The sequence below is a fragment of the Trichosurus vulpecula genome, chromosome 7, assembly GCF_011100635.1.
Source record: "Trichosurus vulpecula isolate mTriVul1 chromosome 7, mTriVul1.pri, whole genome shotgun sequence".
Taxonomy (NCBI): Eukaryota; Metazoa; Chordata; class Mammalia; order Diprotodontia; family Phalangeridae; genus Trichosurus; species Trichosurus vulpecula.
In genome coordinates, this window is record NC_050579.1 from 134,796,776 (window position 1) to 134,940,954 (window position 144,179).

Below are 144,179 nucleotides of genomic sequence, written 5' to 3' on the forward strand. Positions count from 1 at the left end.
CCTCCTAGAATAATTAGCTCACTGTTTTAGCCTAGAAGCAATATAATGGTCCCTTGGGTCCATATAGTCCTTTCTTCTGCCCCTTTATGGAGTTTATATTAAATAAAATATTAGATATATATATATATTTACAATATCTCAGAGTTCCCACTAGGAAAGATTCTAAAACTAGGCAGACGTTTGACCAATTTACATCTATATTTGTCTCTAGTGAACTCCTGACTTCTTTGTGTTTTAAGAGAAATTCAGGCTACTGGAAATATCTGGGTAAAAAAGTGAGCACAAAAAGGAAAGAAGAAAACCAAATTAACAGTATTAAAAATGAAAGTGGTGAATTCACCATCAATGAAGAGAAAATTAAAACACTTATTAGGAGCTATTTTGCGCATTTATATGCCAATAAATTTGACAATCTAAATGAAATGGATGAATGCTTACAAAAATAGAAATTGCCCAGATTAACAGAAGAGGAAATACAATACTTAAATAACCCAATCCTAGAAAAAGAAATTGAGCTAACCATCAGTGAAGTTCCTAAGAAAAAATGCCCAAGGCCAGATGGATTCACATGTGAATTCAACCAAACATTTAAAGAACAATTAATCCCAATAATATATAAACTATTTTAGAAAATAGACAAAGGAGCCCTATAAAATTCCTTTTGCGACATACTTATGGTGCTAATACCTAAACCAGGAAGAGCCAAAACAGAGGAAGAAAATTATAGAACAATTTCCCTAATGGATATTGGTGCAAAAAACTTAAATAAATACTAATAAGGAGATTACAATAATATATCACAAGGATCATACACCATGACCAAATAGAAATTGTATCAGGAATGCAAGGCTGGTTCAATATTAGGAAAACTATAAGCACAAATGACCATATCAATGACAAAACCAACAGAAATCATATGATTATCTTAATAGATGCAGAAAAGCCTTTGTCAAAATATGACACCCATCCCTATTAAAAATGCTAGAGATCATAGGAATAAGTAGAGCTTGACTTAAAGTTACAAGTAATATTTATCCAAAACCATCAGCAAGGATTATCTGTAATGCGGGTAAGCTAGAAGTCCTCCCAATATAATCAGTTATGAAGCAAGGATGCTCATTATCACCACTATTGTTCAATATTGTCCTAGAAATGCTAGCTGTAGCAGTAAGAGAAAAAAAAGAAATTGAAAGAATTAGAATAGGCAATGAGGAAATAAAACTATCACTCTTTGCCGATGATATGATACGATGGTATACTTAGAGGATCCTAGAGAAACAAATAAAAAACCAGTGGAATTAATTAACAACTTTAGCAAAGTGGTAGGATATAAAATAAGCCCACATAAAACATTAGCAGTTTTATGTATTGCCAACAAAACCCAGGAGCAAAGAAGGCATAGAAAGAGATATTACGCTTAAAATAACTGTAGGCAATATGAAATGCTGGGGAGTCTACTTGCCAAAACAAACCCAGGAACTATATGAACACAATTACAGAATACTTTTCACAAAAATGAAATCAGATCTAAACAATTGGGAAAATATTAATTGTTCAGGGATAGGCCAGGCCAACACAATAAAAATAACAATTCTGACTAAATTAATCTATTTATTCAATGCCATACCAACCGAACTACCAAAGCCTTATTTTCTAGAGCTAGAAAAAATAATAACAAAAATTGATCTGGAATAACAAAAGGTCAAGAGTATCAAGAGAATCAATGGAAAAAAATTGAAGGAAGATGGTGTAACCATACCAGATCTCAAACTGTATTATAAAGTGGTAATTATCAAAATGATGTGGAACTGGCTAAGAAATAGACTGGTGGGTCAGTAGAATAGATTAAGTACAAATTACATTATAGTAAATGACCACAGCAATCTAGTATATGATAAACTCCAATATCTATGCTTTTAGGACAAAAACTCCTTATTTCACAAAAACTGTGGGAAAAACAGTATGACAGAAATAGGTATAGACCAACATCTCACACCATACATCAGGAAAAGGTCAAAATGTTTACATGATTTACACAAAAAGCAAATTAGGAGACCACGAAATAATTTACCTGTCAAACCTATGGATAACAGAAGAATTTAGGAACAAACAAGACAGAGAGAGCATTACAAAATGTAAAATAGATAATTTTGATTATTTAAAATCAATTTTTTCACATAAACAAAACCAATGCAGCCAAAATTAGAAGGAAAGCAGAAAACTGGGGGTAATTTTTTTGTAGTAAGTCTGATAAAGACTTCATTTCTCAAATATATGCAGAAATGAGTCAAATTTCTAAGAATACAAGTCATTCCCCAATTGATAAATGGTCAAAGGATATAACCAGGCAGTTTTCAGACAAAGAAATTAAAACTATCTATAGTCATATAAAAAATGCTTTAAATGACTATTGATTAGAGAAGTGGAAATTGAAACAACTCTGAGGTACCACCTCATACCTGTCAAACTGGCTAATATGACAACAACAACAACAAAAAAGGAAAATGATAAATGGTGGAGGGGATGTAGGAAAACTAGGATACTAATGCACCATTGGTGGAGTTATGAACTGATCCAACCATTCTGGAGAACAATTTGAACTATGCCCAAAAGGCTATAAAACTCTGCATATCCTTTGATTCAGCAATACCACTGCTAGGTCAATATCTCAAAGAGATTGTTTTTTAAAAAGGCAAAAGGACTTACTTGTATAAAATATTTATAGCAGCTCCTTTTGTGGTGGCTAAGAATTGGAAATCAAGGGGATACCCATCAATTAGGGAATGCCTGAACAAGTTGTGGTATATGATCGTGATGAGATATTACCATGTTCTAAGAAATGACAGGATGATTTTAGAAAACCTGGAAAGATTTACATGAACTGATGCAAGGTGAAATAAGAAGAACCAGAAGAATGTTGTACACAGTAATTGCAATATTGTACAATGAAGAACTGTGAATGACTTAGCCATTCTCAGCATTCCAATAAAATGATCAAAGGGAATCCCAAAGGACTCATGATGAAACATACTATCTGCCTCCAGAGAAAGAACTGATATTGTCTGAACATAGACTGAAGCATATAGTATTTTCACTTTTTTCTTTCTTTCATTCTTTTTTTTTGTTCAAGTCTTCTTGTACAAAATAACTAATACGGAAATGTTTCACATGATTGCACATATATACCCTGTATCAGATTGCTTACCATCTCAGGGAGGAAGGAGGGGAAGGAAAGAGGAAGGGATAAAATTTGGAGCTGAAAACCTTAAAAAATGTCAAAAATTGTTTTAACATGTAATTGTGGGAAATAAAATATTATTTAAAAATACTAAAATAGAATGGATGTCTAAAAAATAAGTGAGGTACCAGGAGAGAAAACCAGGGAAGGAACAGACCTTTTCTAAGAATTTTTCCTCAGTTCTTGAAGAGTTGGATACAGCTTGTCACTTCAGCCCAAGTTTTCCATTCCATGATTTCTATAGAGGTCAAAGGCTTTTCCAATTTCTCATTTCTCTGCTGCATCTCAGTACTACTTTTTCTTTCTCCATTCACCTGTGACTCCCATGCTACTGATTCTTTCTGGCCCAACTCCTTAAGTCGTGAACAGGGCTGAGGAGGTTGATCCCATTGCCCTGCTGCTCAACTCTTGAGATAACCTTCCTTTATTTCTCTTTTTTCCCCTTCCTTTTTTCTTTTTTGACAGACTGTGTGTATCCTTAAGAACACTAAGTGTGACTCAGTTCTACCTCATAATCTCAAATAATTCTCAAGATGGAGAGGGAAATAGAAATTTATAGTCCCGCGAACTATAAATCCCAAGGTGGCTGTCCATTCTCGAACCCCATTCAACTATCATGTCCCCTGGATTTCAACTCCCTATTAACCATTTTCTCACTCCAAAGATCATTATCCTTGACAGAGAAGATACAGGCAAAGAGAATTATGGAACTTTGTCTTTTCTTTGTCATCTGTTGTCATCATCTGATCAGGCCTAAACAATGAAATTTCAGTTCTTTAATTTCCTTCTTTTGATTTCCATCATTGACCTTTTGGGTAGTACTTATAATTCATGAACTTCAGCTGACTCTACCCTTTAGTGTTTTTTAAATTAGTATTATTGTATTGTGCCACTTACATATTCATCTTCATTTCCCTGTCCTTTTTCTGTCTCCTATATATGTCTTTTAAAAATCTAAGTTGATCCGTGAGTTTCCTATGCACCCATATTGGTCTTATTAGATGACTCTTTCTTTTCTTCCTCATATGAATCATGTCTAGCTTTATTCTTCAGAATTTTGTAATTGAGAAGATTGCACAGCAGAATTTCGGGCCACAGGATTCTAACTAACCTTTCTATGAACTCTATGCAATCACTCTTAAAACCCAGGACATTTATCAGGCTCAGCATGACTTTCCTATTTCCTCTACTATGAATTCTAAGATGGAGTGGCCATATTCCCCTGGGTCCACATATCTGTGTTAATCTGAAATATCATAGCCTCATGTATAACCTTACTAGACCTACCTTATTTGTGTCCATTCCTTCTTGATCCCAGGCTCCAAAATAGTCCATTCCTTTTCCAGGTTCCAGGCTATTTGCCTTACCTTTACCCACCTTCCATAACATCTGGCTTTATTCATCATAAAGTATACCTGTCTGGCAACAATCTGACAAGACCAATTAGGAATGACCATCATCACCTGCCTAAGTCTTCATCCTCTGCCTACACATTACTATGTGATCACCATCGTAGTAACTACACATCATTGCCCCTTCCTCACCATGAGTAACATGACAGAATCATGTGTGCATAAAACAAATTACAAATAGTATGCCCATACCTCAAACATACTTAAAGTGAAGAAGGCCATCCCCTTTCTTCTCAGGATGAGGGCATACAGGTTTGGAGGAAGGAATTCGTGGGAGGTAAAATGAACAGTCAAACAGGAAGTTGGAAATACAAACCAAGAAACTGATCATACCAAACTGAAATTCAATTTTCTATCTAAGTTTTCACTTAAATGTTCTACTGACATTTCTACTCATGATCTATTGTAACCACTCATCATGGCACAGAGGTAAGCCTGGGTTCTTAAAGGATATACCAGCAGAGTACAAGTTGTGGTGGGTTTTAACAAGTTGGAAAGACTTAAAATATGGCTTGAGGACAAATTAGTACCCTCCAAAGCAAAAGTGCACAAGCATGGAGGGTTTCATCACTATACATTTTGTCTCATCAACTGATGAATTTTATCCATTACTGCAACTCATGGGGACTGTCTAGAGGAGTATAGCTCATACTATTGAAACAAAGATCCTTGAATTATTCAAATATCTGGAAACCCACCCAAATGATCCTGTGAATTAAATGTAATATTGATTTGCTCTAAGAAACTAATTTAATCCTAGGAATTGTAAGAATTGTATGTACATCTGTCACGGTCCAGGACATATTTTCCCTGGGGTCAGTATAGAGTAGAGTGAAAATTGCACAGGCATGAAAGAAGCCTATCCTCCCAGTCTCCTGAGTTTCCCATGCCACAAAAAAGGATGGAAGAAAACAGAAGCTTGCCCTGCTAAAAATATGCCTTCAACAAAGATGACGACATTTCACCATGAAAGGCACAAAGAGCCCTATTGGTGTACAACATAGCTTAGTGTAGTAAATCTTTTGAAAAATCTGGCATTGATATGCACAAACCAGCAGCAAGCTCACTGGAAAACCACTTGCTGTTCAGTGAGAATAATGAGATTCCATTTCCCTAATTAGTATGCAGTGTTGTTCGGAAATCCACAACTGCTGCTTGCTATCATACAGAAAAGGAAAAGTGGTTGACAGAAAAACTGGGTTTTACTAGGGCTCATTCAAAATATCTACTTAGCATTTTTAAGAAATCTTTTATTTATATTCTCATTTTAGAAATTCTAACACTCTTTTGAACAGGAAAATGTTTTCAAAGGTCAATAGCTCATTATATGGTAAAGACCAAATCTTCAAATATTATTTCTTTCTATTTTTTATTTGAGGGAAAGATTCATATAGTTGCTTGCCTCTGGAAAACTCAAAACAATCAGTTTTTATAAATGAAACCTATAGACTAGGCTCAATGACCAAAGTATTTCAGCTTTTTTTTATTCCTTTGCCTCCCCCCACTTTCTGCTCTGACTACCAATGTCTCTGGTACTCGTTGACCATCCAAATGTGTACGTTGGATAAGAACAATGATGGTTTCATGGTCTTCCTATTCCAAAATCCTCCTGCTGATGGCATTATTCCCCAAGCAATGATACATATTAGAAAGAATTAAACTATTATCAATGAATATCAGTGTTGATGAAAAAAGCTGTAGTGGTGGCATGTGAAAGTAGTGAGTTAATATGATTACCATAACTAGAACATTTCTGGCCCATCATTGTTTCTGAATCCATGTTTTAACATTTTGCTATTGTTTAAGTTTCTCAACATCACAGCATTTTTGTCATAATTCATTCAAATTTCTTCAATAAGCATTAATGTGTGAAAAACCTTGTTGTAGATGGTGTATGGCAAGGCTGTCCTACAAGCATAGAAATTTACATAAATGCTTTAGTAAATGAAGCCAAGCTACCACGGAGCTCTCACTAAAATGGCAAATCAAAATATATTATCCATTGTTTCAATGAAAACCTAAGGTTGGACAGCCCTGCTGTATGGGATACAAATTTGATAAGACACGATCCCGGCCCTAAAGACATTCACAGTCTAGGGAGGGAAATAAGACATGTATTCAAATAAGTATAATACAATGAGAATTTTACAAGGACCAGAGAAAAGGTTCCAAGTGCTATAGGAGTTCAGAGGAGATGGGGTCACTTCTGGCTGGGAGATAACAAATTAGACTTCGTCGAGGGAGAGCCTTTAAGAATGGGTAAAATTTCAATAGGTAGAGATGGGGCTGTAGGGCATTCCACTCAGGAAAATTATAGCTACCAAGATAAAAGCTTGCCAAGGAAATGGTGTCCTCAGGGAGTCAGGTTTCTCTTAAAATGATTTTGTTGTTCATTCTTCATTCTTGAAGAGGACCAATGACATCAGGAAGGTGGTATCTTGACTTGCAATTCATAGACTACTTTAGCATATGAATATATGGTTCAGTTCTCCTAATATTTTCAAACAGTGTGATCTACATGCTTTTATTTTTCCCATTGATCAGCAGCAATCCCAGTGAATGAAAAAGGACTCCTGTGTGTTAAACATTTTTACTTATAAGTAGATGGTGCATCATTTGTAAATGATCCAGCAATCACAATCAACCCATTCCAAATGGCTTCCTTTTCACCTCTGATTCACTCATACTAAATTCCAAATATTATCTTGCTAGTAAGTTTACTTGCTTGAAAGATTCATCTAATGAATTAACAAGATGTGGGCAAAATTATTTGAAAATGATGTTTCTTTAATATATCTTTATTTCTCCTTTCATCATTCCTTTCTTTTGGTAGCATCTGCTGACTCACAGTAACCTAGGATTGTCCACTGAATCCTATCTTTCCTTGGCAGTGCCCCATGTTCTATTTAATTTAATTTAAGTCAATAAAAATACAAGTATCTATACCATAAAGATCACTGTGCAGAGCTTTGAAGAAATACACACTGTCCCTGGTCTCCTAAAACCTATACATATGTACCACTTAACATAAATGTATGAAAATATGTGTAAGACAGACACAGGTACAATGCTGTAGGAGTCCTCAGGAGTAGAGTTATAACTAAGGTATGAAGTTAGAGTTTTCCCTGAATTTTAGAGGTCTCTGACATTACTTCAGAAGGTAGAAACCACTGAACTTAGCATTGAGTTACCAATAATAATATGTTAAAATAGGAAGCAATATTCCTTCCCAAAACCCACAGACCCTCATCACCCAAATCCTAGGTGGGCTCCTCCCTAACGAATCCTGTGCAATTCTCTCCCTCCATAGTGATCTAGTGGAAACCCAAGTGTCTCTGTGTCCTCTGCCCCTCCAAATGGAGTAGTGTCCCTGGGAATAATTTTGTGGTGATTCTCCCAATAAAGAAAGTCCCAGTCTGATGCCTTATTATCGTGTGGTTAGAAGTAACCTTGGATTGTTAAAGGTTATGCATGTTGAATACATCCTCTCACAGTTTCTACACACTTAAAAGGCTTTGAATATGGTCCTAGTAATGTAGAAAAGATTTTTCTTAATTGCTTTGATCATGACCAGTAGGCTATAACACTAGATTACTGCTGCATTGCTATAGCCTACTGGTATATCTTGATTGCAAAAGATCAGTAATGCCCACATACATGTATGTATGTATGTGCATATATATATGCATATATATATATTATCTAGTATATCAGTAATAGATATGGAAATCACTAGATAACACAAGAGAAATGAATTAATTACATTTGAACAGACAGGAAACAACTCATTATGACTCGGCTATCTGTGTGCAGTCAGACAAAAAACCTGTTATGTTACAGAAAAGATAAAAACTAGCACAAAAAATAAAGTTTAAAAATGAAAAAGATGGTGAACAGTTCTAACAACTGCAACTTGACCTCATTAAACAAATCATTTATTATTTTAAAATAGGGTACGAAAGAGAGAAATGAAAGACAGACACTGGCAGTAATGCAACACTGACAATAGTTGAACCAAAATAAATCGTCATAATGAAAAAACCAAAAGAGTCCAAAAAGTGCCTTAATCAGCAAACACTTGACTTACTTGCTGATGAGAGATGTGATAAACAAGAGCAACACTTATTTAGAATAGGAACTAATTTGTAAAGCCTTGCACAGAGAGATGATGGAAAAATTATGAGCAGTGTTTCTTCATAAAACAAAGAGAAGAAATGCAGAGTAAAATCACTGTAAGAAATGCCTAATGAGAGCCACAATTAACCAAAGATGTCCAGAGAGCATTTAGACAGGAAACTGGAAGGAGGGAAGTAAACAGACTGATCGCATTGGTACTCAGGAATAAGGCAGGTAAGCAGAGGGCAAGGACAACATAGATATTAGCAGTCATATCAGATAGGGATTCAGAAGACAAGAATACTAAGACAGAAGGATAAGCCTAAGTCCAAGGCCCATAGTCAAGACTTGGGAAGTATGTAGGAAATGAATTTTCAAATCAACAAGTGGGAGAACAAAAGCCCTTGGTTACTAAAACATTTCCTTGACCCAGCTACCAGTCTTTCATATGGCTCCTGTGTGTCAAATTTCATTTCCAAATCAGGGGATTTGGGCACTTGCTGGGTTCTTGGGGGTTTGCCACCAGTATTTTGGGACAGCTAGGTATCACTCAGTATGGGGAAGTGAAAGATTATTTCAACTCAGTAACAGATGAATTAAAACCATTACCATGGGGGTAAGTAATCTCAGAAAAACTGCAGGTTTGAGAGAGAAAATATCACATTGCAAAGGAGAGAAGAAACACGAGTACTAGAGAAGAGGCAGAATCACACAACAGCAGGAACTAAAAGGCAAGAGGAAAACTAAGGACCTGTCTATCATAGAATCACAAATATTCAAGCTCAAACCAATGAAGAGAGAATAAGCTGACAATGATCATTCCTGGACATTCAATGCCTGCCTTTGCTTTTCATATCTTTAAGGAAGAGTGGGTGTACTAGTCTGGATACCCTTCTTTAAAAGAAAGTGCTATATAATCGCTGAATAGTTCAAAAATGAGAAGCACTTTGCTGAACTAAGAGGAAATAATGAGAAGAAAAGAAACAACTTCATGGTTGGGAAATCTTAACAGAACACTTTTCTCTGGATTTTTATCGTATCTATAAATACTCACCTCAAGAATATCTAATTTCACTATCTGGACAGAAACATATTTTAGGTTCTCCATATATGTAATTAGGGCTAATCTCTGTGGTTCTCCCCCCAGGCTTAAATCCTATAATCTCAGGATGCTCACTGCTAGGTACCATTTTAATCTCATCTAGCATGTGGGCACATGTTGTTATTGTGGAAGTTGTCTACCCACAAAGGACTTTACAATATAATGTTGCAGTGACTTATGAGAAAATAGTAATACAGCTTTCTACAACTGGATCTTTCTTCTCTGAAAATCTTATTAAAATGGCTAGAAAATGCTTTAAGTTTAAAACAATACTTTATTTTAGGTAGCACAGTGGTATCAAACTCAAATGTAAAAGGATCCCTGCTGGCCACATATTGACTTAGAAAACCATAAACTAACATTATCTGTGTTGTATTGTATTTTTATTTATTTTGTTAAATGTTTCCCAATTATATTTTAATTTGGCTCCAGCCCTATTGGTGAGTTGTGACCTGCTGGCTGGAAGTTTGGCCCCTCTGATATAGCATATTATGCTCATGAAAGTGTTTTCTCATACAAACTAAGACATAGAGAGCAAGTATAAGAATAAGATAGTATTCATATGGCATTAAGGTGTGCAAAACACTTTACACAGGTCATCTCATTTCATCCTTGCCATATAGTCCTGTGGGCAGCTAGGTGGCACAGTGGCTGGGCCTGGAGTCAGGAAGATCTGAGCTCAAATCTGGCCTCAGACACTTACTAGTTTTATGACCTTGGGCAAGTCACTTAACCCTGCTTGCCTCAGTTTCCTCATCTGTAAAATGAACTGGTAAAGGACATGGCAAACAACTCTAGTATCTTCGCCAAGAAAATGCCAAATGGGGTCATGAAGAGTTGAACACAATTGCAAAATTACTGACCAGCCACAACAGCCCTGTGAAGTATGTGCAGTTATTAATCCATGTTTTAGGGATTATAAAACTGAATCTAAGAGGCATGGTAATTTCCCCACGGTCACAGCTGTCTAAGCTGGATATGAACTCTGGTCTTCCTTACACCAGGTATAGAATTCTATTGACTATGCCACCTAGCTGGTTCACATTATAAAAAGCCATTACTTTTAATATATAAAAAGCTGCATACCAGTTTTAAAATCATGATCATTTGTTTATACATGTTCTTAAAAATGAGTCCAATAAGGATTGAAATCTTAGTAATTTCAAATCTTTAAAAGCCACCTTTTTAGAAGTCTCTATGAGGAGCCTTGTTATAGAAGTACTGTTACAACTGTTACTAAGGAGACAGATTGTATGTATGTGCTGAACAAACATTAGATTGCAAGGACTCCTAGAACAAGTTAATAAAGGAGCTTTGGCATTCCCTTCTGATTATAAAAGAGCTATCACAAGGGAAGCAGCCTGGTAATCTGTTCTTTCTTCCAATTTTCTTTTTTTCCCAGATCAAAGAGAATAAAAAGCAGATTTTCAGGGGAGAGAGAAGGGAGGGTGGGGAAAGGGCAGGGGGGGGGGGGGTGGGAGAGAGAAGCAGAATGCTGATTTTGAAATTCAGGGAAAGTCAACCTGAGGCCTTTTCTAGAATTATCCTCTCAACTCACTAGTCCCCAAAGTGTAATCAGAATACTCTTTACTCTCTGTTGTCGCGTCTAGATTCTCTCTGTACCTCTATCACTCAGCAACCTCTCCTTCGAGGTTCACTCTATCCAAATGGATCACCCAATACAGGTCCTAGTGACCATTATCTACACCACCACCCCAAAGACATTTTTACCTCCTTTCTTGATAAGTTTGGTATCTTCCACTCAGGTTGAGCTGAGCAAATAGTTTTCAATTCATTTCAAAATGGGATGAGAAAGTGGAAATTTAAACCATAATGGGGGTTGTCAGTGATTATTTTAAAAATTTAAGATTTCCAATCAATATGGCCCTAATGGTATGGATCTTGGGAATCTCAGCAACTTAGGAATTGGCTACAATTCTAGAAAACCATTTACTATTACTTTCAAATTTTCATGGAATATGGATGAGGTCTTAAAGTGTCATGGCTAGAAGTTACATTCAAGATAAATAATGTGGCATAATGGTAAAGGAGGACCCTCTGCCCTCTGCACTCAAGGGAGCTGATACCAAGCATTGTAGAAAATTAAGCCTAATATGTCCTTCTCTGTCAACTATAAATAAGCAAATAGCAAACAACCACATATTTTCTCCTAAACAGTCATGTAAGCTGCCCCAAGAATATTACAGCCTTCTGTTACTGCCAAATGCCCAGGCTTGTGGGAGCTTCCAAATGATACCAAGACTCCTACCCTAGGACTTACTCCTTCTCTCTCCATCACTGAGCACAGAAAACTGGATCTCTGTCTCTAGAAAGTTTTCTTCTCCTCAAAACCTACTAACAGAGAGGAAAAATAGACTATGGCCTGGGTTATCAAACAGTGTAAGAAAACACCAACTCTCAACTCTCTAGTATGACTGAATGCCTAGGGACTGGATTACAAGGCCTTATTGTCCCTGAACCTACTGCTACTTCCACAACCACTACCCACCCTTCCCTGAGTCACTAAGCTGTCTGATAAGAGCAACAACACCTCAACTCTGCCTTCCTCAAGCATCACCCAGATTCCAGATGTCTCTAACTGAAAACCAGAGGTACAAACACCAAGTCTTCCAAATGCCTGGTATACAAGGTGACATCTGCTATGTAGCTAATGTGCATCATCATCATCCCTCATCATATTGGTGGGACAATGAAACTAGTAACAAGTATGAATTCGACCAAACTCCTTGGTTCCCTATCATCTGGTATTTACTAACCCAGGGGTCCAATCAGATTTTCTCCTGCCTCAAACCCTCCTTCCCTGGTGTTTGAGAGAGTACAACCTGACTGCCCTCCCCACCATCATCATAAAATCCTGTAGGGGCAGAGCCATAGTCAACTGGTACTTTTTTCATTTTATGATTAGCAATCTCCCACCTCCTCCTCCCCTAATTCACGTGATTGAGTTTCCACCTATTGAGACGTAGAGGGAATATCAAACTCGTCTCTATGACTGCTCTCAACTCATCCCCATCAGTAACATCTCTATGCTTCTATGATGCCTTCTGGAACTCCTACTCTATTAGCAGCAAATTTTCGTTCATACTAAATCTCTTCCTCTCATACTCTTTCCATTTTACATTCACTGTAATCTATCTTCTGAAAAACACTAAATCTCTGACCACTCTCTGTAATATTTGTTGTTTCTTCTGCCAAACTCCCCAGTGTACTGGCTAAGGAGGGGAGTAGACATACTTCTTGCTCTTCACTTTCTCTTTGAGAAAACTCCTGTTACTTTGAGTTTTACCTCATTAGTCTATATTACCCATTTCTGATTCTCCTTGTCATTTACCAACCTACCATCATTCTCAAGAAGGTCAATACCTAGGGCAGAGTTTTTCCCTCTATACAGTCCCTATATTCATAGTCAGAGACTTCAGCATATATACTGATGTCCTCTAAAACTGGCTCTAGCGTATTAATTTCGTCCATTTCTACTTTGTCTCAGCTACTCATCGGAATGGTCGTATCTTATATCTGACCATTATACATAGCTGTGCTTCCTCCATGACGTGAAACTCTGAAATTTCTCTCTCCAGTCACAGCTTCCTATTTTTCCATTGGCACAGTAAATAGAGCACTGGGCTTGGAATAAGGAAGATTCATCTTCATGAGTTCAAATATGTCCTTAGACACTTATTAGCTATGTGACTCTGGGCAAGTGACTAAACCCAGTTTGCCTCAGTTTGCTCATCTAACAAATTAAGAGGAGAAGGAATGGCAAATCACTCTAGTATCTTTGCCAAGAGAACCCCAAATGGGGGTCATGAAGAGTCAGATGCAACTGAAATCAATGGAACAACAAAACTCCTTCCATCTCTTCCACTATCTCACAACTCCTGAACCTATTATTCATACTAACAAGAACCTCTAACTCTATTACCTTTCCCTCTCCTCTCAGCCCATCACCCTGCTCTGATGTCCCTTCCCTCCCAAGTCATTTTCTTGACTCATTTAACCATACACCACCCCTACCTTTGAACTTTATGTGCCCTTATCCTATCACCACCTAAACTTTGGCAAGTCCCAAACCTAGTTGCTTCCCATCATCAGTCCTTTTCCCTCCTACTTACATGCTGCAGAGTGCTCCTGGAAAACTTATACAAGCATGTGTAACCATAAGCTGGAAATGCTATACTTTCTATATTAATTCTCTAAGAATGGTAACATTTCGTCTTCCCTCCTCTACTTTTCTCTGGTTGTCTGTGCTGAAAAAAATACCTAGAAGGTATGGATTAGAGTGGATTTACCTAATTTGAATGAGTTTTCAAGTGCCTTCCCCCCACCATGTAATATTTAACTTAACCCTAGTCATTTAAATGAGTTACATCCCCACAGGAAAAGACAAAGCATGTTTAGCTACATATAATGCTTTACTCTAGACTTCTAATCAATAAAGGCAATGAATAAATACATAAGAAACAATCTATTACATGGCTTCATGCCCATAGAATTCTCTAGAGCTGGACATCTCCTAGATAGTACAGAAGCTACTCCAGCTTTGGGAGTTTTAAGAAATGCAAAAGAAATCCAATTTCCTTAGCTCCATGAAAGCAGTGGACAACATAGTTTGCAACCGATGTTCAATTCACATGCCTAGTTAGTCTGGTTATTAGATGATGATTAGGGAACTCTGGATTCAGGATCTCTCAGAGGATAAGGCACAGATCGAGCATCTAGTACAAACTGGAACTCCTGATGGCAGGTGATTTTCCTTTCAGTGTCCTGTCGCTGGCAGGAATCTCTAGCTACTTCACACTACATCGAGATAAGAATTTACGGAGCAAAATGAGCAAACACACTTGCTAGCCCTAGCAAAGAGAGTCTATTGCTACCATTCCCTTGGCTGTGACCATGGAACCTCTCTACTGCTCAACATGATTTAAATCATGGTTTAAGCATCTACAAGTGATTTTCAGCTCTATATATCCAACCTTAGCCTCTCTCCTGAGTCACACACCGCCACTTGCCTTTTAGACATCTCAAATTGCTTAGGTATCTCAAACTCAACATGTTCAAAACAGAAACCTACCCCAAAGAAAACCTATTCTCTTCCTATCTTGCCTATGACTGACAAAAGCATTACCATCCTCCTAGTCACCCAGCTCACAACCTTGGTGTCATACTCAACACTTCATTCTCACTCTCCCTACATATCCAGTCTGTTGCCAAATCTTGTCATTTCTACCTTGACAGCATCTCTTGTATATATTCCTTCCATTCCACTCATATAGCCCTACTTTAGGTTTTTATCACTTCTCACCTGTACTATTTATATAGTCTTCTAACTGGTCTACTTACCTCAAGACTCTCTCCACTCCAATTTATTCTCCACTGAGCTTCCAAGGTAATTTTTCTAATCTATAGGTCTAACTATACCACCACTGCCTCAATTACCTCTTGGTTTCCCTGGTTCCCTTCAAAGTCCAGCCCCAACTTCTACAAGTGGATTTTCCCAACTATCTAGCTGCCAATGTCTTTCCCTCCCTTACTGCCTTCCAACTACTGCGTATATATCTTTTGGGTACCTGGTTATTCGCATGTTGAATTCCCCCATTAGACTGTATGCTTGCTAAGGGCAGGACCTTTATTTGTATCTCCAGTACTTGGCATGGTGCTTGGCACACATGCTTAGCAGAGTGCTTAATATCCTGCTTAAATGACTGCTATGTCTCATCACTTTTTTTTATATACTCCCCTTCTCAGTCAGCAGGTATTGGATGTTTGACTACTATAAACACTGTGAGGAGGAGCTGAGGAGTGAGAGGGGAACTGCACAAATCAGTGGGGTTCATTACATGCTTATACTATCTAATCTTAATTGGCCTTCTCCCTGCTTCATGGCAACTTTTTATCCATCCCTGATTGAACATATCCACAGTGAAGGTTCTAAATGTCTTCTCTCTTCAAGCCTAACAATCTTTTAATCATTCACATGCCTACTCTACTTCCTCTCAGTAGAAGTCTTTTTGTGTGATATTAAATATATATATATATACATATATATATATATGTGTGTGTGTGTGTACATATATGTATGTGTGTATACACATAGACACAATACATATATACATGCACATATTTGAACTCAGATCCTCCTGACTCCAGGGCTGATGCACTATACACTTTGTCCTATTTTATAAAGAAAATAGAATCTGCCTAGAATTCTCTAGTCTCCTACTTCATATCTCAAAACTGCTCTACATCACTTCCCATTTTCTCTTCTTTTGCCTTATTCTCTGTGGAAGGGATGTCCCTTGGCCTTTCCACTTGTGCCCTTGATTATAATCCCTTCTAAGTACTCCAGGAGTTCATTCCATCAATAATTCCCTCTCTCATTTTCAATCTCTCCTTATCTGGTGATTCCTTCCTTGCCGCCTACTAATATGCCCGATTGTGCATCAGCCTTAAATGACCTTCCCTTAATCTCCAAGCCATCATGCCCCACTTCCCTTCACAGCCTTATCCTGCCAAAAAAATTTCTATGCTCCTTGCTTCTACTTTCTCACCTGTCATTTACCTCTCAACCCCTTATAATCTAGCTTTTGACCCCACCACTTGACTGAAATATCTCTATCCAAGGTTACCAATAATTTCCTAATTGCTAAGTTTAGCAATTACTAAATTGTTCCAATAACATCTCCATCCCACCAAATCTCTCTTCCGTTTTTGATTCTGTCTGCCACCCTCCCGTCCTGGATACTTTTCTGCTCTTGGCTTCCATGGCATTGTTCTCTCATGGTTTACTCCTACCTATCCTACCTATCCTTAGAAGCAGGATCCTCATTCACTTCTCACCCTTCCATGTGCACGCATACTGTAACTATAGGTCTCTGTTCTGGGCCTGTTTCCTTTCTCTGTGTAATGCCTCTTTTGGTGACCTCTTTAGCTTTTTTGTTCAATTAATATCTCTCTGTAACTGATTCTCAAGTCTGTGTCTCCACTCATAATCTCCTCCTGAACTCCAGGCCTATATTGCCAACTGTTGTTACTCGACATCTCCACCATGACACCCAATAGACATTTCAGTCACAACATATTAAAAGTATACCTCATTATCTTTCCCTCTTTCTCACCCTTCCTCCAAACTTTTCTATATATGTTGAGTGAGTCATTATTTTTCTAATCACGCAGACTTGCAATATCAGTGTCATATTCACCACTTCTCTCTCAACCCAATATTCAATTAGTTGTCTGATCTTGTCGGTTCTATGTTCACAACTTACATTAAATCTGCCCTATATTAATGCTGCTTTTGGTCATGTGCAATTTATATCTGCAAGTCTACATACTGGTTGCTGAACAGGGAAGAGAAAGGCTAAGCAGCTGCTGGGGTGGACTGATGCCAAGAAAAGAATTGCCATCAAAGACAGGTCATCAGACAATGCCAAAGGAGGTAAAATGTAACAAGACTTTTTAGCAGTATTACAAAATTTGTTTTATGATCTAACAAACCATGAATATAAGCATCACATCTGCCACTACTAGTAATAATAAGATACCGAGCCCTGTCTAAATCATTCTGTTAATTCATGCTATGATTCTTATTCTTACAATTTATTTCTATGTGGGAATAAATTACCTATCTTATACCTAATTTCTATTGGGTAGTGAGTATTTCTTTTACTTCCCCCTTTCTGGGAAATCTTAAACTTCCAGGCGTTAACTATTGTGATAATCAGCAAATTTTCTTGGGATATGGATGGCAGGGATAATGAATCAGTGAATGTGAAAATGGAGAGCCTACTTCCCCTATTGAGAAGTCAGGCTTGCCCAGGGCTGCACTCAGACAAACTGCAAAGACTCACTAAAGGCTGAAGAATGCTGTTCCAAACTTATTGTACATTACTCTTTCATGTTCTCATTGGTTCAGTTAAAAAAGACCATTAGCCATTTCTTGCACTTAATATTCAAATTCTCATTCCTATAGCTTTACACAGACGTAGAATGCACTTGTTCCTCATATATACTTTTTAGAATGCTTCAAGGCTTAGTTCAGATGCCCCCTTCCTATTGGAAGCCTTTTGTGATCCTGACAGGATCCCTCAGGTGCTGTTACTCTCTTTCTCCTCAAATAATTTTCTATGTATTTATACATGTAACCACTGTATCCCTCCAAGAGAATATAAATTTTTGTCTTTGTTTCCTCAGTGTTGGGCACATAGTAAGTGCTTACTAGTGTTTGCTTTCCTGCATCATCAAGTTTCTGTGTTCACTGAAACCTAGGACCTCTGCTATGAGGGTTTGCCCAGCCCTATTCAGGGCTGCTCATCCACCTTGGGTGTCCACTTCTACCCAACTCTCACCTGTGACTCCAAGAAACTGTAGCATGAGCAGCAGCCACATCTCAATATAACTGACTCATAGACAGGCTAAACCAGGTTGAGAGTAACCTTGAAAACTTCCCTATTGAGAGGAGAACAGTTTGTTCCAAGGGCCACAAAGACTGCTGAAGCATGTTCTGTGGAGCACTTAGAGCTTGGTCAGACACTGAAGATGCCAGTTATCTTTTGCATCCCAGGCATTGCTAGTCATCTTGACTTTTGTTTTGCCACTGGACTTCTAAGACTCTGGAAGACAGAGTAAGCATGTCAACTTTATGCAACTCTGCTTCGCTTAATTCCAATTCACACAGAAGTGAAAATATCACCCTATATCATTGATCCTCTTGGAAAAGGAAAGACAAATGACAATTATATTGATAAACCTGCTTTCATTAAGCACAAATATGACCATGTGACTCCCCTGTTCAGGACCTGGGTTCAGATCCTACTTACTAGCTTTGTGACCTTGGACAAGTAATTTAACCTCTCTGGGTCTGTCTTTCTGCTTCCTAATTTGCAAAAAGAGAGAGTTAGACTTGGCCACTAAGATTGTTTTCATTTCTAGACCTATGTTCCTACGTAAGCAACTAAATACAAATCTATCATTCCTGGAGGGAGGGGAGAATGGAGGGAAATACACCAAAGTGCATGCATTCCTTCCTCTTAATAATCAGTAAAGGTATTATCATAAATAAAAGTATCTTCATACGGACAAATCAAAAGTCTTAAAGGTCTCATGATATGCAATATTGATGCTTTTTCTCATTTATAATATATATCACTTCATAAAAAATTAATCATGGGAAGAGCATGACATTATAGGCAAGGACCATTTGATTTGAAGTCAGTGGTCCTAGATTTAAATCCCAACTCTCCCACTTACTCCCTGTTCCCTATGTAGCAAATCATTTGATTTTTCTAGTCCTCCATTTACCCATCTCTAAACATTGGGTGTTAAACTAGATGATCTCTATGGTTCCTTTCAGCTGGAAAACTTAAGTCAAACTAATCTAATTTCCTTTTAAATCAAAAGTGTACTTTGGTATCTGACCAACACATTGCATGTTATGATATCGCAGCAGTAGTGTTAAAAACGTAGAGTTGTTATCAACGTTATTCATTTTTAAAGGAAAAACCCAGTAAAAACCTGTTATTTGGGGAATGCTGCTACAGATGTGGAATGCTAAATTCATTTTGATATAAGGTCACTGAATTACTAGTTTTACTGATTTTTTTTTACTTTGTTGCAAGAAACTTCTCTGGAAGTAGGAGTCATCTATAAATGTTTTTGATGTAAAAACAAAATATAGCAATAAAAGTTAAATCAATAAAAAATAACTAGGGCAGAAAAATATAGAATTCAGAAATTATGCAATCCTTCAACTTAATTTAGGATTGGCATAGCTTTATAGGGTTAGATCAATCCAAAGGACCATTAGATACTTTCATGATGGCATGTGAAGCATTTTGCACATTTCCTACTTTTCTAATGCATGGGAAGAAACTGCGATTGTTGTTATATCTAATGGTCTATTACCTTGGGAAGGTACCCTACCTACTTTGTGGATGCCTGGCCCTTACCATAGTATAGGCATACCCTGGAGATATTGCATGTTTTATTTCCAGAACACCCCAGTAAAGTGAATATCACAATAAAGCAAGTCATATGAATTTTTTGGTTTCCCAGGGCATATAAAAGTTATATTTACACTGTATTGTAGTCTACTAAATGTCCAAGAGTATTATATCTACAAAAATGTACATAGCTTAATTTAAAAATACTGTATTGCTTAAAAAATACTAATCATCATCTGAGCCTTCAGCAAGTCATAATCTTTTTGCTGATGGAGGGTTTACCTTGCTGATGGCTACTGACTGATCAGTGTGGTGATTGCTGAAGGTTGGGGTAGCTGTGGCAATTTCTTAAAATAAGGCTACAATGAAGTTTGTCACATAGATTGACTCTTCCTTTCAATTAAACACTTAGAAGCCATTATGGGATTATTAATTGACCTAATTTTAATATTGTTACATCTCAGGGAATAAGGAGGCCAAGGAGAAGGAGAGAGACAGGGGACAGTGGAATGGTGGAACAGTCAGAATACAGACATTTAATGATTAAGTTCACCATGTCATATGGTTGTGGTTTGTGGAACTCCAAAACAAGTGCAATAGTATACCAAAGATCATTGATCAAAGATCACTATAACAGATATAATAATAATGAAAAAGTTTGAAATATTGTAAGAATTACCAAAATGTAACACAGAGACATGATGTAAGCACATGCTATTGGAAAAACACTTCCTATACACTTGTTCAACACAAAGTTGCCACGAACCTTCAATTTGTTTTAAAAAATGAAAAGAAATGCTAGGGAAGGTGGCCTAGCCATACCAGATATCAAAGTGTACTATAAAGCAGGAGTCATTGAAACTAATTGGTACTGGCTAAGAAACAGAGGGGTGGATCAGTGGAATAGTTTTGGTACATAAGATGCAGTAGTCAACAACTATAGCAATCTATTCTTTGATAAACCCAAAGAATCCAGCTTCTGGGCTAAGAATTCACTATTTCACAAAAACTGCTGGGAAAATTGGAAAATGGTATGGCAGAAACTGGGCATAGACCAATATCTTATACCATATACCAAAATAAAGTCAAAATGGGTTCACAGTTTCGGAATAAAGACTGATACTAAAAGCAATTTGGGAGAGCAAGGAATAGTTTATCTTTCAGATTTATGGGAAAGGAAAGAATTCATGACCCAACAAGAGATAGACAGCATTACAAAATGCAAAATGGATAATTTTGATTTTGTTAAATTGAAAAATCTTTGTATAAACAAAGCCAGTGCAACAAAGATTAGGAGGGAAGAAGAAAATTGGGAGAAAATCTTTACAACTAATGTCTCTGATAAAGGCCTCATATCTAAAATATACAGGAAACTGAGCCAAATTTATAGGAATACAAGTCATTCCCCAATTGAGAAATGGTCAAAGGACATGAACAGGCAGTTTTCAGAGGAAGAAATTAAAGATATCTATGGGCATATGAAAAAATGCTCTAAATCACTATTGATTAGAGAAATGCAAATCAAAACAACTCTTAGGTTCCACATCTCTCCTATCAGATTGGCTAACATGACAAAATAGGAAAACGATAAATGCTGTAGAGGATATGGGAAAATTGGAACACTGTTACATTGCTAATGGAGTTGTGAACTGATCCAGCCATTCTGGAGAACAATTTGGAACTATGCCCAAAGGGCTATAAAAATGTGCATGCCCTTTGATCCAGCAATGCCACTTCTAGGGCTGTATCCCAAAGAGATCACACGAGGGGGAAAGAGACCCGTATGTACAAAAATATTTATAGCCGCTCTTTTTGTGGTAGCAAAGAATTGGAAATCAAAGGGATGCTCATCAAATGGAGAATGGCTAAACAAGTTATGGTATACGAATGTGATAGAATACTATTGTGCCATAAGAAATGGGGAAGATACGGACTTCATAATAACCTGGAAAGAACTACATGATATAATGCTGAGTGAGAGGAGCAGAACCAGGACAACATTGTACACAACCACAGACATATTGATTCTGTGATGATTAACTTTGATAGACTTGGCTCTTCTCAGCAATACACGATTAAAAGAGAGCTCCAAAGGACTCATGATGGAAAAAGCTATCTGCATCCAGAGAAAGATCTAAGGAGTCTGAATGCAGATTGAGGCAAACTATCTGCTCTCTCTCTTTTTTCTGTCTCTTCTTTTTTTTGTTTTTTTTTTCTTCTTTCTCATGATTCACTCCATTGATCATGGTTCTTCTTTATAACTTGACTATTGTGTAAATATGTTTAACGCAAAGGGATATGTAGAACATATATTGGATTCCATGCTGGCTTGGAGGTAGAGGGGAGGGGAAGGAGGGGAAGATAATTTGGAACTCAAAAATTTGTGGAACCGAGTGTTGTAAACTAAAAATAAAAAAAAATCTTAAAAATCATGTATTTGCAAAGCAAAATAAAGCAAAACACAATAAAACACAGTCTGCCTGTATCAGAATACTATGCTGGATCAAGATCTACAATGCTGAGGGGAAAGCAGCAGATATTACAAGGCACCCAATACAGAAACCCTGAGGGCTCAGACTATTATGCCTGGAGAGGACTTAAGGAAAAACTCAACGTTAGTCTTAAGGCTAGGGCAAGATTCGAGAAAATGATAGCCATTTAACCTTTTTTTTTCTTCACTGATAACAAGTTGAGATAGCACATTTAAATTAGAAATGTGATAAAAAGCTCTATCTCTAAAATCCTTTCCTTCCTTTAAAGAGTAGGTAGACACCAGGACAAGTTACTGAAAACAGATTTAGATGAGCAAGGACACACTTTACTAGACTGGAAGACTGACTCCATCTGAGTCACTGCAGGTCAGCAAAATAATGTACAGATAAAGCAGTTTCTGGGAAGCATCATTCTCCATCACTGCAGCTCATGAGACAGCCTTTGCTGACTATCTATCCCAGGCCACTGCAACCAAATTTTGAGACTTGGAGGTTTTCACAAAAGAGGTAAATCAATAATCAGTGCAAAGAGCAAGAGATCTTTCTTTGGAACATATTTACCTGTACAATGAATGCATAGGTCTTAACTTGCGAACAAGGAATCATGAGCAAGGGAGGCATAGGTAGAGAGGTTCAGGTCAAAGAATACATCTATGGCAGAAATTCTTTTAACCTGGAGTCTGGAATTTTCAAAAGTATTTTGATAACTGATGATCAATAATGAATTTGATATTTTAAAATTATATTTCAATATAATTGGTTTCCTTTGGAATCTTATGTATTTCATACATTAAAAACATTGTTCTGATAAAGGTCCATAGTTTTCACCAGAATCCCAAAGGGGTCCATGACATAAAAAAGGTTAAGAACTTCTACTCCCACTTTGTCAGAAAGACAAAGACATAGCCACACCTCTGGAGGGGACTAGATATATCTATAACTGAACCAGCAGAAAGGCCCTTTGGCCTTGACTAAGATGTTCAGTGGGCCATAGCAGGAAGAGAAAGGGGATCAATGATCTTGTAAGAAGTGCCCTCCTGACCTGCAACACAGATTATAACCACTTTCCTCTTCATTCAGTGTGGATCTCATGCCACACAACAGGGCAACTCAACCCTGAAGACTAGGGTCTCTAGCTAGTGTACCTCGTTAGTTTCCCATCTCTGATGTTATGGGCAGGAAGCCACCAATGAGAGAAGCTGCACTGGAGCATGGAAGTTTCCAACATGAAGAGTTCAAGACTGGAGGAAAGTCCAAAAAATGGAGAGGGTACCAAATAGGAGGAGATGTCATGTCCAGAGCAAAGATAACCTGTGACAAGAAAAGTCAGATGTCACACCCAGAGAGATATTTCTGAACATCCACAGCAAGAGCCTTGAATATTTTGTGCAAATATGCATGTAGTTCCCCCCTGCCCCTATCCTACCACAGGGATATTGTAGAATATCCTTGAATAGCAAGAGAACTTATAGGAGAACTTGAAGGATGAAGCAAACAGCAATTTACTATTGTATAAGTACAATTCTGCCTAGTGATTAAAAAGATGAATCATGTTACTTCCAGCTCAAGGAGACTATGATTCATTTATCACCACCTAAAGTATAAGCAAGAGACCTAGTGTGGGTTGTGAATGTAGATTTAGAACAGTAGAGATGAGGACAATAGGACACCTCCAAGCTCACTGGCACTCCAAAAGCAGTAGGTGGATGTAAAAGCAGAAGACTTTTTTCTTTCATGTCTCTTTCTAGTTGGGACCTATTGTAATCAATCAAACAAGGAACTAATGCTGACTGAGAAGCTATAATGCAAATCCTCTCCCTCTCCCTTTCTCTCTCCTTCTTCTCCTTTCCAAAGGAAGGTAAATTTTGATGGCCAGAAGCTGCCCACTTAACTTGGGGTTTACTGACTAGATTTCTTTTTCTTTCTCTTTCTTTCTTTCTTTCTTTCTTTCTTTCTTTCTTTCTTTCTTTCTTTCTTTCTTTCTTTCTTTTTCTTTCCTTCTTCCTTCCTTCCTCCCCCCCTTCCTTCTTTCACAAAACCTTAAACCCAGTTCACTCTGAAGCTCATAGATTGGACCAGAATAGGTCCCTGCCCAAGCTCCACTTACTGGCTCTCTTTTGGCTCCTCATAGCTTACACTGAATGTTAATGGTAACTGTTTCTCTTTGGAATAGCATCCCCAAGGATCTTCCCCTCCCAGCTTGATTTTTTTCTTTTTTTCTAATTAAAGGGGCCATCCCTTGACTCACTTCTTAAAAAGGCCCATTCACTGAATGGACGTTACCTCTCTAAGTGAGTACATGAAAAGGCCTTAGCCTAAAAGGGCCAGGGTCTCCCATTGCATCCTGGGTCATCTCCAGTCACCTTGATGAATATCTGGGCACTGGATCCAGATGGCTCTGGAGGAGAAAGTGAGGCTGGTGACCTTGCACAACCCTCCCTCACTCAAATCAGTCAACTGCAAGTCACGTCATCATTTCCCTGATGCCATGGTCCCCTTTGAAAATGAAAAACATTGTAAACTAAAATAAAAAAATCTTAATTATAAAAAAGAAAGCAATGCAAAAAATATTAATAAATGCAGATTAAATTAAAAAAAGAAAATGAAAGACAAATGCAACAATGCAAGAAGCACAATTCTAGGCACTGGGGTGGGGGATACAAAAGTATTATTAGCTTACAATCTACTTGGAGGAAACAAAAATAATAACCTGAAAATAATTTGAGGACCAGAAATTACAGTAGAAGCTCAGAAAAGGAAGGAATTGGGATGGGCTGAAGCATTCATCACAGAGGAATAAGAAACTGACCTGGGGGTTGGTGTGTTTTAGATGAGGGTGGCAATGAATACCTCAGGAGGGGGAATAAGCTGAGGTAAGCCACAGAACAGGGAATGAGCATGACATGTACATGGAGACAGCGACAAGACAAACCTGACTGGAGTGGAGTAGGAAGAGTAGGAAGGAACTAAATCTGGGTGGCAGGATGAGATAAGATTCTAAGGAACTTTAAGAGATCAGAACAAGAATTTAGACTTGTAGTATTAAAAAACAAGAGAGAGAGAGAGAGAGAGAGAGAGAGAGAGAGAGAGAGAGAAATATGATCATGATCATGATGGTGGTGGCGGTGGTAGTAATGATGGTAACAATGATGATGAGGAGGAGGAGGAGGAAGAGGAGGATGACAATGGCACTGAGGAAGTCAACACATTCCTTACTTCTCCTCATAACACAAAGCCTTTCTTCTGCCAGAACCATAGCAACTTCTCCTTTGAAGTTTACTCCCTTAATCATTCAAGTATTCATTAAGTGCCTATATGCCAGGCACTGTGCTAAATAAACCTGGGGGTGCAAAGACAAAAATGAAACAGTGCCTGCCCTCAAACAGCTTCCATTCTATTGATAGAAACAACATGTAGATGTATGAGTATATGTATAAAAAATATGAACTCTATGCAAGACATTTTTGGAGAGAGGGCACTAGTAAATGAGAGAATCAGGAAAGGCTTCATGTAGAATGTCATGCTTGAGCTGTGGTGTTTTTAAAAAAATAAATTAAAAAAAGAATCTACAATGTAGTGGTGTGGAGGGAGAGTATTCCAAACATGGGGAATGGCCAGTGCAAAGGCACATTGATGAAAGATGGAATATCATGAATGGGGGATAGCAAGAAAGCTAGTTGTCTGTATCATAGAGTATGGGATGGGAAGGAGTTTTCAATGATGCTGGAAAACTGGGTTTGGGGTAGGGCTGTGAAGGACTTTAAAAAGACAAAAAGACAAAAATTGGAATTTATATTTTATCTTAAAGACAATAGGGAGCCATTGGAGTGTACTGAGTAGAGAGGTGGGAGAGAGATGTAATGAGACCTTCACTTAAGGAAGATCACTTTCTCAGCTCTGTAGAGAATGAATTGAAGAAGGAATAGACAATGTAGGAAGACCAATTAGTTGACTATTGCAATAGTCCAAGGGGGAGGTAATGAGGGCCTGAACTAGTGTGGTCACCATTTTAGTAGAGAGAAAACAATGAATAGAAAAGATTTTGTGCAGGCAAATGGACAAGGTTTGCCAAACCTACTAGATATGTGGAACGTATACTTATAACAAACTGTAAAGTGAAGAATTTAGTGACATTAACTGCTAATTTAGTTACATACAATGGTTATTCTTGGTGAATAAATTAATTTTTTAAAGATGTGCTAATTCTACTGACACTATTAGTATTACATTAAAGGAAATATATGTTGCCATGAAAGTGGAATACCCTCATAGACTGGAAGCACTTAGAGCAGTTTTTAACCTTTTTTGTTTCCTGACTCCCTTTGGTAGTCCAGTGAAACCTATAGACCCCTGCTCAGAATAAAGTTTCTAAATGTACAAAATAAAATACTTAAGATTACAAATCTATTATAATGAAATATGGTTATCAAAAGGGCATCTAGGTGGCACAGTGGATAAAGTACCCCATCTGGAATCAGGAAAACCTGGGCTGAAAGCCCAGCCTCAGACATTCACTAGCTGCATAACCCTGCACAAGTCAATCCTCTTCGCCTGTTTTCCCATCTGTAAAATGAGCTGGAGAAGAAAACAGCAAACCACTCCAGCATCTTTGCTAAGAAAACCCCACATGATTATAATGGAATTTCTGTGTCAAATGCTGCTTGAAATATTTGAGCAATAATCTGGCACCTAATTACCCTTTGTTGTTATTTTACAGATATTTAGCTGAACTCTTTGCAAGAGGAGTTTGTCAATGAGTTTAGATTACAATCTATGGGCACAGTACTTACAAAAACTCTTCCTCTATTACATGTTTTTAATGTTTAATAGCAAAGAAATCTGAAAGATGTCTATTAAGCACTTAATACATAGACATTGTGCTAGATAGACAGTATAAGAAATAAAATAATTTCTGTCCTCAAAGACCTTACAGTCTAGTAAACTATATGAATCTAAGGGGAGGGTGCTCCAGACAAATCCATGGGAAGGAAGTGAATTGGGTCTCAAGAAAATAGTTTCAAATATTATGGATTTTCCACTTTTATGCTGTAAATCACTTTCTTATTTGCAAAGCTCTCTTCTGTCAAGAACCTTGCGAGGTATTTAGAGGAGGAAACTGAGGCTCAAAGAGGTTCAAAAACTCACCCAAATTGGTAAGAGAGTCCCTGAGATGGAATTCCTCAGTAGCAGTGGCAGCTGCAGCAGTAAAGGGTAACATCATTATTTATAATCTTTAAGGCTTTCAAATCACTTTGCAGAAGTTAAATCATTTGATCCTCACAACAACCCTGTGAGGTAAGTACCATTATCCCCATTTTACAGATGAGGAAAGTGATGAAGACTGAGGTTAAGTGGCTTTCCTTGGGTCACAAAACTAGTAAGTCAGAATTCAAGCTCCGGTGTTCCTGACTCCAGGCCCGGTGCTCTATCTACTTTCTGATTCACAATCCAGGACTCTAGCCACTATTCCAAGGAGCATGTCTAATTACAGAATTTTACCTACAAAGGTATATGGTCTGTAGGAGAATCAAAATTTCAGTGAGATGATCTTTTCAATTTTGAATCCTTCAGGCTCACTACGAGGTTGCTTCCTTGACCAAAAGTGCTTAATAATCATTTCTCATAAAAAAGTAAGAAAAAGAAAACAATTAACGGTTTAAATTATTTTGTACCAACATGAACCAATATAAAGAGCCAAAGAAAAGGCCCAGTGCTGCCTCCACCCACTCCCTTTTTTCTTAGTCGGATGTGTAAACTGTTTCCTGACCCTTCTTCCCACATATTAAAATTAAGATAAAGGAGCTCAAAGAAGATTCCTTTCTGAGCTGCTGTCCCTTGTATCAGAAGGGGGGGGAGGGGAGGAGGACACTTAAGAAATGAGACAAAGAAATGTAAAAAGGGCACACCCAACGGGAGAGAATTTCCCTTACGGTTATATAGTTCTTGATATTTTTCATTCCTTACTTATGACTTTGTAGAGATTCTTGGTCTGTGGGACAGTAGTATAAGAACAACCATTGTCTCCTTGGGGAAACTGTCCGGGTAGTGGAGAACACAGTGAAAAGCTCAGATGAAAATTAAAGTGAGCAAACAAAGAGAACTCCCCCCTGCTGCTAGCAAGCACAGTGCCGCCGCATCAGGAGACGTCATAGACCAAGTAGCGGTTCGAGTCCGCCTCCCTAGGAAAGTGGAAATAAATAATTGATCGAGAAGATCGAGCCTCCCTGAAGCTGGCTAAACCAGAGAGAAAATTTTGCCTCCACATTGAGAGCGATGAGCAAAGCCCTCTCGTTGCTATTGGCTTGTTATCGTGGCCACGTGCGAGTAAACGAGGACGGGGCGCTAGGAGTGGATCTCGCTGGTCCAGCCTTGGGCGTGGCTTCTTTAGACGTTGTGCCTCGCTGGAGCATTTCTTTTTTCTCATTCTTTGCTTTGCTTTCTCCTTTCTTCTTCCTTCCCTCTTCAGTCAGTGATTCCCTCTTCAGTCAGTCCCGGCGAGGTCAGCTCCTGAATTCTATTGCACTTCCTGAGAATAGCCTGGCTCCGCTTGGTACCTCCCGTGGACGCGTCTAGGGAACAGCAGCCGGGCAGCTGGCATCCTGGGTGAGTAATGAACGCTTGCTCGGTCGCTCGTTTGCTGCCACCACCCACGCCGCCTAACATTAACGCCATTGTTCTGAGGTTCGGGTGGGGAAGGGGCCGTGGGAAGGGATCTATGCCGCGAAACTGAACTTTCCTTCACTTTTAAAGAACGGGTCCACTACAAACCTTCCCTTAGTGTTCCTGGAATTTTTTTTTAAACTCTGGAGACTTGTATCCTCTCCAAACCGGTCGGATCAATTGTGTGTGAAGTAAGCACTTCTAAAATGAAATCGTGGATTCTTGATGAAGCAGGGTAGCAGGCATTAGAAACCTGTGCATTTGGGAAGAATTGGGAGGTTTTGTTATTGTTATTGTAGCTGTTAGTCATTTTGTCTTTCCTTCTGCTCTGTTGATTTCTTGGACGGAAATTTCTATAAGAAAAGCTTGAAAGAGAGGCTACGTTCTGTCACTTTCTGACAACCACGTGATGGCAACCGGTCGCCTGAGTGTGGTGCTGACTTACAGCGGGCTGGGACATTGTTTCTGGGCAGAAAGCAGCAGGGCAGACTGCAGTATAATGGTGACTTGCCAAATGTGCCCCGGTGGTCTCTGCCAGTTAGAAGCCCACTGGCATTGTAACTCGACTTAGGTCTATTGGACCCTTTCCAGTGACTTTGGTGCAGTGAAATTTCAAGAGGGCTTGCAGATATCGGGTGAATAAACAGAATTCGAGAAGATGAAGAAAGCAAGTTGAGACTCAACTTTCTTCAAGGTTTTCTTTGTTCTCCATTTTTTGGGGGGGCACATATCCCCTAACTCCAGGTGCAATATGGATTCAATTCAGTGAATATTGAATATTGGTAGAGGAAAATGTTATTTAAATACTGGAGGAAGATAAATAGTATGTGGAATACTAGAGCGTTTAATGTATGAGCTTTATGCAGCCACCAGAGTAGCCAGAAACTAGAGTTCTATTAGGAGCAGTTAATACTTGGGAACTTTCTGCCAAGTCATGCGCTTTTCTTGCAATCATTTTTAGGTGTTTCCCTTGGGGGGTGGGGGTGGAGGAATCTCAAGATTGCTGGTAACCCCAATATTGTCAATTGTCCTTTTCCAATGGAGAATATTCCATAATCTAATTTTCACAGAGGATATAAAATGTTCTGACCTTGCAAAACTGAATCAGGACTGTTCCTCTGAGTAATTCTCTTCTAGGATACAGCTAGTTCAGGATAATGAACGTTCTTGGAAGTATAGTCCTTTGTTTGGAAAACCCTAGAAAATTTATTTCAATTTACCATGGAATCAGCATACATAAACTGTAGGGAAAGAAAGAAGTTAGGGATTTGGTACTTTAAATACATACCACACTCATTCATATGCAAATTTTAAATATGTCAAGTACACCCAATGCAAATATTCATAGAAATGATAAAATTATCCATATAAACAAAGATTCAACAGATCAGTAAATGTAGAATGTTCATGATTACTGGCATAAACCCTACCTCAAAGAGTTATTATTATTTCCCAAAGGGAAAAGGGACAGGTTGATGGTCTCTGTGTAGGATAAGGAACTGAAAATAAGTGCTAATTATCATCCAAAAGGAGCTAAAATTCCCCATTATAGTCACTGGAGATAATAATGCATTATAGACAAGTTCTCCTGGCCTTATTTTCTAGAAGACAGAGAATTGGTGTTGCAAGATACAATAATTTTCTGAATTTGTTTTGGAGTTTCATTTAAAATGAAGTAACAACTTCTCTGTGCCTCAGTTTCTTCACCTATAAAAATTGCTATCCAATTCAAAGGGTTGTTATGAAGAATGTATTTTATAAATCTTAGATTTCACAGGTAGATCAAGGACTATAGCCCCTCTATCATTTATAGTCTGAGGCTCAGAATGGTTAAGTGATTTGTGTATGGTCATATCTAACAAAGGACAGAGGTGGAATTAAACTGAAGTTTTCCTGACTCCACTCTAGCCACTGTACACTACTCTATGCTGCCTCTTAAATGCTATATAATTGTAAGCTATTGCAATGACATATTATTGTAGTATAGAATTGATCCTATTCTAGTGGAATGTAAGTTGATAGGCCCTACAAAGTTGAAAAAAGCTTATCCTGTAAAGGCCAGCGACAGACTGTATATTGAGACTCTATTCCTCAAAAAACAGTGTTCTGAATTAAAGCAGCAGCAATTGCAGACATAGTGGAAGCAAGGATTTCGAGTTAAATGAGTCGGCCTTATCTTGATTGAATTTTTAAAATACATTGGCTATATACTACAGATAGCAATCTCAAGTTCTGAAATCAGAAGAAATTGGTATCAGTAATTCCCTAGTATTTTGACAAGCCATATTATTTCATCTTGCAGAATTTTTTTTTAACACCAGACAGTAGGCAGTATATTGAATTGGAAAGAGCCCTGAGTTTGGAGTCAGCAAAACTTAATTCAAATTCAGCATCTTTCCACTTACTGTCTTTGTGATTGTGGGTGAATCATTCAGATTCTTTGGGCCTCAGTTTCCTCATCTGAAAAATGGAAGAGTAGAAGTAGGTGATTTTTGAGGATCCTTCCAGTTGGAAATCCTGAGACTTTGCAGATCATTTAATTAAATTCCCTCATTTTGCTAATGAGAAAACCAAGAAATTAAGAAGATAAGGATCTTGCTCAAGGTTATGAAGTTTGTGATTGGCAGAACCTGAACTAGAACCAAAGTCTGGATACCCAATCTATTGCTTTGTTCTGCTGCACCAAGCTGTTTTCTTCCTTTTCAAATGACTCCAAGTGTTGACTCCACTATGCTTTAAAGTCACACGTGGTATGGATAAATATTCTTATATCAACCAAACATAGAAGTTTAGAATTGTTTCGCTCATAAATCATTGTTCATGTTGTGATGCTTTTTTTTTCTCCTTTTCCTCCTCTCCACTTTCCTCTCCTCATGGGCCTCCATGCTCCCCTTTTCACCATCTCCTTTCCTCCCATTCTTTCTCTTTTCTCCTCCTTCTCCTGCCCTTGCTCCTTCAAACTCAAGTCTCTCACTACATAATCACATGCAGTTTTCCACATTATTTATGTCTAATTATGTTGAATACAACCATAGCATCCAAAACAGAACCCTACCTAGGTTTCTGAGTCTTAATATTAGTATGAAGAAATGACAGTACATCCCTAAAATGAAAGCTGAGTTGCCATCTACCAAGACTATTCTCGGAAGTAGAAGCTTGGCATTTTCCTCCATTAGGAGAAAAGCACATTTGTGTTAAGTACCTCCCAAGCATCATCATTTTTCACTTAGTGATCTCTCCAAAGGGAGAGTACCCCTTTGCCCTGTAACAATCAAGACAAGCATGTTTGTTTCCTATTTCTCTTTCAGCTTTAAAGATAAGGGACTCGGCGATGGCAAACATTAAGCAGAAGGATCACCGAGTGGTCAAAGTCGTTCAATCCCTTTGGGGAGTGTGAGTCTAGATAAACCATCCGCGGCCGGCCATGAATCAGATACCTGTCGGGGGCACTGCCCCAGCTGCTTCTGCTGCTGCAGCTGCGGCTGCTGCTGCTGCAGCCACCGCGGAGCCTCGCCTTCATCCTGAGGGCAGCAGCAGAAAGCAGCAGAGGGCTCAGTCACCGGCCAGACCCCGGGACAGTGCGGTTCGACAAACAGCCACTGCCGCCAGGTCCCCGGTGGGGGTGGGCACCAAGCTCAACTCCGCCCGGCAGCAGCAGCTTCAGCAGCAGCAGCAGCAACAGGGATCGAAATCCAATAGCAGTCGCCTAGTAACTCCCGCTGGCATCCGGGGAGGCGGCGGCGGCGGCGGCGGCGGTGGTGGTGGTGGTGGCGGCGGCGGCGGCGGCAGCGGAGGAGGAGGAGGAGGAGGAGGAGGAGGAGGAGGAGGAGGAGGGGAAGGAGGGGGCGGGGCAGGGGAAAAGCAGCCACCGCCTGCTACGCTCAAAGGCGTCCCGCTGGGAGCTGTCCAAACAGGAGGTGGTGCTGAAGCATCCCCAGCCGGTACCCCAACCGCGGTGGGGAACAAGAGACCCTGTCCCACTGAGGAGCCGCCTCGCGATGGGGAAGCCGCGACCCCCAAACCAGCGGAGAAGGCTCAGCTAGGAGGAGGGGGAGGGGGAGGGGGAGGAGCAGGAGCAGGAGGAGGCTCTGGGGAAAGGGAGGGGGGCGCTCTGCAGCCGCCGCCGCCCAGAAGCTGGCGAGGTAAAGCCGGGCGCACGCCCACAGAGGGGTGGAAGCGCCGGAGGAGAGGTGGCCTCCTCTTCACCATCCTCCTCTTCTGCTGGCAAACCCCGGTCCCCACCAGTAGAAACCCCGGGAACGTTGTTGCTGCGGGCGGTGGCGGCTACTGGAAAGAGGGATGTCTGCAGTCTGAGCTCATCCAGTTTCATCTCAAGAAGGAGCGGGCGGCGGCAGCGGCGGCGGCAGCAGCTCAAATGCAAACCAAGAGCAGCAGCAACAGCACTAGCAGCTCCCCAGTCGCCACAGCCGCCTCGGAGCCTCTTTCCTTCCCTTCCCCCTCCCCAATGGCGGCTGCAGCAGAGGGCCTACAGCAGGGGGCAGGGGGCAGCCCAAGCAGCGGGGGGATGCAGGCTACTGCTCCGCCCTCACCACCGCAGCAGCAGCAGCAGCAGCAGCTACAGGAACAAGAAGAGATGCAAGAGGAAATGGAGAAGCTGCGAGAGGAGAACGAAACCCTCAAGGTGAGGGTGTGGAGAAGTGGGAGAGGAAGGGTGTGGGCCTGATGAAAGAAATAGGGTTGTGTCGGGTTAGGGGAGAGATGCTTCTAACCCGTTATGCAGCCTGGACCTGAAAGGAAGGACATCCAGGGAGGAAAGGGCAAAGCAAATTCCAAATATAAAGGCCAGTTCCTCCCTTTATTGCCTATAATCCTACTAGGCATTTTCCTAGTTCCAAAGTGTTTCTTTTGAGAGGAAATGATAGAGCATGGGTTTATAATGTTAGATTGTATGGAGAATCCACTTTGGGGCCTTTAATTCTTTTCATGGTCCTGATTTCTCCCATATTTTCTGGAAAAGAAAGCCAGAGGAAGAAAGAAGACCAGGGAGGGCCTAATTTACTACCTTTCCCCTTTTCCCTGAAACTCCTTTCTTACTACTATATACTGGGGATGAGTTGTTACAGGGTGGGGTTTTAAGGGGGAAGTTAATGTAGACTCAGTCTCTTTTGCTTTCCCCATTTCCTACTCCCACACCCTCCCTTTCCTCTCTTCAGAACGAAATTGATGAACTGAGGACCGAATGGATGAGATGAGGGACAGTTTTCTTTGAGGAGGATGCCTGTCAGCTGCAGGAAATGCGCCACGAGTTGGAAAGAGCCAACAAAAACTGCCGAATTCTGCAGTACCGCCTCCGCAAAGCAGAACGCAAGAGACTCCGCTATGCGCAGACTGGGGAAATTGATGGGGAGCTACTGAGAAGCATGGAGAAGATCTCAAGGTTTGTGCAGAATGAGACTGGGTAGCCCGGAACCTTTGGAGAGCCTAGTGGGTGGGGCATTTAAAGGAAGTTGGGGTGGATGGGCAGGGCTCTGCAGAGGGTAGAGGTTGGGCGGAGTATGCAGCCAAGGTAATGAGGCACAAAAGAGGAATCAAGAATTAGCTCCAGATATGGGGTTTGCTGCCATCCGATAGAAGTCTTTGTAGTGTCCTCTAGATAAAAACAGACACATTCAGGGGGGAAGAGGTGCCTTGCCAATCCCTAGAGATTGGCAAAGAGAGGCCATGGCAAGACTTAATGTAGATCTCCTCTATCTGAGCTGTTCAGCATATGCACTTTCTTAGGATGTTGGATGCCCAGGATTAAAGGAATAGGAACCTCTTCAGTGGGAATGCCATATTGAAAGACAGAATACAGAGAAATTCTGAAACTAGGAATGAGGAGATCTGAGTTCTTGTACAGGATCAGTCTCTCACTAGCTTTGTGACCTTAGGCAAAATTTTTTGCCTTCATTTTTTTCACATGTAAACTGTGGAAGCTGGACTAGATGATCTCTAATGTTCCTTCCAGCTCTGAGATAGTCCCAACTTCTCCCTCTCCCCCAACTTCCCCATATCTTCCCTTTTACGCTCCTCTCGCGCCATCTCAAAACCAAATGCAGTCCATTTGCTGCTTCCCAAAGAGCTGAAGAAGTGGAGAGAAATGAAGTCATTGGGTTAATCTTGAACTTCAGCTGAAATGACCTGTTTTTCAAAACTTCTCCCAAGGGAGAAAATCTCATCACTGAAATGTTGAAAATTGTCAAACAGGTGATATCAGTTAACAGTAATATTTCTCCCCTCATTTTGGAATCTGAGTGAAATTCAACCACAAATGTGTTGTCATAGTCAATAATCACCTATTAGATTGGTTTCTATGATGTGGGGGGAGGCACTTGTTTGGCAACTGCATAAAATATAAAAATGAAATATAGTTAATTTATTCTTATTTTGAAGGAAGTTCAAGGGAGGCATTTTTAAATGTATTTGAATATTCAGTTGTTCTGCCCTACTACTGAAATCCAAGTCAAATTTCCAAGGACAATTGAAACTTACTAACCAAGAATGTTTGCCTTTTTCCCCCCCAGGAAGTGTAAAGAAAGATTTCATCATAAAAACTTAGTACTGAAAACTAAAATCAAGTATTGGAAGTTTTTTTTTTCCTATTTGCTGCAACATTTAGTCAGTTCTAATCATAATATAATTATTTTTAGTGATTTTGAAAATGTAATTTAATTTAGGTTGCAAAGGATGTTTCAGTCAGACTTCACCATGAATTGGAAAATGTAGAAGAAAAACGTACCACAACAGAAGATGAAAATGAGACGTTGAGGCAACAGCTTATAGAAGTTGAAATTGCAAAACAGGCTTTACAGAATGAACTGGAAAAAAATGAAAGAGGTCAGTGTAGAATTATTTTCGTTATTTTACTTTTAGCTCTTAAAAAGCCTTAATTTTATTTGAATACTATTTTGTTGTTGAATATTATTTTCTCCATGAAACCTGTAATTAAGAGTTGTTGCCTTTGTGGGATTCGGTCATTTATGGAATGGTCATCAAACAGGCTACAACTCTCTAGGTATCTCAGTGGATAGAGCCCTGTGCCCAGAATCAGGAAGACCTGAGTTCAAAACAGACCTCAGAACTTTCTAGCTTGTGTGATCCTGGGCAAGTTACTTAACCTCTGTTTGCCCCATCTGTAAAATGGGTATAATAGTAGCACTTAACCTCCCAGGACTGTTTTGAAGATCAAATGAGATAATAATGGTAAAGTGCTTAGCATAGTGCCTGGTGTATATAAATATTAGCTATGATTATTATTAAAACCTACATAGAAGACTAAGAGTAATATTATTATAATTCACATTTATTTGGTCCTTTGGAGCTTGCAAAGTACTTTTCACAACAACCCTGTAAGGTAGGTAGCACCTGATACATTATATAAATTCAATATTTCTTGTAAAATACACTTTTCTAACCTTAAAGCATGATTATTAGTAGTTATCACTATTATCATACCCATTTTACAGATGAGTAAACAGAAGCTCTGAGAGTTTCAGGGACTTGTCCATGGTTACACAGGTAAAAAGCGTTTGCATTGGCATTTGAAACCTACTCCAGGTTCCAAGACTAGTTCTCTTTCCAGATTATGCTAGGGTTCATTCATTTGTTCATTCAACAAATATTTAAAAGTGTTTACTTACATCCTGTGCTTGGTGCTGGGGGTGATAATAAGATAAGTAAGACATGGTTAAAATCTTAAAAGTTAAAATTATTTCATTCGTAGTATTTGTGTCCATAGTACTTAGTACATAGTAGGAAATTAATAAATGATTACTGATTGGTTAATTACAAAGAATTAGTTGAGAAGGTTCTAGTATTGGCCCTGTACATTGATTTGGCATATCAACCATTACAGAACACTTTGCCCCTCTGTTATCTGGAAAATATTTAATAACAGTAATTTCACCAACACTCTCTAACAAAATACAATGTGTCAAGAAGGATAGATAGATGAATGAATGAACGGTTGTACAATGGGAAATGGGAAGATTTAGACTTTTGGTATCAAGAATAGGGCATCTGGATCTAGATTCTAGAAAAATGGATGTCAAGAAATTACTGTTTAATTACCTTATTACTTGATGTACATCACTACTTTATCTTGAAAATTGCCTGAGGACACATAGTACAGCCTGTGCTTACTGCCTTGGTAGATGGCATATGTTCTTGTGGCTTTCCTAGTGATTTCAAGTACCTGAATGTGAAATTCTCAGGAGAATCTTAATGGAGACCACTGGATCCAAAAGACCTAGATTCTTTCCCTTACTTCCTACTGGTTTGTACATTGTAACCTAAGAAGAATTACTTGACTGCACTGTGCTTCATGTCTCTAAATCGTTTTGCCAAGTCTACCACTGGGGTGACTGGTACGTGGGATGATACATTTCGAAAACATTTTGAAGCTCTTTATAGCAAATGGGTTTTGGGAGAGTGGAAAGGAATAAGTGACATGAGATTCTGTTACTGATGCTTCTGCTTGTTAATTTTCATGTTAGCAATATAGTGGTGTTTCTTTTCTTTTAGCTTTTTTTCCTTAAAAAATGATTTCTGCAATGACTTTGCAGTTGTTAACCAAAGCAATGAGGTAATAGGCATTTTGGTGATGTTCAAATATTGAAAAACCAATTTTAATAAATGCAAGAGAAAATTTACCGGTACATGTCATATACTATTTAAAAAGTAAAGAAATGAGAAATAACAGCAGCATGGACAAAAGCCAGTTTGGGTCCCAATGGTACGATGAAATTTAAGTGTGGGTCATATTAATACAGTATTGATTATCTACTTATGTGTGATTTGATTTCCAAGAAAAATCAAAATAGGAAGCCATTTAAAAAGCTAGTGCAGAAAACCAACCTGATGATTTCTATTTCCTGTTCAGACTCCATTTTAAGTATTCTGTTTAGGCCATGGCTATACTCTGCCAAACTATGCCAAACATATGAATAAAACTGAAGAATCAAATTGTTTACTAAGATGAAAATTAAAAATCAAGTCATTTACATAGACTGCTTTTGGTGTCATGGAAATAAGAGTCAGATGGGAATTAAAGAAGTTTCGGGACAAAGGTTTTTTTGTTGTTGTTCTCTTGAGGGTGGAGAGGGAATAACCAGCAACTGGCAGGAAGTAATTTTCAGTGTCCACTAGATAAAAAGTAGATGCTTCCATTGCAAAGAAGAAAGAGAGAGGGAGAGGGGGGAGAGAGAGTGAGAGATTGATTTGAATTTTCTAAATCCAATGTTGGGGAAAAGTGTCGTTGGGTTTTTTTAAATCTTGGCAGGATTTCTTCCGGAGTCTTCTGTTTTAAACACTCTGATTGTATTCAGAACAGTGGTGGGAACAGGGACAATATTTAGACACATGTTGGAATCAGCTATAGTTTCAAGAAGATATAGTAGTTTTATGATCCGTACCAAGTCAAATTAAAAACTTGTACACAGGGAAGCAGAATACACTTTAGGGGGTAGGAATGAAGGGAACTAGAAATTGGGTGGGGGGGTGAGACATAGACCAGAAGACCTGAGGCAAGCTAAGAAAGACAACAGTATAGTGGAAAGTATGTTGATTTTGGAGTCAGATTATGAAAACTTGAATCTTGACTCTGACACTAGCCGTATGACCACTTAAGTTTTCTGAGTTTCAGAGTAATAAAACTTATATTAACTTTCTCATAGCGTACTTTGCAGAATTTAAAGTCCTACATAAGCATAAGCTTGGGGTTGTATAGCAGGGGGATTAGGCTGGAAACAGCCTTGGGTTGTCTAAATACTATGAATTCTAATCCTAATTCTTACCTGTTTGACTTTAGATAACTTCAGTTAGCCATCAGTTTCCTTGGTAGTAAAATAGCATCATATTGCAAGTCCTTGGTGAATCTTAACCTCGAGATAAACCACTAATTGAGGAAAGAAGAACCAACTCTAATATTCCACTATGGAGTAGAAGAAGCTAATTTCATACTGTCATGAAATATAAACTACAATAGAACAGTGAAAAGCCAACCTCTAGCTTCCAATCTCTGGCTGCTGTAATAGATGTGCAGATGTTTGCACAACACAACAGAGACCAATGAGCCATCTGCTAGAGACTGGAAGCTGTGGTGCTTAGGGTTTAACTGGCTTCAGGGATATTGACCAGTTGCTCCCAGAGCAACCTTATACCTCAGTTCCTGCATGCACCAGATAACACATATCTGCCTGTCTCCTACTTTGGGAACTGGGAGCAAGGGAAATGAGGGGGGTGGAAAGTATCTATAAGACAGCAAGTTGTTCTACAGTAATTCAGTTTTTATTTCAGTGAAACTATACACTCCCAGGAAGATAGCTAGCCAATGTTCATCCAACTGAAAGCCTGTGGGAACTCTTAGTGAACTTTGAGGCCTGTGAACTCCAGATTACAAATCATTTCTACTAGTTAGTTAGCATTCCTTCTCACCAAGGAAACACTGTACACAAAAAGATCTATAAGAGAGAGAAAACAGAAGAATAACATAGAAAATAATAGTGGCATAGTCATTCAGTTATCATAATGTTTAGGGAGATTCAGGTGGTTAACAAGATAGCAATCTGGCAAAAGCAACTAGCTTTTAGATTGCTAAGATAAAGTATTTGTGTATGCTATCTTCTCTCTCTCTCTCTCTCTCTCTCTCTCTCTCTCTCTCCTCTCTCTCTCTCTCTCTCTCTCTCTCTCTCTCTCTTTCTCTCTCTCTCCCCTCCTCTCTCTCTCCCCCCCCCCCACTACTACACCTCTCCAAAAGAACTCCTTCCTTTTCAGAGTCTTCACCTTTTCCATTGTCACCTGTCAGTCTTGTGAGGATTATTTTCCTCAGCTTTTCCCATTTCTTGCTCTAGAGGGCTCTTAACCATTCTAGCTTCATATGGCAGCATCCATCTTGAGACATCTTTTGTATCTCTGCCAGCTAGGTCTTTTCTATTGAAATGTATTTTTAAAAAATAATTTGTATTTGAAACTTGAAAGAGAGACTAGGTTTTATATGTGGTCTGATAACAGGTCAAGGCTACATCCCTAGTACTCGCCCTGTATTACAGACAAAATTATTTAATAAATGTATGTCTAATAATGACTTTTTCCCCCTCAAATAAACTAAAGCACCCCCCCCCCCCACCTAATGGTATTAGATTCTATATTGCATACTTTTTCTAAATTCTATCAGTGAAGTGATAAGTTAGTGAAAACACTGCCTATGAACATGTATTTCTTTGAAATTGTTTTGTTTTTCAAGGGATGGCAGAACATTTTTCTTAGTAGTTTTATTTTTTATTTCAATAGAGAACATAGATATGGGCATCTTAAAAAAAATAAACTGGTGTTAGTATTCATAATTGTTTTTGTTTTTCAGATAACAAGCATTTTTAAAATTAATCTGTCCTTCCCACTACTCTATTAAGCAAATTAAAAAAAATAAATCCCTCAATGTGTATCTATATAGTTTGACAAAACAAATTTTCACATTAGTCATGTTTAAAACTGTGTCATTTTCTGCATTTTAAGTTCATTGCCAGTTGAGGTGAATGGTTCACTTTATCTTCATTCTTTGGACCTGTGGTCTGTCACTGCACTGATTAGTTATATAGTCAAGTTGTTTCTCTATACAGTGTTATTATATAACTGCATATAATTATTTATATAGGTAGGTAACTGTTACTGTATAAATTATTCTCACTTCACTCTGTATCAATAAATAAAAGTCTTCCCAGTTTCCTCCAAAATTATCCATTTCATCACTTATTATGGTACGATAATATTCCATTATATTCAAATACTACAATTTGTTTAGCTTTTGGTCACTAAGAGTATGCTTCCTTAGTGTCCAATTTTGACTACAGGAAGAATAACTTCTATAAATATTATTGTACATATAAATCCTTTTCCTGTTTCTTTGATTTTCTGTGGGGAATATAGGCCTAGTGGTGGTGTATGTGGATCAAATGGTATATACAGTTTGGAAACTTTCTGGGCCTCATTCCAAATCCCTTTCCCAAATGGCTGGACTACTTCCCACCTTCTGCAACAATACCGGCATACTAGCCAATATTTTCTTGCCACAATCCGAGTCTAAAACCCTTAACACTCCACACAACTTAATTTAACAGAACTTCATCTGCTTGACCCTAGACCTTCTTGACGTTTCAATCCATCCAGATGATGGCCAGACCAATTTGCCTTAGACACTGCTTTGACTATATTGCTCTCCTGTTTTAAAACCTTCCATTGTAGAATGAGGCCGGCTTCCTGAGTGTGGACCCTCTGGAGCAGAAGGTCTCCTGGGACCAAGTCAGAGCTCTTGAAACTCCTAGAATCCTTTGATTATATAATTTTTCTGCAATATATTTTCATTGTTCAATATCAGATAATTAAGATTTCATTTTGATCTTTGATGAAATTGATTGATGAAGGTTACAACCTCTCCATAACTTCTTATCTTGGATATTATAGTGTAGTGGACAAAGCCCTGGGCTTGCAGTCTCTCTGTTGTATGACCAAGAAAAGTCAATTAATCTCAGTTTCCTCACCTGTAAAATGGGCCTAATAATAACATATCCATAGAGGTTCTAACCAACCCACTGGACATCTTCATTTTGTTCTCTTAGGAATATCTCTCAAGGAATTTGAAGACTACAACTTCTATTTCTTTTGAATCATTCTTTCAATACCAATTTCCCTCCCCTTTCCTCTCATGTCCCCCTCCTACTGTTGCTGTTGTTGTTGTTCTGTGGTTTCAGTCTGGGGTTCTCTTGGCAAAGATACTGGAGTGGTTTGCAATTTCCTTCTCCAGCTCATTTTACATATGAGAAAACTGAGGCAAAACAAGGTTAAGTGACTTGCCCAGGGTCACATGGCTAGAAAGTATCTGAGGTCAGATTTTGACTCAGGAAGATGAGTTTACCCTATCCACTTTGCCACCTAGTTGCCCCCTCTACTACTATGATACCTGATATGATAACTTCTACATTTTTTTCTCAATAAATGTTTATGGAGAGAAATGGAAGAAAAAATGAAAAAAGGAGAAAATGAAGAAAAAGGATGATTGCTACATGTACTTGAACTAGTTCAATAGCTTTCAATATTCATTTGGTTTTTGGAATAAGTATAAATGGATGGTTAGCCAAACTCATTAGTATATGACAGAAAGTATTGCCCGTACTGCAACTTATTTTATCTTTTCAGAATTTTATACTCGAATGTATTTTAGAGAAAGTAAGATGATGTGTCTGACATCACTGCTATTATTTTATTGCTGTTTCAGATGCATCTGCTCATGGTTAGGAAAAAACTTTTATTCAAAGGATGAATGACATTTTGGCCTGTCATTTAGCTCCTTTCCTTAATTTCTCCTTTCTTTACCCGCTTACTTAACTTTGGAAAGGGGAAAAGTTCTATTATTTGTTCTCGTGGAGATTCAAGCCTTTACGACAAAAAAACTCCAACTATGCCTTATTAATCTTCTGACTAAATCAATTGTTTACGCAATTTGTTTTCATTATCATAGCCAATTAAACACAGTAGTAAATGTTTTAATGAATTAGCTGCCGTTGTTTTTCTGTGCTTGACAAAGTAAGATTTCATACCATCTCGTTGGCCAAGACTCTTGAATAACAGTGAAAATAATTAGAAAGCTCAATTTACGATTTGTTCAAGTGAATAATGAACAAATGACATGTTGGTATGTCGATAAATGCACTGCTTCCCTGCTCATCGCGGATACATTTTCATAGATAGATTTTGAAAAAGCTTCATCAAATGACATTCACCACTGTGGTGGTGGATTTATCAGTTTGGAACATTCTGTCTTTTTCAAGGTAGAATTAAACTGCAGCTGTGAGGATCATTTTCCTAAAAGCTTTGGTGGTTTATCTAAATTTCAATTTGAAAAATCATACCACTGGGACAATGCCCTCTGATTTTTTTTTTCAAAAGTGTAGGAATTTGTGCCAATTTATCTTCTTTTACTTTAAGCAATTTTCATAGGATATGGAATATTTTCTTTTATTCTTATCTTTTATAAAATATTGCCTCATGCTGTATCATTCATCAATTATTTATTAAATCACAATTGTGAATATAGCTCCCGGGTTATACTCCACTGATAAGGAAGAGATTGTTTAAAAATATGATTTGCAAAAATCCATTAGAGTTTTGTTAGAATGAAAAGGTAAGGCATCCTTTATTGACCAAATGAAATGAAGTCTTTGTTCAAATCAACCATAGAACATTTCACATTTGTCCGTTTGTCCCACAGTGGATTTCATAGGAGTTGTCTAATTCTGATCAAATTTGATATAATATTAAAGATTATCAAAGTACACCTTTAAATTTAGTTCATTAGATATTGCTATTGCAAAGCCTAATGGCAACTGATATTTTCAATTAATATATCTTCTTTAATTTTTATGAATTCCAGAGCATCTTGATAAAAGGTAGAGGTTACAGAGATAATGTGATTGCCTGCAGAGTGATGCCTGCAGTTCCCAGGACCATTATTAAGGGTGTGCCTCACATTTACAGTCACAGTATTGTGGTGCTCCCCATTTACACACTAAAGATCTGTACCTTGAGCACTTAATCCAAAAGTAAGATTTTGAGCTTAAAAAACTCAATTTAATTCTTGACCTTTAAATGTTCTCTTTAAGACTAAGTAAGGCCATATACTTTAGGAGGGAGGTAATATTGCTTTTCTGAGGAACACTAGCTAATTATAAAATCTTGGGCCAAGAAGGGATAGTATTGATTAAACACCCTGACTTTGCTGAAGAAAATTCTATATAAATGCAATGTATGAATTTTCCTAAATCTGTAACCAGTAACCAGGCAAACACATTCTCCATTTGATAATTATTGTAAGTTTAATTATATCACCAGTAAATGCCTACCATCCCCCAATCACTGTGTAGTTAAGCTGAGTTGTGTTTCCAATACAATCCAATAAAATAAACATTTATTAAGTGCCTACTATGTATGTACCAAGCACTGTTCTAGGAGCTGAGGATACAAATAAGATAGTCCCTGTCCTTGAGGATCTTACAATATGATGGAGGAATACAACATACAAAACACACTGTCTTTACAACAGGAAATGACATATATGATGGGAAGCAAGATCAAAATGATCTTCACATTCTACACTGAAACCACCAGAAAAATTTTGATGGAATAAATGCAAATATGACTTCTTTTTTTAATGCCCATTTATACAACAAGGGATCTTGATAACAGTTTTTATGAGAAAGGTTTAGGGAGGAGCAGTATTTGACTACAAGCTTAATATATATATATATATATATATATATATATATATATATAGATATATATATATATTAATATAACATTATGTTTGGCAAACATCACTATGTTAGCCCATGTTAATAGAAGTACAAGGTCCAGAGAAAGAATGCTAGTGGTCCCATTTATATTTGACATGCCAGACCAAATCTCAAATATTATGTTCAGTTCCAGGCACCATATTTTAAAAAATACGTTAGTAAACTAGAACATATTTGAAGAAGGGCAGCAACGATAGTGAAGTCTTCTTGTCACATGAGGAATAGTTGAAGGAACTTGGGATGTACATTTATCTTGAAGGAATGTGTTGGGGGGAGGGAGTATGGTAAATATCTCCAAATATTTAAAGGGCTGTTTGTGGAGAAGCAGATTTATTCTTATTGCTCCAGCCACGAGAACAAAGTCAAAGGAAAGATGTTAGAGGAAGGCAGATTGCATCTTGTGAGTAAATAATTAGATATCGAAAATGATAATTCGTATATACTGGTGTAGGACCTTATCACTTTCATAGCCCTTTACACACATTATCTCACCTAAAGAATGAGCTGTCACAGAATAGAAACTAGGAGATTGGACTAGGTTAATTCTAAAGTCCCTTACAACTGTAAGGTTGAATGATTTTATACTTTAAGAATTTAAGGGATCTAGTAAAGCAGGCTGCTTCTTACTACCTTTTTGTTGCACTGTAGGAATTTGAGATATGCACAATTTAAATGGCAGTTTCTGTCACATTGTCACATTTAATTGACAGTTTCTGTCAGGATTCTAAGTCTAGTATGACACACATGAGCTACGTTCATTCAGGGTTGCTATAACCATTGAAAGAGAATACAAATTCATTAGGTGTTAAAAGGAAGCCAGATAATCATTTTGAGTAGTGAGTGATGACTGAAGCATTTTATCCTTCCATCATTTTTGAAAATGACTGTGAAGAACTGTTGTTACTGTGTGAACATGATTTTCCCAGGTCAATTCCTATTTAATCAGAGGTCTAATGGTGTTTTGGGAATCAATCTGTTAAGTGGAGTAAACCAGAAAGGAATAGTACATCAAGTTCATTACTAGCTACCATTATAAGCACCATTTCACTATGGTTCCATTCATTCAGTAAATCAATCAATGAACAATTAAATACCTACTGTGTGCCATGCTTTTGTTCTACTCTCTGGAGCAATAAGAATAAGCTTGACTCTTCAGTAACAACTCTAAATATTTGGAGTTATTTACCATACCGCTCCACTCCATTTCTTCATCAAGATAAGTACACATCCCAAGTTCCTTTATCCCAGCTAGTTACTAGGGAATACAAAGACAATGAATGAAACAATCATTACTTTTAAAGGAGATCATATTCTAATAGGGAGACAAATACACTTATAAGTAAATACTGAATAAATATAAATGAATATGAAGTAGTTAAATTCAAAGTAGTTTGTGAGCGAGAGTACTAGCATTTGGGGATCAGGAAAAGTTTTGTGTTACTAGATCATGATATTTAAGGTACACCTTAAAGAAAGAGGAGGATTCCATAAAGTGGAAGTAAAGAATGAGTATGTTCTAGGAACAGGGGACCACCAGTGCAAAGACACGGAGAGGAGAGATGGAGTGTGGTATGTGAAGAGAGGAGAAAAGATTATTTTGGCCAGCTTGCACAGTACATGAGGGGTAGTAATGTCCAATGAGGATGCAAAGCTTTATTGAGGCCAGGTGGTAAAAGGCTTTAATATTAAACAGAGTTTATATTTTACTGAAGAAGAAATCAGAAGCCACTGGAGTGCATTGAGTAGGGAAATGATGTAGTTGGATCTACACTTAAAAATCTTTTCTTCAGCAGTGCGGAGAATGTACTAGATTGAAGGGAGGCATAGGGCAGGGAGTCCAATTAGGAACCATTGAAGTAATCTAAGCAAGAGGTGATGAGTGCCTGAACTAAGGTAGTGCCTACATGAATGGAGGCAGGGAGGGGTCAGATGGAAAAAATTTTGTGTGTAGGGAGAAAAGGCAAGATTTGGCAACTGATCTTATATGTGGGGTGAAGAATCTAGGATAATGCTGAAATTATGAACCTGGGAGGTTGGAAGAGAACAGTTTGCAAGAAGTGGTTTGGCTTTAGGTGGAAAGAGTATATTCTGCTTTGGCCTTGTTTAGTTTGAGATGTTTCTGGGACATACAGTTTGAAATGTCTAAGAAGCAATTGGTGACATAGGGCTGAAGCTGAGCATAGGGACCTGTTGTTCTGTCATTTTGAAGTCATGCCTGACTCTTTGTGACCCCATTTGGCATTTTCTTGTCAAAGATACTGGTTTGCCATTTTGTTCTCCAGTTCATTTTACAGATGAGGAAATTGAGGCAAACAGAGTTAAGTGATTTGCCCAGGGTCACACAGCTAGGAAGAGTCTGAGGCCATATTTGAACTCTAGAATATGAGTCTTCCTGACTCCAAGCCCAGCTCACTATCCACTGTGCTACCTCGAGAGAGACTTAGGCAAGATATAGGTAGATATAGATCTGTAGTCACCTGTATAGAAAGGATAACTAAACCCAGTGTAATTGAGGTAATGCATCAAGACAATTGTAGAGAGAAAAGAGAGGAGGGCCTATGACTGCGCCTTGTGGAGCACCCAAAATTAGGTAGCGCAATGTGAGTAATCATGGAGCAAAAGGGACTGAGAGGTAGTCAGTCATGTACAATGAAAACCAAGAGAAAGCGGTGGCACAGTGGGGAAGGAGGAAGGGGGGAGGGGGGGGAGGGAGGTAGAAAGAGGGAGAGGGAGGGGGAGAGAGGGAGGGAGGGAGAGAGGGAGAGGGGGAGAGAGAGAGGGATAGAGAGAGGGAGAGAGAGAGAGAGAGAGAGAGAGAGAGATAGAGAGAAAGAGAGAGAGAGAGAGAGAGAGAATATTAGGAAGAGTGGATGGTCAATAGTATCAAATACAGCTGATAAATCTAGAAGGCTATGAGGCTTGGCAATTAAGAGATTGTTGATAGCTGTTGAGAGAGGAGCTCATTTGAGTGATGGTATTGGAAGCCAGATTTCAAAGGGTTGAGATGTGAAATGAGAAGTGGAGGCAGAAAGTATAGAAAACTTTTCAAAAAGTATTTGGCTGAAAAAGTGAGGGTGGGATGATAGTTTAAGGGAGTAAGAGGGTCTTGCAAAGGTTTTGCAAAGACAGAGAAGACTTGATCATGTTTAAAGAGAGTAGGGAAGAAACCAGTAGGTAGTGGTTGTGGCTGAAAGTAATTTTTGATTAGATCCTTTCAAATACTCTAGGGTTCCAGATTAAAAATAATGTATTAGCCTGACACTTTCTTGTTCATAATTCTTTTTCTACATGATTGGGTGTGTCTGTGGGTATTTGTGACATGAATATTTTAGTATTTTTGTGCTAGAGAGGTATTTTTTTCCAATATTTAAAGTGATGTGTTTTGCTTTGGGGCTCAGTGTCAACTACACCGAAGACCTTTTAAAAACATATATTGTATATATTCCAGTATAGGATATTTTTAACATTAGCAAATAAAGTACTAAATATTCAACCTGGTTAGTGCTATAGACATCTGTTTCAACCCAAAGAGAAGGAAGAAAGAACCACTAAAAAAAGGAAATTCAATCAGCCTCTTCAGGCTTTTTTTAATGCCTGCGATTGTGGCAGTTCCATTAGAAATTATTTCTTGTCCAAAAAAAAAGCTAGTTTACTAACTTGAAAGGTCCTTTGTCTTTATTTGTTCCCTCTCCCTCTCTCTGTCAAAATACATGGAGACTGGGGGAAAAGTTGGGCAGCCTCATAATGGTGAGAGGGGAAATGTGTCAGCAAAGAGGGGAAGGAGTAACATTGGGGATAGGGAACAAGGAAAGGAAAGACTGAGATCCTGGCGGATTTTCCTCCCGGGTGGGGGGGGTGGTAGGGAGGTTTGGAGCTGGTTTATTGGCTTCAGATGTTGGGCCTCCTGTTGTGTGGCATGCTGCCCTTAGAATTATTCTTCATTCTGCTTGAGAATCCAAAGCTCTTTACTTATGATTATCTCTTAGGAAATAAATTATTGACCTCACTTTCCCATACCTTTCTAGGATAACTGATCATTTATTCTTACCGTTTGAGAGACTGAATGGGTTAATGCCCATTTCCTTTCTCTTTTTCACTCCCTATCTCCTCCTTTCTAAGCTCTTGCATTTTCTCCTGACACTTAGAAGGGGGGCGGGGTTAAGAAAAGAAACCATTATCTTCTAAAATCCAACTGGCATAATTCCTAGGCATTTTACTTCTCCTTTTTCCATTCTGTAAAATTGTCTTAATTGAAGAGACAAGTTGAAATTCAAGGCCATTAATCATTAGTGAATGCATTTTTAAAACATATATTCCAGAGCATGCCTAGAAAATGATGGAAGGAGAGAACAATGACAAACTCAAATTTTTTCTAGATTTAAAGATTAATTTAGAAGAGTCTGCTGGTGTGGCCACCATGGAGTATTCAGTACTTTCTTCTGTGAAGAAGAATGAGACCTAAGATTCAAGTAGGAGACTGGCATTGTGCTGATTTATATTCTAGAATAAACTTGAGTTGCACAGTAGACTTTATTAGTCTTAAAACTTATTGCACTTTTGGTATTAGTTGAATATTTGGGTTTTTATTCAATGGTTTTTGTTGTTGTTCAGTTGTCTGATTCTTTGTGACCCCATTTGAAGTTTTCTTGGAAAAAGTACTGGAGTAGTTTTCCATTTCTTTCTCCAGCTCATTTTACAGATGAAGAAACTGAGGCAAAATAGGTTAAGTGACTTGCCTAAGGTCACACAGCTAGTAAGTGTACGAGGCTGGATTTGAACTCAGGTCTTCCTGACTCCAAGCCCAGCACTCTGTCCACTGAGCCACCTAGCTGCCTACGTTGCTCTGTGTTCGTGTCTTCTTTCTTGCATTGCTATCTTCTAAAACAAAGGCTGGGACACTGAAGCATTGGGACTTTGGGGCAGAATGACTAGCATGTACTCTTCCTAAACAGCCTTTCCCATGCAGGACCACAGGATCATAGATTGAGAGCCGACGAAACTTTAGAGGAGGTCATTGATGCCAACCTCCTTTATGTTCTAGATAAGGATACTTTGTCTCTGACCCTGGCTAAGACACTCAATCTGTAAGATTTAGGTTTGTCTCAGGAGCTTAGGGACTTGCCTAGGGTGACAGAGACATTAAGTGCCTGAGGCAGAATTCAAACCCAAATCTTCGTGATTCCAAGTCCCATTGCCCCTCTAAGGCCTCTAGAGCCCCCAAAGAAACACAATTCCAAAGTCAGCTGAGTAAATAGTAGTCCCTGAGGCATATGGTGACTCATATGAAAGGTTGCAGGGGATTTTTTGGTGAGAGGAAGGTAACAGAGGAGAGATCTACAAGGAACAAAGGTACAGATGGAGGCAGGGGAAGAAAGGTTATAAGAGGAATCCCTTAGCAAGCTGTTTTGGGGATCTAGAAATCTAATTTGCTCCAATGGGAGCAAAAAATTGGTGAAAGTAAAAAAAGTGGGTCTCAAGAATAAAGAAAATGATATAAAGTAAAACAAAGTAGGTCCCACTTTAACTATTCTTTCTTGCAGCTTTCCTTTTTTAATTTTCAATATTGAAAGCAATTGCATTTGTTCCTGATGAGTGGAATTCTAAAGTGACCCTTTTCCCTTGGGCCTTTTATCTGCCACCCCCAACCCACCACCACAGTTTCTTCTTTCAAGATGCTTTCCAAAAGAGGAGCATGAGAATTAGATACAGTCAATAGATGCAATTCATTCCTCTGGATCCCTTCCTCCATGTCCCCCCCCACCCCCAAGATCATTTCTTAACCAGAAATTTAGGACTCTACATCTGCCCTCTCCTGAGAGACAGTGGAGAATGTGGAGAAGAACACTGGCTACAAGAGACATTTTAAAAAATGTATTATAGTGGGGCGATGCCCTAATCCTTCTGTGTCAAGTCCTTCTCAAAAGGCCTCAGGTATTGTGAGGGAGCAGAGGAGTGATAGAAGTGTGTGAGGAGGAGAATTCTGAGAACAAGAGCTCTGTTGCCATGGACCAAAACCTTCCCTGAAGCCACCTCTGTTGTGGTCTCTACCCACCTGTTGCCCAGGGAACACCAGGGTAGCCATTGCCCAGGCAGGGTCTGCAATCCTGGCAGGGTATGTATACATGTGGGGGAAGGGGCTGATTGTTGTTCACTTGTGTCCAACTCTTCATGACCCCATTTGGGGTTTTCTTGGCGAAGATGCTGGACTCCTCCAGCTCATTTTACAGATGAGGAAACTGAGGCAAACTGGCTTAAGTGACTTGCCCAGGGTCACACAGCTAGTAAGGGTCTGAGGCTGGTTTTGAATACTGGTCTTCCTGACTCCAGGCCCCAGCACTAGGGTGCCATCTAGCTGCCCCAAGCAGGAAGGAGTAGAGCTCAAATGAAAAATACCAATAGTATACTACCCAAGGCAATCTAATTTTGTATTCATAGATACACAAAGAAAAGACAAAACCAACAGCAACAAAGAATAGCCCTTGCTCTCAGGGAGCTTATATTCTATATGGTAAGAGGGGAAAGAAGATAACCTGTAAACAGGTAAATTTACATAATAATATGAAGCAATAAAGAGCATTAATAATTCAAAGTATTGGAAGAACTCCCCAAAGGAAGTGGCCGGAGAGCAACTGGTGATTCTAAGAGGCCAGACGAAGTGAGTGCATTCCAAATATGGGGGACAGCCTGGAGCTCTAAGTAGGACTTGACGCAAGAGGAGCACAGAAAGATCCCAGTATATACACCTTTGCATGCAGCATTCTTCTTGTCCTCCACTGCCTCCCAGGGGACGATCGATGTAAGGACCAAAAGGATAGAGATAGAATAATGTCAAGTTCAGAGAATGCTTAGTAGGCCATTATGGTTCAAAATGAATGTTAAAACTGGAAAGACAGGCTGGAACCAGATTGTGAAGATTATTAGTGCCAAGCTAAAGATGTTTATATTGGCAGCTAGGTGGTACAGTGGATAGAGCCCCAGGCCTGGAGTCAGGTAAATTCCTCTCCCCAAGTTCAAATCTGGCCTTAGCTACTTACTAGCTGTGTGACCCTGGGAAAGTTACTTAACCCTGTTTGCCTCAGTTTCCTCATCTGTAAAATGAGTTAGAAAGGGAAATGGCAAACCACTCCAGTATGTTTGCCAGGAAAACCCCAAGTGGGGTTGATGAAGAGTCAAATACAACTGAAAAATGATTGGACATAGAGAATTTTGTTTTGTTTTGTAGGCAATAAGGAGTTATTGAAGATTCTTAAGCAGAAGAGGCCCAGAGTACATGATGAGGGTGACGTGGGTGACATTAGGCAGTAGTTTGGCAAAGCTTTGCTTTGAGCAAGGAAGAAGGAGTATAGAAGGGTCAGTTTTAAGCAGGAGTTATTTTTTTTTAATTTAAGAATAATTTTATTTTAAATTTATTTATTTACTTATTCATTTATTTAGTCAGTTAGTTTTAGTTTTCAGCATTCACTTTTATAAGATTTTTAGTTCTAAATTTCTCCATCCCCTCTCCCTAAGATAGCCTGCAATCTGACATGGGTTGTACATGTACAATTATATTATGCATATTTCCATATTAGTCATGTTGTAAAAGGAGAATCAGAACAAAAAGGAAAAACAATGAGAAAGGAAAAAAAAGAGAGAAAATAGTATGCTTTGATCTGCGTTAAGACTCCATAGTTCTTTCTCTGGATTTGCATAGCATTTTCCATCATGAGTCTTTTGGAGTTGTCTTAGATCATTGTATTGCTGAGAAGAGCCAAGTCAGTTATAGTTGATCATAACACAATGTTGTTACTGTGTACAATGTTCTCCTGGTTCTGCTCACTTAACTTAGCATCTGTTTATGTAAATCTTCCCAGGTTTTTCTGAGATCTGCCTTTAAGCAGGAGTTCTTAACTTGGAGTCCAGGATCTTAAAAAAAAAAAACTCTTGATTACTATATTTCCATATAATTACCTTTATTGTGTGTATTTAAAAACATTATTCTGAGAAGGGATCCATAAGCTTTACCAGACTGCTAGAGGCATCCATGACACAAAAAAAGACTAAGCATTCCTTGTCTAGAGCTTAAATTTATGGTGCTGCAGAAATCAAAATGTGCCACCCATGATAAAGAAAAATGCAGAGTCTGAATTGGGAGTCAGAAGGCTTGGGTTCAAATCCCAACTCTGCCATTTACTCCCCATGTGACCTTGGGCAATATACTTAGTCTCTCTAGGATTCAGTTCTTCATCTGTAAAATGAAGAAGCTGGACTAAATGGCTTCTAAGGTCCTTTCTATCTCTAAATCAGTGGTCTTATAGCTTCCTAATATTTCATTGTTTTGTGGTTGTGGCTGTGATTGTTTTTTCTTATCCCTCAGCATTTTACTAAATGGTTTTTAGAATGTTCCTCTTGCAATACCATTAGGGGAGACTTCTGGGGGAAAAACACATTTTCCTTTGCCCTTGTACAGAATGCCATACAGTTATGCAAGATTCCTCTTTGGCAGCTCAGGACTGTAGAATCAATTTCAGAGCTGTGAAAGATCCTTCAAGATTTTCAAGTCCAGCTCCCCTGATTTTATAGCTGAGTAAACTGAGGCCGAGAGAATGGATGAATGGGTGATAAAACATTTATTAAGCACTTACGATACTGTGCTAAGTGCTAGGTATTATAAATACGGGATTATAAATACGATCTTAGCTCAGCTTTAAGCTTTAATAGCTTAGAAATATATGAAGAATTTTGGGACACTCTGAACAAATGAACACAATCCCTTTCCTCAAAGAGCTTAAATTCAAATGGAGGGAAGACACCAAATATAAGGGAGTGGTGGCCAGTGTTTTGTTGGTATTGATTTGATTCTCCTGCTCAGAACTAGAGTTGGAAATCGAGAGGATGGTGGGGAGAAAGGAAAGGGAAGGTGGTGTTTAGAGAAGCATATATGCAAAGTAGCATGAATATAGTTGAAGAGTGATATGGTATATCTGAGGCTAAGCTAGAGATGGTAAATATTCACCAATAAGAAGCCTAGGATCCCAAGAGAGGTGAAAAGGCTTAGTCATACCCTAGCTAATGACAAAGCTGGTGCTAGTACCCATCTACTGACTCCTAGGGCAGAATAATTTCTTTGTCTGAGCTATCATGGACTTCCACAGAATTACAGAATCCCAAAATTCCTAGAATTGGAAGGGATGTCAGCTGTCGTCCAGGCCAACCAATAACCAAAAGGAATCCCCACTAGAGAACATACCTGGCAAATGGTCTACTTTAAGACTTCCAATGAAGATGAACCCACCAATTCCTTTTTAGATAACTCTCATTGTTAGAAAACTTTTGCTAACTTTATTTAAGCCTAATAAATTTTCCTTTTTGCAGCTTCCCCTCATTACTCCTGGTTCTGCTCTCTGGAACCAAACAAAACAAGTCTGATACCTCTGTCACATGACAGCCCTTCTACCTGCTTGAACATAGTTCTCATGTACCTGCTTCCCACCCCCATCCCTGTCATCTTTTTGTCAGGATAACATCCCCTCTCCCTTCTACTTGTCCTCATATGGCATGGCCCTAAGGCCCTTCGTCATCCTATTTTTTTCACCACTCAATGCTCTAGGTTTTCAATGAGCTTTTTAAAACGACAACGTCCAGTGCTGAACATTATTGCAGAGAAAAGAGGTACTATCATCAATTTATTCCTGGAAGCTATAGATGTATATCTTAATGCAGCTCATTTTTAAACTGACCACATGCTTCTTCTTGGGACTTACTTAGAAAAATAGAAACACACATTCTCTTAAATTCTTGCTCACTTGCTTCCCTGTGAACCTGAGTTCAAATCCTAACTCTGATATTTACTAGCTCTTTGACATTAGGTAAATCACTTAACCTCTTTTGCCTCAGTTTCCCTAACTATAAAATGGGCATAATAATAGCACCTACCTCCTAGGATTGTTGTGGGGTTCAAATGAGTTAATATTTGTAAAGTGCTTAGCTCAATGCCTGGCACATAGTAGGTGCTGTTTAAATGCCAGTTGTTGTTGTTGTTTCCAAATAGAAGCTAGTGGCAATTGATTTTTGTGGTTGTCGTTACTCAATTGTTTCAATCACGTCCAACTCTAAAATGACCCCCTTTTGGGGTTTTCTTGGCAAAGAGACTGGAGTGGTTTGCCATTTCCTTCTCCAGCTCATTTTTCAGATGAAGAAACTGAGGCAAACTGGGTTAAGTGATTTGCCCATGGTCATATAGCTAGGGAGTTTCTGAGGCCAGATTTGAACTCAAGGTGAGTCTTTTTGACTCTATGCCCAGAACTCCAAATGGTTAGTATAGGCCATATTAGCTACTTAATGGTACAGTGAAAACAAGTTTGAACTTTTAATCAAAAGACCTGAGTTTGAGTTGCTCTGTCTTATACTAGGTATGCTAGCATAAACAAGTCTAAGTTTCAGTTTCCTCAAGTAATAATTATACCTGTTTTTCATACTTCGTGGGGTCTTTCTGAAGGTCTTAAAAGATACTATATGTGAATGCAAGGATGGAAGATTCCCTTGTTTGTACGCTCTGTCACAGGGCTGGCCTTTAGGGGATTGCCAAGCCCATGTGGGAGAGGGGAAGGGAGCTACATGATAGCAGTTTGTAATTATAAGTTATTATGCAAATATCAAGCATCATCATCACTTTTGTCTCTAACATGTTTATAAAAATATGGAGGATGTGAAAGTAAATAAAGACCTGGGATGTTCATTTGACTCCATGGTCCCAATTTCACACTGCATTTAATCAGGTTGAAACAAACTTTACTGTTTCCCTGCCTCTACTATCATTAAATGACCTCATTTAATATTATTTAGTGTCTTGGGATTAATGAGCTGACATAATTAAATTTGATGTATTGCATTTCTTTGCCTAACTTCTACTGTTGTAGAAGCTGTATTGTATATTGCATAAGGCTAGGACCAATGTTCACCTCATAATCTAACCATAATGACCCTCTGTTCTAATACAGATAGATGATAGATAGATAGATAGATAGATAGATAGATAAACATCTAATAAGTTCATACAGATATATAAAACTAAAAAATCCAGATGTCCTGAATTCAGTTTTAATCTTTATCATCAGAATAGTTTGTCTAGAGACTACCCAAATTCATTCATCATTTTCTGTGTTTTGCAGTCTTCCCTAAATGAAGCTATTTGCATTTTATCAATTTTTTAATCCTTAATGTTAATTGTTTTTTGTAGAATGACTGATTATTCAATTAGATAGGTTGTGTCATGATTATCATACTATTTTAATGAATACCTTTCAGAAAATAAAACTGATGTAGATTTTACACCAAACTAACTATAAATATACCTTTTCTTTGTTGTAGCTATCACTGAAAAGAAGAGGAAGTAAAGACTTGCAAAAATCTGATAAAAAGTCACAGCAAACTCCCACAGAGGTAAGTTGATACAAAATGCAACTATCACAAATCCTGTCTGGTAACACAATCAAGAGATATGTTCTGATACGTCTTCATTGTTTACTAAAATTGCAATAGCTCCATTAGTTAATCAATTAGCTCTGCTTTTTAAAAAAATATACTTATTAAATAAAGTGGAGAAATCTTTTCCCATAAGCTTTTTCTCATTTCTCCCTCTCTATATCAAACCCCCAAACCTCCTAGGCTTAAATAAACTTCACAATTAACTGGCTATACAACATATAAATAGAAACAAACAATAATACTAATATATAAGTAATGATTTACTGTGTATCAGCTATAAGAAAGCACTCTGAGTCACTTCTATCACTGTTATTGCTGACTTTTTAATTCTGGAAATACAAGGCCACATTCAGCTTTCTCAGAAGACCAATTAAATTCTCTTCTCAAGAATTCTCTTCACATTTTTCTTTATAAAATAAGAGTAAAACAAAAGTTTTCTCAGAAAAGAAGTTATCTTAGTCCTTTCTTATTGTACTTCATTCAGTTTCTCTCCTGAATGAGACTTCATCTATCATTCCCAAGATTCAGTTACCTTTTAAAGAAACAGTAATAGTATCCATAGTATCTATGAGAGAGGCTATTGAAGCTGGTGCTATGTTATATGTAGACATAGATGAAGGGTAACATGTCTATGTCCATAACAGAAATATTAGTGTATACTTGAATACATGCATTACTGGTTTAATGCATTCATTGAATCACATAATTTCAGAGTTGGAAAAGACCACAGAGATCATGTGACCTAGAATCTCTTTTATCATCCACATAGAGTCATCTAGCCATTGTTTGAAGACCTCCAGTAAGAGTGAAACTGTTTGGTCCCAAGGCATTCCATTCCATTTATGTGTACTAATTATATGAGAGTTTTTCCTTATATCAACTATAAATCTGCCTTTTTGCAATATGCACTCATTGTTCATAATTCTGCCCTCTAAGAGAAATCTATTTCCTCTTTCACATAACACTTTATGACAGCTATCACATTCCCAAGTCCTTTCTTCTCCAAGCTAATTATCTCCATTTACTTCAGCTAATCTTCCCAAGGGTTGAAGCCTTTCCCCATCTGGGTTGCCCTCCTCTAGATGGTCTCCAGCTTATCAAAGTATTTTCTAAAATATGCCTCTTAGAACTGAACACAGTACTCCAGATATGGACTGTCACCTTCCTCATTCTAGACACGAGGCCTCTTTTAAATCAGGTTGAAATTACATCAACCCTTTTGTACCTGCCATAAATTATGGCTATCTTATAATTAGTTTACATCCAATTCAATTCAATAAACATTTTATTAAGCACCTACTACGTGCCAGGCACTGTGATGGGGATACATATAAGAAAAAGAAAATCCCTGCCCTCAAGGAGCTTTTAATCTATTGGGGGAAGATAATGCAAGAAAGGAAGCTGGAAAGCTGTCAGGGGTGGGGAGACAACAGGAGGCATCTTGTTCATGGAGTTGAAACCAAGCAGAGCTCAATTGGAGACTCAGATCTTTATCAAACAAATTGATGGGTATCCACACCTCTCCCATCTTATACTTGTATGGATGGCATGTTTGCTTTTAATGTTATTGATTTTTGCTTCTCTTCTCTCATATTATCCTATCCTTCACTTTGTATTTACATTCTCAATAATTTGTCTTATCTTTTGTGCCATTAGTGAAACTTGCCATTGTGCGTTCACATTTTTCTATTCTGCCAATTATTTCTGCTGTGCAGGCCATAAATTCTACTCTCACAGTTCTCGTTTCTCTTTTAAACTCCTTAGGAACAGCATGTTGTGGTTCTATACTCTCAAAATCCATAGTATCCTCTGCCTCATCAGATGTTGAATCATTTTCCTTCATTTTGCAGTATTTATTCATAGATGCCTGAATTTGTCTACTAGATTTGGAGGCCATATTTCCTTCTGTTATTAATGTCTTCCCTGTTGGTTTATATGCTTATGTGCAAGATCTTTATGTTTTTTTCTTCCAGAGACCTTTAGTAATCTCAGTCTTTTTATCATTATTTTCCCCTCTAACTCACTTCTGGTGGTTCCCCTGGGGGCTGGATTTCAGAATCTCAGTCTCCTCCCATGCTGGGCAATTCACAGTTCCCTGACCTAGATCTCTGCTCTTAGTGACTTTTGGGGAGACAGAACTGGTTCTATCTGGATGCTGAGTGCTTTCCTTCAGGCTTAGTCAGCTTAGTCAGCTTCCTCAAAACACAATGTCCTGCCAGGTTCCCTCTGTTCCTCAATTCTCTGGCTCAGAATTACAGAGTTCTACTATACTGCTGTTATCACAGCCTGATCAAGTTTCTGTCTTGGAGTTTGGATCTCCTGACACTGGTAAGGAAGAGGTTAGGGTATGGGGTTGTATCCTTTTGCAAGTGCATCAGGTTGGATTGGCTAGTGAAGCCTTACTTCCTGGAGCCTGGTGAATGATAAGGGGCAGGGTGCTGAGTGAGGGCGAAATAGATGCTATACAGTTCATGGAGTCTTTACCTTTGGGTTCTTGTTGTCCTAGACCAGGGAGACAGCTGAAATGGCTCTATCTCTGGCACATGCTGTCTATTTTGGAAAGATTTGAGAGTGTGTAGGGATCAGAGAGAATGTTTAGTTCTCCATCTTGTTGTACACATTACCCCATCTTGTAAGTTTATTTATTGAACCCAAGTAGAGCTTTTCATTTATCTCTATAAAATCACCTCATTGCCTCATTGCTAAAGTAACAAACAGGTATGTCAAGAATTTTTAGAATCCTGACTCTGTCATCCAACCAATTTGCTATCCCACTGTATCATCTGCATAATGTATAAGCCTTTCATACTCTCTGTTTAAAGCAGAGATAGAAGGGTCCAAAAGCTAGTTATGCACCCATGAGTCTTCCTATGTGATATGTTCCTTATTCGACCTTCCCAGACATTAGCACCCTCTCCTCAAATTACCTTTCAATTACTTGTTGGCATACATTATTTTTGCCTTTATCCAAGTCATTGATTAAAATGCCAAACTCAGAATGAAAGGAATATCCACTCCTCTTCTGGTCATCAAGCTCCTTTTCTATTTAGAGCCAAATTTCCTAACTTTTAAGAAATGAATTTATACTAGTAACATTGCCAGAAATAGCCACATCTTTATAGAGTAAGGTGGTATTTTTTATTTTATATCCCACATCCTTTGTTTTTTTTATTTGCACATAAACTGTTGTCAGTCTTAGCTGGATCATTTCCCTTTTTATACATTTATTTTACTCATTTTTATGTGTATCCAAGTAAGTGCCCCATAATTCTATATTCTTACAAACTGATGCTAAGTAGTTGGCTTTGTAGGTCAATTTAGGGCAGGGAGTATTTTCATCCCTACCCTTTTCCCCCAAGATACAGTTAAAATTCCTATCGCATTTTCCTCCTTGTTAAATACAGGAAAGGTACCATATCCTTAAATAAGGTTATTTTTTCCAGGTCAGGGATGGGGAAGATAGCTGACCTTTTTCCTTCCCTAGTTCACATTCATGAATTCATAATCCGCCAACCCATTTTGTTTATCTCTTGAACAATAACATGTACATATGTCAAACTAAAATTCACTCCTAATCTAGTGTGCATTCTCTCTCTCTCTCTCTCTCTCTCTCTCTCTCTCTCTCTCTCTCTCTCTCTCACCCCCTTTCTCTCACTCTCCCCTTCTGAACCATAGGAATACTTTAAACCCATTCCATTTTAGGTGTTAATTTTCTTTCTTCATATTTAGCCCCTTTTTGAGCTAAGATTGTATTCAATTTTTCTTCTCCATCAGTGAAAATCTCAGATCAATATACAGAGGACTACATCTCTGACCTTCAGTAATGTTATGCAATTTTTATTACGTGTTCCTATTTTAAGTAGTACTTTAGACAGTCATTTTTTATCTATTTAAAATATTCTTCAAACCTTTCTTTGGAATTCCTATTTTCCTTCCAATTTTGACCATCCACTTTCAACATCTTTCAATTTTCTTTGGTTATATTACCTACCTCCCTAGTCCATCCCCTATACTCTTTATTTCCTCTTTATAATTGGACTTGGGTTTCACTGATAGTGAGCCTGTTACCTATTTTTTTCTTTTGGCCCTTCCCTCCATTTCTCTAAAAGTTCTCATCCCACCAATTTCTTTCCTCAATTGTAGGGCTCAGATAATGCTGTTCCTGTTGAGGTAGGATCAACTTATTCTCTTTCTTCAAGAGATATATTTCCCTTATGTTTCATACATTGGATCTCTTCTTCTTCATGTAAAGAAATTTACCAGGTGAAAGAAAGCTAGAATTTACAACTGAATCCCAGACAATAATAATAATAATATTCATATAATGCTTTAAGGTTTCCAAAATGTGTTATATCTGTATTATCTCCTTTGATCTATTATCATCTCCATTTTACAGATTAGGAAACTGAAGATGAGGGTGGTTAAATGATTTGTTCAGGATCACAAAGTTAGTAAATGTCTAAGGTAGGATGCTAATTGAGGTCTTCCTGACTCCATAGTCAGGGCACTATGCCACCCAGCTTCCTATTTTAGTTTAGCTCTTTGTTTTTTTCACTTCCTCATAAGCTAGTTCCTGGATCTCTCTTAGGAATGGGTAGGGGAGCAGAATCTCCCTTTTTCATCTACTACTAATCTTAGTCTAATCTCTACCAACCAGAATTAGATAGCTAGAGAGATAGATAGATGGTTAGATAGATAGGTAGATAGAGGAAAGATAGATAGAGGATTGATAGATAGATAGATGATAGTTGCAAACTTTAAGAATATGAGAAGAGGAAGAAGAGGTAGCAAAGAAGGCACAGAAAGAAATTAAAAAGGGAGATATAGGGTGGGTGTGGGGCCTGGAGTCAGAAAGATTCATCTTCCTGAGTTCAAATCTTGTTTCTGATGCATACTCGTTGCATGACCCTGGACAAGTCATTTAGCCTCTATCTGCCTCATTCTCCTCACATTTAAAATGGGAAGAATCATGGCAGTTACCTCACTGTGTCGTAAAGATTAAATGATAATATTTGTTAAAGAACCTTGTAAACCTTAAAACTGTATAAGAATGTGATCTATTTTATCATCTTCTTTATTTTTCCTCCTTTTGTTTTTGAAGTATCTACATATTACTAGATCTTTCTCTGACAGCCATGGGTTGCTTGCCACCATTGATTTGGGCAAAACATGCCTGTTCCCTCCTAGTTTCACCTTTTTGGTAGTTATCATGGGGTAGGAGAAAGGACCTTTGTCAATTGGATCTGAATTCAAATCCAACTACAGACACTTAATAGCCATGTGCCTTAGCCTTAGTTTCCTCATCTATAAAATGGTCATAATGATAATGCCTATTTCATGATTTTTTGAATTTTTTCAAATTGAGTAATAAAATACTTTGTAAACCTTAAAGCTCTATAGAAATGTTAATTATTATTCATGAAGTTATATCAGCATTTTTTAACCATGGCATCCTTTGAGACAGTTTGTATAAATATACAGCATCCTTATTTCCCACAAAGATTATTTATAATTCTGTTTTTATGGAAAGCTTCCCTGAAATTCTTTACTATTAAATTTATATGATTTCTTGAGCATACACACATGGTGAGACTTAGACTGTCTCCCTTTCTGGTTATGATCCTTCTTTATCATGCCTTTATTTCCATCTTTTACTTTCCAGAGTTTGATTCCACATTTATATTATACTGTCGGAAACCCAGACTAATCTGATACTTTTCTTGAGACTATTAATATGTCACAATATCTCTTAAACTAAAGTCACAATTCTTCCTCTAGACAGAGTTTCAATCCTGAAGATAATGAGCAAATTCTTTACCTAAACTTGCCAAATGGAACAACGACAAATTTATTTCAAAGGTTTGGGCCTTCTATTTTCTAGTGCAATATTCTTCAAAAGAAATATGGTTTCTCTACTGTTCTGTAGGGTCTGTCAAGCTTCTTTCTTTTGGAGACTTGAACTACTACAGATATGTACCTTGGTTTCAGTCCAATCATATTGGTAACCATGGCCTCCATCCCATGATTTTTTCCTGAGCAATGTTTCTCATGCCTCACAAAATGGTTTCCACAGAAATAGTCCTTGAGTTGTCCTATTCCCCATACAAAGGCTATATTGGTTCTCTCATCTCCTTTCTTCTGTTCCCATCTCCTTCTGTGTTCTTTTACAGAGAACAAAATAAAGAAGCTACCACTTTCCTTCTCTTTTCTTTTTCTTCTTCTCCTTTATTTTTTGCTCACTTTTACCATATTGCTCCCAACCCCCAGCTTCTTCCTGTCATTATTCCCTTTCAATTCTCCTCTTTCCTGGAGATAATGTTTGCTGCTGCTATGTTTCCTCTGGTAGGTCTCTTTTCTCCATCTGTGACCTATTGTATATCATATCTGTATATCATATATACATGATTTCAGAATATATCTATATATCTTGTATGTATATATCATGTCCCTGCTCTCCTCTTCTTCCTCAGCCTCTGTTTGTCTATTTTACTGTAGCTTCTCAGTCATCCTACAGTGGTTTACCATATGTAGCATATGCTACCCCTTTGCCAGTATATGCTACATATACCACCCACTCCCATAGGAGAAGCCTATTTATTTTTGACTTTGTACTGGACCTAAAATTTCATCTACTTTGGGAATTCCTGGTGAGAAAATACCCTCTATCAGTTCTAGACATGCCCTGAAATTTGTAGTTCTAGAGAGTGACCTAGTACTAGAGACAAGAGTAAACTGGTAAATGTTTAACAGCTGGCTTTCTGGAGGAAGGGAGGAAATGTAAGCACAGCACACTATCAGGTTTAATTTCCTTTACTGACATTTTCTCCATTACTTTCTTAAGTCTAGACAATCAATGAAACAATAAGTCAAGATCTAGATTTGTAGCATTTGATGATTTCTGTGGCATAAATGCTTACATTGCAAATCTATCAGTTCTCAAGGGCCCATACGAACTAGATCAAGCATACCTCTGACTAGGGATTAAGTGGCTTACCCAGAAACACATAATTTGTGTATGTAAAAGGCAGAGATTGAATCCAGATCTGACTCCAAACTCTGCTCCCTGTCTGTTATGGCATACTACCTCTCAAAGCCCATTTAATATTCACAGAAAAATACAAACAAGTAGTGAAGGCCAGCATTATATTTCCATTTTATAGATGAGGAAACTGATTATTATACAACTTTCATTGCCTGAGCAATGGTCTACAGAACATAAAATTTTTAAAAAGCCAACAATAATAATAGTAGAACTCTCTGTGCCAGGGCCATTTGTATCTGAACTCCATAAAAAAAAGAACATGGGAACAGGATGTATAATAATTATACATAATTTCAGAGCTGGTAGGGATTTCAATGGCCATCTAGTCTGATGCATACCTTGGGGGAAAAAAAGAAGCAAATAAACATTCCCTTTAATGTGCCCAACAAATCATCATCCAAATTTGGTATGAAGCTCTCCAATGATGGGGAAGCCATCCCCTGTCAAGTCAGCCCATTCTACTTTGGGAGGACTTTAATTGCTAGGAAATTTTTCTCAACAAATCTGTCTCTCAGAAATCTCTACAGATTGCTTCTAGTTCTGCCTGCTAAGGCCAAACAAAACAAGCCTAATACTTTTTCCACAAGAAAACACTTCAGGTACTTGAAGACAACTATCATATTCGTATGCACTGATTCTTCTTTTTTAGTCTTAAAGTGCAGAAATCTATAAACCGTTTCTCACGTGGCATGAATTTAAGGCCCCTCACCATGCTAGTTGCCATCCAGTTCATCTTTTTTAGCATAATAACCAACATTACATAATTAAAATAGTTTGCTTGCATTTATATGGTGCTTTGCAGTTTACTAAGCTCTTTCTTCAAAATAACACCATGAAGTTGATGGTTCAAATATTGCTATCCCCATTTTATAAATTATGAAACCTAGGCCCAGAAAAGAGAATACAGTTAATCACAGCACCAAGTACATTAAAGAAAGCTTTTTTCTTCAGAAGTCTAGAGAGTTTTTCCTCTTAGTAAGTCTGTGATATCTTTCAAGATGAGATCTATGCTTCCTTGCCCCACCCTAACCCCTTCCTATCTCTTGAGCTCTCTAGTCCCATATTTTCAGCAGCTTACTGTCTACATCCACCCGATTGTCTCATCAGTATCTCAAACTCAGCATGCCCAAAATAGAACTCATCATAAAATACATGCTCCTTCACCTGTTTTGTGTTGAGTGCATTACCCTTCTTCTCATCATCCAGGATTTTAACCTAGGAATCAGCCTTGATTTTTCATTCCCACTCTCTGTCCCATCTGATCAGTTATCTCTTCCACTCCTTTAATCTCTCTCACATCTTCCCTGTCCTTTCCACTTATGCCACAACCACCTTGGTCCAGCCCCTCATGCCTCTTGTTTGTATGATTACACTCCCATCTGAATTTTGTCCCTGCATTCAGTCTTTCCTCTGTCAAGTCCATCCTTCATCCAGATGCAAAAGTGATATTTCTAAAGCACAAATATATGAATGTCACTCCTCTGCTTAAGAAGCTTCAGTGACTCCCCCTTGCCTTTGTTTGGCATCTAAGGCACTTGACAGTTTGATGCCTCTCTGTCTTCCCTGGCTGATTATATATCACTTTACAATCTAGCTAAATTAAGCACGCCTTTCTGTATATGACATACCATCTCCCACCTCTTTGCCTTTGCACAGGCTGTTTCCCATACCAGAAATGCCCTCCCTCCTCATTTCTACCTATTGGAACCTCTCATTCTCTTTAAGATTAAGAAAAGTGCCACCTCCTCTAAGAGGCCTTGCTTGATTTCCTCGGTTGTTAATGCCTCCCATCACAGTGTATTTAGGAAAATGTATCTTATACTTGTTCATATGTGAACATGTTGCATCCTCTAATAGAATATAAGTTTCCTGAGAGCCGAACCCTCTTACTTTTCTTTCGGTATCCTCTGTGACAAGCACAGTGCCTGGCACATGCAAGCACTTGATAAATGTTTGTTGATTGATGATATTGGTTAACTTTAACATTTACCTATTGTTGTAAGCTCCTCCACCACATTTTAATTGTACACAGTTACAATAGACAATGATTAGTTCATGTGAGTGCCTACAGTTTCTGTTTATCATAGTCTTTTCTCTCACTCTATGTTCAGAGCTGTAGCTTCCCAAACATTTATTTGCCAAGTAATTGCGCAGACTTCCTTGGCACACAAACAGCATTTTCCTTCCCCCTCTCCTTCCACATCCCTTGAATCAGAGCCTAGCCGTGAGGAGAAGGAAATTAGTTTTGCAGGTGTCTTTATTTGGTTGTTCATTTTCATGATTTACATAAAAATGATTCCTATTCCTTTCTCTTTCTTTTTTAAAATGAGGAGGATAGTGAAGATCTGAAATGCCAGCTGCAGTTTGTCAAGGAAGAAGCCGCTCTGATGAGAAAGAAAATGGCAAAGATTGATAAAGAGAAAGACAGATTCGAGCATGAGCTCCAAAAATACAGGTCATTTTATGGAGACCTGGACAGTCCTTTACCCAAAGGGGAAGCTGGAGGACCTCCCACAACGAGGGAGGCTGAGCTCAAGCTTCGTCTGAGGCTGGTGGAAGAAGAAGCCAACATCCTGGGGAGGAAAATAGTGGAACTAGAAGTGGAGAACAGAGGCTTGAAAGCTGAACTTGATGATTTGAGAGGGGATGACTTCAATGGGACAGCCAATCCCCTCATGAGGGAGCAGAGTGAATCCCTCTCTGAGTTAAGGCAACACCTGCAGTTGGTGGAAGATGAGACAGAATTGCTGAGACGGAACTTGGCTGACCTGGAGGAACAAAACAAAAGGATTACAACAGAGCTGAATAAGTACAAGTATAAGTCTGGGGCCCATGAAAGCTCGAGGCACCATGACAGCGCCAAGACCGAAGCCCTCCAGGAGGAGCTGAAGGCTGCCCGTATGCAGATCAACGAACTCAGTGGCAAAGTCATGCAGTTGCAGTATGAGAACCGAGTGCTTATGTCCAACATGCAGCGTTATGACTTGGCCTCCCACCTGGGGATTCGGGGTAGCCCCAGGGACAGCGATGCTGAAAGCGATGCAGGAAAGAAAGAAAGTGATGATGACTCCCGTCCACCACACCGCAAAAGGGAAGGGCCCATTGGTGGAGAGAGCGACTCAGAGGAGGTCCGAAATATCCGATGCCTCACCCCAACCAGATCCTTCTACCCAACCCCAACCACCTGGCAAAAAAACTTCACAGACCGGCAGCAAATGAAGGACATCCGCTCAGAAGCAGAGCGTCTGGGAAAGACAATAGACCGGCTGATCTCGGACACCAGTACCATCATCACTGAGGCAAGAATTTATGTGGCCAATGGGGATCTGTTTGGACTGATGGATGAGGAAGACGATGGCAGCAGGATCCGGGAGCATGAACTGCTTTACCGGATAAATGCACAGATGAAGGCATTTCGGAAAGAACTCCAGACTTTCATCGACAGGCTAGAAGTTCCAAAGTCATCAGATGACAGAAGTGCAGATGAGCCATTGTCTGTTAGTCAGGTACAGTTCCTTCTATTGCATCCTAAGTTGATGAAAAAGTCACTCCCACATAGGTGAGGTCTATGTATTTAGTCTGTATTTACAGGTTAGTTATTGTGGTATACTCACTGGCTTCCTGGCTTCCAAGTGAAATTTGATCAAGTCCACCAACTCTTTTTGGATAATAGCAATTGAGTTTGCTTTTTTGAAGTACATATAACACACCTGATCATTTTATGTTCCTCATGCTTGGACTTGATTATTTTCTCAGTAATTGTTTTCTTTATATTTTACTTAAGAATAAAACTTTAAACTCCAAATTTCTTGATATCTTAAAGCCTGGAATTGGTTATTTTCCTCCCCACCTCCTCATGTTTTCCTAGGCAGTACTGTTTTACAAAATGCCTGACCACAGGCTAAAATCCATTCACAAAGAGTCAAGAACATAGATTTGTCATTTCACCCTCTTTAGAAGATAGAATTTGAAAATGAGACAAAAACTTTTTTTAATTAAAAAAATGAAAACAAAAAATTAAAAAGTACATTGGGGGAAATTATGAGGAAGGGATTTCAATGTCATTTGAACAATTCTGTCCTAGGACAAACTCTGAAGTAGGTAGCGCTAAGAGAGAAGCAAATAGGTTTACCTTGTAGCTTATATCAACAATAAGCCAAAAGATAAGCAAATAAACTTCAGGATGAAAAAAGATATGGCATAACTGTTTTGGTAAAAGGAAAAACTAGCTTCTTCCTTCTCTCCTGGTTTCAGAACAGGGGCTGATGAAGTATTGTTTAGTTCAAAATACTGACCATTTTAAACTATCTCTTGTGCACAGAGGCCTACACGCCATGTGTATCAGCTTCACATCAGCATTGAGTATAGAATAGAAAGACAGGCATTGTTATGTGAAGCCAGTTACGTATGATATCATCCTTCCATTAGTGAAGTCCTTTTCTCCACCTAAGCCATTATACTAAAGTGCTGAAAAGAGATAAGGGATTGATATGCTTTTATCAAGAGATCACTTAGTTACCGACACATAATTCTGTATTACCTTAATGTTTCCAGCGATAGCTAGAAGCAACATGACCCTATCTGTTATTTTAAACCTCTTCTGGTGATCTTTCTAGGGTAAACTGGGGAGGATGGTAAGGGAGGGGGAGTGGATTGAGGAATAACTACCTTAGTGATGAAACTCGGAGTTTGAAATTGAAAACTTAAAATATCCCTCTCCTTGAACATACCAAACATTTGGCTTTGGGTTTCCTTATGGCACAAATCACAGGCACTGTGAGCATATGGCTTGACAAAAAATGGTCCCCTGGGGGGCGGGGAAATGTGAGAGAGTTCCTCTCACTTTTAAGTGAGAGAAAATGGTATGTACAATGGGTTTTCAGCGAGATACTCTTTGGGAATATAGGCTAAAACTATGGGATTTTCCCCTCCTTTACTAGATACAGAATTAGGTTGTTGGTTATTTGATGAGAGTTTTTGGATGGTCACTAATTAACTCTTCTGTTTGTCTCTATATTTACCTTCCCAGATGTTCCAGCCTATCATTTTACTTATTCTCATTCTTGTATTATTTTCATCACTTTCTTACACAACAATATTTAAACTTGTCTTTCTTTTTACACTGTTTTTTGTACTGTAAGCCTTTCGTCATTTATTGTTCATTGTAGTATTATTTTCCATTTGTTTATTTTGTCCACCCTTCAAGATAAGAAGTAACAGAAGTATAGTTTCTGTAGTAGCCAATGCTATAAAAACACTGAAGACTGCTTGTTTCTTAAAAAAAAAAAAAGACACACATACACACACAGCCAAAGCAACTGATTGATATAAGAATCCTGTCTACAAGAATATTTCAGGTAAGGAAAAGAGTCAGCATAATTTTCTGTGAATCACCTTAATTCTGGATTTCTTCTTTTAGGTCATTTTTCCTGTAGTCATCCTCACCATCTTGACCGAGCAATTGTTTGAATTCCTCGGTTGATCCATGTTTTAAGATGACATATCTAAAAAGAAAGTGTGGGAGGAGGAGGTGGAGGAAACTAACCTGACAATTCTAACTGGCCACATAAATGTAGATAGTCTTAAAAATGTATATTTGAAAAATTGAAACAATTTTATTTACATTTTCCAACAGTGACATGTTCATTTGAACATTCAATCTACTACATGCAAGGCACTTGGCAGGGAAGGAAATCCTCTTTATTTACATTATGTCTGTTGAGCCTCACAACAATTCCTGTGAAGAATGAAGTATTATCCCCACTTTTACAGATTAGAAAAGTAAAACTTTAAGAAGTTTTGTGATTTATCCATGGTCACACAGCTCACAAGTATCAGAGGCAGGACATAACCCATATCTTCTTGACTCCAGGTCCAACAATCTATCCGCAGCCACTCAAGGAAGCATCCTTGGAAACAGGATGAGTAGACATGGTTTGGACCACGGTGGTGTCTAGAAATGGAGATCATGTTCTGAAAAGATGTGCTGCCATAATAGAAAACTGGGTAGTAATTTAGTACATTTAGAAAAGCAGCTGTTATTGCATTGTTTCATTGAGCTAGGTCAGACAAATCTAACATCTGCTATCTTCTGTCACACCTAGAGCCATCAGTTCAAGTCTAGTGTATAGGATATCTTTTCCTGTTCTGTCTAGAGTCCGGTGCTCTGTAACAGATCTCTACAATAAACCTTCTCTGAAAAAGGAGGACTAATTCCTTAGGTATTTGATTATGATTTTTCTAAAAGGTTTGCCACTGATTGATTCCACATTTTCAACTCAATCCAATGAGCATTAACTAAGCACTGACTATGTGGCAGACACTAAGCTAGATGCTGGGAATATAATGACAAAAATAAAAAATAATCCCTTCCCTCAAGGAGCTTACATTCTATACTAATATATTACATTCTATACTATATATACATATATATGTACATGTGTGTGTGTGTGTGTGTGTGTGTGTGTGTGTGTATACTCATTGTATTGTGTGAAGAAACCCTTCCTAAGAAATTGGGAACAGCTTCTGCAACTGAATCCTCAAGACTTTCTCCAGTCTTTCTTCCTTCTCTCTTCAGCTCAGGAGTTGGAACATTCTCTCTAACAATAACCATAAATGGCCCTTCCTTATCAGTGAACTTCAACTGGCTTTGCCTTTCCTTAGTATTTAGACACAGTTATGGACTGTTAGAATTGGAAGAGGTCATGGCTGTTAAGGGTGTTGTTATCTTCCTTACTCAGAGTTCTGTCCTTTAGTCATTAGAATGGACTGTTTTTGTCTTCCAGTTTCAAACTTCTTAAATTGTCCACCATTTTCAGTTCCATTTCCAGGAGCTTAGCTTTTAGCTTGGTCCAGTTAACAATTAATAACAATCAGCTCCACCTACTTCTCCACATTCTCATTTTTGACTCATACTCCTACTCACTCCCTCAAACAAAGTGGGCCCCTTCTGGTGTCCTCTTACAGCTTTATAACATTTCAATTTAAAAAAAATACGTGAGTATTTGCACAGTTTCTTCCCACAGTAAAGTCTTTAGATGCATATTCACATTTCCAGTATTTCATAAAAATAGAAGTAATTTTCTGACATTTCCCCATGCTCTGACCAATATGGATAGACTTCTGTGGACCAAGTGAGCTAGTGTCTCTCTAGTGATTTGATTTTCAGCATTTGGCAGATCCAGTAATCTCCAGGAGTATTTCCAGATATTTATTTAAGTTATGAGTTCACTAGAACTAGCGGTAATTTGTAGGGGCTGAATAATGTTAGTGAAATATAAGGATGGTGTGTCTTGGGCCCAAAAAGCAAAGAACACTTAACTGTGAGTCTTAACAGACTCACCTACCCTTCCATGGTGAGTCTCTATTTTCAGTCCTCAAAAGGTACACAACACTGGTATTTATATAAGCATATCCTCCATGGATTTTATTCTTTTTGTCAAAAAGACTTGTGTGTGCATGTGTATAAACATACATATATACACACATTTCATTGCTAGAGTCAAAACTGTTTACAAACTCGGAAACAGTGTGAACTTTTGATGTTTAATTGCAGCTGTAATTTGTCAGAATGCAGCATTGTTTTGTCTTGACTGTCCTTTTAGTCAGACAGCCAAAGGTCACAAACTGAAATTTATAAGATGTACAGCTGAATTGAAACTAGCCCTTTATATAATAACTCATATGGAATTTCTCATATTTCTTTTTCTACTTTCCTTGATCCCAAACCAAGGTCACAATCTACTCTCCAAAACAAATTCTAGCTTGGGGATTCTTGGATATACCCTTGGAATAGCATCTGTCCAAGAGCAGTATTTGACCCTGATACTAAAAGAGAATTCCTGGGGACAAAAATTGGCTTAAAAATTCAAAAATACCATTAGAGCTGACTATTCCCATTTTTGTGCATACCTGCTGATGGAAAGCTGTCACTAATTCCAAAGGCAACTGTGTTCATGTGCATGCTGAAATACTTGGCTTGTAGGAAGCGACATTCACTTACAACTGCACATGGATCTTTTGGAATTAGAAATTGGCCACATCCTTCATTTTGATTATTTAAATTTTTTTTGGGGGGGGGGGATCATGAAGACTGATAGAGGCAACTAGATGGCATAGTGGATAGAGTACTGGAGTAAGGGAGTGTGAGTTACAGTCTGGCTGCAGACATAGCTGTGTGATACTGGGCAAGTGTCTAAAACTCAGCCTCGGTTTCTTTATCTGCAAAATTAGGGATAATAATTGTACTTACCTCCTAGGATTCCTGTGAGGACCAAAGTAAGATAATCTATGTGGAAAATTCTTTGTGAATCTTAAAGTACCATATAGACGTTAACTGTTATTATCATCACTATCATTGGCTCCACAGAGTCCTTCTCTACTGCCTCATTATGGTGTGGAGAGGGTTTCAGTCCAGACCCAATAACAATCTGCATGTCTGAAGATGAGCCTAGCAACATAGGAAGAGCTTCATCACCAGATGATTATGCAAGAATAGGTGATGAATCTTTTGAAAATGATAAAAGAATACATAGTGAGTATAGGCTCAACCAAAAAGACCTCATTACATAGTAGGTAGAGTTAGTAGAGTTAGTAGAGTCTTAGAGTTAGGAAGAGGCAGTTCATGGTCTTCTCCTGACCCATACTGGCTGCAGAAATCTAGATCGCTTGTCAGTGCCTTGGGCACCTAGCAAAGACTATAAATTACTAATGCATTAGCAGTGGGTGGGTGGGCATCAGTGGAGGGAGTTTATACATAAGCAGTTCCCCACAACGATGAAATCACAGGTCATAACCAAAACATAGCAAACCAAAAAAATTCTCTAGGAAGAAAAGAAAAGTGACATTCCCCTTGGGATCTAGTCAGGTGCAGTGAATTTGAACATAGTCATACAAATGCAAATATCCATCTAAATGTAAATTCACAGACTAGGCAGACACAGAGCCACTGGCATAGATGCATTAAAGGTAAGTACAAGTGCTATTAATGACAAAAGTCATAATTCAAATCCAGGTATTCTGATTATAAATCTAGCACTCTTTATGTTAAGAGATCACTGGGAGGTGAACACACATGAGCCTTGGGACTATGATTTATAGCTAGAAGGGACTTTGCTATTCATTTATTGTCAGTTGTGTCTGATTCTTCGTGACCCCATTTGGGTTTTTTTGGCAGATTCTGGAATGGTTTGCCATCTCTTTCTTCAGATGAGGAAACTGAGGCAAATAGAGTTAAGTGACTTGTATAGGGTCACACAGCTAGTAACTGTCTGAGGCCAGATTTAAACTCAGGAAGATGAGTCTTCTTGACTCCCGGCCCAGCACTCTATCCACTGTGCCACCTGGGTGCCCCAGAAGAGACTTTAGAGACCATCTAGTCGTGGGGTTAGAATTGGAAGGGACCTTCGAGGTCATAGAATACAACCCTATAATTTTACAGATTAAGAAACTGGGGTTCAGTGAAGTTAAAAGTGACTTGCTCAAGGCCACAGGCCACCTAGTGGCAGATTGGAGTTTGAACCTGGGTCCTCCAACAAAATCCACTAAACTATGCTGCCTCTCTTCTTCAAGGCTTTTCTTATTTAACTGAATCATGCTGACATCTTGACCTCAGTCCAGAATTTCGGTATATTTCAAGACGCTCTCAACTGTTCCTATATCCCTCTTTCTTCCCTCTCCCCACTTCTGACCAGTGGAGCTAATAAAACGGAATCTACTGTTCCTTCCCAGCTGCCTGTGAACATGCCCATGTCTCCCTGTCCTCAAAAAACCCTCACTTCATCTATCCCAACTAGCCATCATCTCCCTTTTGTGGCTGAGCTACTTGAGAAGGCTGTTGACAATAAATGCCTGTACTTCCTTTCCTCAAACTCTCTTTTTAACTCTCTATAGTATGGCTTCCATCGTCATCATTCAACCAAAACCACTCTCTCTGAAGTCACTAAGTATCTCTGAATTGTCAAATCTAATGCCTTTTCTCAAACCTCATCCTTCTTGACCTGTCTGTATCCTTTCACATCATTGATCACTCTTTTCTTGATATTCTCTTCTCTCTAGGTTTTCAGGACACCACTCTTTCCTGGTTCTCTTCCTACCTATCTGAACATTCCTTATCAGTCTTCTTTGCTGGAAATTCTTGTTGGTCATGCCTGTTAACTGTGGGTATCCCACAGGGCTCTGCCCTGGGCCGCCTTCTCTTCTCCCTCTATACTATTTCATTTAGGGATCTAATTAGCTCCCATGGATGCCATGGTCAGTTCTATGTTGATGCTTCTCAAAAATCTACTTATCTAGCCCTAACCTCTCTTCCAACCTCCAGTTTTGCATTTCCAGCTGCCTGTTGGACATCCTCAACAAGATGTCCTGTAGACATCTTAAACTGAGCATGTCCAAAACTGAAATCATCCTCTCCCCCTTTCCCCCACCAAAAGCTTCCCTTCTTTATTACTTCTCTGTGACTACTGAGGTGGCCAAAATCTTCCTAGTCACTCAGGCTCACAACCTAAGTGACATCCTTGACTCCCCACTTTCATCCCTCTTCCCATCCAATCTATTGCCAAGACTTGTTGATTTTACCTTGGTAACACCTCTCAAGTAAACCCTCTCTTCCTCTGACCCTGCCACTACCATGGTGTAGGATTGCATCACTTTATACCTGGACTAGTTCTCCCTGAAGCCATCACCCCTGCACTAGCCATTGTCTCCTCTTCTCTCCATCTTTTTTTTGGAAGGGGGAAGGCAGGACAATTGGAGTTAAGTGACTTACCCAAGGTCACACTGCTAGTAAGTGTGTCAAGTGTGTGAGGCTGGATTTGAACTCAGCTCCGCCTAACCAGTGCTTGACTCGCTGCGCCACCTGACTGCCCCCTCTTCTCCCCATCTTGACCCTCTGGAGAACTTGTTCAACAGTTCTACACTGTCCCCTTGAGTCCCTGATGTCCTTAACATATTGCTGATTGTTCCCTGCCAAGTCTCAGCCTTGGATCACTCCTACCATCTGCTGTTTTTGTTCTTATTCACACACAGCTGGATGAAAGTGGAGAAAATCATGCCATTGTTCTGATTGGATCCAGTACAGATTTATATTCTACAACCTCAATTGAGCCCTCACTACTGCTAGGCAATCATTCTTCAACTCCCTTTTCAATTTTCTATTCCACTCTTCATGGCAGCTCTTCCAAACCTTTTCATCTCTCCTCAAACCTCCCAAGCAAGGCTCCCCCACCCTTTCAGCTAAGAACTCTGCCATCAAATTTTAAAGAAAAAATTGAGGCCAGCTGCCATGAACTTGTCCTCTTGTCCCCTCTTCTTCATCTACCATTACTCAGATGCCTTCTGCCACTATCTCCTCCTTTGCCCCATCTCATACAAAGAGGTAGCCCTACTCCTTGTCAAGGCAAACCCCTCTACCCACACAAGTGATCCCATTCCATCCTGTCTCCTATAACAAATTGCTCCATCTATCATGCCCACTCTCTCACTTATCTTGTTTGATATATGATCCCCATTTTAGAGATGAGGAAACTGAGGAAGAGTGGTTGAATGACTTGCCCAGGATCACAAAGCTAGTAAATATTTAAGGCAGGATGCTAATTCAGGTCTTCCTGGCTCCATAGCCAATATTCATGTGGGAAAAAAATCATTTTACTGTTTACAGGCTCCTCTACTGCTTAAAAACATGTCTCTGTCTCCCCCATCCTCAAAAAAAACCATCACTTGATCCTTCCATTCCCACCTTCACCCTGAGTCTTTTTTTGTCCTTTGTGGCAAAACTCCTTGATAAGGCTATCCCCAATAGGTGCCTCTACTTCATCTCCTCTCACTCTCCTACAATCCAGCCTCTGGTCTCATTATTCCACCCAAACTGCTCTCTTCAAATGATCTGCTCATTTCCAAATCCAATGACCTTTCCTCACTCCTCATACTTGACCTTCCAGCAGCCTTTGACATTGTTGATCATATTTCCGTTGATACCCTCTTCTTTCTAGGTTCTCCTGGTTCTCCTTCTTACCTGTCTGACCATTCTTTCTCAGAGTCCCTTTGTGCATCTTCATTCAGGTCACATACACTAAGTGTGGCTGTCCTGGGCTTTTGTCTCTTTTCCCAAATACTCCTTCACTTGGTGATCTCATCAGCTCCCATGAATTGTCACCTCAATGCTGATGATTCTCACATCTCCAATTGTCTTTCACACATCTCAAACTGGATGTCCAATAGACATCTTAAACTAAACATGCCCAAAATTGAACTCATTGTCTTCCTCATCCTCTTCCAAATTTCCTTATTAATGTCATCACTAACATCTTGCTAGTCCTCCAAGTTCACAACGTAGGTGCCATCCTGGATGTTGTCACTATCTCTCACCATGCCCCCTATATCTGACCTGTTGCCAGTTGATTGATTGGTTTCACCTTTGATTGATTGATTGATTTCATCTTTACAACATCGCTTGAATACATCCCCTTTCCTCCTTTGATACTGATAGTACTCTGCTGGTCCTTATTATCTCGGGCCTAGATTATTGAAATGGTCTGTTGGTTGGTCTGCTTGCCAACAGTCTCTTCCCCACTCCAGTTTATCTTCTATTCAGCAACCAAAATAATTTCCCTAACACATAGTTCTGACCTTGTCACCCCACCTCCACCCCATACTCAATAAACTCTGGCAGCTCCCTATCACCTCCAGGATCAAATACAAACAGCTTGGTTTAGAGTTCAAAGCCTTTTATAACCTGGTGCCACTTCTCTACCTTTCCAGTCTTCTTACTCCTCATACCACTACCACCATCTCTCTCTCTCTCTCTCTCTCTCTCTCTCTCTCTCTCTCTCTCTCTCTCTCTCTCTCTCTCTCACACACACACACACACACACACACACACACACACACACACACACACAAACACACACGTGCGCACTTCCTCACTTTGATCCAGTGACCTCCTTCCTGTTCCATGAATAAGACATTCCATCTTTCAGCTCTGAGAATTTCCTGGCTGTCCCCTCTGCCTGGAATGCTCTCCCTCCTCATTTCTGCCTTCTGGTTTCCTTGGCTTCCTTCAAGTCTCAGCTAAAATTCCACCTTCTGCAGGAAGCCTTTCCCAACCTCTCTTAATTTTAGTGCAATCCTTCCAACTGATTTATCCTGTACATAGCATATTTGTACATATTTGTGTGCTTGTTGTTACACTTAGATTATAAGTTCCTTGAAGTCAGGGACTGTCTTGTGCCTTTCTTTGTATCCCCAGTGCTTAGCACAGTGCCTGGCAAATAGTAGGCACTTTATGAATGCTAACTGAACAACTCATGGATTATCCAATAGCCTGCTAATTGGTCTTGCTGCCACAAGTCTCTCCTTACACAAGTCCATTCTCCACTTAGCTTTCAAAGTGACAGGTGTGAATGTCTTCCATTCCCCTACCCTGCCCCACTCCCACTCTAACTCTAGCGGCTCCCTATTACTTCCAAGATCAATATAAAATCTTCTGTTTGGCATTCAAGGCACTTCATAATATGTCTCTCCCCTACCCCATCTTTCCACTTTTCTTACATACTGCACCCCTCCATATCCTCTGTGATTAAGACACCAGCCTCCTTGCTATTTTTTCCTTGAATAAAGAACTCTATCTCTACTTCAGACATTTTCACAGGTTGTCTCTCATGCCTAGAATTTTCTCTCTCCTCATCTCTTCCTCTAGGCTTCCTTCAAGTCCTAGCTACAATACCACATTTCACAGGAAGCCTTTACCAATACTTCCTAAGTCTAATGCCTACCCTCTGTTGATTATTTCCAATTTATCTTGTATACAGCTTTTTTTGTCTATAGTTGTTTGCAAGTTGTTTACCCCATTAACCTGTGACCTTCCTGCATGTGTCTTTTGCTTTTCTTTGTATTCCCAGTGCTCAGCAAAGTGCCTGGCACATAGTAGGCACAGTGAATGTTTATTGACTGACTGGAGGTAAGGAAGGGATTATTTCAAAGTAGTTAGAGTCTCTGGAGATATTCTTCAGAGCACTAGGAATTTATTCCTCCCCTCTTTTTCAGGGTGGATTTTTTCAACACAACTCCTCAGAATCTCCAGGGACAGCATGTGTGGGTAGCACGTGACTATCACCCAGAGAAACCTGTTCCCATCAAACTCTTCCCACTTGCTGCTGGTGACAACAGCATGCCTGGGAGGAGGAAGTTGCCTCTCTAACCACCCCCTTTCCTTTCAACTTCTGTTTTTACCTCCTACTTAATTACATGCTCCTTCCATGGGGCCATTCTAGAATGTATCTCTTCCTTAGCTCACATAATAGATTTAGGGAAAGCAATACCCAAGGATAGTGTTGTACTACCTTCCTCCCTCCCCCAAAAAGTTCTCCATACTACAGAAATTCTTTCTTTCCCCTGCTCCTTAGTCCTATTGGATAAATACATGAAATCTGGAAAATAGAGTTATATAAAATCATATATGAGAAATTTTCAAGCTTCCTCCTGCTAGGAAAATAATATCCCTGGAAACATTTCTCTTTCTGGAGAAAACTGTCAGATAGCACCTTTTAAACTGTGCCATTTAAAAATAGCAACCCAATGAGAAAATCCCCCTTTCTGAAACACATCATACACGTATGGACTTTGGAACAGAATTCAGGTGATTGGTGATCTGGCTTAGATAAAAGGAATTCAGTTGGTTATTTTTAAGCCTGACTCAAACTCACAAAACAAAGAAAACTTCAGAGCAGGGGCTGGAATGTGAGTTGGCCGGCAGTCCTTAGCCCTCACTTTTATTCAAGGAGTGGAGTGGGATGGGGTTGTTTAAGCAGCTGCCAGCAAACAATGGCATGCCAACATAGGGCTTAGCCTTAACTCTACATTTGAAAAAATGTTTATAGCTCTGTGCTCCCAAAATTACCCCTCACTTTAGACTCTGGATTCATTCTTTAGACTATGTTTCCTCATTACATGGCATAAAACTTTTAGGATTTGTTTTTGGGTGGGGAAGCACAAGGAATAGTGGAGTTGGGTGGAAAGGTCAAAAAAATTTGAAGACTAGTTACATTTTGGAAGGTTAATAATACAAAAGGCAGATTTTGCATAAATATAGCTGCTGATAATCAAGACTTGCTAAGCTTACTGGCTCTACTGGAAAATACTTTAGGGATAATTGCTTATTCATCTGTATATGCCCTTCTGGTCATACATAATAACGTCTTGTACATAGTAGATTATAAATGTTTAGTAGTAAATAAGTGTTTGAGGGAGTGAATGAAGGAAGAAAATAGAATGAGAAAGAATGAGACAATGGAAAAGAGTACTTGGTTCTGAACCACAGGACCAGTGATCAGATTCTATTATATTGTTCAATGGTACCTCAGTTCCCTTGTCTGTAAGAAGAAGGGATAGAAAGGATTAGACTAAGAGATCTTTACCATCTGTAATTCTGTGGGAAGGAAGGAAGAACGGAATGTGGGTTACATAAGATCAGAAAAACTCCATATTGAGGCTAAATGATGAAACAAGCCTTTCCTACATGAGCCACTTCTTCCTAAGTAGCATGTTCAGTGACATGTACCACTACAGGTACAGAAATGGGCCCTGCCCTATGGGGAGACATATGATAGTAGTATCTGATCAAAGCCTCTGTTAGCAGAGAATTTTATGGTGTGCAAAACCCATTCCCTGGGTCTGTCTGTATGCCTGAGCAATAGTAATAAATGTGGCAATGCTCTAAATAACTCTAAAATATATTCATAGTTTTTTTATCAGTTGGGGTCCTTTGGTTCACAAAAATGAAAGCTGTCTGAATACAGAAAGACATATCATTTCTGCATAAGGATGTTCTCCTTGACAAATAGCTTAAACACTGGGCTGACTTAAGAAGGAAACTGTGGAATCACCTTCTCCAGATAAGTTGGGGTGTGTGGGTAGGAGTGCTTTAAAGGGTAAAAGAATTATTCTCCTTGAAGGTGGGCAAGAGACCATAAAATTCTCTGCATGGAATGGCATATGAATTACTAGAGCTCCTCTATTAGAATATGAGCTCCCTGAGAGTAGAGGCCATTTGTTAAGCAGATACACACATACACACGTATGTATTTATGTGTATATGTGTATATATGTATGTGTGGATGTATGTATATATACACATACATACATATATAAGTATATATTATATATGTGTATATATATTTTATATTTATATATATATATGTGTTTTTTTCATCCTTATGACAAACCTGTGAGATAAGTGCTATTCATATCCCCATTTTATAGATGAGGCTGAGCAACCTTAGTAAGGTGACTTGTCTAGGGTCACACAGCTAGTAAAGTGTCTGAGGAAAACTCAAGTTTTTCTGACTCCAAATCTAACACTCAATCCAGTGTACCACCCCGCTGCATCCAACCACCATTCCTTTCATAGTCAAAAAATTTGCCTTACAGCATTGTTTTAGGCTTTTGACTTAATGTTGAAATGTGCCTGCCTTGTTATTCTAGAATAATACAAGTGAGGAGTCTTGAGGAATCCATCTACCATTCCTGTACCCAAATGATCCAGTGAGCTAGCTGCTGGACCTTCTTTTTTTCAGAACTTTTCAGAGGAGGCTATATAACCTATAATGCATTGTGCAGTCTCACAGCAATTATAGTTTAAATTAGTGAGTCTCCTTTCCTTTTATCTAATTCTATTCCTTTTTTTTCCCATTGAAAGCAATTACAAGTGACATGTTCTCAGTCATAGGCCTTCACATATTTAAAGTATTGCCATTCAACTCAGGCTTCTCTTTGCTCTTTGCTCTTTTCCTTAGGACACTTTCCCAAATTTTTCATATTTTGGAATGATTTTATGAGCATTTTCTCAGTTCCTCTCATCATATTTCATTGGGAGGAAACCTAGAAGATAGTATATTCTCACATTAAAAGTGGATGAAAGAAAACCAACTGAATTGTCCAATCAGTAGTGTAGGGGCAGTTTGGAAGCATCTGTAATACTCATTTCTCCCTAACACTTAGCTCTTAAAAAGGTTTCTGAATTTTAAACCATTTCCTACATTCTACCAATAATTCCTACTACTGTTAAGAGAGAATTTCATAAAGAGGAATAGTGTATCTACCAGCTACTGTTTATACTTTTTAAAGAGAGATCAGAAGAAATTTGTGCATCTCAGTTTGATGCAAAATTGTTCAGAAAAAAATGAGCCATTTGATTATGACAAAGCATTATTCATTTAGGCCTGTGCGGATGAGAAGCAGTAGAATGTCCTAAGAAGCACATTGGAATGGGAATCAGGGAAACCTGGGTTTTCATCCCAACTCTGCTACCAACTAGTTGTGTGACCTTGGACAAGTCAAAGCTTCCTCATCTATAAAGTGAGGAGAAATAGCAGATGAAACATACTTCCATCCTTTGGGTAGAGATATAGGGGAACTATAGGTGGAAAATGTATATGATTTTGATTGGTTGTTTTTCTATGTTACCAGAGAGGGTTCAATTGAGGTTAAGGAGAGATATTTCAGGAGAGGCATTAATAATACTATTTTAATAAGTAAGAGAGCTGTGCTAAGTGAACTCTAAGTTCGCTCTCAGTTCTAAAGATCAATGATTCTGTGATACTCTGAAGCTTGCCGATTTCAAGTAAAGTTAAGCATTTTGGAGGTACATTGCACACGTACATTGTTACACATGCTTTTTTTCAAATTTTTTTATTAGAGTGGCTCTCCTTTGTTTCAATTCTAGAGTATGTGCATGCCTTCACAGACAAATTTAGATGCCTCTTTGGGCACTGAATTCTAGAGAGAGAACACAGAGTCATTTAAATGCTACTACAGCTTACATCCCTTGGATTCAAAGTGAATTGATTGCTCCAATTCTCAGAAGTGGAATTGGATCCTTGTATGTTACTACTGTGATAAAGATAAGTTAAGTATAACTCATAGTGAATTGCCAGAGTCAATTCCTGAAAGTAATTTATGTTCAAAGCTATAGCAGTGTAGAGAAAACAATGTAAGAAATGCTATGCAATATTCAGCCCAGTTCTCCAATTTGCAGTTGGAAGATTTGGCTGTAGGAGACAAACAGATTTACAAGGAGATGTATTTATATATTCCAATAGGAAGCTCATTTTTTAAAAGTCTTCAAAGATCAATCAACAAATAATGCTTGATGTATATAAGGCATTGTACAAAGTGCTGTAACTGCTCTTAAAATCCCAAAGCAGGAAAAGAAATGTATCTGTATGGGGAGAGGAATCCAGAGACAGTGCTAAGCAATGAAAATGAAAGGCACAATTCCATACCTCTGACAGACTATAGTAGGGAATCTCAAGACATGATCTAATCCTGCTTTTACATATGACCTCCTCCAGATCTACTGAAATAAATATTGGTCTTGCTTCTATTGAAAAGGAAACAGAATAAAATTATACAATCCAAATCTGGTTAAGACATCAGAATCTATGTCAGGTCTTAAAGACTAATATGGTCCTAGGACTTTGTTTAAGTGTTGGGGAAACATGGACGTCTTTAGGCTGTTCCAACCCTTTCCTGTAGTGACTTGGACCAGTATGTATAAACTATGCAGAGGCAGGTTCATAATGGAGTGAGTGAATACAGGTAGTTTAAATACCTAGTCTCTGGTTTAACAGATGTGAGGCAAAGAGCCTCTGTACCAAGTTACCGTGTCCCTATAACTATCTTCAAGGTGTATGTAATGGAATGCAGCTATTTGTCTGAGGTCATTTAATATTCTCAGGAAGAATAATGGACTCCAGTCTAATCTTATGGGACGAAAGGGGACAAATGCAGAAGGGAAAAGTTCACAATAGTTTCCTAGGCCAGCAATCTTGCTGTATATAGCATCTTGATATTACTGGTGTATTATTATTATTATTATACTAATAATTAACATTTATATGGCTCTTTATGGTTGGCAAAGCATATATATTGGATTCTCACAGTAGTCTTGTGAAGTAGATGCTCATATTATCCCCATTTTACAGATAAGGTAACTGAGGCTGAGAGAGGTTAAATGACTTGTCCAGGGTCACACAGCTAGTGAATTTCTACCAAAGCATTTGAAATCAGGTCTCTTAATTCTAACTCTAGCTCTCTAACCATGATGACACCTAGCTACCTAGTTGTATTCATATTCCCTTTGGAATAAAACGTCACCTCCTTCCTCCTATATGGACACAGCTTCACACCAGAGCCAGTAGTAGAATATATCCCATTGGGCACTTATCTAATGAGCTATGGGGTGACCTGCAACTATTTGACTTTTAGAAAGTGGAAAGTGGTACATTAGTAGACTGGTGCCCCCTAGACACTGCCTGATACTTTGAAAATCAGACTGGACTGCTTTTTAGAATTCATGCAACCAAGGCAATCCCATGCAAAAACTATAAAGTAAACTATTTTTTTCCATTTGGTAGCTTTAATCCTTTTCCTTTTTTCGTCATCTTGAAAATCTGACTCCTTCCATCATGCCATGCTTCCTCATACTTCCCCAAATAGCAAGGCCCTGATACTGCCCCTTGTCAGTCCAGAGTCCAAGCGTTTAAGTGATTTCTCATGGCTTGCAGGATCCCATGGTCTAAATAAGGAACATAACCCTTCCTCATCAAAATTTATCTGTCCTATGTGGCCTGCCTCTGGAAGCCTGGTCTGAGCTAGCTGAAGTTCAGAAGCAGAATGTTTTAGAGTAAGGACTAGCCAATAAAATAATCTAAGCGAAGATATTAATGGGTAATGAATAATTTAACTATATTTGTAAATATTTTGTGTTTCCTTAACTGTCTACATGTATGATCATTCTGTCCCAGTCTCTTTTCTCCCTGTTACACACACACACACGCACATACACACACATACATACACACACACGCATGCACATAAGCTTTTTTCATATTTACATTCCCTGTGCTTTGTAAATAAATAGTATAGGCTAAATAAATGTCTGGGGCGTTAAGTTGATCTAGGGACTCCTCATGAGACAGTGCAATAACGTAAAGGAATGATATTTCTAAGGGGAGCCAGGCTGGAGGAGGAAATAGTTGGGAACACCACTCAAATCACACCCTACGGGTGACCACTTATTATATCTAGGTCAAAGGCCCAGCTCCAAATACAAACCTAAAGAAAAGTTTTCTCCCTGTTGGTTCTGTAATAGAAATCCAAGGAGATAGGGGCAGAAACAGAGACTCAGCGCGCCCTCTAGTGGTAGGTGGTCTTCTCTGCTCACTGAGTAAATATAACAGAGTGGGTCATGGTTTTTTATACTGCACAAGCTTTCCCAGGTGATGAATTTGGAAATGTTACATTTAGATCTTAGTCACAAAAAAAATGAAAAAAATCAAACTATTTACTAAGTAGCCTCCATTCCTAAAATGATTTTCCGCTGTTTCTGCAAAGTAAACACAGAGCAGTATTTGGAGAAGAGAGGCTAGTTGGAAACTTTCCAAAGAGGAAATATTTCTGTCATCTGGAAACATCTGTACAGAAATCCCAGATATTAGATATGCCGAGCAAATAATCGTCACCAGTCTTCGAAAGTAGAAGCAGAGTATTCCTATGAAGTTAGGGATAGGTCCATAGAAAAGAAGAAAAGAACATACTAGCTGAAATGTGACAATCTATGAATGAAATTGTCACAAACAAATCTGCCCATGTCTCCCACAATTATTTGCATAGAAATGAAGAGTAGAGTCTGGTTATCAAATCTCTATCTCTTCTTTTACTCACAGAGGATTCAAGTGACAGAAGACAAAATTTCATCCTACTTGCCTTTGGTGTGATCAAAATTTGTGTGACTCTATGTCAAGATCCAGGAGAAGGTGGCCAAAATTCCATTCTCTAACTTTGTATTTGGTATTTGACTGTCACCAGTCATTGGTCACAGACCCACATAACTTTAGAGTCAGCCCATTATATAGTTTACATAAAGGAACAAATATTAAATCAGGTGAACCCCTAAAAAGGAGAAACGTGCCCAGGAAAGTAGGATACAATTTTAGAGCAATGCTGAAGAAATGAGATAATGTAATTCAAATAATTTAGAAACAGTAAAACATTCTCTAGATATGAGTGAAGTTCTGGGGTTATGTTCCTTGAATTGGGCCCAATTGTAGGCCTAGAAGTGACTTAAACCATGTCACTTATAAAAGTCCCCAGACAGGGCATGATTTCAAAGGTTTCCATGGCACAAAACAAAATTTCATCTTTTTGAAGACCATTAATGTTCTACCTACAGACACTTGAAAAACAAAATCTATTTTAACGGGATGGTTGTAAACAGATGTGGCGAGAAAGGGACTAGAAAGTGACTTATTTATGGCAAGAAATTTGATGCTGTCATGTTATACCATTAAAGTTCTAATATCACCCAAATTAATAGAACCTTGGCTGACAGTACAAGAGGATCCAATAAATAATTTCCTAGTGATGTTTTTGTATCTCCCTCTAGGGTAACAATTATTAATTACTTTCAATCTATAATGCTACTGAGAAGGTTGCTGCCATCAGTCCTTCATACTTTTCAACTACAACTTCTGATCTTTCCATTTCTGCCTTGTGATCTAGCATGTCTATAGCTCATACTGTCCTAATACTCAGATACATATTATTCTAAGGACTCCTCAGAATATCCATAGGTAGGCTAACATACTATCAGAAGATGAGTAAATGCCCCCACCAATGAGATCACAGATCCATGGCATAATTGAAGTGATGCCTATGTTACCCACCTTACTCAAATAAGCAAATAACATAATGATATGAAGCTCTTCATAACTGGAATGTAGTACATAAATTTAAAGCATAGTAACTATTTCTTCATTGATGTCCTATTTCAACTCCTCATTGGTGCAAAGGTGGCTCATGTATTCTCAAATACTGCGCCAGTATAGTTCATATACTAGCATATTGTACCAGTCTATTGATACATCAAGTAGTGACCTAGGCCCAGTCACAAACAGTTAGGTTGGCTCTTAGATGGTCTGTACAAAACATCCTTAGCACATGACCAGAAGGCTGGCCACCAAGTAATTAATTTTTTCAGTTATAGTGACTCATGATGGCTAAGATATAGATGGGTGTCAGCATACCCACACCAAATGAAATCACATATCCTTGAATTATGTGAAGGTATGAAGGTGTGTGTGTGTGTTTAATAGGAGACACACACACGCACACACACACACACACACACACATATATATTATATATACACATTATATATATGTACATATATATATATAATTATTGCCTTCCTATTAAACTGATAAGAAAGCTGAAGCAATTCAGGAATTGGAAGGCCTCTTAAGAGCTCACTGATACAACCCTTTATCACTCTATAGATGAAGTCTCTGAAGCCCAGAGAGCTTAGGGTCACTTGCGAATGGTCACACAGCTACTTAATGGAAGATGTGGGACAAGAACCCAGGTCTCCTGAATCTCCACCATACCTGCCTAATTTTTGGTGGATTCAAAACACAAAGCTCAGCCACACTGTTTCACAGTCATCCCTTAGGTCTTATTGTCTTCTAGTTGGGAGTCCTGGGTTCTCATCTGAGATTTGCTACCAACTAGACATAGAAATTTGAGTAAGTGAACTTAAGCTTTCTGAGCTTCAGCTTCCTCACATAAAAAATAAAATGTTGGTGGAGGGAGGCATGTTAAGAAATCTTTAAGGTCCAGTCAAGTTAGGAAATTCTGTAATCCTATGGATTTGGGGTGTTGTCCCTCATGGTCCTCTCACTCTTTGCAAACTCTTCAACTTTCCCCAGCTTTCTGTCATTAGAGGACCCTTTCTTGGATTTTTGGTGTTGTCCCTCATGGTCCTCTCACTCTGCAAACTCTAACTTTCCCCAGTGGTGACAGCTTTCTGTCATTAAAGGACCTTTCTTGGATTTTTGGTTTACTGTATGCCATGGCAGCATCTTTGTCTTTTAGACTAAATATAAAAGTAGTAAATTACAGGCAGGGTGGTGTAGTGGAGAGAGCTGGTCTGAGAGTCAGAAAGACTCGGGTTCAAGTCCTGTCTCTGACATATACTGACTATATGACCCTTGCACGAGTCACTTAACCTCTAAGAGTTCCAGGCAACTTTGTAAGACTACAGTTAGTGAGTAGGTGCCCAATCTTCTTTGGGGTGGTTTCCTTGCCTGGGAGTTCCCTATAACAATAAAATCAAGTCTGGTTCCCCCCCAAAAAGTATATCATGGTCGATAAAAATCATAATCTTTCCTAGGTCATAGAAAACAGTTCTAATAAATTTTGTGACTTGATTAAGAGGGACAAAAATGGCCTACACTATCCTTACAACAGTGTAGTATTTTTCCATTAGAATTTGAGCCTTTCTGACACCTGCTTTAAAATGTTAAATAGCAGTGGAAAGGTCAGAATATTATTATAGGGTATTATATTGCGTTATCCCTGCTTCATAAGAACAACTTCCATTTTATTTATATTTCTGTAAGAACTCCAAGCACTCATCTTAAGATGTTGTTCTTGTTTTTCCTGAAAGGGTTTAAAGATACACTGAGAAACTATTTGCCCCAGTGTTCTTCTCACTTCAACTGGCTCCTTTATTTCTCCTCATGTAGCACAAGAAATCTAACTTACATATAAGGAGGGATTTTCCAGTAGCAAGGGTTTTTACACATCAGAATGAGCAGGTAATGGATTCTGTGGAATTTTTTTCTTTGGAGATCTTTAAAAATAGAACTAATTGTAACCTGTCTGGAATGGTTTAGATATGACCTTGCATGACACCCCAGAGATGGACTAGAGGACCTGCCAAGGTCCCATCAGAGCCATTGATGCTATCTATACATAGTTTCTGAGTCTCATGCCTTGACACAAAATGCCTGTGTTAATTATTCATTGAAACTTGTTTTAAAAGGAAAACGGAAAAAATTCCTCCTTGAGGTTTACTGTTATGAATCATCTCTTATGCAACATAATCAAGGCTGGAGAATTTAGAAAACAACCTTTATTAAGTCTGATATACAAATAATACAGTAAACCCCAGAGGCCAAGAGTGTCTCTGTAGTATGAGTGGACATAATGTTATCAGTTACCTTGGTTTAAATTGCCCTCAATTTAATTTAATTCAACAAACAAATATTACCTACTAGACAACATTTACATGTTGTCCCCCCCCATTTGGCTGTGAGCTCCTTGAGATCAAGGACTGTATTTTTGTTTTGTTTTGGGTTTTTTTTGCCTTGCTTTGAACCCTCCCTGCCCCCAAGAGCTTAATACAGGACCTAGAATATAATAGGTGCTTAATAGATATTTATTGACTCTCTGATTGTATAAGACCTTCTGCTAGGTACTGAAGATACAAAGATAAAGATGACATAATCCCTGCTGTCAAAATCAAACTATCTAGTAGGGGGTATTAGATATCAAATGAGATATTTTGTCAAATAAGATAACATATAAAGTGCTTTGCCAACCTTAAAATACTATGTAAGTGCTAGCTGTTTTTATAAGATATAGAAAAAAATACAATAATACTATTTAGAAAATGATTCTTTTCTTAGCAGGTATGAAGCATCATGCCATTAGAGATCTGAGGAGGGATTTTGCCTTTTAACTGGTGAAATTTGACAGACATTCATAGAGAACTTGATACCTAAGCTGGATCTCAAAAGATAAAAAGGATTTCAATCAGTGTAAATCTTGGGGAGGAAGGTTCTGGCCAGTTTTGTGAAAATTTATGAAAGTTCAAGAAAAGATTAATGACCAACAGGGAGTTTAGCTGGAGTCCAGGCTGAATGAAAGAGAGGACCATAAACTAGCTGGAAGGATAGTCCAGAGCCAGATTGTGGACAGAGTTGAGTGCCAAGTTAAGTTTATATTTTATTCAGTAACCAACAGAAAGCATGGCTTTTTGATGGCTAGGGAATGGAGTGACCAGGTCAATGAATTAAGAAGACTACCATGTTAGCAGTGTGAAGCTTGAAAAAGAGATTGGAAGTAAGAAAACCAGGTAGAAGACCCATAGTACCTATTCAAAAAAGTATGAGAAGGGTAAAAAGGAGGAGATATTCCAAAGGTGGAAATCATAGAGCTTGACAATGGATTGGATGTGGATGTGGGTTAGTCAAAATTGACCCTTAGGTTTTCGATCTGGGTGGTGAGCAGAATGGTGATGTCATCACTAGAAACAGAAATGTTAAAGGAAAAATGGTATCCAGAAATGGTGAGTTCATTTTGGGACCTATTTTAGGATTTAGGTGGAGATGTCCAGTAGACAATTGGAAATGGAGATTGGAACTCAGGACAGAAAGTGTAACTAGTGACAGATTTTAGAGGCGTCGTCCATGTAGGTGAGCATTGAACTTACGATAATGGATGAGATGATGGAGGGTAGAAGAGAAGAGAGGGCCAAGGGCACAGCATTGCACAGTGGGCATGTTCACTAGGGATTACATACCTCCAATATCTTCTTGCTGTCTACACAACGAAAGTCTTTCCTACCATAATGTATTACTTGACCTCTAATCCAGTTGCTTTTTCTCCTGAAAGTAGTGCTCATCTATTAACAGACAAAACCATGGAGTTTATTTGTGATGAGTCTTTTACAGGACTCATTTCTATTTCCATTACAGGAAGTATATCAAAAACTAAACAGGACCAAAGAAGACTTAGATTCTTTGTAGTCTGATCTTTAAGCATCGATAGAATTTTCTTCCTCATTCATTTAGTTAAAGAAGACACTTTCTTTGGCCTGATCTACATGAGTGGGAACAAATCTATTCAAAATACCAAAGATCATAGATTTAGAGTTGAAAGCACTTTAGAGGCCATCTAGTCCAACTCCTTCATTTTATAGAGGAAATTAAGGGCCAGGAAAGTAAAAGTGCATTGCTTAAGTCTGCCCCAATAATAATGACCAGAACCAGGATCTAAACCCAAACTCTTTTTAAATCCAGATTCACCATACTACATTATTTCTGTTGTTGTTATTAGATAAGACCAAACCTGTGATTTCAGTGACAGACTGATGCAGGTCAGTACTTTTTCTGTAACAGATTGTCTTAGAAGTTTGTATAGAGCACTGATAAGGTAAACGACTTGTACAAGTCACAGAGTCAGTATGTGTAAGAGGCCGAACTTGAACCTCGGTGGTGGCAGTGGTAGTAGCTGTCATCATAGTAATAGCGGCAGCAATGGTAGTAGTAGTAGTAGCAGCAGGAGCAGCAGCAGCAGTAGTAGTGGTAGTAGCAGCAGCAATAATAATACTTCATCAATATTCTCTTTGGTACATGCTTGGGTACATTTACTTAACAGAAGGCATCACATATTTATAACCAAAAGATGAGAACTCTAGTGACCCTCCCAAATATAGACCAATCACATATTTATCTACAATTTACAAAGCATTCACGGCTTTTATGTGCATGTGTGTGTGTGTGTGTGTGTGTGCGCACACACGAGTGCGCGAGTGTACAAGGAGACAGACAGACAGAAAGAGACAGAGACAAAGGAGCAAAAGTGTTGTTCCAAAAAAATCTCAGGGATGTAAAGGGTAAAAATAGTAATAAATCGATAATAACTATATTCACATAGTACCTTACATATAGTCTAGTTCATCTGATCTTTACAACCATAACACATCGGAGTTATTATTATACAAGTTTTACAGATGATGAAACTGACTTGCCCAGGGTCATGCAGCTATTAGAAGAGGAATTCAGAACTAGGTCTTTCTGAATCCAAGTCCAGCATTCTATAAGTACATCACTACCGTCCACTGCTGGCACCTGAAAAAATTTGCAATCACTTACAAGTGCTTTCCACACTGTGTCTTATGTTGCTTAAGTCCTAGTCTCAGCTGACAAGATTTATAAGGTTTGTTTTATTGACGAATTTGAGCTAAAAATCTGCTGAAGATCAAAATGGAGCAAACATTTTACAGGGTCAATCTTATTATGACAGTGAGGAACGCATTTTTTGCTGTTCAGTCATATCTGACTCTTCCTGACCCTATTTAGGGTTTTCTTGGCAAAGATACTGGAGTGGTTTGCCATTTCCTTCTCCAGCTCTTTTTACAGTTGAGAAAACTGAGGCAAACAGGGTTAAATGACTTGCCCAGGGTCACAGAGCTAGTTGGTGTCTGAGGTCAGATTTGAATTCAGGAAGTTGAGTCTTCTTGACTCCAGGACAGAATCCTATACACTGCACCATCTAAATGCCCTTCTGCTGCATTACTCCTTCCTATAATATGTATCTTCAACAGCAGACACGGACAGAAACAGCTGTTAATTCTTTGAGAGGCAGCTTGGTGTAATAGAGAGTACATAAGACTTGGAGTGAGGAAGGCCTGAATTCAAATTCCACCTTAGATTATTCTGAGCTGCATGACCTGGCGCAAACGACAATTTCTATGAACCTCAGTCTCCTGACATGAAAAGTTGTTACCTCACAGGATTGGGGTGAGGATTAACTTCGGTTAATATAGGTAAAGTGCTTTGTAAACCTTAAAGCAGTATATAGTAGTAGTAATAAAAAAAAGAATCCCTAGCTTGGAGAATGGCTGTAGGGAAGTATGAAGAGAAACATGTCATATATCATCTGAGCAGAAACACATTTTCCAAGTGGTATTTTATATAAAATAAATTGGGAATTGCTAGGTTTTTAATCCTACAGAGTGAGCAGTCGAGAGTTGGAAAGAACAGTATATCTGCCCTTGCCCCAATACATATCCCCTTTGAAATCTACCAAGTAGTGGATGCCTGATTTGGTGAACCAGGACCTAGCCACACAACTTCAGGTGACATTGTAATGCATACATTGAGATTACATGTAGAGTGGTTAAGAAAATAAGATCCTGAAGACAAGAGTTAAATTTCCCTATGAAAAGAGATCCAAAATGAGCCATTGTCATCCGTTTGATATTAACATCAGCTCTTCTGGCAAGCTTGAAAATACTGGGCTACGCTATAAAGCTAAAAATGTCCTGGACCTAAAGTTGTTTACACAAAATATGAACAGATCTAAAGTTACAGAGCTGGGGTTGGAAGAGGTGGTTCTAAGGCCATCCTCCCCACTGCTGACGTCACACCAGTCCCAGCTGCTGGTCTGATGCTGAGCTGAACTGTTTTTTTTTTTTTTTACTGTAAAAGTAGTGAAGGTTGCTGTGCAGAATTGTTGCTCCAGCTCTGGTGTCTCCTAAAGGAGTGAAATTCACAGAGTTGGAAATTTTTTTCTATTCTCGTAGCTATACATTCCACTTGTTTTTCACTGCTAGATTTACCAATGGATTGACAGAACTTTCAAAGGATTTCCTCCCTGCAAAAAAAGGTATGTTTTATTTCTGGAAGCCTAAAAGTGAGCATCTAATTGTTATAAACTAGAGAGGGAATGATATGTTTTAAAACCTTGAAACTGCTGGAGCCCAGGATTATTTAAACATCTGTCTCTGCCTGTGTCTGTGCTTGAAAACAATGAGGTATGTTGTAACGGATTGCACTGAGTTCCAAGGGAAAAAACCCTTCAGCTACTTAGACGATGTCTTCAGACTTTGATTTTTTTCCAATGAGAAAACGCTGACAATGCCATCAAGTAGTCTGGCTTCTACTTTTTGTTTGACAGTATTTTCGGAAAGGAGCTTTGGGGAGGTTTAATTTTTCTAAATGTACAGTTCACAAAATGCTCAGTCTCAATATTTTAGAGGTAAATAAACTCACTTTCATCCAAGCTTACCATTTTTTATTGAACATTAAGTGTATTTATCAAATTTAGGGAGAAATTCATCTCCATAACAGTTTAATGTCTTGAAATAAGGGAAAAAGATCACTATATCCTCTGACATAAAGGCAAGTTAATTTTAGATGCCTGCATCTTTTTGTTGAAGGTTTATTTTAAAACCAATTATTTTCTTATTATCTCTTGAAAGAGAGGCAGTATAGTATCTTATCTAGAGAGATGAGCTCTCAGGAAAACCTGTGTTCAAGTCTTGCTTCTGACATATACTAGCTCTGTGACCCTGGGCAAAGCCTTCCAAGGCCCAGAAAGCTCTTTAAGTTTTAAATTCCGGAAAAGATGTTTATGTATACGGGTAGAATACTTACTGGAGGAGAGAAAGAAAGAGTCCTTTTGAGAGACCCAAGCTACTGTTGAAGTCTGCATCTAACTCTTGATAATGCTTGATAGACTCAAGCCCGATAAATTTAAATAAACCTGCCCTAAATAAACCTTAGAGCAGTTAGGTGGCACAGTGGATAGAGCGCCAGGTCTGGCTTCAGGAAGAACTGAGTTCAAACCCAGCCTCATACACTTACAAGCTATGTGACCCTGGGGAAGTCATTTAACCCTATTTGCCTCAGTTTCCTTATCTGTAAAATGAGCAAGAGAAGGAAATGACAAACCATTCTAGTAGCTTTGTCAAGGAAACTCCAAATGGGGTCACAAAGAGTCAGATATGACTGATATGAGTGAACAACGGCAAAAACCCAAGAACCAAAACAGATTTTGGATAAGAGTTATGAGGGGTGAAAAAGTAGATGTGTTTTAAAGAGGAGGCAAAGCAAGGATGGAGCATCCCTTTGATTGGAAGGCATGGTTTTGGCTAGCAGTAGCAATGAAAATAATTTCCTGTGTTAACTCACTGTATCATGTCATCCTGGTCTGGAAGGTTATCAGAAATGGCTTCCTGAGGTCAAGGATTCTGACTTATATAGGACTGCACAGGATCTCAGAAGATATCTAGTCCGACTCCCTCATTTTACAGATAAGAGATCTAAGGCCCATGGAGGTTATGCTACTTGCCTAAGGACACAAAGACATAGATTTTCAGTTATTCTAATCCAAACCCCTAATTTTTGCATATGAGGAAATTTAGTAAGCTTCTGACGTCAGATTTGAACCTAAGCCTTCTGAGTCCAGAGTCAGTCTTCTTTCCATTATAGCCTTATTCTCTCTTTGTATCCCCAGCACCTAGCTTAGTACCTTATACATAGTAGGTACTTATCATAGCATCATGGGCAGCTAGGTGACTCAGTGAATAGTGTCTGGTCAGGAGTCAAGAAGGCATCTTCATGAGTTCAAATCCAGTCTTAGATACCTACTAACTGTGTGACAGCAGGCAATTCACTTAACCCTGTTTGCCTCGGTTTCCTCATCTGTAAAAAGTGAGCTGGAGTAGGAAATGGCAAACCACTCCAGTATCTTTGCCAGGAAAATCCCAAATAGAGTCACAGAGAGTTGGACGTGATTGAAAAATAACTCAATAAGCAGAATTTTAGATGGTAGAGATGGAAGGAGCCTCAAAAGCCATCTAGTCCAACTACATCATTTTTACAGGTGAAGAAATTGAAATCAGCAATGTTGTCAGTTGCCCACAATCAGTCAGGTAGTTTACAGAGCTGAGATTTGAACCCAGAACCTCTGACTCCAGACAGTTCCACTGATGTGCTACCTTTCTTGTTTGTTAGATTTATTGGTTAATTGTTTTCAAGCACAAGTTCCCTCACAGCTATAGAGCTATAAGAGAAAATCAGGAGTGATAGAATTACTCAGTTCTCCTGTTACTTTCTTATTGTTCTCACTAGGTTATTTTGATCCAGTCTCCAGATCTGAATGGAGTGGAATGGGACAGTTAGAACAACACAGAGAATATTCTTTAGAAATCTTCCCTTTCTCCCACGCAGATACCAAAGTCTGTAGGAGAGGAGGCAACAGAGAAGCCTGTAGGAGCTGGGAACATAATGGACTTTTATAGTTGCTTCAATATTATTAGTAAATGGTGACTGCAGTCAAGGGTCACATATTTTTTAATATGCTTCCTACTATGACATGTATCTCACTGTTTTCTTGCAGAGTTCTCTTCATATGAGTGTTCTCAGTTTGATAATATTTATATCTGCTTTATAATAAACCAGTGATTATTACAGTTCAATATTATATAGGTATTATCTATGTTAATTTAAAGTAAGAGGGAGCTTACCTCTAAATATTTATTCTGTATTCCCTACCACTGGGACATTTAAGACTGATAAGAGAATTATTAAGGATGGAAGAATTTATGCACAATTGGGCTTCTTTGAAAACAGGCAATTACATAAAAGCCAAAATTTAAAACTATTTCAGAGAAGCAAATTATTATCCCAAGTTATTGCCTTTACCTTATAGAAGTAAAATGGTTTCTTTATTAAATTATGTCAAGGGGAATCAACTTGCACCTGCCACACAGGGTTGGTTATAAAGATGTGGGAGATCTGAGAGAGATTCAAGGATCAGAGAACAAAATTTGAGGGAAGGCAGGGAGGCAACTAGGAACCTGGAAATGGGTGGAGATGGATCTGAAAAATCACTTGGGGAATAGGGATCAGCTAGAAAATTTAGAGAGGAAGGCAAGATGGGAGACAATCAGGAGGTTCGGGACATAAAATGAATATAAGGGTATCTAGGAAGGGGCAGTTAAGGGGCTGAGAAGAAGAGAATGGGAAGCAGCCATAGGGTTTTCACCCACCAGAAGAAGAAGCCAAAGAACCACTGTGCTATTCCTTCACCAGCCCAACTCTAGGCCCTATACTCCCAACACAGATAATTGGAGCTCTTGATGACACTCCATCATCTGTCTTCAATCTTTGGAGATTCATTTCCTCCTCATACTCAGCAGCTCTCTTCATCATGAGCCCTTCATAATCATCATCCTCCATCAATTCTTCCTCCTCTTCCTTCATTTAATGATTTAAAATGGATCCAAAGCAAAGATAAGAGGCTTCAAATGTCTGCACAAATCCTGACATAAAGAGAACCACAGATCTGTGGTCTGTTTAAAATTGTATGCCAGTGCTTGTTTTTGATCTCCAAGCATCACATTCCTGGCACTAAGCAAGAGCATTGGCCCCAGAGAAGTGCAAATTCTGTCCACTGGCTTTCTTCCATATTAAGTGAGGAGTTTGGCTTTTCTGAAGTAAGTACAGAACTAGAATTTCCTTTTGGAAAGTCACTTGGCTAAGGGGGAAACTATGTTTCTGGGGGCAATCCTAATTTATTTTTCCTATAGGTATTCTTTAGGTGGGTGAAAACAGAAGGGGTTTGCCTGAATCTATACTCTAGTTTGGAATAGATTCAGAAAGAGCTAAGAAAGGAACAGAAAAGGTGAAACCTTTGAAGCTAAAATATTCAAAATACGTCAGACAAGCTAGGAAAGGCTTTATTTTCCGGGGTGAAAAAGGATTCTCCAAAATTACTGATGTGTAAATTATTCCAATAATTCTCCAACATTACTGATTTGCCTGGTAGGACCAGGCAGAAGGTCTTTTTCTTTGCATCTTTTCTCTAGGACCTGAAACTGTTCTACTGTCTGTTTATCGTTTCCTTGACTAAATATGCCCTTGTAGATAAGCCATCCTCCCTTTTTTCTTCTCTATTGTAAATGATACACAAAATATCACAAGACTTTGGAATTCTAATGAACCAAGGTCTTCTATTCAGCAAGTAATTTTCTCCCCAGTTAACTACACCCAACTTTTAAGCCAGTTTATAAAAAGCAGCACCTGCCTGCATTGCCCATGCCTAAAGATAACTGGCTATCCCTAAGGCAAATTGGGTGAGCAGGATAGGCAAAAATAAAATTAAAGAAAATTCAATTCAGTATACATTTATTAAGTACTTACTATGTTCAGTATACATTGCTAGGCACTGAGGAGTTACAAGTACAAAAAATAACTATTCCTGTCTTCAAAAAACTTCCATTTTACTGGAGGAATATAGCATATGCACTCAAAGGTATCTGTGATATCATCAATATTGGTATTCAGTGATAGAGATGGAAACTCATCAATGCCTGCCCTTCCTGTGAAAATCTTGTCCTTCCATATTCTCCTATTACTTTGCCATAGGAATTTCACCCAATATGTTGGTGTCCTTCTTTGAGTTCTGTTGAATTGTGGGGATACCAAAGGACCCCACAGATTGTCCACTAGTGTTAACCTTTGCTCTTGTCACATGACCATCACATATGCTTTTTCAACCACATATTTCTCTTGACATATCATTTACACTGCTTCTCCTTCATAATTCCTTGCTTGTTGGGTGCTGTAACCTTTTAATGTCCACCAAATGCCTTCTCATTGTCTTTTTTCATTATCTTTAAAATATTTTATTTTTCCCCAATTACATGTAAAAACAAGTTTTAACATTCATTTAAAAAAATTTTGAGTTCCAAATTCTCTCCCAACCTGTCCTCCCCTCTCACTGAGAAGTGAAGCAATTTGACATAGATTATTCATGTGGAGTCATGTAAAATATATTTCCATATTAGCCATGTTGTAAAAGAAAATAGAGACCAAAAAACCCAAGAAAAATAAAGAAAAGAAAACACAGTTAGCTTTTCAATCTGCATTGAGACTCTATCACTTTCTTCTCTGAATGTAGATAGTATTTTCCTCATAAATCCTTTGGAATTGTCTTGGATCTTTGTATTGCTGAGAATAACTAAGTTATTCATAGCTAATAATCATGCAATATTGCTGTTACTATATATAATGTTCTCCTGATTCTGCTCACTTCACAGTTCATATAAGTTTTCCCAGATTTTTTCTGAAAGAAAACTGTTTGTCATATCTTATCTCACAATAGTATTCCATTTCAATCATATGCTTGTTCAGCCATTCCCTAGTTGGTGGGCATCTCCTCAGTTTCCAATTTTTTGCCGCCACAAAGAGAGCTGCTGTTAATATTTTTGCATATATAGGACTTTTTACCTTTTTAAAAACCTCTTTGGCATAGAGATCTGTTAGCGGTATTGTTGGGTCAAAAGGTATGCATGGTCTTATTGCCTTTTGGGCATAGTTTAAAATTGTTCTCCACAATGGTTGAAATCAGTTTAGAACTCCACCAATAGTGCTTTGGTGTCCCAGTTTTCCCACATCCCCTCCAACATTTGTAATTTTCCCTTTCTGTCATATTAGCCAATCTGATAGGTGTGAGATGGTAGCTTAGAATTGTTTTAATTTGCGTTTTTCTAATCAATAGTAATTTAGAGCATTTTTCATACGACCATAAATAGCTCTGATTTCTTGATCTGAGAACTACCTGTTCATATCTTTTGACCATTTATGAATTGGGAAATGACATATTCTAATAAATTTGCCTCTGTTCTCTATACATTTGAGAAATTAGGCTTTCATCAGAGAAACTTGCTATAAAAAATTCCCCACATATATGATTACTGTGTATTTCCCTCCATCCTATTTTTCCCCTATTTATCCTTTTTTCTCTCTCTTTTCATCCTGTCCCTCCTCAAAAGTGTTTTCCTTCTGAGCACCACCTCCTTCAGTCTACTCTCCTTTTTATCAACCTCTCTGCCTTCTCTTATACCTTTCTCTTCTTTCTTCCCAGTAGGGTAGGATAGATTTCCCTTCCCTTTTCTCTCAGTGGATCCCTCTTTTTCACCCCTTTATTTTTTATTTTTTAGGTATCATCCTATCATGGTTTACTCACACCCACATTCTTTGTCTATGGATATTGCTTCTAACTGCCCTAATAACGATAAAGATCTTAGAAGTTACAAGTATCATCTTCCCATGGAGGAACTTAAACAGTTTGACCTTGTTGAATCCATTATGATTTGTCTTTCCTGTTTACCTTTTTTACTTTTATTGAGTCTTGTATTTGAAAATCAAATTTTCTATTCAGCTCTGATCTTTTCATCAGGCATACTTGGAAGTCCTCTATTTTACTGAATATCCATTTTTTCCACTGAAGGGTTATCTTATACTTTTGATGGGTAGGTTATTCTTGGTTGTAATCCTAACTCCTTTGTCCTCCAGAATATCATATTCTAAGACCTCTGATCCTTTAAAGTAGATGCTGCCTAATTTTGTGTTATCCTCACTGTGGCTATACAATATTTGGATTGTTTCTTTCTGGCTGCTTGCAATATTTTCTTCTTGACTTGGGAGCTCTGGAATGTGGCTATAATATTCCTGGGAGTTTTCATTTTGGGATCTCTTTCAAGGAGGTGATTGGTGGATTTTTTTTCAATTTCCATTTTACCTTGTATTTCTAGAATATCGAGGCAGTTTTTCTTGATATTGAAAGATGATGTCTAGGCTCTTTTTTAATCATGGCTTTCAGGTAATCCAATAACTCTTAAATTATCTTTCCTCCATCTATTTTCCAGGTCATTGTTTTTTTTTTTTTTTTTCCAATGAGCTAGTTTGCCTTTTCTTCCTTTTCTCATTGTTTTGACTTTGTTTTATTGTTTTTTGACATCTCATGGGGTCATTAGCTTCCACCTGCCCAATTCTAATTTTTAAGTAATTATTTTTTTCAGTGAATTTTTGTACCTCCTTTCCCATTTGGCCAATTCTATATTTTAAGTAGTTCTTTTCTTCAGTGAATTCTTGTACATCTTTTTCAATGTGGTCACTTCTGCTTTTTAGAGAATTCTCTTCATTGAATTTTTAAACATATTTTTTTTCATTTGACCAATTCTGCTTTCTAGCTGCGTTTTTCTCTTCAGTGGATTTTTGTGCTTTTTTTACCATTTGGTCTATTCTGTTCTTTAAGGTGTTATTTTCTTTAGTATTTTTGTACCTCCTTTGCCAAGCTGTTGACTCTTTTTTCATGTTTTTCTTGCATCCCTCTCATTTCTTTTCCCATTTTCCCCTACTTCTCTTATTTGAGTTTTAAAATCCTTTTTAAGATCTTGCAGGAATTCTTTTGCAATCTGAGACCAATCCACATTTTTTCTTTGAGGCTTTGGATATAGCAATTTTGACTTTGTTGTCTTCTTCTGTGTTTTGATCTTACCTGTCACAACAGTAACGTTTTATGGTCAGGTTCTTTTTTGTTGTTTCCTCATTTTTTTCTGGCCTATTTCTTGACTTTTAATTTTATGTCAAAAATCGGGATCTGTTTCTGGGGTAGAGGGGGCACTGTCCCAAGCTTCAGGTTTTTTTGTGCTGCTTTTTTCAGGGCTAGTTCTTAGAGTCTGTAAGTTTTCAGTTCTTGTGAAGTGGTATGATCTAAAGAGAGGTGTGGTCGCTGCTCTTCTGGCCTGTGATCTGTTCTGTGAGCAACCACAAACACTTTTTCTGCCCTAGACTGGGGTCCCTGTACCCCAGTGGCCACACATTCTAGTGTGCTAGTGCTCATCTTCACCCTGGGATTGTGATGAAGTATGGGCAATACAACAAAGGCATGCACCCAGTGACAGCAAGCGTTCCCTGTAATCTTCTGTTCACTTCTCTGATCCCTTTGCTGTCTGTGGGTTGAGATATGTAGAAGCCCCCACTGCTGATTCAGTCACCCCTGCCTGTTTAGTCACCCCTAAGACCTGCTGCTAGTTTGCTGGGTTATGGATACTGCACAGATGGCCTGCATTGAACTGTGCTCCACTCTCACTCCAATGAGACAGACCTTTTTTGCTGACCTACTATGACCTTGGACTGGAAAATTGTTTCACCTCACCCTTTTCTCAGTTTTGCCGCAATGGGATTCATTTTGAGGCATTATTTTAAATTTGTTTGGAGAAGAATTTGGGAGAGCTCAGGTGCATCTTTGCCTTTATTCCACAGTCTTGGCTCTGCCCCCTCCTCCTCGTTGCCTTTTGAGTGATTGTCAATTTTAGTTCTTTAGAAAATAGATAGTGTTCCATGAGTCATAGCCCTGCAGCATCACCAGAAGAATGTTGGCATTAAAAAGATGGGTCTTTGTTTCAGGGAGAAGTTTTTTGTAGTGTCCACCAAAGATAGATAGATAAATATACACATGTATCTGCATATAGATGTATATAGATAGATGATAGATGGCTGGATAGATAGATAAACACTATAGGTTGTCCTTCCAGCTGCATATCTTAGTCTGAACGTCAGGGATTTTTTATCTTCTTGGTTTTTACTGGGTGCATAGTTATACTAAACTCTTTAAAGTGACTATGGATAGCATATTAAAGACTTCATCTTTCTGTGGCTTCATGTAATCAGCATAATGTCATTGGCAGATTGTATCAAATGGAGGATCTCACAATCAATAAGGAATCCCTCTTCAATTTGCACTTTGCATTGCATATCCTATTTGACAATATTGAAAATGCCTTCATTTAGTATATGCATCATCACTGGGTACCTCATATAATTTTGATATATATGCGACCGACACTTTGTTGAAAAAGTGCCTTGAAGTGACATTTTGTTCTAACAAACAAAATTCTTATTTATAATCATTGAACAATGATTCAGAATATTGGGGAAAATTGGAGATTTTGAGGGTTTTATTAAGTTATTATTGAATTCTACCAGGAATTTCTCTATCTTTTCATCCTCTGTGACATCTGTTGGTGAATAAGCTACAGTTATTTTCATGGTGTTCATTTCTACAAATAATTATCATGATCATGCAACACCAGATGGCTGAGTTGCCCATGAAATGATTTTTTTCTTGTTGCCTTTGGATGTTCAGTAACCCAAATCCACCAACTCTTTTATTTGCTTTTCTGTTTTTTTTTTCTGTAAATGGTAAGAATGTGTGAAGTTGAGGTGATTTCATTCCTCCAGTAGTATATCTACTCACTGATCATTTGACAAGTAGCTCACATTTAAAGAACTAGCAGCTAGGGTGATTACAGCCATTGTTCTTAGAAAATTATATGCAGATAAGCACATACACAGTAATTTGTGAAGGTAGATAGAACTAACTTGGGGCATCATCAAAGGCTTTGTATAGAAAGCTAACCTGAGCCTTGAAGGAGGCTAAGATTTAGAAACATTGGGCATATGGATGGAGGGCATTTCAGACATGGGGGCCACTCTGTACAGAGCAGGAGATGGAATACTGAATTCAAGAAACAGTATAGTTTAATGTACATAGAGTAACTATTGAAGAGGAGTCATATAAAATAAGTCTGGAGAAACTGTGGAGAGCTTTAAATGCCATGCTTAGTAGTTTCTATTCTAACTTAAAAGAAATGTAGAATGACCAAAACTTTTTAATCAAGGAAGTGACATAGTTAGACCTGTGCTTTAAAAGATAATATGGTCAGATATATGGAGAATGAATTGGAGGGAGAGGTACTAGAAATATGGAGGCCATTTAGGCTTATTCTAATAGGTGGAGATGAGGGCCTGAACTAAAGTAGTTGTTATGTGGTTGGAAAGAAAGGAAAGGAAGCAAAAGATGTAGAGACAGAGACCACAAGATTTAGCAAGTGATTAGTTCTGGGAAGTCAGGGAGAAGAAGAATGGAGAATGACTCTGAGTTTATGGGACTGAATGACTGAGATATGGTGGTACCCTCAACAGAAATAGACTGCTAGATTTGGAATCAAGACCTGGTTTTAAATTCCACCCCTGACACTTGCTAGCTTTGTGATCATGGACAAGGCATTTGATCTGCCTGAGGCTCAGGTAAGTTTCTAAGACTATGTGGATTGAAATCTATGGAAACTGCAGAAGGGATTTCTTATATCTACTTAGGTAATGACATCAGGTTTTCCTAGGCTGACTGAATTCTTATACTTATTTTCACAACTACTTTAAGCAAGGTCACCAAAGGCTAAATTTCATCTCTTGGTGCCATTAAGTTAAGATATCAGATGACACCTAGAACATGGTTGAATGTCAGAAGTACTCACTCAAGTCTTTTACAAGAAGGAGCTATATCCATTGTTACAGACTTGACTCATGTCTCAAATAAAACAGTTATTGACAAGCAAGAGGCCTAAAGCAGCCAGTCCTGCCAAATTTGCCTATTTTGTGCAATGATGTAGGAACCAGCAAGCAGAGGTTTATGACAGATACAAAAAAAAAAGAAAAAGAACCCATAAAAGGCCCATGACTCATTTATCTTTACATTTTTCCTAACACCTAGCAAAATGTATTGTCCAGATGGGCATTTAATACAATTTTTTGAATGACAAACTTGCTAATTGAGAGAGAGAAGTAGAGACAGAGAACATAACATGTCTTCCTTTATTCCTTGAAAAAATTAGTTAAACGTAAATGTTAATTACTACTGTTCATTATTAAAGAATAATTAGGAGCCTTACTCAGTGTTCTTTAATCTTTATTCATCACTGCTAAGCCTAACCCTTGTTTTTTCCTAGACTTGAGTAAAATGTTCCCTTAAACATTTTGAATTTCACCTGCATAGACAGGCCATATCATATTGAATATGAAAGGGAAAGTATGTACATATAGATTTTATACTGTGGATCTTCAGATCATTTTAATATTTCAAGCATAATTTAAGTAAAATTATTACTAATCTGAAAAATTATCATTATTTTTAAAACTTTAACCTGGTTAACTTAGAGTTATTGGTTTTTACCCAAAGATCCTATTAACTTCATATTGACACAGCCTGAGCCTCTGAATAATGGCAGCAATGATGTAGTTTGGCCGCAAATGAGTCATAGAGTTGTGTGGGGAGGCTACAGCAAATTAGGAAAACTGATTTAATTACATTATGTTCCGCCACAGTTATATGGCCAAGAGCTCAGCCTTAGTTTCCTTTAGGCATTCTGATTCTGCTGAACTTAATCATTAGTATTCATGAAAGAATCTCCCTCTAGCAGTTAAGCTGTCACATTTTAAAAACAACAATAACATACAAATGCATCACACTCAAGCATTTGGGCTGTTTTGCTTAATACAGTTTTTCTGTCTGTCTCAGAGAACAAAACTTTGGATCTGTCCTCAGAGGGTATTAGTTTTCCTTTCTTAGGCAGATTGCTATCACCTACTTTTCTTCTTTCCCATCCGATTTTCTTATAGTTTGTTTATTGCACATAGGTTGTTGACATTATGATAGAATTCATTTCCAGAAAACAAGAGGATTTGGAACTGTATCTTGTTATATTTATACTGTGATCTATTTTAAAAGCTAGACACAAAGGCAAGAGAGATTGTTTCAAATAAAGTAACTCCCAGCCTCCAAGAATCAGTAAGAAGAAACAAAGAATTTTTAAAAATACAAAAAAAAATCCTCTTCATTGGCTCTTACTTGGTTGCCATGGACCTCCATAAGCAATGGGAGACTACAGAGACAAACTCGATGAAGGAAAAGATGGAATTACTGGACCAATTTGACAATGAAAGGAAGGAATGGGAAAGCCAATGGAAAGTTATGCAGAAGAAGATAGAAGAGGTAAGTGATGGTTTATTGTGAATATCTTATAAATCCCAAGATTCAAGTCATCCTCTTTTGTTAATGCTTGTCTTTGGATACTACTCTCAACCATTTTTCCTCTATCAGCCATTAGGTATCCACTACAGTGAAATTTTTGAGATGAACAACACAGGTTTAATATCATCTAATGGCATTGAGTAGAGAAGAAAATGGACTTATTTTATAATATTGAAGAGAAATTTTAAAAAAACTTGAAATACTATCCTAATATATATTTTAAGACCAAATTTACTGTTTAATTGCTAGAATTATATACTGTTGCTAGAGACACTGTAGGTATGAAATGAAATCCATGAATTTTCTGATACCAACGGCATGTGGGGAAGATGCATGAAAGTAAGATTTAATTGGAAGAACATTACTTAGTAAAATTACAGTTGGATATTAGAAAATATATCTTTCTAATCTTGAGATGATAAATGAATTCTGTCTCCCTAAAGAAATTATATGCTACATGGGCCAGGAAAATAGAAAAGTGTCATGCATCAAAAAGCAAATGACATCAAGCTATGAGACTTATTTTAAGAAGCTCTGCTGTATTTATTGGTGATGTTCAATAGGAAAAGGGTTATGATAAATGGCATACCACAACCTTGACACAAATAGTAATTTTTTTTCTATCAGCCATTACTCACTCTGTCAAGCCTAGTACATAGTCATCAGGCAACAGCTTTAGTATTCTCACTTGTGGGTATATGTGGACATCTATGTCCTCATGAAAAGTAATTAATTTTAACTTGCTTCCTTTGGACAATATTTATATTTTTTTATTTTTATGTATGTGTTTATACCTCCAAAGATGGTAGGTTGGCAGAGTCCTCAGCTTAGGTAAGCAGGATCTTAAAATGTGTACTTTGATGTACTTTATCCCTACACATTTTTTAATTAAATATCAAGCAATCAGTAGTTAATAATATTAAAATATAAGCTAATTTGGGAAATAGTGAGGAACCACTCAATGCCAAGGCTGCTTCTGCCAATAAAGCAAAGGGATCCCTGCAGTCTTGTACATAACCCAGGCTTACAGCTAGACAGAGTACAGCATGACCTTTAAAACCCTTTGGAGGAAAGCATTTCCTCCAGTTCCCAATATAGCTCTGAGAGTGTCTTACTTTCCCCTTCCCCTCCTCTGCTCATAGATTTATACTGTGTTGATACAGGGCTACTGGATAAAATCACAGCAAAAAGTTAGAATGCAATCTTGACCTGTCCTGCATTCATGAATTAGTTAGGCTGCTTCAATTGATTTAAAGCTTTCATACAGTAGCCTTATATAGACACAAACACCAGCTCATCAAACTATCCAGTGAAGGGGCAGGAAGGGAGAAAAATCATCTATAAAATCATCAAACCAATTATTTGGTGCCACTTACTTTAAATAGTCTTGGGAAATGGGGGTTGGGAGGAGGACTGTAGTAGGTCCAGGTAATGATGTGCTTGCCTGTAATCCAGAGGCTGCTCCCTGGTTGCTCTAGTCAGGCAGCTTAACCTTAGTCACGGTTAACCTTTTAGTCTTAGTAATACTTTATACTGATAAAAATTATTGAGGACCTTAAAGAGCTTTTGTTTATTTGGGTTATATCTATCAATATTTACTGAATTAAAAATTAAAACTCATAAATTTTGAAAATTTCATTTTTTCATTTAGAATAACAGTGAAATAATCAAATGTTAAATATTTTATGGAAAAATAATTTTCGTGACTCTTTTTTTAATATCTGACTTAACAGAACTTAGCTGGATTCTCACATGTTTCTGCATTCATTCTCTTGTGATATGTCTTTTTGGTTGAGGTATATGAAGAAAATCCAGCATCACACAGATAAGTAGTTGGGAAGACAATAGTATTTTAATAAGCAAATAACATCTTAGCATTATGAAAATAGTTTTGACCTCATGGACCCCCCGAAAATGTCTCAGGAAGACTCCTAGGGGATTGTGAACCACACTTTAAGAACTGCTGCCCTAGTCCAAAGATTCTTATCATTTTTTGTATCATGGACCCCTTTGGCATTCTAGTGAACCTTATAGACTGCTTCTCAGAATCATGTTTTAAAATTCATAAAAGTAAAATACAGAGTATTACAAAGGAGACCAATTAGACTGAAATGCAGTTATTAAAAATATTTTTAAAACAAGTTTTCAGACCCAAAGTAAATAACCTTTGGCTTAAATCTTTTAATAGGATTTTCCATGCCCATGAAATAACATTTGTTTCAAATAAACAATAGTGTTGCATTGACTACAAAGAGACAGTATGGGGAAGAGACCAAGAAAACAGGTCCTTGATTCTATTGTTTGGAGAACACACATTCTATAGGACAAAGGAGGAAATCTAGTCAATTTAAAGACATTTAAAAAATAAATGGAATGGATATTTTACATTATTTCACAAGCATAGTTCATTATGAGTATTTAAAATATTTATTACTATGGCTCTTCCTAAAAGATCAAAATTGCATAATGCCATAATTGGAATAAATTTGACAAATAAACATTAGTCAGCATGGCATACAAGGGTATATGAAATTAAGACATTGTCTTTATCATTTCATGATTCTAGATACCTAATGGTATATCAAACTAAATAAAATAAAAACTGGTTTGGCCCACCATTTATTTTGAATGAATCTCTGTTTAGATAAAACCATAAACTTACTCATTCATAGTTACGCTATGTTAACCTGAAGACAAATACAGATCATTAGGCAATCTATAGTTGTAGGTTCTACTGTGCCTTTTAGCATGACTTGAACAAGGAATAAAATAAAGCAACACAATCATAGTGATGAAACCATATTTGGGATTGAGTTCTTCCATTCTCCTTCTGGCTCTTTCCTCCTTCATGTCCTTGGTATTTGCTGCCCAAGCAAAGGTTGTAACTATAGTACAACCTCAGGTAATTGGGCCCTTTGGGACCAAGTGCAGTCCTGATGAGTGGGATCCTGAATAGTCTGAAGGGATGTCCTGAGACTCCTCCCCAAGACATCAAGAAGCAGTATGATGTAGTTGAGAGAACACTGTACTTGCAGTCAGAAGAGCTCTGTGTGGGTCCTGGTTCCCCCATTTACTATTTGTATGGCCTCTGGTGACTCAAAATTTCTCTGAGTCTCAAATCCCTCACTTATAAAATAGGAAAAAAGAAAAAATACTTACACTACCCACTTCACAGGATGCTTTTAAGGTAAGAATGGATTTAAAATTATATAACCTTCTAACATTGTATAAAAGGCAGGTATCATTGTTATTCTTACTAATTCTATTATGATTGTCATTTGCCTATACTGCATGCATTACTCAGTAATGATCATTTCTCCAACACCTCTTCTATACTAGAATAGTCAGGAAAATAAAAAAATCTGGATCACAGAATCCAAATCTAAGAATTTCATAATTAGAAGGGATTTCAGAGGACATTTACTCCAGTACATACCCAAAAGGGTTACGGGACAATCCAGTCTTTAATTAAAGCCCATTAATGGAAGGAACCCACTCCCTCTCAAAAGAGCCTATTCCACTTCCAGATAACTCTAATTGTTTGGAAATCTTTCCTTATGTAAAACAAATTTCTCAATGGCTGGATAAATAAGATAATGATAATAATTATTAAAGTTACATATTTATATATTGCTTTGCTCACTTTGTATCATTTGATTCTCACAACTTTGTGAGATAGGTGGATTATTCTTATTCCCTTTTGTAGGTGAGGAAACTGGGGTACAGAAAGGTTAAATCCTTGTCCAAGGTCACAAGTCTATTGTGTGGCAGAACCAGGACTAGACTTTTGCTTAGCTACCATAGAACAGTTCTGTAAGGATCAATAAATCCTCTCTTCTTGAATGACTTTGAGGTCCTCAGATATAGAGTACCGTAAAAGGATCAGATAGCTCGTTAATAATAAAATACAACTAACATAATAGGAAGAGACTCCAAATGCTTGCCCCAGGCTGAAAACTGACATTCCAAGTGAGATGTAATTTTATTGTCTTTCTAGCTTTGCCAGGAAGTAAAGCTCAGGAGGGAAAGCAAGAAGAATGGCTGCTCCAAAACCGTTGAACGTGATCAGAATGTCCAAAGTAAAATGGCACCATTTTGGGCACATCCCCCAAATCCAGGACAACATGACACTGCAGTGCTGAGTGATGGACTCTGTCCTGTAAATCTAAGTGTGAACACTATGAAAGGAGGCAGCTTCCTTGAGGAAAAAAATCAAATTAGCAAGGAGCAAATAGCAATGAGGAAATCCAAAGCAGTGTTCATGGACCCTCTGGCCACAGAGAACCAAAAGAAATATGAGGGGGGGTCTTGCTTGAAGATTTCTGAGGAAGAAAGAAAGAGCTGTACGAATGCCCTCAATACAGTAAGTAAAACTTGACTGGGCATAAAGTTGTTTCTAAAAAAAAATTACATTTCAAGGAGCTAACATGATATTGTTTATATGTATAAAGGCTCTTGAGGAACTTGCCAAAGTTAGTGAAGAATTATGCAACTTTCAAGAGGAAATCCGAAAGAGATCTAACCACAGAAGGTAGGTTGGTACATTTGTGGTTCTTTTGTGTTGAGGAATAATACTGTTCAGTAAAATGACCCTATCTGGCACTTGAATATGTCTCCAAACAAAATTTAGAGTCAGCAGAAACTTGATTTGATTACGTACTATACTACTTTCTTAATGTGTATATTTAGCATCTTCTTCAAAGGGGAAAATTGTATAAATATTGATTGTGGGTTTTCTGCCTCCTAGTAGCTAATACATTTTTCACCATTTAAAAAAAAATTTCATTTTTTTGAGTGTTTATTTAGCACAGTCTGGCCATAAGACACTGATAAGGTGATTAGATCAGGGAATGGATATTAGATGTTCTCTAATGTAATCCTTTATACAGAGAAAGAAGCCAAACCTCCTACAGCTAAATGATTTGCTCTAGGTCACAAAGGTTATGAATAGCAGAAGAAGAATTTGAACCCATGTCTTCTGACCCCAGATATAACACTTTTTCTATCATACAGAACTGCCATCCCAAATACCTGTTATTTGCTGGGGAACTTTTAAGTTGGAATAGTCTGAGTCAATTAATTTTCTAGCCTGACAAATTGTTAGTGTTATATTTGAACCAAATCACACCGTTCTTCTGATATGATAGCTCCTGTTTAAAGACATTAATTAGAGACATACGATAAAAGTAGACATTTTATCTATAGCCATTTCAAAACAAGTGAAATTTTAGGCATATAAGACCCACTCAGTGGAATTCTGCAGAAACGGATACAGATAGTTTCAGCACACAAGATTAATTTGTTAATTCTTACAGAGTTAACGTATGGGGGTTGTTTTTACGGATAATGTAGGGCAGACACATAACTTTCCCTATTGTATCTACTTGGACAAAATATCCTTTGCCACCCCATCTAAGTAAAGTTCCCACACAGCTCTTGAAGCCGGTCACCCTCCTCCACTGCTGCTAAGGCTTGATATCAAGTTCCTCCCATAGTTTCCATCGTCAAACAAAAAGCTCGATGAGAGAAAACCGAACTTTAGAGACAATAGTAAGTTAGGCTGATTTTCCATAAAAATAGAAGAAATGAAATTACCAAGATGGATTGAGATTATTTGTACCTACTGGGGGAGAAACATCTAGAGTCAATGAGAAAAGGGAGTGAGTTGCGCAAAGATGTGAAATGGTCCGCTTCATCCACACTTGCTTTAAACTGAACACTTATTATTTTGTGTCACTACAGTGTCTCTGTTTGAAAACCTATAGAAACATTACCATGTTTCTAATTCCCTGTTTTAGGTTTAATACTTTCATCTCACTGACTTTAAGGCCTAATTTCCTATTGCTAACAGAATAAAAACTTGATACGTTTATGTGACTGTTGTTATTCTTGTTTTTTTCTATTAAAAAATGTTGGAGGTATGGAGAACAGAAGTAGATTTTTTTTTGAGGCAATTGGGGTTGTTACTTTGATGTGACTGTCGTTATTCTTGGTTTTTTCTTTTCTTAAAATGTTGGAGGTAGAGAGTACAGGAGTAGATTTTTTTGAGGCGATTGGAATTAAGTTACTTGCCCAGGATCACACAAGTAAAGGTCTGAGGCTGTATTTGAACTCAGGTTCCCCTGATTCCCAAGTCAGTACTCTATCTACTGCACCACCTAGCTGCCCCAGAAGTAGATATTAAACTTGGATCTCTATGAAATAAACATTTCTCAAACCTGCTAGATGCTTGGTCCATTTTTCCTTCATATATCTTACTGGTTATCTAATAAGAGAATGTAAAACTGGAGGAAATATAAAAGGGTTGTTTTTCTTTTTAATCTGGGTTCCATGGATAGATTTCAGGGGATGAATCTGAACTTATTTTTTAAAATATTTTGATAGCCACATTTCAAATTCTCTGTATTTCATCTTATGTATTTAAAAACACTATTCTTAGAAGAGGTCCCGATGCTTCACTAGACTACCAAAGGGATCTACAATGCCAAAAAAGATTAAAACTCCTGATATGAAAGATAAGGCAGTTTGGAGATCTGATCAGGAATAATTCATTGACAGTAAGTCAAGAAAACTTTATATGGAATATTCTCCACAATACCATAGGCACAAATAACAGGGCAGAATAAATGCTTTGAAGCTAATATTTTGCTCTGTTTCCTGCAGGTCAGTGATTTTCCATATTAAGGTGATATTCATGTTTATGAGCATTTTCATCCCTTCTCTGATGAAATGTAAACTAAGCCTCAGTGATAATTTAATCCATAAATGAGTGAACAGATCTCCCAACTATCTCCTTGCAGTAGGCACTATAATATGAAGACTATGAAGAAGAACAAGACATTGCTTTTGCACTCACAGAATTCATAGTTTAGTTTGGCAGACAAGAAACATAGAAAAAGATAACAGTATAAGTCTAAATGAATGGTATAAAATAAGACTTCAGAAGAAGAGGTCGTCATGGGCTGAGGCATTCAAGAAGGCATCAGAGAAGTGGTAAAGCTCATTCTGTTTCTTGTAGGATGGGAAGGAGCAAGAGTGGTATGGAAGAGATTGGAGGTCTTCCAAGGAAATGGGTGCATGAGCAGCAGCATGGAGCTAAGATTAAGCAAGATCTAGTCTGGGACAATAAGTAGTTCGGCCTGACTATAGAAGAGTATTTGTGTAGAGAAGAAAAGAGACATGAAAAGAGACATCGAAAAGGTCCAGATTGGTAGGGTTTTGAATGTCAGATTAGGCTAAAGACTTTGGGCTTCATGGGATGAGAAGCCATTGGGGTTTCATAAGCAGGAAAATTATATCATAAAGCAGTGATTGAGCAACATGTAGTGTCTCTTCTTTACTGAGTCACCTGAGACCCAATCCATTGTTTCTCTAGAGAGCTTCTCCTAAATAATGTTATCATGAAATTGTTCTGTTTAATTTCTATGCAGGATGAAGTCAACTCCCTTTCTCCAGGAAACAATTAGCCCAGTTAATCCTGACATGAATCATGTGATCAGCAATGGCTCCCCAACTGCTTTAATCAGCTTAGATAAAGAAAAACAGATAAATAGAAAGAAGCTAATCCATTTTGATGATATGCCCCCTGACTCTCCTGTTGAGAACAGGGAATCAGATACACTTTCTTTGCAAAGGAATGAAACTCCACCAATCCCTCCTCCAAGAAGCACTTCTCGAAATTTGCCAAGCTCATATTCTGAAGATCGCCCAGTCTTTGATGATCCAAAGAAAAATTTAGACAGCAGGTGGGAGACACAAGACTGCAAAGGTAAAAGGAACTGTAGTAGTAACTTCCCTGCAAAGCAGCATGAAGTAACCATGTCCTGCTCACATAAACAGAATACTTTGAAAGATCAAATTACTTTTGCCAGTTCAGGGCAAATAGCCAAAGTAGATAGTGAAACTCAGTGTAATAAGGACCTGGAGACTAATATATGGTCACAGGATATAGACAAGCTTAGAACAGGTACAAAGAGTGTGCCCTCAACCTTGTGGTTTCCAAAAACTTGCCCTAACTCTGATAAGCTTCCATATGAAAGGTTGATCCAAAGCCACGAGGCTAAATCTGATTCTGCTTTTCATGTAAGTGATGCCCTGAATTCTTTGAAACCTAACAGTGATTCATTTACAGGAGTTGGTTGCAACTTTGAAAAGATTTCAAAGAATGAAAAATTGGCAGCAAAGACAGATGAATTTAACAGAATTGTATTTCGAACAGACAGATGTCACAGTTCAGCACAGCATATTGAGAGACTCTTAAATTCATCCAAAGACTCTAAGCCCTGTGGTCCATCATGTACATGTGCAGTTCACGTAAAAGAAAATGACAAACTGTGTTGTGTTCAGAACAATAGCCTTTCAGTGCCCAAAGAGAGAATGTCAAATAGTTTTACCAAAAAAGTCATGGGAGAGCAAGTTAAGCAAGCACAGGAGCATCCAAATGCTAGCAATTATCATCACATGTTTCATGAGCATAACTGGAGACCAAGTAATTTGTTAGGTCGTCCACGGTCAGCTGATCCCAAGTCAAACTATGGAGTAGTGGAAAAGCTGCTGAAAAACTATGAGAAATCGACAGGGTCTTTGTCACAAAACTTGAAATGCTGCCAAGATCAATGGACCAAATCGGACTGTAATGTCATCAAGAGTGACAAGGACACCTTTAATCAGTATTTAGAAATGTTTCAACCAGGACAAGAAAAGCAAGAGCTTCAGATGAAGTCAGCCATGTCTATGGAGCAGCAAAGCAAGCAAGGAATAGAGAAGAAAGAATTAACAGAGGTAAGAAGAGATACTGCACTTTTGTGTAGTGCTGCATCAGAATTTAGTAACAGGTAAGGGTTAAATTAGTCAAGTATCCTTTAGTCTCAGTGACTGGTATTATGCCACTTTCTAAACTTATTGAACCTTTGGGAACTTAGGCCTGTAACTAGCTTTGAACTTTAAGTTTCAACTTTATTACCTATTTTGGTACTTCAAGGATCTATGATTTTACAAATCTGTTCCTCTCTTTCCTCACTAATACAGATCACATACCCCTCTACACTTTTGTAGATGGTTTTTGTGTATTGTAATAAATAAATACATACATATATACATATATTCACACATAATTGAGCAACTTGCAGCCAACCTTAGGCTAAGCCTCTCCAAATTTGGCTATGCTGGTCCTGAGAAAAAATAATTAATCACCAGCCCATCTTACCAACATTTCCAATTTGGTAGCCACTGCCTGGAATTGTAATCAACTGGCATAACCAACAGGAGCCCAGAGTAAGCTCTATGACATGGTGAGGCCTTAGAGTAGTACTTGGATGAAGGTTGAATTTTATTTTAGTTGGACCAATAAACTGGCATTTAAGAGGGTAAATTAATTTTAAGATCTCATAAGATCATTTAAATATCATAAAATAGTGTTAGGGTATAATGGCCTTAAGTTCAGAATACGTGGGCTTATATCTGACCCCTGGGAAAGGCTTCTTGCGGAAGGTGGGATTTTAGCTGAGATTTGAAGGAAGCCAGGGAAACCAGGAGGTGGAGATGAGGAGCAAGAGCATTCCAGGCATGAGGGACAGTCATTAGAAATGTAGTGAGTTGGGAGACAAAATGTTGTGAATGAGGAACAGCAAGGAAGCCAGTGACACTAAAATGCAGAGTACATGAAGGTGAGTAAGGTGTAAGAAGCCTGGAAGGATGAGAAGGGATCAGATTATGAAGGACTTTTAAAACCAGTGGATTTTTATATTTGATTCTAGAGCTAACAGGGAATCACTGGAATTTATTGAACAGAGGTGGAGGTAGAAATGATATGCTAAGACCTATACTTTAGGAAGAGCAATTTTAAAACTGAGTGGAGGATTGACTTGAGTGGGGAGAGACTTGGGGGAGGGAGACCAACCAGCAGGATATTGTAATAATCTAGGCATGAGGTGAAGAAGGGGAAAATCTTACTGCATAGATTTTTAAAACAATTTGTAGTATGATTAGCTTCATTTCTCCCCATAATGAGATGCATAGCTGCTTTGGTTAAGGATGTCATCAAGGGACATATCTCTGAACAGATTTATTCTTTGATATCAATAAGCATCTTACGTACAAAATTAAAAATAAAGATACACATTTGCCTGATGATATGGCAGTGAATTGAAAACTATTATAGGTAACAACAAGAATAACAGTCCCTGACTATCTTTTAAGAAGAATTAGGGTTTTTTTCATTTTTTTTGCCTAGTATGTTTTAAAAACCCATCATCACAGATGTTATATATGTTGTAACACAGGATGCTGAAGCAAAGAACTTTCCAGGATTCTTTTGCTTATTATTTCTGAGGTTACCTAGAAAAAGTTTTTTGCTTGCATTTGTTCACCAGGATACTAAAAATATTTCCTGTGACATTATACAAAATCTGCCAAAGCAAGGATGATATGGTACAATTGTCGGTCAGAGAAGCTACCTTTCATTGGAGTGCAAAATTTACCACTAAATCATCAAAACGTTTTGAGTTCAAAGGGATCTTGGGCATGACCTCATCCAACTTCCTCAGCCCAAATTCTTTTTTGTCCTTTGCAGATCCCAGTATGAACATGAGTTTTCACCCATTCTAATAGAAACTTGAATTTTGTCAAAGAGCACAAAGGACAGCCTTGTTTTAATGAAGGAGTGCTTAACCTGGAGTCTGTAAACTTTAAAATTATGATTTAAAATTTTATACATAAAATATATATTTATATGTAATTTATATATAAAAAATATAATTTAAAATAAAAATAAAAACTATAAACTTAATAGTTTATTTTAACATAGTTATAATTTTAGTTATAGTTTTAACTTATAGTTTTAGTTATAGTTATCATTTTAGTTATAATTTTAATAAATTATAATTGCATTTCAATAGACTAACTTCTTTTGTAATCCTTTTATTTTATTTGACACATTCAAAAAGTCATCCTGAGAAGAGGGTCACAGGTTTCACCAGACTACCAGAGCAATGACATGATATCAATTAAGAACCCTTTTAATGTTTTCCATTACTTCATTTTGACTCAGAAAGGAAGACATGCAGTATTTTTTAAGGGAAGGGGAGTGGTATTGGGGTCTGAAATATTCTCCACATTTACAATTTCCATTTCTAACTGCCTCACAATGAGCCAGTTAATTAGAAAATTGCAGATGATGGCAGATGAGAGTTCCTTCTTTATACTTTGACTTATTTTTTTGTTCATGGAAAGAAGTAGTTATGTAACCCACAAGAAAAATCACTCCCCTGGATAATTGTAACCACCCTAGGCATAAGAAGTGGAGTCTTTCCAAGGATCAAATTGAGGGTGAGGAGGGAAGACGATGTAGAGAATCTGGACACAGAGAAGGGATGCAAATAGTCAACAAGCATATATTAAGGTATTACTAAATTCCAGGGCTGCTAGGCAGTACAGTGGATAGATCTGTAGGCCTGGAGTCAGGTAGCCCTATCTCCATTAGTTCAACTCTGGCCTCAGTCATTTAATAGCTATGTGACCCTGGGCAAGTCACTTACCCTTTTTGCCTCCATTTCCTCATCTGTAAAATGAGCTGGAGAAAGAAATGGCAAAGCACTCCATTACCTTTACCAAGAAAGCCCCAAATTGGGGGCAGGGGGGCACGAAGAGGCATTCACAACTTAGCAATAACAACTTAACAAGTTCAGGGCACTGTGCGAATAGGCATATTAGGACTGGGCACTCTTTGTGTTAACAAAACATTCAGGACTTCAAAGAAAGCCAAACAAGTTTTTACTTTTGCTCTAAGCAACCTTCTAAGATTTTAAGAGTTATAGGTATTGACCTGCACTAGTAGAGGGAATTTCTTAACCCAGGAGTTCCCAGAAGCAGAGAAATTACCCATCTTTGCTTTTGACCTAGGATCCCTATTGTTTTATTGTTTCAGTTTCATTTTATCTTCTAGTAAAACCTAACCCTAACACCATCACGAATGGCACCAAATTCTTTCTAGATTTCAAAACTTGCAGCTTTCCAGATTAAAAAAAATTAAGATTACACTGGGGGAGGTTTTAGGTTTCCCTATCACCCCAGAGGAGAGTGACTTAAGATAACCACCCTGAAATGTGGGTTCAAAACTGGGAAGAAAAAGAAATTTTTCTAGCCAAAATCTTGACAATGTGAAGGTTTTGTCAACTCCCCACATACTACATTTCACAATAGAGATGGTATGAAAAGTGGCCACCAGGAAAAGTCTCTAGAGTGCAGATTGATGCCATGCAAATATTTCTGTGGGTCTTCAATATTGAGAAAAATGTGTCTAAACTTGCCAGTTGAAATGTTACTTTGCACTGTTGGTGGGCACTTCCCCAAATGAATGACTGTATTTGTATTCTAGGAGTCTGTGGCAATGAAATCAACCAATGGGAAAGGGTTTTCTCGGCCTGCCCGGCCAACAAATCAACGCCCACCTTCCCGATGGGCACCCAGATCCCCATCTGCACCCCCGGCCTTGAAGAAGACTGTGTATGGCTATTCTTTTTCACCGCAATCAGAGACCACGGTTGTCTGAGTCTCCCTAAGACAGGATGGGTGGACGCTACGGCCAAAGCTCTGGACCTTCTTTCCAAACAGAGCATTCTGTGTGTTTGGAGCCAGTGTCCTGCTCTGTATCCTTCAAGATTAAGAATTCCATCTCTTGATATACAGAACAAGCAGTTAAAAAAAATCTTAACTTTCCATCAGTCTTCAGTGTTTTTAATCGACGGATGAACCATCTTTCTGTATTTGTTTTTGTTTGTTTAATAGTGCAGCACAGCTTTTTTTAAATGTCATCCTCATTGATTTGCCAATTGGATTTATGTTTAAACAGTGTACAATTTTGTATATTCTAATGTTCCTGCTAGTGGCAGGAAGTGAGCTTGTATGCATGACAATGTGTCTGTAGGTGCATGTGTCGAATAGGAAGTATCCTGGTATGTACTTAGGTGAGTCAAACTTATGTGCTAGTGTTGACCTTACAATTATAACCTGTATGCCTATATATTCTTTGTGTTTATTTTAAAAGTTTGAAAATATACAGTACTGATATTTATATTTTGTTTATCTCTTACTTAGATAAGAATACCCAGGTATTCAGCTATGGTGTTCGGGGTACAGAGAAAAAGCTGTTCTAACACCCTAACTGCAGCAACATGCATTGCAAAATATGTATCATATACAGACTCGAGCTTAGTGGAGTAACTTTGATAGTATTCTTATAGCACTTCTTAACCTTTATAATGAGAAAACACCATAGTTGAACTGATTTTTTCCCCTTTTGTAATGAGAAAATTGCATAATTTGTACCAGAGTAGCCTCCTTTCGCAGACAGTCCTGCCTAAAATACCCACAGATACTTTTCTGCATTGCTCAGTACAGGAGGTAGGTTTTACGCGATGCTTGCCTCACTGTAATTTGGGCAACCAGATTCATGGGAAACTAAATCTTAAGGAGCTTCTTTTGGTATTTTAGTAACAAAACCCCCTTCAAGGGGGCATGAAATGGATCTGCTTTGTACTGAATTCTTCTCTCTAATGAATAATGCTCAATTCAATTCCACAAGACTTTATTAAGCTTCTATTATGTGCCAGGCACTGGGGATACAAAGCAAAATAGTACCTGCCCTCAAACAGCTTACATTCTGTTGGTGGGAAAGAACATGTGTTTAAACAAGGTTTTTGTGTAGTCATGCTATCTAGACTAATGAACCTTCAGTTTTTTACATTTTTCCATCTCTTTCCCTAAAATTATTGGGATAAAAGAATAATTCACTTTGTATTGTGAAACAAGAATCATATTTTGATTCCCATCTAAATTATGGAGACTTTTCTCTTTTTCTGCTGCAAACAAGTTACTAAGTATCTATGTTCCTGTGTAACATCAGTTACAGTTTTGCAGTTGTAAACCTGAATTCAGAGAGCACATAAATTTCATTTACAAACCTGAGGAAAACCAAAGTGCTCTAATGCCTGAAACATTAGGACTGAAGGTCTGAGAAGTAACCATGACCTTTCACTTGTCTCTCTGACAGGTTTTATACTATGTTTATTTCTCAAGTATTAATTTCTTTCAAGGGCTTCCTCTGCTGCCAAAAAGTTACTTGGTTCACATGATAGGAGTCCTGTCCCCACAGGGATTCAAAGAGCCTTTTTTTTATCAGTAACCAGATTAGGAAAATGTACATTAGCCTAGACCAGGCCTTGAGGTAGAGTATTTAGGTCTTAAATCCCAGCTTGCCTTAAAAAGCTCAGGGCTGTTGCATTGTGATGGATTGAGGTTTAATTTTTAACTGTAGAACAGATGGAGTTTAACAAGAGTTAAACTGCCTGCTTCTAGAGATCTCAATGGTTTTAGATTTGGGCCATTAGGATTTCAGGACCATCGTCCTCCATCTTTTTTAGTGCATTGCAAGTCTTCATCATAACACAATGCTGCCACCCTCAGAGAAAATCTACATAAATTCCAAATTGTGTGACTCTCAAAGCATGTGCATTTTTCCATTTGGAGCTAGGGAAGGTTGGGGAAGGAGAGAGCAGAACAGCTCTGAGAAGTATGGTCTGTGGTATAAAATTCTGTATTTACTGGGAAACCAATACTGTGTGGCATGGCGAGAGGGACCCAATAATGAATGCCTGGATGCCGACTAGTTTGTTGTTCTTGCTTGTGTTCTATCCTTGAGGAGCTAATGTAGATGCCATCTCTTGATAAGGTAGATGTTAACCTTTGCATTCTTGCCATTTTAATTTTTACTACATTTTAAATGAATTAGTGATACACTTGACAAAACATTTTTTACCTTTATCTGTATGGTTTCTTTCTAAATATGCTATAGCTTTCTCAGGAAAAAAAAAACTACCAGGTGTGTGGAAAATGATTCTTTATTAATATTTGTGTTAGTGTTGGGATTTAATGGATGAGTTTTCAAAATTAAATGATAGAATACTTATGCATTCTTGGAACTTTTAAAAAGTGTAATGGATACTTTAGTAATACACTCTAAAAGGTGCAGATAAGTTGCTGATCTGCAGGGTTGAAGGGAGCTCCCTACACTGATGAAATCACACATGTAGATCAAAAAACAATGCCCACACTGCAAGATGAATGGCTTCTGGTATATATAGAAACACTTTCATTATGACTGGTTTCTCTTAACCAAACATTTTGGAAAAGACTTAGAGCAATCCAAATTCATATGATCAGCTTTCACTGTCCTTAGTGAGACTATCAGCCTAGACTAAATATGGTAACTGGCACTTCTTGTCCCTTGCCATTCAAATTTTGGAAAGCCAACAGTTTAACCCAGGGAACGGAATGGGAACAGGACTAAACAAAGAGGGGAGTATGTGAATTTCTAGTATGTGTGCTTGTGTGTTTATCTGAGTTTATGTCTGAGTGTTCTGTATGTCTCTTTGTGTTCCAAGGCCAAATATTATTTGGATTATCAGCTGTTTTTATTATCCCTAACTCTTCTCTTCTCCTTTAGCCCAGGTAATTATGTTGGTTGTGTTTTATTTTTAAGACAGTCTCACGAAGTTGACACTAAACAATGGTTATTGTCAAATAAATAAGGTTTCACAGTGGTCTCTGTCATTCTGTAAAAACATTTGTTCCTAAAAGAGAGAGTTTTGTTTTTGTTTATTTTTTCAACGATTGAAACCATTTCTTTTGGGAAATACATGTTGATAAGCTCTTGTTTTGGGAATCTCTCCTTAGATTGTTGGAATATGCCAAAATACAATGTGGGTTTATAGAAATACCTGGTGTAGCCTTTATTTCAAGAAATTTGATTTACTTTTTTTCAAATGAATATGAGCCTCATAAATTCTGAACATAAATATAAACATGCTTCTTCCTCCTTGTCTCTCAGGGGGAGATAGAAGTGACTCCAAGAAGCAGAATGGAAAGCACAGCTTACCTTGACTTTTCAGTTCTAGCATTTTCCTACACAGCTGTGAGAATGATACCTAAAGACTAGTATAATACTTACCCACTCTGGAGATTTTAATGCACATCTTAATTAAATTGAATTTGTGTGAAAAGAACATTCCCCTGAAACTTGCATTCAGATAATACTGATGACCTAAATGTTGCCCAGATATGTATGTTCATTTTTGATAGAGTATTGCTTGAAATTGTATAGTAAGTGCTGATGCTAAAAATAATTAAGGGTACCCAATTATACTATTAAATTGTCCTTCAAAGAATCTCATTAGCAATAAAGCCCAAAGGAAGGTAAAACTAAAAAACTCTTCAGAAACTGGGACACTGCTCTTCAGAATCAGAATCTTCTCTTGGACCATATTTATGTGGCCTAAATATAGTGTTCTCTGGAAGCTGAAGCTCTATTTAACTGATTACTACACAATTTGAAGCACTCTGGTTTTTTTTTTTTTTGGTTTTGTTTTGTTTCCTAACAAACCTTAAAAATATAATGATTTGCCTGATTTGGTTAAGACTGAAATGTTGTCCTACTGAAGTCAGGCCACAGGCAATGTCCCAAAGCCATTCCACCTCAAGCATTTCCATAACCTGTCTTATCCTACAGTAATCACTTTCATAAAAATGGTGAGATTACAAGAGTTCAAACCTTGGTATAGACTACACAGAGTTATAGAAATCAGATGCATATAACTAGTGAATTCTGCTAGTATGGAACTATATTTAACTATTTATTTAAATGAAACTATTTAAATGAAATTGTATGACTACGAGGAGAGGGGAGAACAACTATTTTTTAATTACTTACTTTCCTTACTGAAATGTCTTTGACGTATGTAGAAACATGTCCTTTTTTCCTTTCTTCTTGTGAATATAAGACCAAATTATGCTTTATATACAGTGTCTCAAAATTCCTAGTGCTGTTTTTGAGATAATATAGATACTATATAGTATCGGTTTCTAAAGCATTCTGAAGGTATGGTTTCAATAGGTTCTGAATGGAGCCTACTTTATTAAAACATTTTTCACCTTGAATGTCTGTACTTTGATTCTGAACATGTGGTAAATGGCCTTTCCAAGACTAAAGTGGTATGCATGATTCTGCCCTGATATGCTAAGTCATGGCAATGAGCAACTCCATGAAACCTTCTACCTTGAAAGCACATGGTCTACTCATTACAACTTTTAAAGATTCAAGACTGAAGATGAGTTATGAGACCCCATCCCTTTGTTCTTATGGTTTTATTCTCCAAGCAAATTAATTACTCGTGTCATTTTTATTAAAAGTATAAAATAGTTGAGAGAGCATGCAGTGTCATGAATAGAAAATTGTCCTTGGATTCAAGATCTCAATTTAAGTCCTCCTTTTTTTTTCTTTTTCTTTAATTTAATTTATTTAATATATTTAGTTTTCAGCATTGATTTTCACAAGAGTTTGAATTACAAATTTTCTCCCCATTTCTACCCTCCCCACCCCCACTCCAAGATAGCATATATTCTGGTTGCCCTGTTCCCGAATCAGCCCTCCCTTCTGTAACCCCACTCCCCTTCCATCCCCTTTTCCCTTCCTTTCTTGTAGGGCAAGATAAATTTCTATGCCCCATTCATTGCCTGTGTAACTTATTTTCTAGTTGCATGCAAAAACTTTTTTTTGTTGTCTTTGAACATCTGTTTTTAAAACTTTGGATTCCAAATTCTCTCCCCTCTTCCATTCCCACCCACCCTCCCTAAGAAGTTAAGCAATTCAACATAGGCCGCACGCATATGCATTATGTATAACCCTTCCACAATACTCATGTTGTGAAAGACTAACTATATTTTGCTCCTTCCTAACTTATCCCCCTTTATCCAGTTTTCTCCCTTGACCCTGTCCCTTTGCAAAAGTGTTTGTTTTTGATTACCTCCTTCCCCATCTTCCCTCCCTTCTATCATCCCACCCTTTTTTTTAATCTTCTTCCTCCTTCTTTCCTGTGGGGTAAGATACCCAATTGAGTGTGTATGGTATTCCCTCCTCAGGTCAAAGAGAGCAAGATTCACTCATTCCCCCTCACCTGCCTTCTCTTCTCGTCCTACAGAACTGCTTTTCCTTGCCACTTTTATGCAAGATAATTTACCCCATTCTATCTCTCCCTTTCTCCCTCTCTCAATATATTCCTCTCTCATCCCTTAATTTTATTTTATTTCTTTTAGATATCATCCCTTCATATTCAATTCACCCTGTGCCCTCTCTCTCTCTCTCTCTCTCTATATATATATATATATATATATATACACATACACACATACACATATACATACATACACACACATATACATATACATATATACATGCACATAAATATATATATATATGCATATTCCCTTCAGCTACCCTAATACTGAGGTCTCATGAATCAAACGCATCATCTTTCCATGTAGGAATGTCAACAAAACAGTTCAACTTTAGTAAGTCCCTTGCAATTTCTTTTTCTTGTTCTTTTTCTTGATTACCTTTTCATGCTTCTCTTGATTCTTGTGTTTGAATGTCAAATTTTCTATTCAGCTCTGGTCTTTTCACTGAGAAAGCTTGAAAGTCCTCTATTTTATTGAAAATCCATATTTTGCCTTAGAGCATGATACTCAGTTTTGCTGGGTAGGTGATTCTTGGTTTTAATCCTAGCTCCATTGACCTCCAGAATATCATATTCCAAGTCCTTCGATCTCTTAATGTAGAAGCTGCTAGATCTTGGGTTATTCTGATTATGTTTCCACAATACTCAAATTGTTTCTTTCTGGATACTTGCAATATTTTCTCCTTGATCTGGGAGCTCTGGAATTTGGCGCAATATTCCTAGGAGATTTCTTTTTGGGATGTTTTTCAGGAGGCGATCAGTGGATTCTTTCAATTTCTATTTTGCCCTGTGGCTCTAGAATATCAGGGCAGTTCTCCTTGATAATTTCTTGAAAGATGATATCTAGGCTCTTTTTTTCATCATGGCTGTCAGGTAGTCTAGTAATTTTTAAATTATCTCTCCAGGATCTATTTTCCAGGTCAGTGGTTTTTCCAATGAGATATTTCACATTGTCTTCCATTTTTTCATTCCCTTGGTTCTGTTTTATAATATCTTGATTTCTCATAAAGTCACTAGCTTCCACTTGCTCCAATCTTATTTTTAAGGTAGCATTTTCTTCAGTGGTCCTCCTTTTCCATTTGGCTAATTCTGCCTTTCAAGGCATTCTTCTCCTCATTGGCTTTTTGGAGCTCTTTTGCCATCTGAGTTAGTCTATTTTTTAAGGTGTTGTTTTCTTCAGTGTATTTTTCAGTATTTTTTTGGGTCTCCTTTAGCAAGTAATTGACTCGTTTTTCATGGTTTTCTTGCATCATTCTCATTTCTCTTCCCAATTTTTCCTCTACTTCCCTAACTTGCTTTTCCAAATCCTTTTTGAGCTCTTCCATGGCCTGGGACAAGTTCATGTTTTTCTTGGAGGCTTTTGCTGTAGGCTCTTTGGCTTTGTTGACTTCTTCTGGCTGTATGTTTTGGTCTTCTTTGTCACCAAAGAAGGATTCCAAAGTCTGAGACTGAATCTGGGTGCGTTTTCACTGCCTGGCCATGTTCCCAGCCAACTTACTTGACCCTTGAGTTTTTCAGCGGGGTATGACTGCTTGTAGAGTAAAGAGTTCTATGTTCCAAGCTTGGGCGGATGCGCTGTTGATTTCAGAGCTCTTACAGCCAACTCTGCCACACCAGCACTCCTCCTTCCCCAAGAATCCCCAACCTGGACTGGACTTAGATCTTCAGCAGTCTCTGGACTCCTGCTCTGATGTACCACTTAATTCCTCCCACCAGGTGGGCCTGGGGCAGAAAGCAACTGCAGCTGTAGTTCTGTAGCTGCCCCACCTCCGCTGCCCCCAGGGTGGTGGCTGAACCGCAAACTCCTTCCACTCCCCTCAGCTTTTCCCACTAACCTTCTCTGTTGTCTTTGGTGTTTGTGGGTTGAGAAGTCTGGTCACTGCCACAGCTCACTGATTCGGGGCCCTAGGGCACGCTCTGCCTGGCTCCTGGTCTGGTTGGTCCGCACTGCCCATGCTGGGCTCTGCTCCGCTCTACTCTGCTTCCAGCTCCATGCGTGAAAGATCTCACCCAGCAACCATCCAGGCTGTCCTGGGCTGGAGCCCTGCTTCCCTCTGCTGTTTTGCGGGTTCTGCAGTTCTAGAATTGGTGCAGAGCCATTTTTTATAAGTTTTTGGAAGGACTTGGCGGGGAGCTCACACTAGTCCCTGCTTTCCAGCTGCCATCTTGGCTCCGCCCCCTTAATTCCTCCTTCTGACACTTACTATCTGTGTGACTATAGGCAAGCCCCTTAACCTCTTAGTACTGCCCAGACAACATTCTATGCCTATAAGTTTCAGCAGAATTGCTGATTTGTTTCTCTGGAAGGAAGTTTCCACACTGGGAATTCTCTCACATTAATAATGTCACAGATCTGGACCAACCTTTTACCCACCCCCAATTAACTTTTAAAATTCTGTTTCCTGAGGTTTTTATTTTGCGTAATATTATTCATTCTCAAGATAAGGCCAAGTTAACTGTTGACATTATGTTTTTCTTAGTTTGTTGGTATTAAATTAAACTAAGTAAAGGATTTTCTGGAGAAAAATAAACAATTTGGAATGAAGTCCAGAGATTCAGTAGCACCCTCTTTTCATCTGAACACAAAAACACTCCTAAAATCCTTCCAGATGATACCTTTCTAGAAGTCTCCTAAAACTCTTTAGATTGGTCACTATAGAAGCAGAGTAACATAACCTCTGAGAACCATCAATAGTTCTCAGCCAAAAGATCTGGGCCTTCTGGGCACTCAATAAATGTATACTGATTTGAATGTAGAAGGAACGAGCAGGGTCCTGAAGAAAGAAATTTGTATTCCTAGAGTGTATCTTTCAAACAACATTTAAGGCATATTTTCTTCACTCTAATGTCTCTTGGATTACATGCCCCTTTTACCTTTCTCTTTCCAGTGGCTAACACCCATAGATAAAATTATGAAGCAGGTAAATCATCTCTTCAATGGCTTCTCGTTCTTTCACAGATTCTCCCCCATCATTCTGGGACTGCCTGAAGTCCTTGACTCTTATTCTACTTTCACTACCCAGGACTTGCTGCTTCCATGCTTTCCCTTCTTTCCCCAATGGAAATTTAGCTATAGATCTCCAGAGTTCCAGATATCAATGACTGCATTCTGTTAACCTCTCCCCTAGACATTAGTACAAGACCCAGTACTAATCTAAGTTCCCTCCAAAGACAGTGTATTCCCCAACACTCATTTCTTTGTCTTACTATTAAGTCACTCTAATAATAATAGTAACATTAGCCACTCTAATAGTGTGAATTTGAGGCCAGAGGCATTTCTAGTGGATAGGACTTTCTAAAGCCCTTGACTCACTCTGAGGGTGTGGAACTATCCCTACTGGTCTTATTAAATAGTCTTTATCAAACCTAATTAATGGCATTGATAAAAGGGGCCCAATATTATAATAACCATCAGTATTAATAATATCTATACCTAAAACTGAGACCAGGTCATTATTAGAGAACAAAATGGTAACAATGGAATCTATTTTTATAGCCCTTTTTATAGCCCTTTCCATTGCCTCAGTGGCACCTGATGTTAAAAGCAATGGTAGTAGAGAGCTACTTATCACCTTTGATTCCTCTGTTAGATAATATCTCAAAACTACTCATTTTATAGATGAGGCAATTAATTAGAGATTAGATTAGATTATTTGTGATTAGAGATCACAGGATCATAAATTGAGAACTAGAAGGTAGCTATAGAGTCATCCAATTTGAATTGCTTATTTTTTACAAATGAGAAGACTAAGGAATAGAGGAATGAAGAAATGCCCAAGGGTAACTTGTTCAAAGTTTCTGTTAGTGGTAGGGCTTGGAGATGACCAGGAGATATTACCCCACATATTCCTAAATAAATTGCTATCTATATATCTAGAAGAAGGTAGAAAGAGAGGTAATACAGAATAAAATGAAATGCAAGAATAGTGATCTTAAGAGTCATAGGACCTAGTTTTTAAATATACAGGATCATAAACACCTAACTTGAAAATTCAGTAAATTAAGCTAATGACCTGATTATGGAAATAGAAATAAAGAGCTAGTACAAGATTTTCAGTACTGTTACTCAGCACTTAGCACAGCACTGGGCACAAGATTGATTCAGTGGGCCTGTGTTTTCATTGGGTTACGAGATTAATTGGATATGAATGAATGAATGAATATATGAGAATGCCAAAACAAGTTCCTTCCTGTGGGATATAGACTTGGAAAAGTTCCCCCACGCAGAGGGAACTATGGAGATGTTTGTAGAGTAATCAGTAATTTGTCAATCAAGAAGAAATTCCTTAGTTGAAAATAAGTATTCTCAATTTTGGCAATAACACTAAAGCATGAATTATTTTAAGAAAAGGTAATGGAATAAACTACTCTTAAGGCAGCAGATTCCTTAATCTGTGGCCCTGACCCTTTTGTCTGCCATCAGTATTTTTAGGAGACTACCACCCCAGGTAGAAGCCCTTGAACTCTGTAGCCTCGCCCACTCGTTGCCATCTCCCATAAGATTTCGAGGCAACAATTTAATCGAACCCCCCATTCAGCTCCAATCTAACATGCTGTCATGAGGAGGGATGTTACCTATTAAAGCAGGATAATTCCTAATCTAGTAAACTCCCTCTATATTTAGGCTGACATGTTTTTCTGAAATTTTGAAAACAGACACCTTCAAAATTAAGACTACCTTTTATATAGTCTTCTGTCACACTGCATTGTTTTATCACTGTATTAGTCCTTTTGTCATTGATCTCTCTACACTGTGTACCACTTGTTGAAATTTCTATTCGAGATTCTTTTAAAAAAATATGTTTGTTCTTGCTTCTTGATGAGACTACTGACAACGACGTGTGCAATAGACTTTGGGTTTTTTTTGGAGATGCATCATCTTTATTAATTGTTCATACCCTCTTCCTCATAAAGTGTTAACATATATTCTTTGATGTTGACCATGCTTCTATTGTTAATTTCTGAGGGTTTTTATGATATGTTTTTATTTGCAGATATTTTGCAACATATAAATGATGCGGGAAGCAGGTGATCTGGGGGTCCAATCCACTGAATTATCCTGAAAAGGAAAAAAAGATAATCCTACCCCTCACTCCAAAATCCAGTTATCACCTCAGGATGATTTATACTGAATGCAATTTTCAAAAGTAGCATAAGGGAATTCAAGTAACTAACAGTATATTACATAAAAATATGCCAGTGCAAATTGCAGCTTAAATGATATATGAAAGAAAAGATGACAAAGAAATTCAACAACTCATTATCTGATTTCCGGTCTTTCTTATGAATACCATAATTATTTATAAAGTAAGAAATCTTGGGCAAATGTTTCTAATAAATAAAAATGGTGCTTTTAGAATTTGACCATCATTTTTTCTGCTTCATGATCTTTAACACAGGATAGTAAAGGCTACTACAAAAACATGACTCATATAAATGAGTTCTATATACCTTGCCAGTATCTAGGCCTTTATAAGATGTTCTTCATATTCAATACAGCTAAATTGTACTTTAGAGTGGTGTTTTTGTGCTAAGTAAGTAATTTTTGGAATGAAAATTATACTTTTAATACATACAAGAAATAGCTAAATTTAGCATTATTATAGTCTTACAAAAATTCTATTTAATAGAACTATTTGAAGAAATGGAGGATTCTTGGTTTAACAAGAATATGTGCTCTTTAAAGTATGGGGGCCCAATGTCCTACTGGTTTTATAAAGCCTCTTCATAGATCACCTGCATAATTTTCATTTAATGTTGACCTCCTTTGCAAAAGTGGGGAACCTGGGATCAGTGAGGAGAAACCATAAATTTTCTAAAGCCTGGAAAAAGTGAATTGAGCATCTTGTTACATTTTTGCTATGGCAGGGACAACAACGATTCAAAACTTCAAGAAACATTCATTTATTTTCTAGCCTCTGATATTTTAGAACCATGATCCCAGTTGAAACAGTGGCATTTGTGATAGTTGTAATAAATACGGAAGGGTATTATAATGGGACCTTTATTCCATTTTGAAAAAGTATTAAATTTATACATAACAAAAACAACAGTTTTGGTGATGCTATTGTCACCTTAAAAAAGGAAGGAAGGAAAAGGAAGAAACAGGGAATCACAACAATTGTAGAAAAATAAATGCCCTTAAACAGCTCTAGAATCTGGTGAGAACATTGAAGGGGGCTTAAGCATTTTTATTCCCATGTCTGCCAGTGCCCATATCCAGGAATCCAGGTATAAGGAACACTATGCAAAAACATGGACGTAGGAAAGCATGGAGCAGGTACAGGAGACAGCAAATAGTCCAATTTATCTTAAGCATAAACTATGTCATAGAATGTAATATCAGCTAAGATTGAGAGGACAAAACAGATGGCTTGGAAAAGGGATTGACTGCAACCAGGAAAACTGGAGAGAGGAGGGCGTTGAGACAATTTGGGGGAGATATAAATTAGAGAGTCATCTACAAATGCTCAAAATGCTCAAATGGATCTATAATCTCATCATTGTGGGTATTGCTTCCAACAGTGTAAATCATAGCATAACCATCCCTGCCCATCCTGGACCACGCCTTATTCGTGTCAAAAGTTCACAACAGGACATCTATCCAGAAGAAGAAGCCTTCCTCTTTTTCTCTTGATAGTATGAGGATACCAATGGAATGCACACAAATTGTCCAGCAGCTCTCCCTTGCTCTTACCACATAAACAATCTTTTTCACTCACATTTCTTTGTTGACATCCTTTATTCTATTCTTCCCTTTGTAATTCCTTAGTCTTAATACATCAAAGCCTGTTCATATTCACCATGTACTTTTCCACTCTTCTTCCTACATCTTATAATTCTTTGTAAACTGCAAAGTTTTATGACCAGCCTTACAATAGCCTTACAATAACACCAAAAGAAGGTTGGTATTAAATATTGTCTTTTGTAACATGGAGAAATTTGGTGTTATTAAAAAAAAAACTTTGCAAATTACTCATGGCAATTCAGCATACTCTCTCTGTGCCTGTTCAGTGCTAACCCAACCCACCCTCCAATTGCACTGTCTGTTTTATACATATGTATGTATGTATGTATATATGAATATACACGTGTATATTTATCATGTAATGATGTACAAATTCTACAGGTTGTCTATTCAGCTGCATGCCTGGACAATAAACATTCTTCACTTGGTTTTCCCTATGTGGATTGCTAGGCCAAACTTTTATAAATGAACATAGATCTCATTTAGGAGGCCCTATAGAGGACCTTGATTAGGAAGTCACCTGTATATTTGTGATGACTGAAGTTATGAAAATTGATGAGATCAGCAGGAGGGAAAGTAATGAGGGAAGAGGGTTTAAATTGAAACCTTAGGGAAACATCCCCCAATTTAGGAGGAATTTACAGGGAAGATAAGGGAAAAGTACAAAGCTTTCTCTGCAGTTGTGAAGGCCCAGTTAAACCAGAAAACATGAATTTTTAGTGTATATAATCAACACAATTTTGTGATTTCTTCTGCTATCATTTGGAAGTTTGATGGTGAAGACAAGGAGGTTAAGAATAAAACCATTAGGAATGAGGAATAACAGAGGACATACAGAATAAGTGTCTATGAAAATGGCCTAGGGTAGGTCATAGATACAAGTAGGATAAACAAAATAAGCAATTATAAACTGAATTTAATAGATTAATTCAAGCTACTATTTAGCAACCTCCAGTAAAGTCCTACTCAAACACCTCATCATGATGGGAAGGTAACTAGATTCCCTAAGGCTATGCCAGCAAAATTTAAACTCTAGCAGGTCTGTAGGCTTCTAGTACAGGTCCGCTGACTGCATGGATGCCTGCTGTTCAAGAACCAGCCTACCTAATCTCAAAAGAAGTTCTTCTTCACCCTGTTAGCAACAAAGTAATGACATGTTCAGCAACATTCAGGGACTATCTCCCATGACACGGAGAGGCTGAAATCTGAATTGGTGGCAAGAGAGTAAGCAATAATGAAATCACGTATAGAAACTGATAAATGTTCAATGGTTCTTTACAGCTTAATTTTTTTATTTTTTCACTTATTCTATTTTTTAAAGCAAATTTACTTAATTTTATGTGTTCTGATTTGTTTTTCTTGGTTAATGGCATAAATAAGCATGTGGAGTAACCTTCCACTGATTTTCTTAGTTTTTCCAAGCCAGAGAAAGTCCAACACTCTCGGCCCTCCAAAATGATATAATAAGATACCACTAATATCAAGGGATAGCTATCAGAGGCATAGTCAGAGTGATATTTGAAACAAAACAGACTTCTTAAGACATAGCTCAAATCCTCAATGTCTTAACCGGAAGAGCTACATTCTTGATTGTGGGAAATTTTGTTAAATTTTTTGTTTAAAATGGGAAAGTAGATTCTGGCTTCTTAGGTGGCACTATCTGGCATTGGCTTCCCATTTTCTGCTTCATATAGTCACAGTGTCTCCGGATTGTCACATTTATCCTGAAGACCTATTCAAGTAACACTCAGGTTCAGAAATCACCATAAAGTCTGCTGATGTAATGCTGCAAGGATGAGAACAGTATGTTAAAGGACTAAGATGGGTGAAGAAATGATTGGCCCATCACCCAAAGCAGCACCCCATTTTTTCCAACCCTTCTCTTTCTTGCTTGACTTTTCCTTTCATTAATTACTCCAATTCTTGTCAGCCCTTTGGAAATTCTAATTAAAGCCACTGGGCCTTGATACAGAATTGGCCACTAATAGGTTGAATCACAAGTTAGTCTGTAGCCAGAGAAACAGACAAAATGTCAGTAAGCATGAAGTGAGACGCTGCCTGGAAACCTAGGCAGGGAAAAGCACCATTATCAGTGTCACTATTGTGGTTAGTTAGATTTAATGGGAAAAGTAGAGTTTGTTTTAAGACAATTTTTTAAAAAAAATCTTGTACCAACCCTACTGGCCATTTAGACCATTCCAAAGAGTCTCATTTTAATTTTTTTAAATAGTATCTAATTTTTTTCCTAATTACATGTCAAGACATTTTTTAGCATTTCATTTTTATAAGATTTTGAGTTCCAAATTTTTCTCCCTCCCCCGCTTCTTCTGCAAATGGTAGGCAATTTGATGTAAGGTATCATACATGTGCTATCATGTAGAACATATTTCCATATTAGTCACAGTTGTGAAAGAAGAAACAGATCAAGAGGGAAAAAACCATGAAAAAGAATATAGTAAGTGAACAAAGCATGCTTTGATCTGTACTCAGAGTCCATCAGTTCTTTAACTGGATATGATAGCATTTTCCCTCATGAGTGCTTTGTACTTTAAGACAAAATATTTTTAACTTAATAAATATAAAATAAAAATGATAATTTGATTTAAAAATGATTTTTCAGATGCAAAGTGACCCCAAAGAAAGCACATTATTGTTCAGTTGTGTCTGACTCTTTGTGATCCCATGACCCATACTGTCCATGGGGTTTTCTTAGCAAAGATACTAGAGTAGCTTGCCATTTCCTTCTCCAGTGAATTAAGACAAATAGATGTTAAGTGACTTGCCTAGGGTCACATAGTATCTCAGGCCAGATTTGAACTCAGCTCTTCCTGACTCCAGGCCCAGTGCTCTATCCACTGAGCCATCTAGCTGCCCATTGGCACATAGTAGACATTAAATAAACATTTTTTCTGAGTAAATGAATTGTTTTTCCTCAAAAAAATTCCAAAATGTTCACTTATCATTTCACAAATGAAAGTCACACTTGAAGTCATTTAAATGCATTTCATCAGCTGTATCAATGCCTAATGAATTTATCAACAAATGTCTATTGAGCAACTACTGTGTACTCTTGAAAGTATCATGAAATTTATGACATTCCCCTGACCTCAAATACCTACAGCTTAGTTGAGGAGACAACATAAATACGTGAAAAAACTATCCTCATAAAAAGGTATTATAATCATAAGTTGACTAGTGTAGATAGTAAATGCTGCTAGAGTTTTTTTTAAATCATTATAGGTCAAGGAAGGTTTCATGAAAAGAAGTATAGCTATGCTCTTGAGAGGAGAACTGGGACTTTTCTGGAGTGTAGTGACAGGAAGGTAAATTTCAGTTCCACATAAGGAAGAAATTCTTAGCAACTAGAGCTGTCCAAAATTGTAATGAGCTGCCCCATGGGGTAACGAGTTTCCTGTAACTGGAAGTCTTCAAGTGGAATTTGGATGACCAGTTGTTAGGGATATACTGGAAGAGGTTCATGCGTTAAGTAGAATACTCGACAGTGTAACCTCCAAGTTCCTTCTGACCTCTGAGATTCTGTTGTTCTATAACTTTAGCATATGGAATGCCTGTGAAAGCATGTGGAACTGCATTAACAAGGCAGGGATAGGAATATGTGGTACACATTGAAGGAACTATAAGTAGGCTGAAATGGCTGGAGTGGAGGGCTCATGTGGGAAAGTAGTGAGAGGTAACATAGTGAGAATCATAAAATCATAGGATTTAAAGCTATTTGGGGCCTGACAGTAGATGACCTTGAATGCCAGATTTTTAAAAATTGGACATTCATCTTGTAGGCAATGAGGTATTAGTGGAGGATTTCCAGCAGTAGAATGATATATTTCCTAATCAGAAACTATGAATGCATTAGTTCTAAACAAAGCATCTGTGTCAAAATTGTTCTCTGCTTCCCATAAAGTTTGACTTTAAGAGTGCAAGACAGAGAGAGTTTTGGATGGGGGTTGGGGGGGTTGAGGGGAAGAGGAAGGTTAGGGAGGGGAAGGAACTAGACTCAGACCACTGTCTGGTAACTTCCTGTTTTAATTAATTTTTTTGCTTAACTAGGTACAAACTTGAAGGACTCTGTGTACTTTCAGTCCCCTCAAAATGGAGGCCCTGAGGCAAAGCACCAGTTGCCCCCACCCAAGTTGAATCTCTGACTAGAACTGCCTATTCCTGCTTACTCTGTGCTAGAAATTGAACTGTGTTTAAAATTTGTCTCCTTGGATCTCACTCCTCCCCCCTTGGCTTTGATGACTTAGAATCCTGCTCCCTTCTCTCATAGGATGTCCTCGTTCTCTGAATTCGTAGTATTCTAGTTTATTCAATGTCTCAGCCCCATACAGCCTCTTTCTTCCCTATAAGATAAAATACAGTAAGTAGGAAGTACATCACCATATAGATTCTTCCATCTATTCTGCTGCTTCTCTATGATGACTTTAATTTTTAAAAAAAAATCATACTTTGATTATCTACTGTCCCATATTTACTCCTAAGGTCCCAGAATCCTTCAGGTTAAGATACTCAGGGTTTTTTTGACAACAGCTCAGGAGAAAATCTTTATATACCCTATGATGTAATGATTCTGCCCTCACTTGTAGAGAGGGATTTTCTGTTATCTATTATTATATGTGCAAAGTATGTTTCCTATTATGAGCATGGATTCTAAAAGACTTCTTTTCTGGTTTGAGGGGAAGGTTTCTAAGAATTAGTCATCAATCTAAGAATACTGGGAAAAGGGTGAGCATAATCCTTTGAGCCATGCTCATACATTGAATGAAGAGCCTGGAGGAACAGGGCTCTTGAATGTCAAAGTATGGAGTTTAAGATTTATTTGTTAGGAAATGGGGAACTATTGAAGGATTTTGAGCAGAATTATATTATCAAAGCTATGTTTTAGGATGATTATGCTGGCATAGGTATACAGGATAAACTGGAATGTGTATCAAATGGAATCAAGAGGAGTCTATGTCAAGTGTAGATAAAAAGTAAAGAGCATATGAACTAAGGTAGCTCAGATGGGAATGGAATTTATGGGCATGCGACGGAGGGGATGGACAGGAGGTCTGTTTCAGAAGCAGAGTGAGTGGGATTTGCCATTCAATTGCCAGTGAGGAATAGGGAAGTCTTAGAAAGGATGTCAAAGTCTTGAATGTGGAAAAAAAGAGAAGGATCTTGTCACTGTTAATTGAAATAGAGAATTTCAAAGGAGGAACAGATTTGAGAGAAAAATGAATAAAGTTTGGGATATGTTGAGTTGGAGGTGGTGGCAAGACATCCAAGTGAAAATGTGTAGTAGCAATTTAGATTTGAAGATCTTTCCCACCCATTAATAGGCCGTGTGACCTGCTTACATCACAGGAAGCCTAAGTCACATGTGGTGGGAGGAACTTCCTGACAGGAAACGGAGGGAGGGAGGGGGAGAGAGAGAGAGAGAGAAAGAGAGAGAGAGAGAGAGAGACAGAGAGAGAGAGAGAGAAAGAGTTATGGCGGCTAATGGCTAATGACTGCTAACAGCCACCCTCGTGATTGTTAGAAGTTAACAGGTTTATTTAGCTATACTGTGAGTTTGTTTTGGGGAAGACCCCAGCAGGGGGTGGGAGAGGTTTTGGGATGGTGAAGTTCCCAGTTGTGATATTGTGTGTGGAATGTTTTACTGCTCTGATAGACTGGATAAATGGCTTGTGGGATATGGTTCTCTGGTGTCTGAGTGAATGGTTTGCTTCTTCTACCTTCTATGTGGAGAGTCTCATATATTTTGTGATACAGAACTATATAGACATTTTGACAATTATCATCTACATTGTTATTATTGCCTTACTGTTATAAGATGTCCTATGGCTATTTTGGGACTGTGGATCTAGAATTGAGGAGAGAGATTATACCTAGAGATAAAGATTTGGGAGTTAAAACCACAGGAATGGCTGAGATACCAAGGAAAAGAGTATAGAAAGAGCAGGACAGAGGAAAGCACTTTTGGAGAGACTAAGAACAAAGAACTACTTCTGGGCTCATCATGCCCAATACTGGTCCTATAACTCAGCATGCAGTTCGGATTGGGTTCAGCCCCAGGAAGCTTGGTTCTAATGACAGTGGGCACACTTTTTTGTTTTTACACTCCATGGTTCAATAAACCACCCTCGACCAGGTCCCGGGTTCAAATTTATTTATAGCTTAGGTACTGTCTCACATACAGGATATCCCCAGAAAAGGGGGATGAAAAAAAAGTGTATATACCATATATATAATCTGTGTACAATTAAATAAGGTATAAAACAGGTAATTTATTTTTACACACAAAAGAAATGGTAATCATAAAAGATGTATCCTGAACATCAATAGGATTACTAAAAATAGGATTCAGGAACAACTTTTATGACTTGCTAGGTTGCTGATATTTAAACCTCAGCAGGAATTAAAGTAGTTCACCAGATAGTTAATTAGGCCATTTACATTTTGCCTCAGACCTACACCAGGCAAACAACTCCTGGCTAGTCCAACGGCATGCAGAGAGGAGATGGAGTGACAGGTAAGAGAAACAAAGAGGTCAGTTTAGCTAGATCACAGATTACAAGGGGGAGAGTGGTGTACAATGAGGCTGGAAAGTTAGTACAGGGTTAGGCTGTGAAGGGCTTTAAAAGCTAAAGAAATTAGTTTCTATTTTATCCTGGAGGCAATAGGAAGTCACTGTTGTCACTGAACAATGGTGAAAAGTACGTAGCACAGGCCTAGAAATCCTCATTTTATGGCATTATAGGCCTCTTCTTTCTGGAAAAGGGAGGGAGGAAGATGAGCCTCAAGAACAAATGATGAATGTAAGGAGGAAGAGTAAGAACACTTTGTTTTGCATCTTTCCACATTTCTAGGTTTCAACATTTTGAGTCAGGGGGAATAGTGCTTTGTTTTCTCAGGAGACAAAAGCTGTCAGTGTAATTCTATCCCCAAAGTTCAACGGGTAATGTCAAGTGATTCCAAGACTCTTCTATTCATGATCATCTTTCAGGAACAATGTGCAGTTGTGCTTTTTGTAAGTAACAAGGGCTGTGAGCGCAACTATGGGCTAATTCAAAATGTAACTTTTATTCAAGTCTTCTTAAGGATCATTTGAAAAATTTCATTTGTGCTTTTTGTTTAAGTGTAGTCAGTTTAGCCCAGGAAAAGAGGAGTAAAGAAGGTATTTAGGAAGGGGGTTGATTTAAGTGGAACCACCAGACTATTGAGACAAAATGAAAAAATATATTCTTCATCAACTGAGCAGAGCTCATAGAATTCCCAGCTGGAAGAGACTTTGGAGACTGTCTAGTCCAAAGCCTGCATTTTATGGATAGGGACAACAGATTCAGAAAAGGAGAATAACTTACTAGATGCACAATTAGAAAAGGGTAGAGCAGTAATTCAAATTCTATTCGTCAGTACAAACTCTCTTTTCACTACAGCAGGCTTCCTCTTGTATTAGTCCAAACTGATTAGATCTATTGGTCCAGCTTATGCCAGGTTCTTGTCACACATTCCCGGTTAGGTGCGGCTATGCCTAAGTCTCATACAACAATTGGAAAAAAGGGTAGTTATTTCAAAAGGAGAAGTAGAGGCTCACTCCTACTCATCTGATTTTTTAAGGACCAAGTGATCATGTTCCACAAACTGCTCCAGACCTGACAGTATAGGCAAAACCAAAACAGTCTCTGCCTTCAAGAAGCTTCCACCATACGTAGTATCTGGAACCTATTTCCCTGGCAGTTTAATGGGCAGGGTTAGCAAATTTAGGTCTACTAATGAAGGAAAATATTTCATTTTCATGAGGTAGTCCTTGAGATGGGATGCTTCCATTTGGCAGAAAATTAAGGGGAAAAGCTACAAGTATCATTTATGATATTGGATCCAGGATATTTAACTATTGGTTCTGACAGATTACCTCAGGATTAGTGGCAAATGGTGGTATTATTCTTTGATACTGCATTAGCCCAATAATTTCCTATTGCTAGACTGGATTCATTTAAGAGAAAGTACCTCTATGTGTGACTCCAGTACCAAAATTAAATTTGGAATAGGGAAATCCCTCCCTCTCAAATTTGTTGCTAGAATCATATATAGAGGTACTTACTTTAAGATATTTGGAATGAATAAGATAACAAGAAATGTACAGTACAAATCTTATACTATCATCCATAGAATATTAGAAGAACCAGAGGTAGGCCTCTAACATTTTGGAAGCATTATGTTGAATATTTATAGAAAGACCTACACAAGCATCACACAGGATGAGAAGACAAGGGCAGATTGCAATCTGAACTAATGGAAATAGTACCTACACTGATGAAATCACAGGAGAATTTAAGTATTGAGAGAAATGTGATGCCAAATACATCACTTTAACACCTTTTCCTTGAGGTCAGTTGGTTTTACATAGCTAATGAAGCACAGGTAAGGGTTACCAATTATCTACTTTGAGAAATGAAGCAATTGATTTGTACAGACTAGTTTTCTATACAGATTAGATTCATTGGGTGATTTTTAAATCTCTCCTTTAGTGTTGAAGAAACATAGACTATGCGACTTAACTACCATAGATATGTGAAGGATGCTGTGGTCATATAGAAAATCCCAATGTCTCCAGTAACACTCTAAGACTATAAGTTGCAGAGAAGGTGTTCCACATGAGAATTCCCTACACCAATAAAATCAAGAGTCCTGTTTTGTTTTGTAAATAGTATTTTATTTTTTCCAATCACACATAAAGATAGTTTTCAACATTCATTTTTCTAAGATTCTGAGTTCCAAATTTTTCTCCCTCCCTCCCTTCTTCCCCCTCCAAAATGGTGAACAATACATGTGCAATCATGGAACATATTTCCATATTAGTTATGTTGTGAAAGAAGAAACAGAACAAAAGGGGAAAGACACACACACACAGTGAAAATAACATGATTTGATCTGCATTCAGACTCCCTAGTTCTTACTCTGGATGTGGATAGCATTCTCCATCATGAGTCTTTTGGAATTGTCTTTGAAGTCAATCAAAGTTGATCATCGCATAGTGTTACTATGACTGTGTACAATGTTCTCCTGGTTCTGCTCGCTTCACTCAGCATCAGTCCATGTAAGTATTTCCAGGTTTTTCTGAAATCCACCTGCTCATCATTTCTTACAACACAATAGCATTCCATTACAATTATATACCACAAATTGTTCAGTCATTCCCCAATGGATGGGCATTCCCTCAATTTCCAATTCTTTGCTAATGGGTCCTATTTTTAAAATGTGGTAGGCACTAGGGACAGAAAGACAGAAAAGAAAACAGCTATTGTTCTCTTATATCCTACTGGAAGGATGCATTTTATCCATGTAAGCAAACACAAAGCTATCAATATAACATAATTTCAAAAGGGAGGGAATGATAACATTTGTCAGGGAGGGGAAGGCTCTTCAAGAAAGACATTATGTAGGAGCTAGCATACTCAGGAGGCAAGGGATTCTATGGGAAAGAGATGAAGAAAGAGTGCATTCCAAACCCAGAGGACCACTCGGGCAGAGGGGGAAGATGGAATATACTAGAAAAGTGAACAGTATGGTTTGGTGAGAACAGGAAATTGTGAAGGTCAGTAATAAGAAATAAGACTGGAAAGGTAAGTGGGAGCCAAATTGTGAAGGCTCTTATGTGAAGGTCCTTACAGAAGGAGTTTTTTATTCCATTTTGCGAGGAATATATCATAAGCCATTGAAGATTTTTTGGGGGAATGCCATAATGAGTTCTGTGTTTTAGAAAGATCCAATTGGGTGGCTATGTGGAAGATGGGTAGGAAAAAGAAGAAATTAGAGTTAGTGACACCAGTTGAGAAGTCATTAGAATGGTCCAATTGAAAGGACCTGAACTAGGATAAAGGCTACGTGAGTGGAGAGAAGGAAATGTGAGAGATGTGATGGAAGTAAGAGCAACAAGACCTGGTGACTGGTTGGATATGGAGATTGAGGGAGAGGGAAGAGCCAGAGATGACTCCAAAGCTGAAAATCTGGATGATGAGAGAGATGGTAATGGCGTCAATGGAAACAAGGGAGACGGGGCAGATTGGAAGCTTTGTGCTGGCATCTGCCGCTCTTCACTTTATTTTCAATACAGCCAAGTTGCCTTTTTCCCTTTGCGGTTGTAGCACAATAAAGGCATGCTCATAAATTTCTGTCCTTATCTTTCTTCTCAGCTTCTTCCATTTCATAATGTTTCTGATGCCTGGAGTCTTCAAACTTTGTTTCTAAAAGCAAAGAAGATTCCAACGATACAAGTGAACATTGACTACTTGGAAGCTTCCCCCCTCCCCCAATGCCAAGAAAGAAACTTGAAAAAGTGTTCTAACAGTACTTAAGAGAACAGTCTTGAGCATAGAATACACTCTGCAACTGCCAAACTGGCTACGGTGGAGGGATTGGATTCAAAAATGTAAGCTCTTCTGCACAGCATCAGGAGAGTGGGTCAGATTTCAAGGTTATTTGATGCCTGCACTTTAACTCCCACCAAAATCTGGGCCGGAGTTTCTCACAAGTTCCTCACATCCTTACACAGCACTTCACTGCTGTGAAAAGCATATCACCTAATCGAGAAACTGTGCCAGGAATGAACATCTAATGCTAGCAGATCGCTTTAGGGAAAATAACTGAGAGCACTACCAACATGTACTAAATTAACTACTTTAAGTTCATGTCCTACTCTCCGGACAGGCTGGTTTTACTATCGAATGAATATGTCATGCTCATCCCAGTTTCCCTGTCTTCTCTGTTGTTCTGTTTTCCTAGAATGCCTCTCCCTGTTCTCTTTGCCTCTCTAAAAAGTTCTTTCCTCACAATTACCCCTATGAAGGTTGATGTGCAAATATTACTAACCCAGGTGAAGACACGAGTCTTAGAGAGAGATTAAACAACTTACCAATGGTCATACAACATGTAGGATTTGAACTCAGTTCTTCGGAATCCAGCATTTAGGGTCCTCACCAAAAATAAAAATCCTCTGGTTTTCAGGGTATAGCAATTCTTGCAAAATTGGTCTCAGTTCTAGAAAGGCCCTTGCTTCTCCTTGCTCTATCCTATCTCTGGAATGCTCATCCTGAAATCTTCGTTAGATTGTAAACTCCTTGAGGACAGGGATTGTCTTTTACCTCCATTTGTATCCCCAGCACTTAGCACAGTGCCAAACACATAGTAGGTGCTTAAAAAATGTTTATTGGTTGGTGAAATCGTTCTTACTGAAAACTATTAGCTTCCTAGTTAATTGTCATCCACCTACCTGTGACATCAGAGGTGGGAAACCAATTAGATATGTCTGATTAAGCCCCAACCCTCCCTCTAAAACACCTGTCCTTTATTTACCAGTTGGGTGGGACTGACCTAGGTATAACTACATCTAACTGGAAAGGAGTGGTTAAAGCCTGGCATAACCAGGACTTTGGGTCCAAAAGGCACCTCTTTCATGATCACTGATCTATTTCATCCTTCCACTGTGACATCAAGATCACCTGACCTAAGACCCAGAATTCCCCCCCAATCTTCCCTTTCCCCCAAGGGCAAAGCTGCAGACATAGATTGTCTTTCTGGAGATCCATTTTTATTCTTGTCTCTCAGGTGACTAATTCTGACATGTCTTCTCACCTTTTCCTCTTTACTTCTTGTCCCTCACACAGATGCCTCTTAAGGTGAAAGCTTTGCCTTATAAGAAATAAGACGTTTCTATGATAAAAGACTAAAGCTTTTAGCATCACTCTGTATTCCTTCTCTAGAAATCTCCAAATAAAAATCCTAAAACAGCTGCAATGGGCTGAGACTTTATGTACCTTTTATAAACTACCTCCCAAAGTCATGTTACCTCTCAAAGCTCCTCAAGGGAAGAGAACAAATCTCATTCATTTTTATGCCCTCTATAATGTTTTGAACATTAAAAGAGAGTTAGAGGGACTTGACCATTGGCAGAGGGAATTCCTAGGTAGACTAACTCCCTCCACCAATATATATGGTTGCTTTTTCTGCTACTTAAAGTTTTAGAGAACTGCCTAGGATCCTGAGAAGTTAACTAACTTGCCTAAGGACCATTGAGTGAGTATTTATAAGAGTTAGTATTCATATGTAGGTGTTCTTGGTGTGATGCCAGCTTTTTATCCTTTATCCCAGACTGCCCCTCACATAAGTAGATATTCAAAAAATATCTGAATTGGTCCTGAATTGAACTAAATTGGTCTTCAAAGTGGTCAGCTTCTGTTCATCCATGTTATTTCTTTCTGGAATAGTATTCATTTTGAAGCAATCACTGTTTTGGGGGAGTTCTTTCTTTTTCTCCTTCCTAGGGCAATGCTTCTTCCTGAAACAGCATAAAACCACTGTCCTTTCCATCACGACTTGATGAAAATGTACCCTCCACCTCCCAGCTCACCTCTGCCCTCTGTAAAGAAAATTTGACATCATTTTCTCTCAGCTATTTCCAATTAGCCCCCACTCCAGTGGGAATGGTTCCAGACTCTGTAATTTGATTTCTTAAATGGCTCAGATGTTTTACAACCTTCGCCAACTATAATAATAGTAGTTGACATTTAGACAGAGCTTTAAAAAGTGCTTTGCACACATCTCGTCTGATCCTCACACAATCCTGAGAGGTAAGTATTAGGGAATCATCATCCCCAATTCAAAGAAGAGAAAAATGAGGGTCCAAAATATTAAGGGACATGTCCATTGTCACTCAGGTTTTAAGTGTCAGAGGTGCAATATGTACCCAGGTCTCTCAGGTATCCAAGCCTAGTGATTTTTTTCCTTCGAGTACGCTGAACTAACATGGGTAAAAATAATTAAATTATTTAACACAACAATTTTAGATTAAATATCCAATAATTCAAGTATTAAATATTCAATATTTCAATAAGCAAACATTTATTGAGCATTAACCATACACAAGGCATTTTGTTAGGCACTAGAGCAACTTGGATACTTCAATGGATCTGTGACCTCATTGTGAATCCAACAACCTAGGCTATGACTCATCTATGCTCTCCCATCCTGGATAACTCATGTTCATGTTCTTTGATAAATCTGCTACATGGGATCTACCCAACATTCTAGGGATTTCCTCTAGTTGATATTGAGTGGATGCCAAAGCACGCAGAATTTCCATTAGTCATCTCTTGCTCTTGCTGTGGCATGGCAAGAGAAGCATGACCAATCTGCCTTTTTTCTGGACATGCCTCTCTCTGATTGTGTCCTTCATGCTGTTGGTCCTGTATAATTCCTGGTTAGTAATATATTGCAGCTTACTCATGCTCACACCACATGATGGTCAACCTTTGATTTACATCCAACTTTAATTTTTCTGAATATGTGGTGTTATATGACTTGTAGCCCAACAGCTTTACCAGAAGAATATTGTTACTTTTTAAAAAGTTAATGCAGCTAAAAATTTGTCCTTGATGTTTTCTAAAAACTCAATTAATTCTGGGATTTAGCCTTCTTGACACTGTTCTTATAGGATGATATCACTCTCGAGTTTTTTTTTTTTCCTATGGGGGCATATTGTAAAAGATCTTAAATGTCAGGCTGTTTGAACTTTTTTATTGGAACTGTGTGGCATGATGACATATTGTGCGTGATAATGAAACTCATATACTAGCTAAAAATTGGACTAGGTGTAAGCACTTTGTAAACTGTAAAGTGATGGAGATGGCCTTTTCTCATTCCTCATTCTTCTTGACCTGGCTGCAGCATTTGACACTGTTGCTCATCCCCTACTCCTGGATATACCCTCTTCTTTGGGTTTCCCTGACATTGTTTCCTCCTGGATATCTCCCCACCTGTCTGACTGTACCTGCTCAGGCTCCTTGGGTGATTCTTCGTCCGTGTTATACCTACTAAGTGTGAGTGTTCTTCAAGATTCTGCCTTAGACCCTCTTCTCTTTTTTCTCTATACTATTGCACTTGGTGATCTCATCATTTCTCCTGGGTTCGATTATCATCTGTATGCATATGATTCTCAGGTCTGTAAATCTAGCACATCATTTTCCTGAGCTTCAAGTTTCACATCAGCCACTTCTTTTTGGATGTCTGAAACTGGATGTCCAGGAGGTATCTCAAATTCAATACGTTCAAAACAAAAACATTATCTTTCCTTCAAAACCCTCCCATCTTCTGAACTTCCCTATTACAAAGAAAGTGCCACCATCTCCTGTGTCACCAAGTCTTGCAACCTGGTATCCTCACTATTTTGCTGTCACTCTCCTTACATATTCAATCCAAGAGATATTTTCATTCCTCTCCTTCGTCTCCTTATCCCTTCTGCCAGAGTGATTTTACAAATAAATCCTCACGACTGGCATGAAGAAAAGATAGTCATCACCAACTTTATATTGGATATTTTGAAATAGAAGTACCATAATCATCTCAAATTGTACATGTCAAAAATAGCACTCATCATCTTTCCACCCTAGTCTGCCCCCTTCTGAACTTCTCTATTTCTAATAAGAGCAGCATCTTTCTAATCACCTAGAGTCATCCTTACTTCGTCACTCTTTCTCATGCCACATATTAAATCAATTGCTAAATCTTGCCAATTTTCTGTCTACATCTCTCACATTCATCCCATTTTCCTCCATTTCCATGTTAACTGCCCTATTTTATCATATTGTTATCACTGTCTCATATCACTTCTCATTTGGAATACTACAATATCATTCTAATTAATTTCCTAGATCAGTTGTCTGCCCTTCCCAGGTCATCCTCCAATGCTATGCTCCTTCCTTCATAAGTAAATATGTCTTAGAATGAGCGAGTCGCAAATGAAGATCATTCAACACAAGATGAGACTTCTAACTCTAAGATAGTCAAATAAAAAGCCGTGACTTTGCCTAGCTCCCCCTGGTTAAAAAATAAGCAAAAATATACATAAATTAACTAAAAGGAAAATAATAGGATGGAAAAAATACAGAAAAACACAGAATAGTTTAAATGAACCAAAAAAAGAAATCCTCTCAATAATCTTTAATAAACTGGTCATTTTTGATGCAGCATGGATAATGAGAGAAGTGCTGTAGGACTAGAGATGGGCAAATATTGTAATACTTTCCAAGCAGGAAAAGATATCTTCATTCAATTAATAACTCTGTTTTTATAACTTATACTTTATGTGATTAACCTTGGTTCCTGGGAAATTTTTAGAATTTGAGTACTCAGAAAGGAAAGAAATAATCAGTTAAGTCAGACTGATCCAATTTCTTTTATCATATGCCTGGATTTCAGCAAAAACATTTGACCAACACTGTCATGATATTCTTGTGGGCAAGATGGAAAGACATGGTATGACTTAAAATATGGTTACATGAGTTTTGATTTTATTTGAATCAATGAGTGGTGATCAGTGGACTGAGTTCAACCTGGAGAGAAGTCATAGTGGAGCACCTCCAGGGAGCTATGCTCAACCCTGGGCTGTTCACCATTTTAATCAGTGACTTAGATGAAGGAATAGATCACAAATTTGTCAGATTTATGAATGGCCATAGGGTTATAGATATAGATTTAGAAGGTACCTTAAAATCATCTCATGAGAGGTAGAGCCAAGCTGATAGAGTAGTAGGAAGAAACACCAAGGGCTCCTTCCTGCCCCTGCCCAAATCCAAGCTCCTCCAGACAGCTACAGAAAATCTACCAGATCAAATTCTGATTGAGAAATTCAAGAAAAAGTCATAAGGAGTCACTTTCCTAACTCAAGTCAACATGGAGAGACAGAAAGATCTGTGGACACTCTGGCAAGGAGCACACTGTGGAGCATTCTAGCAGCCAGAGACTAAAAAAAGACCTAGACTGAGTACCAAGGCAAAGGACCCATACCAGGGCACTGTAACCTCATGTAGGATGTGGGAACAGGTGCTAGTTGGCAGCTTTGTTGCTCATTGTGCATTTTTATGTCATAAATCTAGTGTGGACTAAGGAAAGAGCCTGGCATCTGGGATGGCATTGAAGGGTAAAGAGAAGTTACAAGACCTAGGCTTTGTACTGCGTAAGGAACAAGTTGAGAAGCAATCAGCATCTATTTGGCTCAGTTTCCAGGAGCAGAGAGGCATTTCATTTCCAACTTCTAGCTTTATTATTATTAATGATAATAATACTAATATTTATTATGTAGTACTTACTATGTGCCAGGTATTGTGCTAAGCACTTTTTACAAACATTATCTCATTCAATCTTCATAATGATGTCATAAAGGAGATACTGTTCTTCCCCCACCCCCATTTTACTGCAGAGGAAACTGAGACAAACAGAGGTTAAATGACTTGCCCAACATCAAACAGCTAACAAGTGTCTGAGCCTAAATTTGAACTCAGTTCCTCCTGACTCTAGGCCCAGCACTCTATCCGCTGTGCCACAGCTGCCCTGGAGTTGTTAGTCTCAGACCAAATG

At 38.2% G+C, this 144,179-nt stretch overlaps 2 protein-coding genes across 3 annotated transcripts; both read left to right on the plus strand.

Moving 5' to 3' along the window:
* The first annotated feature begins 32,403 nt into the window (after positions 1–32,403).
* Positions 32,404–118,553, plus strand: SOGA3 (SOGA family member 3). Its single transcript, XM_036767822.1, is given in 15 exon segments — positions 32,404–32,725; positions 32,834–33,126; positions 33,128–33,203; positions 33,206–33,621; positions 34,154–34,381; positions 35,657–35,803; positions 35,805–35,816; positions 55,670–55,741; positions 65,159–66,334; positions 67,858–68,185; positions 102,654–102,917; positions 106,954–107,319; positions 107,408–107,487; positions 110,387–111,737; positions 115,330–118,553. Coding segments are annotated over 10 exon segments (2,853 nt in total). The 3' UTR covers positions 67,969–68,185; positions 102,654–102,917; positions 106,954–107,319; positions 107,408–107,487; positions 110,387–111,737; positions 115,330–118,553.
* On the plus strand, positions 65,333–118,553 carry KIAA0408 (KIAA0408 ortholog). 2 transcript variants are annotated; one of them, XM_036767823.1, is made up of 7 exons: positions 65,333–66,334; positions 67,858–68,185; positions 102,654–102,917; positions 106,954–107,319; positions 107,408–107,487; positions 110,387–111,737; positions 115,330–118,553. In XM_036767823.1, the coding sequence occupies exons 3-7, from the start codon at positions 102,783–102,785 to the stop codon at positions 115,501–115,503; spliced, it is 2,106 nt and encodes a 701-aa protein (XP_036623718.1). In that variant the 5' UTR covers positions 65,333–66,334; positions 67,858–68,185; positions 102,654–102,782; the 3' UTR covers positions 115,504–118,553. The 2 variants fall into 2 exon arrangements, with proteins under 2 accessions (XP_036623718.1, XP_036623719.1); XM_036767824.1 differs by lacking the exon at positions 65,333–66,334 and having other exon boundaries at positions 68,163–68,185; positions 102,658–102,917.
* Positions 118,554–144,179: the final 25,626 nt, after the last annotated feature.

Coding starts and splice junctions, on each gene's coding strand:
- KIAA0408 (XM_036767823.1), top strand. CDS start 102,783: ATGGACCTCCATAAGCAATGGGAGACTACAGAGACAAACTCGATGAAG. Junction 102,918..106,953: donor TGCAGAAGAAGATAGAAGAG/GTAAGTGATGGT, acceptor TTGTCTTTCTAG/CTTTGCCAGGAAGTAAAGCT. Junction 111,738..115,329: donor AGAAGAAAGAATTAACAGAG/GTAAGAAGAGAT, acceptor TTTGTATTCTAG/GAGTCTGTGGCAATGAAATC.